This window comes from Hirundo rustica, chromosome 3 (assembly GCF_015227805.2).
Source record: "Hirundo rustica isolate bHirRus1 chromosome 3, bHirRus1.pri.v3, whole genome shotgun sequence".
Taxonomy (NCBI): domain Eukaryota; kingdom Metazoa; phylum Chordata; class Aves; order Passeriformes; family Hirundinidae; genus Hirundo; species Hirundo rustica.
The window spans coordinates 54496880-54603318 of record NC_053452.1 but is presented as its reverse complement, the minus strand read 5'-3'; the positions used below and the strand labels follow the sequence as shown (position 1 = coordinate 54603318).

Genomic DNA, 106439 nt, shown 5'->3' with positions numbered 1-106439 from the left:
ACTTGATGAATCATTCTCAACTCTCATAGTTGTCTGTGGGTAGTTAGCTGTGGATGCATTACTCACTACTTAGGAGGGCAAGTCAAAATTTTTTTAACTTGGTATCAAAACTTTCCATTTGTACAAGTCATCATGAGGATGATTATTTTAAGGAAATTGTTCTTTTTAAGTTTCCCTGAAATAGATCGATTTTATGTTTCCAAGAATACCAGCTTCGTGACAACATTTGTATGCCGCTGCCGCTAGGGAGTAGTGAAGAAGGCTCTGCACAATAAAATTAGTGTCAGTTTTAACGTGAAAGGGGAGGGAGGGGGATGGGATTAGAGTCGTTGTTTGCCTTGTGCTCGTGCTTTTCACCATCATTTTTTAAACCTTCTGTTTTGTTTACCTGTGAAGTGTAAGAATTACGAAACATTGGTGGGAACAGCTGCTTCAAACGTGTACTTGTTCAGGTGACTTTCTTTTAGTTTTTAAGACAACACTCCTTTTTTCTAAACGTGATCCCTGTGTTTTTAAATTTGACTTCTAAGAATGCACTGAATACTTTGAATTCGTTAATAGATTTGTATCACCCCTATTTTAAGCGTCTCTTCCTCCCCATCCGTTTTAAATGGTGACTTCTTGAACCTCCCAGACACGCCTGCCTTGCGAGGACATCTGCTGGAAGGCTTCGGAACTAAGTCCTAACAACTCCGGATCGGTAATTGCAGCCCGTGACTGACAGCGGTCAGTGATTCCGCGGCAGCTTGATCAAAAAGGTTCCTCTAACAGGGTCATTGGTCCCTTCCCTTCTCCTCCATCACACCTGTCCTGGACACCACCCTCTTCAGTCCTGAGCAGTCCCTCCGTTGGAACTTGTGTATATATCTGGAATGAGTCAGCAAAGTAACTATTCATCACCTGCTCTACAGATTTGATTGTTGATATTTTATTTTGGAGTATGATTACACAGCATGCACTTTAAGGATCCAAAATTATAATCCTTGTAAGTACTGCACAGGGTTTTTCCTTTTTTTTTTTTTTTTTTTTTTTTTTTTTTTTCTGTGACAGTATCCTACTATTGAACAGCTCTTTCCATGTTTGATTTCTAAATCTAGAATAAAAATTGATATTTTCAGAAGAGTAAATATTTTTTTCTTAAAAGCCTAAAATCTTTGAATGTGTAAAAACTCATTAGTTTATCTGATTTAAAATATTTATTCTGCTTTGGTTTTTTTAATAATATTTTCCCCATCTAGTTGTCTATATAATCTTCTTTGTAGAATGAAATACAGTGCTTCATAAAAAATTTTAGAGGCTCTTCATTTTTGTGATTTCTCAAAGGCGTTTCTATCTTGAAAGGGGGTTTTACAGTCATAGCAGTTAAACAGTAATGTAACAAATGTCCAAGGTTTACTGTATTTTTATATTGTAATACATTCTTTGGCAACTTTTCCTCCCTTTCTGTGAACTCACAGTACAGGTAGATGTATTTCTGCATTCCTTAAAAATAATCTTATAGATGGAAGATCAGCTGTTTTGCAGTCGATCCTAGTGAATGCTCCCAGAGGAAGCAAACTGCTCTCATAAACGCAAAGACATAAGACGTGGGTAAGACAAATTTACAAGACACGTCTTACAAATGTGATGACCAACTTGTGGTAATGCAGATTTTTCCTTTTTTCAGTCTGTTCAGTGATTGTAACAGTTCACAGTAACTAAATGGTTCTCTAATGTTCAAAATCCTTAACGAAGGGGAGAACTGGAGAACTAACAAAATTGAGCTTCTGTTTGTCTTTTAGTTCCCAAACTCAATATAGCTTGAAGAACAACTCAGTAATGTTGTAGAGGGATCCAATCCTTACTGTAGTTATATTCTAGTTTAAATTATATGTGGGAACTGTCATATATTTGTTAACTTATTCATTCTCTCCCTTCCCCTCCTTATCAGCAGTGGTACTCTGAAGCTGAACTTGGTGTGTTCGACCGTGGGCCATTCTGAGTCTTGGTTTTAAAAGCCAGTTGCTGCCCAAATGGTTTTGGTTTAGGGACTGACATGAAATGAAGCAGTATACTTCAACACAGTTTCAAATACTCCTAGGCCCAAAATGTTAATGAAATGTAGTTTAGACAGTTGCATGTAGATTTAGCTCGCTTCAATTAGAGTGTCCTAGTTTTCAGGATTCGTCTGGGTCAGGGCTCCCTGATTTTGATTGCCTGTCTGCAGAGATGTTGCAGTTTGACATCAGAGTTCACTGCCTGGGCTACCAAAAGGCTCATGAGATTAAGTGAGCTGTTTAAACCTGTGCATATCTAGATTAATTGTGAGTCATTGCAGCAATTCAGTTCCATCAACAGAAGGCAGCTGTTAACATTCAACCGTACAATTTGAAAGCTCACCGCAAACAAGACAAGCTGGGGAGGAGAACAAGTTTTGGATGTTCTAAAGAGATTAAAAAGGAGGTTTTTTCTAAGGTAGGTCAGAGAGGACAGGAATAAGACGATGAAAGGGAGAAGACCGAGTGAAAGCAGAACAGAGATTATCAGGTGACATGGAGGAAAAGAAGAATTAGCTGTAAGCTGTGGAGGGAAAGGGAGGGCATATAAACAAAAAAGCCTTATGGGGAAGAAAATGAGGACAGCTGTCAATATTGATCAAATAATGTTTTTTAAAAAAAACAACAACAATTACTCATTGGTATTTTTTTTCTGAGAAATTTCTTAAAAATCATTCTAGAAGAAAAAAAAATAAGGTCATACTTTCGAGAGAAAGTAATTGTAAGAATATCTTTTGAGAGAAAGTAATTGTAGGAATATGGAATATCTTTTTTTTTTCTGTTTTGAAAATATATCTGTAAATATAAAAACAGGTGAAGTCTTGGTTCCTTAGAATTTGACAGGAATATAAGGACATTGACTATGATAAAAATGGCAATTGCTTTAGCAGCTTGAATTTTCAATCATTTGAACATTCTGTGTTTCCACACCAGAAGTGCTATCGCCTTGGAAAAATAGATGTGCAGTATGGTTTAGCGTTCCTTGGTGATGCCTTCATTAAATTTGCTCACCCTTTAGTGAAGTGTTTTCCTAAGAAGTATTCTCACCAATTTAACGTGAAGCCTGGGATTCAGACAGTTCTGTGACTAGTGTGCAAATAGGAATTGAGACTAGAGGCTAGATAAAGTTTGTGGTTTGAAAACTGGAAAGATCTGTCCCACAGAGATATATTTACTTTGCGATATATAACAAAGTCAGTTCTGCTGGCAACAAAACATTAGTGACAGCGTTATCTTGATATATCTTATGCACTTTCCAACTTTAGCTACATTGCCACTTCTGAAAACCTGGAAAAACAGAACTAAGTTTAATCCAACCCTAATTTAATATCCTCACAGCCAAAGCTGGTAACAGCTGCTGGAACTTACCTGTGTGAATTTAGTTACAGAATGGACATGAAGGGACCACCTTAAAACAACTTGGCTGAATGATCTGTGATGTGGGGAGAACTCCTTTAGCCTTTGTTTAGCTGAAAGAACTATCAGTTAAAAGCAGGTTCAGAAGCATCTCACTTTGGGGCTGTGCTCTGTAGTCTGTCCGTGGCAATCTGCAGGGATCCAGGTGCCCTGGGCACTGCCAGCTCAGAGGTGGGATGAGCTGGACTGCTTAGAGGTTGTACTTGCTCGGGAAGGAGCTTCAGAGAACGGCGAGGAGCACTGCAGTCACAGCAGCGTTCGTGTGAAGGCTGGGAGCCATTCCTGTCACGTTGTCACTGAGCACGAGGGGGCTGGTGGCAAAGGTGCTCAAGTGCTGGGACCTGCTTCTGTCAGGGGAGAGTACCAGTGCGCGATGGGTTCACACAGGAACGCTCATTTCTCTATCTCATTTCTCTCTTTCTTGTTCTTCATAGTAGCTACTATGAGGCTGTGGTTTGGATTTGTGCTGGGAACAGTTGATAATTGGAGGATGTCATGGTTTAGCAGGCAAACCACAACTTCATTTTAACCAGAAAATTGGTTAGGATTTCTGATGTGTCTGCCCTGCTACCTGCTTGGTGGTAGCGGAGAAGTTGATGGTGGTTATTGGCTGGAATGGCAAGGACGCAGCTAGAAACACTTTCTGGTTTTAGTGAAATGTTAAGTTTCCTTCTATGTAGGTCACAGAAAATTAAAAGCGTGCTCTGTAGTGCTGACCAGCTAATTTTCTAGCATGCAGAAAATAGGTAATATTTTTATGTACCTTTGTTTTCCTAAATTGAAAGGATAAACAAAGTTCAAAAAAGTTTTCGCAGGTTCTGGAGACTACAACCGAAAAATCTTTTGGAACACAAATGGTGTTTGATTTTTAAATAAATAGTAGGTGTTTACTATTTATTTTATTATATAAATGAAATTGAAATAATAAAAAATCACCTCAAAGTTCTTCTTTTGTTTTTGTATTCACAATGTCATAAAATGGTTTGGAAGGGATGTTAAAGATCATCTGGTTCTAACCCCTCTGCCATGAGCAGGTACACGCTTTTACTACAGTTATGGGTGAAGAAGAAAACAACATTAAATGTTTTATTCCATGTGTAGTAGCTGTTTCTAATATTCTTGTCTTAGTCTTGAATATTTTCTTCGGTCTAACATGAAAAATTTAAAGTTTTCTTCCATCTGTAAATGAATGTTGTGTAATACACATTGTACCTTGGTTTTTTAATTATTAAATGAATTTCTGATAGGATAAGTCAGGACTACTAAAAACAGTTTGCACAAGTAGGGCGGGAAATCAAAATGCTATTTTTTATTACTTCTGTCACAAAACTTCACAATAGCAATAAATTCATGCAGTTGATATGAGATGGCTTGCTCTGGATTCCACACACTGGCCCATACATGTAGGAAACCAGACTGAGAAAAAAAAAACCCAAAAAATTGGAATTGACAGCCTAAAATATGTTATGGGAAAGGAATATATGGGTGAGGAGGGAGCAAGAAGACTTAATCAGAATGTTCTGGATATAAATGGTTGTGGCTGTGTTTGCTCTGACCTTTGGTTGAGTATGTACCCATGTAAGTATTTTAATGCAGTTTGAAAATTTGTTTTCTTTTTATCTCTGCTTCGACTCATTCCACAGAGCTGTCTTGTGAAACAAACTAGGTTTCTTTTAAATAGAAAATAAACCGGAAGGTAAGTTCCAGCAACATGCTTAATGCAATCCAAATGCTCACAGGACCAGACTGGAGCTGGCCCAGGATTTCTGTCCTCAAAACAAGTACAATGTGGACATGAAGTGAACAGCACCAAATGTCTTGCTGCAGGAATCTATGCATACTAAACTCACTGCTTGTGAAAGTAGATATAACCATGGATTGATTTTCCAACTGACTTGTACTGTTCTTCTAGTTCATGGGCTGAAGTTGTGCTCTTTCTTAGCTGAAAAGAAAAGAAAAAAGAAAAAAAAGGCAAAACCCTAAGAACCTGTCAAAATTAGCTTTTATGAATTCATAAGTTGTTTTTCTTTAAAATATAAAAATTAATGTTTACATGAAGAATGTGCCCAAAAAAATGCTCCTGGAAATTTGTCAAATGCAAAGCTAACACATGCATTTCAAGGTTGAGCTCTCAGTAGCATCATATTCCTCTCTAAGCTGCCTATTCAGTCTGACAACCTGTTGTCTAGAAATCTTGTGGCCTCTTTTCTGGTACATATCAGTTTGGCTAGTTGGTGAGCCTTAACATGAATTATTATAATGAGATAGCTTCTGCTTTGCTTTAATTTGTGCAAGTCTATTTGAAGAATTTAAAGTGTGTATTATTTCAACTATTTATGTTATTGCTGAATTATGGCATGTTTTGTGCCTCTGCTCTCTGCTCAATAGGCAGTTGCTCTGGCCTTACATCCTTGACATAGTAATTAGTGATCCTGATGCCTAAGGAATAGATTCATATTTTAAGACTGATGCTTGCATATTTTCTTCCTACATGCTTCTGCTGGCTGTAATGACATGTGGCATCCTACAGAATTCTACTGACACATATGTCAAGGATAATTAAGGAGCACTGAATAGATTACGTACTTTAAAAGTCTTTCAGAGGTGCATTTCTCCCACTGACCGTAAGGAAAGAATATTGAATTGCATTAGAGAAAACATGGAGTAGCATCTTGGATTTTACCTAGTCTCATTTGAGCAGTATCACCTTCAGACAAACTTGTATTTGTCTGTGGTCACACTGCAGTTTGTGGGAAGGCAAGGTGAGTGTGAAGAGGTGTCCTTAAACGCTTTCATTCAGTGTCTTTGCGCTGAGGTACACAGCAATGGGTTGTTCATAGCACCAGTTCAGTGACAGATGTTTTGCTGTACTCCCTTCTCATTAGAGGAAAACGAGCGGGGAATGCTTTGTGCAGCCTGGTACGTGATTCACAAGGACTGTGTGCAAATCAAGCACACATACAGGCCTCCAGTTTTCCACTGCTTAGTACTTTTAGTCTAGAGACTAGCTCTTGACCCAGCGTGCTGTTGATGTTACCCGTGCTTCAACATCTGCATCGAAGCCGTTTGTTTGGTTTGTTCCTACGGAAAATTCCGTGCCAAAGCACTGTTAGTAATCAGTCTCAAAAAGCATCAATTTCTTGGTTTTTCCTGAAGCTACCTTTTGCTTATTTCTAAAGTAAATAAATAAATAAATAAAATGAAAATTAAAATCTTTACAAATGGTTCCCCAGGGTTATAATTAGGCAATTTTACATAGCCAAAATGTTCGGGCACTAACATGAATTAAAGGACATGCAGTGTGACGTGATAAGTTATTAAGATTAATTTTATAATTAGTAAGTAATTTAGAAATATAACAACATGCATGTCTTCATGGGAAATCACAGTTTTGGATATTTGTCTTGAAAGTGCTGGTAAGTTTAGATAAGAAGTGGAATCTCCAAAAGAAAAATATAGCAGAGAGCCCAAAATCTCTGACCTAGTTCAGGCAGCCCCACATAATTAAAGACTTTGTATTTCTTTTGGTTTTATCATTTCAGGGCAGTTTTATCATAAATGGCAAATACTGTGTTCATGTAACAGTATTCTTGACATGCAGACTCTGGCAATTAAATGAGACACATTTTATAAGCAAGGTAGATTAAAAGACGAGTGTCCTATTCGTGAGTGTAGAAAGTCTGTTTAATTTTACTTTTTTTAAACACAGCTTTCCAATACTCTCTTCTGTTATATTCAATATCTTATAACCCACATCAAAAATCAAACAAATATCCATGTTTGATGTCTTGGTAAGGTGTTTAGCTGATTCCACAGAGCCTGGTGTTTTCCCAAGGCATTATCATCATTTAGATCTGAGGTGCTTTTTGTGTCCTCAACAGATTTAGGCAGTGTTCTGCTTTATTTACTGCTCAACGTTAAATCCTTTTCTAATGGGTAATGAGTTTGGCTACAGTTCTGCCCCAAACAAGGAACAGAAAATCTTTTCAGGCTTTTTTTTCTATTACTTGTGTTTCAGACTTACCTCTACATTTTCTCCTGTGCTTCCTTATTCTAGGTTTCTAGATGTTTTTGTGTCCTGCTCTGTTTTTCTGATTTGGTTCTAGAACAAGATGTTCTACTGGGAACTTTAATCTAATGAAACACTAGCTGTGTTTCTCTTTTGATTTCTCGTTTCCTCTTTCAAGGAGGGATCAGCTATACACAGAGTTTCAAATATTCAGTTCTTCGATTGGAAGCTGGTGAGGTCTGCAGCCTTCCACTGCACCTCAAGTGTCATGTCTTCTGTTTGAGACAGAACTTTATGTCTGGGGGGTTCCCCACTTGTGTAGGGGTTTTTTTCGTTTCCTCAGTGAACATAGGAATTTACAGGTATAACAACGATGCAGTTATATTTATGATCAAGTGGATCAATTGAAACTTGTTCCGTTAATGAAAAAAGCCTGAAAAAAGTTTTCCTCATGGTTGTATGAATTTCAAGGAATAGGGAATAACAAGATCGTATTGGGTTTGTCAATGAAATATGTTTTAAAAACAAAAAGGCACATTCAGTTAACGTGGGAAAAGAGCTGCTCTGCATTCTGGGAATTTTGAAGGAGGCCTTTTTTCTGGCCACAATCACCTTTGTTACTTACACTTAACTGTCACTTGTCCTCACTGCTCAGTTTTGTGTTTGCTTTTGCTTTCTAGATTGGGAACACACCAGTTTTGACTCTGAGCTAGGTGATGGAAGAATATATTGCCGCACTCTCTCCAATTTGGGGCTATCGCTTTCCTGCCCAAGACTTGTGTTTTCTACGATTCTCTTGCTGCAGCAGCATGACCATCTCCCAAGGCCGTGTAATGTTAACATATGTATAGATATATATGCACTGTATAGATATATACACACACACACATGCTCCCTGTGTTGCTCCAGGGGTTTATTGCGCCCCAGCTGCCATGTTCTGCGCTGGTTTTTGCTGAACTTTGCAGGGATGCTGCCAGTCCTCCGTGCCTCTGGCTCCCTCAGGCAGCCCTTCCCTCAGCACAGACAGCAGCCCATCTCCACACCCCCTACAACAGCTTGCTGTCATCCTTCTCTGGTAGCTTCAAGGGTTTTAGGAGGATCCACACCCTCAAGCTCAGGCTGAGTGCTGGAGTCTGTTTTTCCTTGAAAGACCCTTCTAAAGTCTGCTCAGTTTTGCTCTGTGCTTTGACTTTCTTTACAAGCAACTCCACTGTAGCATGGGCTTTATCCACTCGCATGTAACGCTGAACCTGATTTTGTTTTCTTGTTCAAAGAATATAAGCTATAGAGTAGAACTTCTTTCAGAATACTTCCCCAGCTCCCCTGTGTTTCTGAGTTTTATCTAAAGTAATTCTTTGAGCACATTTGAAAGTCTGCTGAAAGCTTCAGGATAGCAGATTACTTTGTGTAAGTGGCTCGGTGGACGGCTCAACCAGTGAATTATTTAGCACCTGTCTTACCAGAAGGGCTGAAGCTAGCTTATGTGTTCTATAATTCAGAAAATACTTAACACTTGAGTGAACAGGCACATACAAAAAGAAACATGTTTCACCCGGTATTAATCTGTTGCTTTCAGATGTCATTTTTTCTTCTTCATCATTGTTCAGTGTTCCTCATTCTACATTGAATAAAGTAGGGGATGAAGGATTATGCACCTAGGTCTAGTAGGTAACAGGATCAGCAACAACCGGTTCAATTGTGGGATTTAAAACCTACTGGATTATAAAACTACGTTTGTTCTTTTTCTTCCAGAATAACTGCTTGTTTCAGTGCAGTTGGGTTCAGTGATGTGCTGTTTCAGTCCTCCAGAAAATTTAATGCTTCTTTTCCTTTGAAGATACGTATTTGCAGAAGGGATCTGCGCTGTAGACAAATGTGTTATCCCGTCATCTTAATATGCACCTCTTCCATTAATTTACTGAAGTATAATTCATTGGCGCTGTTTCCTTAAAAAGGAAAGTTTCCATGCAATAACTGGGCCCATTTAAAATAATATGGAAAGATTTTTGTGTAGTTTTTTGTGAAACTGAAGAAAAAACACTGTGAAGTGTGACTTCACGTATGCCACCTGTGCAAAATTGTGGTCTCTGTCTTTATGGAGTAAAGACCTTATTCTTGAAATGGGAGTTTCATTGGGAATTATTACATTTATCAATCAAAGAAAAATAATTGGGGTTTTTTTCAGGATCTAATGTACACAAAATTAGCAAAATGGTGTGAATAGGAAAGAGTTTTGTAATAATTCCCATGAGGGAAAAAGGACCCCACTTCCCCAATTTTGTCTGCAGTCAAGATCATCTGAAAGTCTTTTCCTATCTACCTGTAATGCTGCAGAATTGGCTAAGCAATTGATAGTTTTTCCCACTGCATGTAACAGAAGTTGGAAGCTTGTACACATGGTATTATACAAAACTTCATCATGCAGTGGTTTGATCAGCTAAGATTAAATAAGATTAACAAGTAGAAAAAGAATCCCTTTTCATTTGATCTCTTTCTTTCACTATCTACCAAGCTTTGAGTCACCATTGCCTCAGGTTAATGTTTTAAAAGACCAATTAAGTAAAGAGGTTTATATAAATGCAGGGTTCAATTTTTAAATTATAGAATCAGTGGTGCTCTGCAGTGATCAGATTTAGATGTGTGTGTGACTTAGCAAACAGATTACATTTTGTTATCCTCCCTTGTTAGCTGCTTTAATCTTGCCTTGAGTAAATTCTGGGATTTGGAGCTTTTATTTGTCTCTTATAATTTCAAAGAAAGAATCTTTAGTGTCTTTCAGGAAATTAGCTGGGGAATTTTTTTCTGCTTGAAGCCTCCCAGTCTTAAAATTGGTGTCATTTGTTTTAATTTAACCCATGTTCTAGGCTCTGGGGATGGAAAGTTTAGCTCTACAAGGAAGTGAAATATGGTTTTTAAGGGTGTTTTTTGTTCCCTACTTCCATTTTCACTGTGAGGAAACTAAATTAGAGGTGTGTGGCCCAATCAAGTCATTAAACAGATGTTAGTACTGCAGTAAGTTATATCTTCCAGAAAATAAAATATATGGGTTGAGTGTAAAACCCCAGGAATTAAATGAATTTTAAATTATTAAATTCAGGAAATAGTTATTGAGAAGTATTGCTGGAAGGAACCCTGAGAGTTTCTAGTCCATCCTTGTGTCCCAAGACATACGAATTCCTGTCTCAGTCACCCCTGAGCTGCTTGTGGTTATACTGTGTTTAATGAAGGACACTCTCCAGGCTCTCACCTTCTGTTGCTTCAGCAACCTGAAATCATTTGACATGTTTTCTTAGGGTCTGAAATAAATCTTAAATTATATTTTCTTAGAGGCTAGGTGAAATCTCCCACAAGATGACTGCTTCCCATTATCCCTTGTCCTTGGGGGCACGTTGGGCAGGCAGTGCTTTCCTTGGCACTGCCGTCGGAGTTCTCCTTGGGCAGAGGTGCTGCTGGTTTGCTCTGGTGAGGCTCCAGTCATCTGACCACGTCCATTCCCCTTCTCCCACCTCTCACTGGACCCGCAGCAACCCCATGGAAAGCCAAATCCGAGACTCTGAGCCCCAAATCTTTACTGAGGAGCTGCTACCCAGCCAGCTCCACTTGCTTGAGCCATGTTCTGCACTGTTTCCATGGGACACTTGAGGCTGCTCTGTGAAAACAAGCAACTGTAGTTGTTTAGGGAGGCTTTAAAAATTCTGCTTATAAAGGTCCTCAATGGACATCTTAAAGAGGATTCAGGACATCTTACTGGATCTGATTTTTTATATTTTTTTTCCTAAAATGCAATAAAAGTGAAGAAAATCTGAACAAGTACTTAGATCCTATTATCTTACCTGAAACCATGGGGAAAATAATGGAAACTTTAAATAACTTCATTTCAGTGGATTCATTGTGACAGTCTGTTGATGCCATTTCATCCAAAATTCGTCATACAACCAGTATAATTATTTTTGAAAGAAAATTTGTCTTCATAATACAGCTCTGATAAAGTTTTGGTACAACACAGAACATTCAGAAATGGAGGTCTGTTGTGAGATGGAGGGGGAAGGGAAAGAAGAAGGAGAGAAGGAAAGGCATGGAGTAAAGAAGCATGTATTTCTACAGGCATGAACTACTACCTGGTTTAAGTAAAGTTTGTACATAGTTCTGCTCTTTGGGATGTTGTGCTGAAATCATTTGGATATATGGAGTCTGTGCTTTGCTTTTACATGCCAGTTCTGCTTGCTCAGCACAGAGTAAACAAATTTTATGCTCCAGCAGCTGCCTCCTGATTGCTCCGTGGAAAAGACCTTAAAAGCAGCACATCCCCTGCTCTCACCCCAGAGAAAATAGCATAAGTAGCAAATACCTAACCAAATGGAACATAACGGATAATTTCAAGCCACCTAACACTTGGAAAGCATTTGTGGATTTGAAGTGTTCATTGAGTCCCTCGGGCTCCCTTCTCAGGCATGGGGAGCACCAGTGCTCCCCAGTGATGCTGCAGTCAGTGCTGAGTCCACTTGTTCTGGTGTGAGATATCCTGGGGCTCCGCCGCCCCAGCAGAAGTCTGAGCACGCAGACTGCTCAGTTCAGGGCTCCTCAGCTCCCTTCTCTCACACACTTGAAACGCAGCCTGTTGGTGTGAGAGACTTATTGCTGTGGTTAATTATTTATTTATTTATTTACCTGGGGTTTTTATCTTATCAGAGGACTTGGATTAAGCAGCATTGCTGATGTTCTCTGTTTGATGAGAGGCTGTGAAGGGCCAGAAGGGTGCTGCTGCTCACTGGCATGTGCCTCGTGCTCTGGTTCATGCAGTGCTCTAGGGGTGCTCAGAGGATCCGAAAGGGAGCTCTAAGGAGCAGGTGAGGGGTGTGTATGCAAGAAACTTGGGGTACATGTACCTCCTGCCCTAAACAGGCAACTGCACTTAGAACAGTTTCCAAAGCAATTTCAATTATTATTTACAAATGGCTTGATGAGATAGTTGTAGAGGGAGAGAGAAGTATGAAAGACAAGGAGAACCTAGAATGCGTTTTGGGTTCTGGTTCAGCTCAGCCCTTGGCAGAAAACTGCTGAAAAGTCTGGCATCTCAGCAAGCAGAGGTGAGGAACAGTCCTCAGAAAAATAAAAACATCACTGGCCTGGAAATAACAGAGCTCTCAACTGGCCACTTTGCTGAAGCTATCACTTACACAGGGAATTGGGGGGGGAAAAAAGAAAAAAAAAGTAGGAAACACAAAATTGTAATAGTCATTGCTATGAAAATTTGATGCTTCACATTCAAACCTCGTGATCCTTCCAAGCTGTTTTTTGTTGAGATGAAAACCCCCTTTTGCATACAAGGCAGTAGCACTATGGGGTTTTTTTTGTAAGATTGGAAACCACTTAAGGCATGTCTGCACAATAATCATAGGCTAATTAATCTTGGTGTTCAGTCAGCAGAGCCAGTCATCTGGAGCAAGTGTGCCGTGCAGAGCTACACTTCGTGACTGAGTCGTAGGACTCAGGAAGTTGGATGGCTGACTTGCTTTGTGTGATCTCAAGCAAGTTGTTTATTGTCATCATGTTTACTGTACCAAATGTTCCACAAACTGGTTGAGTTCATTTTGGGAACTAATGTTGTGTTACAATACAAATATGCAGTTCCCAGGCAGAAAAGCAATTTCTCATAATCTTCTGATTTCTCATACGTAAAACGTTTCTTGCTCCCTTCCACCCCTCCAAAGAGGAATTTTTTTTTTTACTTAAATTCACTTACTTCAATGAAAACACGTACCAGTGGTTTTGAACTTGAGAATTCTGGCATTGGAGTTTATCATGTTCTGCAATCCCCCGGTGCTCCAGGTTCTGGAGTAATATGTGCTACAGTGTGATGTGCTTTAAGTGTATGTTATAGCACATTATAGACTTGTCAGGGATCAAGTAATTTTCACACAGGCCTTTACTACATAAATCTACTGCTTGCATTTGTACACATGGACCTACACCTAAACACACTGCAATAGCTATGTTTGTGTGTAGATAAACATGTTCTGATATTGATAGTCATGGCGGGTTACAGTCGGCAAAGAGGAAAATTATTCCCCATCCTGAGTTATCATCGGGCATTAAACTGTCTCCATTCAGGGATGCTTTGTTCTGTAAGGAGAGAAAATGTGACAATGTTGCACTTCAATTGAAGTTTACTTCATTATTATAGATCAAGTAAATGCTATATTGCTAATTAGTAAATAATGGGAAATGGCATTATATTTCTTAAGCAGAATGTGTTCGCTATGGTATACTGCTGAACAAAAGCTTGTGGTAACTTTGACCATGTGTTGGATGCTCTACAGGGATCGAATGATAGCTAAAATAATCGTTTCCAAAGTCTTTCTCAGACTACCTGCAATTTTTGAACTTCCTGTTAGTAGTCCATTAAAAAATGAGCTGTTCTTGTTTGCTGCTGCTGTTGCTGCTGTACTAGACTTTACAGAAGCCGAAATTTATAGTTTGTTTTTTAATTCATTGCCTCAGTAAGAAAAAAATGGTTGTTACTGCCATAAAGATGTTATCAGTCGCTAGCAGAAGGAAGAGCAGTCGTTTTCAGTCTAGGAACTGAGCTGAGAACCTCGGGCTCTGCCAGACTTTTCCAGGCAATGTTCCTGCAGTGTCTGCCAAGCCACATGATTCTGTACCGAGCTGAAACCTCTTCCTGCTCTTCCAGAATCTGTGTGGACAGATTGCAGTCCAGGTTCAGAAGATCTTGGTGCAGCTTTGTTTGCTTCATTACAAACCTGTCCTTCAGATTTCTGAGAGCTGCACAGGAGTTCAGACACGCCAGGGTGTTGAAATGCCAAGTCGTGTCTTTCCTCCCCCAGCCGCCTCTCCAAGGCATCACAGAAGCGCTTTCCTCAGGCATACCTGGAACAATTTTTATGGGGTCCTTATTTATGGATCCTACATATTGGTCATAGGCAGGATGCCTGGGGGGAGACTGCACAAAAATTACTCTTTGTGCTGCCCCAACCAGTGACAGCTGTGAGCTCCCCTGATGCTCTGAATAGCAGGTTGGTGTCCTACAAATTGCTGCAGCTCAGGCTTGTCTGATAATATTTGCAGGAATCCAGTGGAGCAGAAAAGAGCTGGCAGAGTGCAAGGATCCACACTTCCTCATCCAAAAGGAATGCGGTGCAGATGCTGCACAGTCATGGTGCCGCTGGAGATTTATTCTCCAGTGTGGAGACCTTGCAATGACATCAGCCTTAGAGCCTTTTAGTGCTGCCAGCGTGGTTCAAAGCAGTGACCGTGCAAGCCAGAATCTAGGCCAGCGCCTTTTTCAGCGCATGGAGATGGAAGAGAGGAGGAAATATCCTGACTTCTTGTGTTTGGGCTGCGGCCTGAATGAGGCTGTCTCAGTGTTGGCAGAGATCAAGTGTATTTGCCAACGTCTGGCAGATGTGCATGCTGAGAGACTTGAGAAGCAGGCATGAAATGGTGGTGTCCCAATGCTAGGGCTGTCCTTACTGGATGCAGAATAGGAGAGGGAAGATAAATGTCCCTCCAACTTCTTTCCCTTGCAGTCTAGCACTATCCCCAACGTGGACAGTATGTTTTCAAGTATCCCAGTAACTATGACCCTTTCCTTACCTTTCTGGTTATCCACAGCTGAGCTACAGCCTGTGCTGTAGTTACCCTTGTTATTAATTAGCCTTTTCAATCCTTATTATTATTTCCTAGGAGTGTGGAAGCCGGTGTTTTCTGTGATCTGCCTTTTGACACGGTACACAGGTCCATATCCATAACATTGTCTTACTTCTGCACCTTCTCTTTTCCTTTCAACCTATATTTCAAGATGATTTAGATATAGTCATGTTGGCTAAAATTATACACCTTTGAAGGGTAGATATGTGTTATTTTCAACCTATCATTAAATCATACTGCAATCTAAGTGGCTATTTTCCAGATTGTAGCTGGGGTGGTTTGCTTGTTTGTTTGTTTGAGGGTTTTTTTGTAGTTTGTTTGTTGTTGGGGTGTGGGGGGGTTTTTTGATTGCTTGGGTTATTTTGATAAGCCAATAGATTGCAACGAGAGGAGGGGGTTTGATTTCAGTCAGCCAAAGGCAGTGATACGTGCCTGTGATTGACATGGGAATGAGGACCAGCTGCATCTGCTTGGTTTGCAACTGCTCTCCCAATGCCCAAATGAACAAGAAAAGATACCAACAGCTCAGTGAAGTTTTTTTTTTCATTCTGAAGCATTTTCTCTATACAAATTATCTTACTGAAATGAATAACATCTTTCTTATTGAAGTCTGGAAAGCTGTGAAGAACCTCTGTAAGATAAGTTCATCTCAGCAAACTTTAGGAAAAGAATAGTTTTTATTGCTCTTTTTCACTGGCACTAGTGTAAAAGTAAAAGTTGTTCTGTAGAAAACTTTTGACTAATGTCACAGTTCTGTTCCCTAAAAATCCACTAGTAGATCAAATCTGTTCAACATAGAATTAATTTTAGTATTTATTTCTTTTTATTTAATTCCCTGGGAGCAGAAGAGGCGGCATCTGTAGTATCCTAATAAATCATTTAGGACTGGTTTCACATGAAAAGGTTTCTGGAGCTGGTTGGTTTCTTTATTTCCTTATTATTCAGGATTCTTTTAATCATTTAGAGATGCCTTTGTACAATTAATAAAATAGCAAGTTTCAGAAGCAGAACTATATGTTACTTCAAGTTGTAAATTTAAACCTTGCCTCTTCTTTAGCCTTAACTGCACACACAACATAGAACCAGAGCAGCTGACAGGTCACTGATCTGTTTAGTCCTGTCGCATTTGATTGCAAAGGCCAGAAGGAAGGAGTGCTATGTCCTGCCACGAGCAGTGAGGAAATAATCTCTCAGAGGAAGGGCAGGCCCAGGATATGAAACCTGATGACTTTTAGCCATTTTGTAACATCCAGGATGGTGGTGTTCTTTTTTTGTTTAAAAAGACAAATATAAAAAGGTGGGTTTGTGTTTCCCTAGAAATTTCCAGTGCTTTTTATTCCCACTAAGATCTTGGAATTTGTGATACATGTGGTAGTGGGTTTCCCAGCTTAGTCAATGCATGCTTCTTTTCCAAATATAACTTTTCAAACACTCTGTTTTCTTGCTTTAGATTCCTATATTAAATATTTTGTTGTTGTTCAGTTTGTTTTCTCCTTTGCCTTCTGAGGGAAAGCAAACAGGTGCATTGCTTGTCAATGGTACGAGGTCATCAGTGCATTTAGGTTTGCTGCGATTTCCTTGCACATGGAGACAGATGCAGGGCCAGTTCTGGAGAGCAGCACTCCTTGCAGAGCATTCCTCTTCACAGCAAAGCTCAGGGGCCCCTGGGCTGTCTCCAGAAACTGCTTTCTGCAGGGTGTGCCTCCAGTTAAATCACTGGAGCTGAACTGGGGTGCCTCCTCCTGTGCATGTGCCTGGCAGTAGAGGTAACTGCAGTGCTGTAACCATCCAGGTGTGCATTTCAATGCAGCAATGTATCCTCTCCAACAGAGGCTCAGAGAACGTACATTAATGTCTCCATAGAGCATCTCGCTGCTGAACATGGACAGGGGCTTTCTGTGTGACACTTCCACAGTGCCTGCATGTGTTAATTGGAGTCTACAAACAGGGCAAATACCGTTTTGAGTTCTGCCCCTCTGGTATTTGTGCAGTGGTGGCAACAGCCAGTGTCTGTCACCCAAGCCCTGTGCTCAGCCTCTGGTGTGTTATTTGCTCTTAGCATACACTTCTATACATCCACAGAGGTTCCAGTAATGTAGTTGAATTCCAGAGAGCTTTAATTATGCCCATGCCTTCCCTTTCCTCTCCCTTGCTTGTAGTAGAATAAGACCTTGTGATCAGGAGGGCAGGAAAGGCTGACCACCAGTGTGAGGAGGCTCTGGGAGAAATACTCAGGCTTTCCTCCCAGAGCAGCAAGAGGCTGGGGCAAGAAGGGTTTGGCTGCCTTGTGGTTGCTTGCATTGTTGATATCTCAAAGCAATTTAAAAAAAAAAAAAAAAAAAAAAAAAAAAAACCAAATAAATTGCCTGAATCATTGTTTTCTTAGCCTTTGTGCACGACACTTGTCAGCTTTTTTGCATTGCATTTTTTTTTTTTTTTAAGGGGTATATTCTGCTGCCTCCTGCAGATACCCAGCTGGACTAATTCTGTCACTATCCAGTGAACCAAATAGTTTTGTTTGAACAAGTAATTTGCTTGGTGAATAGAAGCAGAATAAATGAGTGCTCCCAACATCTTCTCAGCAGAGACCAGTGATTTAGGCTATGTACAGCACTAACAGTGCAATACAACCATTTTTTCCCAAGTTAGGGAATTTGAGGTTGAATCAAGTGTCTGTGAAGGAGGTGTTCCCTCAGCAAAGCACCCAAAACCATGTGCTTTGAAACAGCTTTACTTTTACCAGGACTGATTTGTGATTTTTTTCCCAATCATTTTGCCATGTTCAGTAAGGTATGCCTGAGAAGTTGTTCCAAGCTCCCTCTGGGTTCTTACAAAAGACAATAAAAAAGTCTTTCTTATTTATCTAATAGTGAAAGTCTTGGATTCCACCTTCTCTAGGTGACAAGCTGTACATGCTGAAAAGGGTTGAGTTTTCTCTTCGGGATGCATTTGCAAGAGAGAACTTCAGATTAACAAAGTAGGATCATTAGTATATCCCATTTTTACTTTATTTTTGAGCCTGGAGTTTCATTTCCTTTCTGCCGAACTTTGTGCTGTCGTCTCCTGCTGCAGTTCCTGCCTTCCCAAATGTTAAACTCTATTAAGTAACCAGCACTTCAGAGCCAACCTGAGTCCTAACAGATTGCAAACCCACTGTGAAGCAGAATGTCCTTCCATATGAGGCTGGACAACATTCATATTGCAGGTTGCAGGTTCTTTCACATAATTATCCGTGTACTTGATATGAGTATATGAATTTATGGGGTAGTATACATTATCATTTATCATAAAAAATAAATGAAGTTTAATGCACATAACCTATTACTGTGGATGCAGTATTGATTAAATCCCTTTAACACAGTGCAGCCTCTGTGACGAACAGCTTGCCTCAACCCTGCTTCTGGAACAGTCAGTGATTTATCTCTTCATGTGACTTACTAGTCAAAGCAGCAGCTTTGGCTTTTCTTCACCAAGGCATGAGATCTGAAACATTACCTGGGACCAGGTCATTCCTTCTGCAAAAACAGGCCTAGGGGAAGCTGAGGGACAAAATCTCTGTCAGCAGACTGCACCACAGTTCCTCACTGGGGCAGGAACTAACACACCATAGGAACCTCCCCAAGGGGTGGCAAAACCTGGGACCTTACAAGACCTAGCACAGGATTCTATGCTTCCGTGTAGGAGCTTTCCCCCATGGCAACGCCCTGAGCTGCAGCTGCCTTGGGATGTTTACCCATCAGTATGGGGCTGTTACTGTTGTCTGAGGGGCTGCTTCAGGACCTGTTGCTGTCACATCAGAAGGCTTTGCACGTGTCCTGCACTTGCCCAGGATTTGTGCTGGCGCCTGCTCGTAGCACACTGCACCTTATCCATGCTCTGCCTGCCTGTGGCCTGAGCTGTCGTGGGCATGGTGGGGCTCTTCCACAGCCTCCCTTCAGGTCCTGGAGATGGACTGCTTGTGCCCTTGGTTCTACACCAGCGCAGTCATACCCAGCTGGTAAAGACCAGCTCTGCAAAGATAGTGGGCACCTGCTACCTGCTTTGGCAGTTTTTAGAGGAGTACAGGCACTTAAAGAAGATGGTACTTAAATTAATTTTGAAGACTTGCTGTGAAGCCTTTGAGTAAGGCTATTTTGGAGCAGGGAGTTGAAGTGTGTCTTCCAAGGCCAAATTACTTACTCCTGACCTCTTTTGGAGAGGAAAAAGGAAGTCAAATCTTCTGTTCCTGGCACACTCCAACTGCATTTCCCCCCTGGAGCAAGCCCCCAGCACAGTTCTTGCCTGGTGGATGGGAGCCCATCATTGCACCTGCCTACGGATTGAGCCCTGCAAGGGCGGGATCTGTGGGGTGCACACATGCCCAAGTTTCTCCTTGCTGGGCACTTCAAAGCTGCATCCTTGCAAGAGCGATCGGAATTTTAAAGCAGCCAGCCAGCTGGTGCCCTGGCAAGTATTCAGGCTTTGCTTAGAGTAGCTATGTTGGCCAGAACTGCACAGCTCCCTCTTCTGCCTTCATCCTGGCTGAATAAATGTAGAGAGACACCTCTCAGTTAAAGATCATTCCAACATCTTCCCTGGTGCTTTGAAATATTTCCCTATCTCTTTTATCTGTTAATATTGGCAAGCGCCTGTGTTGGCAGCTTTCCGGTTTTTGTCTGAAGAAGCCATTGGGTTGCTCTGTTAAGCTTCAGCTCCTGAAGCCAGATGATAAATGACAATCTCTAGCCTTGGGTGGCTGTTTGTTTTTGGGTTTTTATGGCTGAGAAAGAAATGGCACCCTGTCAGAATTTTAAATCTAGAATTGGGGGGGGGGGGGGGGGGGGGGGGGGGGGGGGGGAGAGAAGTGACTATACATTGTTGTTAATAATAATAAAACCATAATGTTACGCTGCTGGTCACATTGTGTGTGAGGTGTGTGGCACTGAATAATCCTTACCAAAGGTCACAGAAATTTAAAATTTTGCAAGGAGGAAATTCTCCGGGCAAGAACACACTGACACAAATCTCCATGCTGTATGGGTTCGGCCATTTGGGCAGCAGTATTTGCCTCTCATGCACTAGGTTTGTTGGTATAATGGTTGGTATCTACAAGGTCCCTCGCTGTTGGCTAGGACATGTGGGTACTTTCCAAGGCAGAGCAATTCCCTCCCTTCAAATGCCTCTCTGTGTCCGGGGCGCGGCCTGTTGGTCCTGCCTGCAGCCCTTTCTGCGTTCTGTTTCCGAGGGGAACGTGGCAGCCAGCCAGCATCTCTGAACGGAGGGGATCCCCGTGTTGGTGAGCAGAGGTGAGCGGGATTTCCTTTGTCAGAAGGACAGAGAGCAGCTCGCAGTACAGCGCGTTCCAGCGGCCGCGGGGCTGTGCGCTGCTGGGGCTCCGGGAAATGGCTCCCGGAGGTCAGAGATGAGCGGCAGCACACCGCGAGTCGCAGGGTGACAGTGCCCTTGCACTGCGCTCTGTCCCCTGCGCCAGGGAGAGCGGGGATGCCGCTGCTCTCCCGAATAGCCCTGCTGGTCCCCTGGGGAGAGCCGTCCCGCCCGGGCAAACCCAGCTGTCCTTTTCCAGGGAGGCAGCTCGGGACAGAGAGGTTAAGCGGCCGAGTAAGGCCAAACAATGAGGCAATACCAGCAGCCGAACTGCAGCTCACGAGTCCTTGGCTTCTGCTCCCGTGTTTTCTCTCCGGCTGGAGGAGACGGGAAGCCGAGAGGCGGGCGCCGGGGAGAGAGGCGGCCTGCGGAGGACGGAATAAATACTCGCTTGTGCGCGAGTGAACACAACCTCGTCTGTCCGCTCCTGTGCGCTGAGAAGGAGCCCAGTGTGTGCCCCCGCCGTAAACTGGAGAGCCAGCTCCTCTCCTGCACTGCAGCTGCTTTGTGCTGCCCGGAGGAGCGCGGCCCCGAGGCTGGCGCGGCTGGGCGGGAGGGGACCGCGCCGGCTTTCCCGGGGGCTGCCGCAGCCATCCTGCCCCGGGAGGGAGGATTCGTGCGCACCTGCGGATGGATGGCGGGGTGCTCCTGCAGCCTCCGTGCTCTGGGGAATTTTGGGGAACCCACAAAACACCGAGATCCGCTTGACGTCCGAGTCCTGGGCACCGTCCTCGGCCGCAGCTTGCAGCGCGAGAAGCGCAGGAAAATGTGTCGCAGTGTTGGCTCATTAGACGAAAATAGCTTTTCTGAAAGCATTGCATACTTTTGATCAATATTATTAATCCAGATGGTTTGAATTATGAATCTGGACGATTTCATGCCAGATTTCAGTCCAGACTGGAACTTTCACAAATGAAATCTATCCTCTCCTCGAGCTAGCTGCTCATGGAAAGAACAAGAGACCTTAAAATGCAGTGGATGGCAATATTAGGAATAATTTTCTTACAGTGTCATTTATTGTGCATATAAAATTTAAAAACTTAACTGCTTTACGATGTTAATGTAGGCCTTATATAAATCTAGCGAACTTGTCAGAGGATATTATGATGCTTGAATTAAATAAAGCTAGATTTGTTGCATTCCTGGTCCTGCCAATATGAGGTGACTAAAAGGTCGCCTTCACTGACCTCCTGCCTTTTTATTCCGAGATACTTTTGACTGTTTCCTGCCTTTGTTTAGCAGAAGCATCCAGCTCTATGGCGGAGCTGACAGTCACCCAGAGTGTCGTGCTATATTTATGCTTTACGCAATATTTGTGTCAAAAATCCTCTGTCTAAACAGACTCAATGTCAGTAAGAGATGACCCTGGAACAAATGGTCTGAAGTCCCAGAAAGCTGATCTTTCCCAAAAGTGACTAATGTGAGGCAAATGGAAAGTATTGCTCTGAAACAAGTCTGGTCCAGCTGTGTGCATGTGATTAAAAACATCAGTTGCTAAACACATTTTGATTAAACAAAACCAGGAAACTTACCATTTTTAGGATGTGCTTAAATGTGTCAATATCTACTATCTCACATACTTTTGGTATCTTTTTAAAGGGACTCCAATGTATAGACATTATATACCTTAACTTTTATCCCAAATTACTTTTGTTTCTTGCATCCAAGATGGAAATTCTTGTCCCCCCCTGGCGATCCCTCTCAAGATCACATACAGCTGGTTTTCCCGTAAGTCAGCTGCTTCTGACCAGCTGGCCTGCTGTGCGACTGGATAGGTTTTTTCAGACCTTGTATAGGTCTGTCTTGAGTGTTTTTACAGTAATCTGCACTCTACATAATAATAATTTAAAAATTAATTGTAGAGGAGCATAAAATCTGAGGAATTCTGAGAACTCAGAAGAGAAAAAGTCAAGATGAGAAAAATGATGCCATTTCAAACACAAAACGTAATCACCAGTATAGCTTAATCCAAAGAAATTCATGTCAGCATCAGCATGGCTGGATGACTTTGGAAAGAGCTGAAAATGCTCCCTAGCACCATTCTTCTCAGGTCTTAGAATACCTAAGATTCTAATTCTAGTATCCTTAATAAATAAACAAGCAAAAAAACAAACAAAAAAAATCTCAGCTGATCAGTTGAAAAGGAAATCTAACTCTTAAATTGTATGCTCCATTAATTTATCAATAATCAATAGTCATCTGCTTCTAATAATGAATTTAGGAATTACAGCCAAACTCCAGTGGACATAGCCAGTGGTGGCAAGAATTACTGCAGAGGAGATACAGCACTTCTTTTGCAAGTAGCACAAAGCGCAGTATTAATTTTCGGATGTTGGACTGCTTGAACTACTCTGACCTGTTGAAGTTTGGGCAGGTGGCTTGACAGGGAATTCTGCATAGCATGCAAGAATGCCTTCTAGTTACAATGTAACGTGGCAAGATAAACATTTGCATTTAAGAACTAGTTTTCAGGGAATTCCATCTGCAATGAGCAGCTTGGGACACTGGGCAGAAGGGTACAGGAACTAAAAGCTGTACGAATTGATGTACGTTAGTACCCACGGTGTGGGGTTTTTCAGACAGAAGCAGTAGTGGGACAGCAAAGAGGATTGCTCCTGCTTTCAGCATGAAGTGATTTCACAATGCTCCTAATGAAACAGGAGGAGTTACTTCAGTGCAGCAGCCCTTGCTTCTGCCCAATTTGTTTGGGGAAAGGGTGAGCCAGTCCATTACACACAGTGCAAGGGAATGTCCTCTGCTCTGCCAGAGAAAGGCAAAATAAATATTGCCTCAGACTGAATCCATCTGTCACCACAGCATGTTTTGCCCTCTCTGTAGCAATATGGTGATAACAATTCCTGATCCCTCTGGCATATCACCCTAAGGCAGACAAGGAGATTAACCTAAATTTAGCATGATATTGTTCAAAAAATAACCCCATCTCTCAATTCTTTTTTCCTAACTAAGCAATACCATTCTGGTGAGTGGAGAAGGTAGGAAAGGGAAGTGACTTTTTTGTAGGACAGAAGTCTCTTAATTGCAGGATACCATCCATCTTCTCAGGATGCATCTGACACTGAATTTCCTCCAGAGGGTTGTGAAAAAGAAGCATTTTATCAAACATCCTGAATTTTGCTGCTGTTTGGGTCTAATTATGTCATTTGCTAGTCAGGATGATTCTGAGATGCTTAAATATGCTGAGATACTATGAAGTTCTTTGAAGGTCTTTTTGTAAATTATTTTGTAATTATGCATAAATCCAGTCTGAAGCAGATGCATACAGATAAAGCAGTGAAGGTTGATTCAAGGTATGTAGGTCATTAGAGTGAAATTTGAAATTTGTTTTGGTTTGTGTTCTTACTGCCTCCACAGGATGCAACCTTGATAGTTGCTACATGATCTAACAGAAAGATAATATTTTGTTTTGCCCAAGGATATTAAAATCTATTAGATTTCAAATTTAATAGATTTTAATATCTTTGGGCAAAACACAACGTCATTGTTAAATTAAAATCTATTTAAATATATTTAAATCTATTTCTTCTGTTGTGAATCTAATTATAAGCTAAATTACATAAATTCTTATTGTGTATAATAATTGCTGCTTCCTCCAAAATATTTGTGACAGGTATCACAGCAGCTATCAAGAGCTGGCTTTTCCAAGATTTCTATGCTCTGAGTACGAGATTCTTCTGAAAAATTTCTCATTTAATGCCTGTATATGAGTTGAGCTTGTGTTTGTTCAGAGATTTTATACTATGCTGTAAAAAGTGGTCAGATATTCCCCACAGGCAACTTATACAGAGCCAGTTCTGGGTTTACTTGTGTTTACTGGGTCATTTTCTTCAGCGGGTTTGTGCAAGGAACTTAGAGAAAAGATAGGGGACAGCCAGCATGGTTTTGAGGATGAAGTTCAGCACTAGCATGTGTACGGGGCAGCAGCCCCGTGCATTTGCCTTGCTCCAGTGTAGGCTGCTTCTCAGAGACAGGACCTTGTCATAGTGTTCTTCAAACTCCTCCTGAATCTCTTATCACGTGGTCCTTATTTGTGGTTATGGCATCAGAACAGCGTGAATAGGCTGTGTTTGCTGATGGGCGGAGAACTGATCTGGCAGAAGAGCGTGATTCACTTTGTGAAGGGATTTGGCCAGCGAGTCATTAGAACACGTGCGTGTGTACACACACACACACATGTACACACACGTACACACGTACACATACATGTACACACATGTACACACATGTACACACACATACACACACAGGTACACACATGTACACACACACACACACACACAGAGTGCAGCCGTATCTGGGGAGGATGTGTAAATAACGAGCAGCAGAGGGGATTAAACACCTGCTGACCCATGAGGCTTAAAGACCTGGGAAAAGGAAGTTGCCTGTAATCCAGACCAGAGCACGTGATGAAAGAGCAGCAAACTCATGGTTTAGGAATCCCTGAGTGGATAATTCAGCCTTTTCAGGCTGCAGTGATGAATCACTGAGTGTTTTTTCTGGGTGTGAGCCCTCAGGTGAGGAGATGCTGGCCGCAGTGGAAGTGACCTCGACAACAAGCTCCTTGGCAGAGATTGGGGGCTGTTCTAAAGCAGAAAAGCAGTGAGCCAGCCACACAGAGCACACAGCTAGAGTTTAATTGTAAGGTTAGGATTGAATAATGATTCATCAAAATTTAAGAGCACAGCTCTATTACATGTCTGAGGCCAGATAGGTGCTGTTAGTGTCTAGCACAACAAATGATGATTATACATGTTACCTTCAAAAGAAAAGTAATCTGAGCTGCAGTGAAATGAAGTTATAAAGGTAGCTGTGACTGGAAAAAACATGTGAGGGTTTTCTCTCTTCTTTGCACTTTGCAGTGACATTCAGATTTTGGGTTTGGAGACTTGTGATTAAATATAATGTTGTTGTCGACCCATCAAAATCAATGAAAATACCTCAAGCATGGATTCAGTCATACTTCTGTGATCACAGAACGGTGTATCCATCTTAAAATATAGTATTTGAACAAAATGCCTAAGAAACCTTAACACGCTCCAGAGTTTTTAAAATCCATATGAAGTTTTGACCAGGTAAGTTTGGGTAGCTGTGTGTACATACTCAATAGCCCTCTGTGATATTTCTGGGATATTCTGTAAAATAGGTTATCTTGTCATGCTGTGAGTACCTTCAAAAATAAGTAATCGACAAAGCAAAGAAGCAGAGACGAGCTAGGGCAGCAAGCACAACTACCTGTCTCTGCATAAACAGTGCTCCCGTGCTCCAGGAGAAGAGACAGACAGACACCGCTGTGATTGGAGTGAGGGCCAGCACCTTGCAGGCATCAGCATTGCTGGAAATGAGGATTTGGATGTCACGAGTTTCCATGACCTCATTGCTCACAGAAGTTTGTTGTCTGGGCAGAACCGCTGTTGCTGCAGCAAGCCAACTCTCCGCCCTGACGAGGACTGGGTGAGGAGGGCAATGAGGGGGAACTGCATCAAGACTTGACAAATCACTGCTGCCACTTGTTGTTTTAGGAACCGGAAGAAGTCAAGAAATATAAGACTTATTCCTCTTCCACTCCCAGATTGCCATGTAGGAGAACACATGGACAGCAACAACCCAATTCTGCAGCCTTCCCCAAATCTGGTGGGTTTAAGGGGCAATCAATTTAAATTTTATGAAGGGACAGCCCTGCCTGTTGGCAGGCAACAACTGCCTGCTCATTGTACTGAGTCACGCTCTCTTCCACGAAAAGAGGTTAATCTGTCTGCCCAGCCACAGCTCTGACTTGTGGCTCAACATAAGGCTTGATCCAAAGCTTGTCCACGGTCAGTAAAGGGGTGTCTGTCAGCTTTGGTGAGACTAAAACTCTCTGAGGATTCCCAGTACTGAGATAAATCTGTGCAAGGGCTCTTTGGCTACAAAAAGGAACACATAATGTCTAGTTTGAGGAAGCAACATGAGGAGCGTAAACTTGAGCAGAGTGTAATGTTTGAGCAGTGTCAATGCCAGGAGATTGCTGAATGGAGTTCATTCAAGAACTCCCTCGCTCACCAGGCTGTAAAGTCTCCATGAAAAAAACCCAATCCAACCAGCAAACGCTTCAGCTTTACTTATGCTATTATGAAAATCTGAAAAATGAGAGAGGGAAAGAAGAGAAGCTGGTTACAATTTCCTGAAATTTAAGACAATGTAAAAAGTTTTATTTTGTCTTGATTTGCTATTTAAGTGCTAAAAGAAATTTCCTGTCAAAAATGCTCTCTGCTTTTATAAATCCAAATGTACACATTCCATCAGCTGAGGCAAAGCCAGAAGTGTTTGGAATGTGGCAGAAAGTCTTACTAATGAATGATTAGGATTTATCTCACAAATAATACTGCTTTGTTTCAGTGTAGCATAGGACAAAAAAGTATCTGAGTTTTAAAAGCCCCCTCAAGAAATCATTACCATAAACTTAAAAACACCCATTGCACTTGAGAACAGGGAAAATGGAAATTAGTGTGCTGTGCTGACTGTGCCCTCCTGTAATTCTTCCCTCTTAGAGATGGTCCTGGATACAAAAGCTGCTGCCTCCCACGCCAGCACCTGCTCTGACATTTTAAGTGTCAAGAAAGGAGCAGATCTGGTCTGGGAGCATCATCTTTTGTGGGGAAAAATTATCTGCCATGAGTCCAAAGAAACACCTGGAAGGGTGGAGCAGATAGAAGGCACTTAGTGAGATAGCTACAACTTGGTGACTAAACCACCCTGTAATTTGTTAGCAGTCTGAATTTAAATATGGTCATTTTTACAGTATTTTCCTCCCATTTACAATTCCACAGTCCCTGAGAATATGAAGTCCTACAGAAATTTTTCTTTGGGAAAAATATTATTCTAATATTAGCATAAAATATCACATGATTAATACTGAGCATTAGGCTTTGTTTACTTCACAGACTTGGTTAATGAGGTCAAAACCAAGAACTTTTATTCAGAGATAGACTCCATCCACCTACATGTTAACTCATTAAAAACTAGACATTCTGTTTTCCCTTCTCCTGGTCCATTGACCTCTGCCCCTAAAAGTCTTGCTCTGGCTACAGGATGGCACAGAACATTTTGTGGCAACAGCTCCTCCACCCGATAAAACCACTAATGTCACTGAAAGGAACTTTGTGGGCTGAATCTTATCTCCCTACACAGAGTCTATACTTTTAGACCATGCCTGTCCACAGGTCCCTTTTTCCTTCTTTTGTATTCATGTGTTACCACTTGCAATTTGATTTTACTGTAGTAAAGAAAACTTCCTACTTTAATACTACTGAACTTTTGCCTATTTGATCGACAGCAGTACTGGAATCAGGAGAATTCTGCCAGCTCTTCCACATACTTCCCATGCAACCTTGTGTACCAGGCACTTGGGTTGTGTGGTATCACCCTTACTCATGGTGATGACAGTGGAAAACCTTGAGCAGTCCCACTGACTGCTCTGGCCAAGACACGTAAGTGAGCAATCACCAACCTGCACAAAGGTTACAAAATCTTGTACATACCTTCTCTGCACCTGGGTTAACTACTAGGAAACATTATATTTCATTTTCTTGATGAGCAGTGCAAGCTAAAATACCTTAGTGGCTTGAGAAGAAAGATACTGCAGAAGGATAGTGGAATCACAGGATGAACCTATTAAGCTCCCCATCCTATGTTGCGATATTCAGTAGCTTTGATAATGGTCTCTCTGAAATCCCAAACAGCAGACTTCCTCCCAAGTGTGAAATATTCTGGGTCAAGGCCCAGTTACTGTCTCTGAGCTGTGCTCCCACCTGGCCTCCTGCAGAATTCCTCTCTCAGCTCAAAGCATCATGATCATATTCAAATATTTAATCTTCTTTGAAATATGTTACTAAAAAACTTAACCGAATTCCATTCAGAAAATATCTGACAGAAATTATCAGTTTTCCTGATAGGGGTTGGTTTGTTGGTTTGTTTCCCTTTGACAGAAAAAAATTTTCCATGTTGTCTCTGCCAGATGAGGAAAATGGGTCATGTTGAGAAAGAAGTGGGAAACATGCTGTTGGCACCCCCACTCCCAAACAAACCAATGATAAATGCTACTTAAACCAGGTTTAACATATCTAAGAGATTAGGATCAGTCTTTGTCTCTACCCTAGATAGCTTGCTTTTAAGTGTGACCTCCTTTCCTTGCCTAGACAGATGCTCTTTGTCTGCTGGGACCAGTCTCCATAAAGCCATCCTGACAGCTACCTCTCTTCCCAGTCTCTCCCAAAGGGCTAAGGCTCTTCCAAGTGGTTTCCTCCTGCTGAAAAGGCTATAATTAGCTGCTTCTTCCATTTTCCTCTGTTTAAAGTTGAGGTTATACAGCCTTTCTTCCTATCTCCTGAAGCTTCATGCCCCATCCTGCCCTGCTTTTGGACACATGTGAAAGGAAATGCTATGCTATGGGAGTGTAAGCACATTGCTTAATAAAGACAAAATTTTATACAGTTTTATACAGCACAGTTTTATAGTAAAGAATCGACATTTTCTTCCTTTCCCATTGGGCTGTGGCTTATCTGTTACCCAAAATAGATACTACCTCCTTGTTTCTGAACTATGACTTCCTCCACATTTATGCTAAATATTGTTATTACCCTGTTTATCTCAGTAGCCCAAATATTAAGATTTCCTTTATTGCTCCAGTATATTTTCCCCTATTTTTAAGTAGCTGCATAATAAACTTTCCAGTGAAATTCTATCAGTGGAATAGCTTTTGAAAATGTAAATCCAGCAACAGTACTCACAGATTCAAAAACTTCAGCTAAGAGTGTATTCTGAAAGAATGTTAAGAGGAAATTCTTAGTTTATAAGGGATTTGAAGCTGAGAAGTCTCCAAAATCTTACAAGCGGAAATATTTTCTTACTTTTAAAAAAGTCAGATATCATTTGTTCATTTAACAGAATTTAGTGTCAATATTTTTTAACTTCTCCCAAAAAAATCCCCAAAACAAAGAAAAAAACAAACCCCTCAAAGCCTCGGAATCTTAACATCTTCTAAAAATTGGCTCTGCAAATTCATGGAACTTTTCTTGGTTAAAACAAATTATGTGTCATCTTTTCAGATTTGTCCGACTCAATTATGCAGGTCTCAAAGCTCAGATCACCAAAGAAATTACTGAAAAGCTATTTTAAGTTATTTCATGTGCTAGTTTATCCAAGCCAAGCTTTGTAATAAAAATGTGACAATTATCATTCCTTTGTAATTTAAAACAAATTTATTCCTTCTTAATTTATAATAAATTTATTCCTTTTAAATTTATTTCAAAGGAGGATAACTTTACAAAATAATTTTATAGCTTTTTGCATAGGCTTTGGCAAGTACACTTATCGACTGAATTATATGTGTTTGAAAATAGATATACAGTACTTCAAACAGCAGTTCTGAATTATTGTGGAAGCATAGCTGTTAGTATGTATTTCTTTTTGGCTTTCCAGCCTAGGACATTTTGTAGGACACATATTCACTTAGCCAATTAAGGTTCTTTTGTCAATCTCAGCCTTGAGTTCATCCTGTTGTTCATTTCCATACAGTGTTCCTGTCGGTTGTATCCATCAGTTCATAAATCTAAAGTCTAAGATGCTGAATCCAGAATCTCCACCCAGTCCAAAAGGCCTCTGCATGTCTTTACACACAACTTCCAAGATAATTACCCTATCAAGAATAAGCACCCAGTTAAGTTTTGTTTCGAACTACTCAGATGACATACTAGACAAATCTCACTTATTCCTTCACCGCTAAACATAAAATTTGATTCTACCTCTTCAGCTAAGGTCTTTATTAGTTAGTATTATTTAGAGAAATTTCTGGTAGTCAGATTGCAGTAGGTCGAACAAGGAAACATCTAAGATATGAGCAATTTCACCATAACTCTTACAAAGCTCTAAGACTATTCAGGAAATATATCCTACTCCTTGTCTAAACTCAAGCTTATTGCTGGGTTTTCCTGGTCAGGATGTCTGCTGTAGTAGGTTGTGTACACTGGAATAAGCCAGTAAAGTAAGTGTATGCCCTAGGAAATCCAGATATTTCCAGGCCAGAACGGAGCCAGAGAAACACCTCATGATTTACCAGTGTCAGTGACTGCCTTTGGCCTGCCAATACACAGAGTCACAGAAGACTGGCACGCCGCTGGGATTTCTGGAGACGCAAGGAGTACTGTAGGCACTTGGTTCTGCTGTGTTGGCATTAGCACAGGCACCTTCTGCACGGACGGATGTTCAGAGCGGCAGCAGTGCGCCACTTCCAGAGACTTTGTGACCATGTGGTATCGGAAAGGAGAATCAGCACCTGCCTCTTGGAGCACTTATGCTGAAGTGCACTTATGCTTATCATGAACCCCATGAGCTGTTCTGCCGTGAGGATTGCACAGTGAAACAAGTGGCTCTCGTCTTGCTTGACAAATAAGATGCTCATTTGACTTAAACAGGAATACACTGTGACATCCTATATCAGTAGAGACAATTTTTTACTTGAGAAAAAGAATGGCCAAATAATGATACAAGAACAGAGAGCTGACACAGAAAAGGTATTACATATTCAGCTTCTATTTAAAATGACCTTCAACCCCTAGAACAGCCAGGGCACTTCTCCACATGCTTCTGCCACTGGTGGCAGAGAATGAGCTTTAGGGCAAAGTGCAGCAGCAGCAGCAGTGGCAGCATCATCCCTGCCAGGCCCCAGCTCTCTGCTGATGCAGGTTGTCACTGAGCCAACAGAGACTTTCATTGTGCAGCAATTCATCTACCAATGCTTTAAAACAAGCCTGCAGCCCCTTTCCTCATTTGACTGGCTCGCTGAAAGCCCACAGCAAAATCTGCTGGTTTGACCTCTCCTATGGATGGTAACATTCCAATGTTTTTGACATTGTGAAACCTGGACTTTGTTAAGCAGGTAGGAGAAATAATAAGTGCTATTAAGGTACTCTGAGCTGTCTGTTGGCATTCATTTCCCAGAAACAAACTGGTTGGAATAACAGCTATTGGACTCAGTTATACTGGAAAGACACTTGAAGCAAAAACTGCCAGTTAATGGGAATACCTGAAGGAGGGATGGTGTCAGAGGAATTCAGTAGGAAACAACCTGAAGTGTCCTTTCTCACGTGCTCTGTGATTAAGCATAAGAGGAGTCAAGACTTTCCTTCAGAAAAAAACACTCCTAAGGGAGAGTCAGCATCTTCCATAAAAACAAATGAGAGAAAATGACTCAGAATACAAAATCCAAGGTTGTAACACAGCCAGAGGCATTTGGCTGAGGACAGGGAGCCGGCAGCAATTGCTGCAGGGGACACCACTGTAGATTTGGCTGCAGAGATGTTTCCAGGCAGTCAGCCCATATGAATGGAATAATGGCACCTACGTGGCTGAGAGATATCCGTGCTGGATCAGATCAGGATATTCTGATGGCTGAGTTAAAGGAACAGTCCTTTTTGTTTAAAAGCAGCATATCTGGCTATCTCATTGTGCATAGGATACACGTAGATGTGTGTGCCTGTGTTAGGGAACACTTCCTAGGTCCAGGTGAATGCTCTTTTTTGCAGAAGTTCCACCTTGTCTGTCCCCGTCCTTCCCCAAATCGTGTGACTGAGAGGCTGGAGAGTTTAAGTCTTTAGGTCATCCGTCCTTGAGGAGAAGTCTGCAGTTAGAACTGGTTTTGTGCAAGGAAGCTGCTAAGCAGCTGTAGCTTGAGAAAAAAAACAGGCAACAAATTGTTGTGGCCAGCTGGGGTCAAAGCAGAAGCTCAGCAGGGTTTGGTTGGAGATTGCTAGCATTGAGAGAAGTGGCCTGGAGGATGCATTCAAAAGTGAGTTTCTGTGAGCTGGGAAAAACTTCTTGGCAAGTTAGGAACCACCTGTAGGGACAAGGATGAGGTACAGCCCAGATTTTCATCTGTGCAGCAACTGCCTCATTGACAGTGGTCTGCAGTGCCCAGGACTCAGTGGTCTGCAGAGACACTGTGGGCCTGAAAAGGTGCTAGGAAGCTCTTCAATTTCATTGCCATTAAAAATTCCAGGGAAAGGTAATCTCTGGGTCTGTTGTGGAATTAAAGCTTTGAATTTGCCTTGCATGGCAAAGAAAGAGATGGTTAGGAAACCTGACAAACAGGTCAGCTATTTAGAAATGTAGGAAAATTGTTTGGTGTGGGTACAGTCCTTCATACAGAAGGCCATGACTGTATATTGGATGGCCAGAGACTGCCACCAGTTCTATCTCACACAGAAGCAGGATGGATCCTGCATTGTTTATGGTGGAAAACAAGGGCTTGGAATAGAAGATTCACAAAAGAGCACTAAAAATATTAAGTTTCATGACTCACTTCAGTGCTTAATGGGTTTTTGTTGTTGTTGTTTGGATTTTTTAAAATGTCATATTACAGTCACATTTCCTCTTCTATTTGTTATTGTAACTTTAAGGAGCCTCTTTTCAATTTAACTTTAATTTAATTTTGTGACATTGTGTGTAGCAGCAATTTTTTATTCTTCTAAACACCTTGGACTGATGTAGCAATGACAGGAAACACCAGCAAACTCCTGATAAAAAACACCTTTGGGTAAACGCATCACCAGAGACAAACTGAATGATGTGATGTGCTGAGAAAAATGCACAGACTGGGTCCAAGAAAATGAGAAAAGGTACTTCATCAAATAGCAGGTCTTGTCCTCAGTATCTCTTAGGTAAGCTCACTGCAGTAATTTTGAAATCTCAGCTGTTACTTTGATAGCATAATGCTTTTTCATTTGTTCAGTGACTCTGATGTCAAGAGCAGCTGTGTTCAGTATTTTTAATTAAAAAAAAAAAAAAACAAAAAAAAACAAAAAAAAAGAAAAAAAAAAAGAAAAAAAAAAAAAGAGTAGAGCTTAACATCTGAAAAAATTGGCTTTGTGTGACTAACCACAAACAGGACACATGACTGAGTGGTGCTGCGTTTGCTATGTTCCCCTTTAGTTTAAACAGCTTGAACAAGAATACTCTGTAAACTTAAAGGGGAACTCTCAATTTACAGAATGTGTTTAGAGCTTCTCATCAAAGCAAGCTCCAAATTTTACCCTCTATCAAAAAAATAAGAAAATCTGTACTCTGGAAAAGGGAGAAGCAGAATTTGCTCCCCTCTGTCTTCTCTCTTTAACCTCAGTGTAAGAGTCAGATTTCCAGGAAATACTTGTAGAATTTTTGATGTCTGCCTTTCCTGGGTAGCTAGAGCTATCCCTAGGGCTGTTTCTGATAATTTGAAGAAAATAAGTGTCGTCTAGTATGAACATCTCACATGCAGAAAGAAGTGAAGCACTTAAACCCCAAGGTAACATATTTATATTAACATTGGTAATAAATTAAATGCTTGAGTAGACTCATTGGTTTTGCTAGTAATACTGGATTTTTAAAAGAGGTTTGAATACTTAATTCTATAAAGTAACTTGGAACTACCAACTATTTAATACTTCTACTAATGAATGATCTTGTTCCCTGCAACCCCAAAAAAATGCTTTTCTTAAAAGCCTGATATGAGGCAGTGTTACAAAAAAACCCATGGATACTTGAAATTTTCTGACCTGCCCACAGTCACACAATTTGCTCAGCAGCAATGCAAGATATGCAACCTACAAAGCCTCTTTTGTAGCCCATCATCTAGCCATAGGCTTTCCTTTTTCTCCTCTTGTACGTCATTATCCCTGTACTGGGATAGCATGATCTTTATTGGCTACAGTGCACAGAAACAAATCACAAAAAGTAGGGTCAAAGGGACCTTAAGATTCCTAGATCCTCCCTCAAGACAGGATAAACTATAATGAAATTCATGAAAGCTTCTTCTTTCTCCCTTTATTTTATCCCCTCCTGGGCTTGTCCTGGCTAGAAGGCAGATTATGCACTGGAGATCTAACATGGGTGTATGTATTTCTAACAAGTGAGAAACACATACACACTAGAAAGAGGCTCCATAGTTCTTTCTCTAGCTGCAGGACACCCTAACCCTACTAGAGAAAACAGCTAGTGGAAGTTGATATTGCTTTGCTTTTGCTTTGAAGCATTTCTCATCACTTCCACCTGTGTTCATTAAAGATGGGTTTATGAATGTGGGGAGAGCTGCTGATCAGCAGCTTCTTCCTGTGAAATAATTTCACTGTCAATTATTTCTAAAGGGATCAGTGGCTCAAAATAATATTTAAGGGGTAAAGGGACACTAAGGCCTGGTTTCGTCTTTTGGTGATCTCATAATACGAATGCTACAGGACTGAATTCCTTGTATATGGAAACACAATCAACTAGAGACCCTGAAATCCCCAAAATTTCCAAGAGAAACAGGAAAAAATATATAATGAAGTAATAAACTGTTAGAAATGGAAAATCATGAACTATTTGAAAAGTCAGAATTGTGTTGTTCCAAAACATTTGTCTGTGTCATGGGGAAAAATTGAGAATGAACGCTGTGCACACTGGGGAGCAAACAGTAAGCCAGGGATACAATACATTTGAAATCCATGCTGGTCAGGTAAAATGATAATTCTTGTTTTTATAAAGATAACACACACATTAGTTTATTTACATTTAAAAACATATACTCATGCCAGAGCATTTATCCACAGGGTCGGCAGCTTTGCGTGCTCACTGTCACAATGCAGAGCAAAGTATGCCTCACAAAGGTTTGATACTGACTGTCCTTTGAGTTTAGATATAACTGTCCATAGGTTTGATCCTACCTTCATTAAGATGCCTCAAAAAACTGCAGCCTGGTGCTACATAATGTGCCACTGCTCCCCTCCAAAGAAACTCAGAGACAAGTGCAGAAGGGCTCAGACCATGTTTGCCCTGCAGCCTTCTGTAGCTTTCTTGTCAGTGAGTTACTCAGTGAGGACAAACAGCTGGATCTTCACCTAAACATGTCAGCAGAGAATAATCAAGTAAATCTTTGGCACTATCAGCTATCTTGTGTGTAGGAAAACAATTTGCTTACAATTTTGAGAAGCAAAACTTGTTAAAGTTGACAAGATCTCATACTCTATGTACTTGTACGTTTAGGTGAATTCATAGTGGATCACACTCCTGTTGCTTTGCTTGTTGAATCTGCAGTACCCTGAGATGTGAGGGCACAGCAGCTGGCACAGCCCTTCCACCATAACAGGAAAAATGGAAATAAGCCACAGGCAGTCAGCACTCCAGATGGAAAGGGTCAGTAGTGGTAAGAATCAATAGTGCTAATGGTATGTCACTTTTACAAAAGCTAGTAAGAAGAAAAATGGAAACACTTATCCCTTTTAAAATATACCTTTTACTAAACTGTATTCTATTTTTCAGGAAAGCTGAGTTCAAAACCTATTGATCCCAGCAGCCCTTGCACTGAAACACAAATGAACATAAAGTATGAACGAAAAATCTAAATGTGAACCATCTAAAGTGCATTACATATATGCAGGTGCAAGTATCCTATCTCATATATAAGCATCTGCAATACCAAACAGAGTACAGCTCAAGGGGGGATGCAAAATAGTAAGAATTTTATTAGTGTTAGGTGTTTTGAGAAAGGTTTTATGCCTTGCACAAGAAAGCATGATTTTTGTATAATTTCTTTCAAAGCTTACACTGCTAAAAATTACATACATCCATCACTGATTATTCCACTGGAAAGACTGAAAAAAAGAATCCCAAAATTGCTCAAAACATTGGTTACAGTTAAGGAAAAATGGGAGAAGAGAACCTGGTTCTCCCACTATTATTTAAAGAAAGAATAGATCATCATGACCAAGTAAGCTCCAAACTGTTGCAGCCATGGTGCTCATCTGTAAGGATCTGCCCTAGGTATTTAATCCACACATCTCCCTCTCCCTTGAGTGTGATCAAAGTTGCACCAAAACATGACCTTTGCAATCAACTTCACAAGAGAAAAAGAAAAAAAAAAAAAAGCTTTCAAAAAATTGACCATGTCTGAAAGTGCATTGCAACAACATCTTGTCTCTGGAACACCCACCCCCAACCCCCCCCCTTTTTTTTTCCCTTCAATGGCCAGCAGCTGGGGTTTTTTAGATTTTTGACAGAAAATTGAGTCCACCATGACTGTTAGCTTCACAGAGATGTGTTAAAAACACCCCAACACCCTGAGAGTAAAGAACTTGGCATAGCATGGCATTACACTTTTTTTCCCACAGTGTAAAGAAAACAGCATATTCATACATGGCACAAACCCAGTCTTGGCTGTGTGTTTATTAGAAATGTAACTATATGAAAAGGAAACTTACCTTGAAGAGGGCCCACATTATATTCGCAGTTCAGATAATAATGGTATTGGATTACCAGGTCTAAGAAGATAAAATCCTTAATTCACTATCAAATGCATGAAGCAGAGTTTTTCTCAGAACTGTTTATTCAATGAGAAATTCAGAGACTGAAAACTCACAGGAATTTGGGTGTAATTTTGGGAGCAATTTTCTAAAGCAGCTTTTCCAGGAAAGTCTGGACCTAAAATCCAACAGTATTTCAGGACTGGCTGCCTTACTGTTTTGATAGTGATCTTTCAGCACCAGGTGCAGAGTAAAATTGGAAAGTGTGTCTGTAATCTCCTGAGCATAATTTTAAATTGCCACGCACGGTTCTGGGTAAATGAGAGGTAAAATCATGCTTTCCTGCAAATGTCATATGATTCAAGATTTCATGTCCTTTGTGTCCAAAAGCTCCCAACATTAAGGAAAGAAAAATATCTGTGTTTTTTTTCCCTCAGAAAGCATTTTGTTAAATGTATTTTTCAGATATATTTGCAAGTGATGCCACTGGACATTGCTGAACAGAGTGATGAACAAATGGAATTCAGCAGCTGCTCCCTTCCTGCTCTGTGCAGATAACACTAGGTTTCATGCATGTGGCAGCTCCCATCATTTTCTGTCCAAATCTTGGAGAGGAAAGGAGACAGAAGATAGGAGGAAGCAGTATTTTATATTGCTATTGATTAAACTACTCAGAAACTTTGAAGAAATGATGTTAACACAATTCTGAAAGAGAAACTGCTGCTCAGCTGAGAGGAAACATGATGCCCAAGGAAATTCTTGAGGAGAAATGGGTGAAGGTGTGTAGATATGACTTCTGAAGGTGATGAATACAGTACTTCTCTTTTTGATTCATAAACCAAGTAATTGCTTGTACAGTTAATTTTAAGACTTTGAAAATGTGAAAAATCTCTACCCCCTCTTAAAGTAAGAGGTGTGTATCAGGTGACTAAGGTAAACATGATAATTAAAAGGAATAAAAAATAGTTGGAAGGTTTTTGTAATTGCTCCCTAGTAATTGTTAGGCTTTCCTGATTAATGTTGTTAGAAATCTTGAGCTAAAAGCATTTAGTGTGGAACTGATGTTATCATGCACACACGTTGTTAGGCTTTCAACCAAGAAAAAAATTCAATTACTTCTTACTGCATAGAACACCTTTGAAAATAAAGACCTAGGGACAATATAAAGTCTGTATGCCTCCTGCAAAGACTTCACAAAACCACGTATTTGACAGCCTGCTCCATTTGCAAAGCTGTTGCCACTAGTGACAATTGTTGCTCAAAATGCCTTCACAGCCGTGGTAAACACCTCAGGGCCACCTCAGTCACCGCAGAGCATCACCCAGGTACTGCTAGGGGCAGGGGCTCCCAGCAGGGACAAATCCAAGGTGCACCACCTCAAGGAGCTCCAGAGGACAGTAACTTACAAACACAAAACGTAGTTCTTTCTCCAGATGGTTTTCGGTTTGAAGGTTATCTGAAGGACAGGGTTTCTTTATCATTCCCCACCAAGTTTGCCTAAGTTGGAACATACAAGGTCACTGATTTCCTGTGAGCTTGGTGTACAGGCAGCCTTGCTGAGCAGAGAACATATTCAGCAAACGTTCTCCATGTCCCTTCTCAGAGTCCATCTTTAATTAAAAACATCTGCATAACACTGTTAGCAGGAGCTTTTCATTTGATGGGGCTCTGCAGAAGATCACTTCTCTATGCACTCTGAGTTCCGGGGAACCACTGCAGACCAGCTAGCTGCAAAAATACACACTTAGTAGAAATCTGTAGAGAGAAGTCACTTACGTGCTGAGTAAGGGATTTTCTTCTGTTACTGATTGGTTTTTTCTGAGGTGGAAATATTTATTATAGCCTACACTGGGGCTTTAGTACAAAGTGAATAATGAGTCAACTGTGTTTGAAAGCTGATAAGCTCCACACAGAGCTCTACACTTCAAAACTACCAAATGCTTAGATATGTAAACCACCCCACTGAAGCCACTGAGATTTCTTTTATGTCTAATGCTAAGCAAACATCCAGTCCTAATTAACTAGGACACAGCTTGGCAGCAGAAAAGTAACTAATTTCAGAAGTTTGGGAAATTTTAGGTGGTCTCATTAGCAATTTGTAGGTATTTGGCCCTCTGTGTTAAGAAATAATAAAGCTTACTGCTAAGAAGAGATATGTTTACTTGCAATCCAAAGTGATTCCAAAGAATGTCTTCATTGAGACAAGAATTAGCAGCCATTAATTGCAAATAGTATTGGAAAAATCCCATAAAAATATTTTTTTCTCAGAATATTCTCTCACACTGAAAGAAACTCTAGTATTTCCCCCATCCCTCAGACTTGTCACATAAGACTTATTTTCAGCAGTACCTCACTGTGGAAAACTGTGAAGTGAAGGCTTTAAACACACAGAGAGGCTGAACAAATCACGACTGTGTTCTTCATTCCCCAGATGGCAAGCAGAGCTCTGCTAAAGCACACTGGGTAGCAGCTGCACATTAAACTTTTCTGGCAGTTGTGCTGACCACAGGTAAAGAATGACACAGACTCAAGCTTATGCTAAAGCCAAAAGTTTGTTATATTTCACGTAGCAAAGCAGCATCTGGAGAAAGGACAGAGTGTGCTGCACACACCTACCAGCTAGGGATCCCTAAAGGAGACAGAGCTGGGTTGCTGGGTTTCAGATGTCTCCCCTTTTTATAAGATGTTCACTAGAGGACTGGATGAAAACATGCCATGTTGGAAAGATTGTTGCTGAGAAGGTGGAAGAGCAGGGAGTCATAGTACAGACATGAAGCCAGCTTCAGGGAGTCTTGCTTGTAAGGCAGATGAGATGCCAGTCTGTTGATGGACCACAAGGCAAAACTGATGCCAAATACAGTACTTCAGCTTAAAAGTGGTGCCCTACAATGTCATTTGAGAGGCACACACAAAGGTTTCACTTTTGGTACTGATGTTACAGAGAGTAGGAAGTTGGAAATGTTGTATTTAATTGAATTCTGAAAAAGCTAAAAACAGAAGCAAATGACTTTGAAGTTAATCAGTTCGATCACTCAAAAAGTGGTGGCTAATGAACAGCCAGCTTCCTCTTATTTCCTCATCCTCACTTTCCACAGAAACTGTTTCACAGGTCCTACTAGAACAATTTTTTCCAATGTAAAAAATCCAACAAAACCTGTGAATGTATTTTTCTCTCTAAATAAAGCTCTCACTGAGAAATTATACCAATGGGAAAAAAAAAAAAAAAAAAAAAAAAAAAAAAAAAAAAAAAAGCTTGTAATTCTATGGGCAAGGAGATGTAGAGTTCTATGCAGTTTCCATTCCGCCTACCTGCTTCCTAGGGCTCAAGCTCACAATTAAGCTGTGCATTTCCTTCAACAGAAAAGAAAGGTCTCCTGATTCCAGGCCAACCACTATACTTCCAACAAGAGGCTGCACTTTTTGGACGGTGTGGTACCTCGCATGATCACTACCGCTGTATTTTCAAATTCCCTTTGTTTTAGCCTCCCATCTCATCTCTCCCGCAGGCTGGAAGTCAAGTGGGGTAGCGGGTAGTTTTCACGACAGTCATAGAGCGCCCAACAGGAATACTACCGACCTTGAGCAGCTCCCCAATGCTTTCAACTGCTGCCCATAACTGCTGTACACCAAGGTCCGTTCACCGCCCTGACAGCCGTGGATGGAGCCTGGCCGAGGAAAAAATCGCTTTCCTTTCTGTATGGTTGCTTTGAAATTTCCGTTCAAAGGCACCCGAGGGGTACATAACGCCTTCCTGCGGGCTCTCTCCCCCACGCGAGCGAGAATTTGAGGCCAAACTCCGGCTACAAAGCAAAGCCCTTGGCGGCACTGGGGGTGGGCAAGGTCCGTCCGCCCGCCCCCATCGCCTCCGGGACCGGCCGGGGCGGCTCCGCCGGGGATCACCGCGGCGCAGCGGGTGCCTCCCTCACCCCGGCCCTGACGGAAAGGCTGCGGCCAGACAGCCCCGCCACTGCTCCCGGGTGCCGAGCCGAGCCGGCGGAAAGGGCGGCCCAGGCGGGGGTATCGCGGCCACACCAGCCCCCGCCTGCCCAGCGCCGGCGCTTGGCTGCTGAGCCGCACAGCGGCCCCCAGGAGGCGGCGGCCGGGGACGCTGAGGAGGAGCCGCCTGCGCGGCCCAGCGGCGACGGCGGGCGGGCCGGCCACACCGACCGACCGACCGAGCAGCCGCGGCACGGAGAGAGGCAGGGAGAGAGCCAGGGAGGGCAGAGCGGCAGCGCAGCCCGCGCCGGCAGCGCCATGGCCACCAAGGTGAGCAGCGCCCGGGGGTCGGGAGGCGGCGCCGGGGAGCCCTCTGCGCCGGCGGCCCCGGCCGGGCGGGCGGGGGTCCCGGGCGGACGGGCTTCGTGCCGGGGCTCGGGGGAGCCGGTCCCTCCCCGGACATTGCCCCTTGGCCCCGGCCGAGGGAGGGACGGAGGGAGCGCCGCGCTCGGGCCTGGGCGCCGCTGGACGCCGGGGCGGAGGAAAGTTGCTTTTCTGCGGTGTTTGCGCCCTTCCGTCCCCGCTCCTCGGCGGGACGACCGTAGGGTCGAAGAGCTGCCGGAGGCCGAGGGTGCCCCTCCTGCAGCCCGGGCGCCCCTTGCCCCGCTTCCAGCGAGCCCGGGGAGCGGCGGGGCGGTGGGAGAGGCCTCGGCCACCGGCGGGCCCCGCCGGCCCGGCCCGCTCGCCCCCGGCGCGTCAGGGCGGCTGATGCTGACCCCCTCCCTCGGTGCCATCCGGGGGTGGCTGTGCCGCGTCTCTGGTGGGAGCCCAGAGTCCACACTGTGCGACCTCTTAAGAGTAAGCTCTGATTTTACACAAGGAAAAAAAAAAAAAAAAAAAAAAAAAAAAGACAGGAAGTTAAATGATTTTGCTCAGTTCTTCAACAGTATCTGCTGGTAATGCAGCTGTCAAAATTAGCCCATCCTATCTGAAAGCGGCCTCTTTCTAAATAAACAATATTTGTTTACTATATTGGTTGATGAAAGCATCTCTGCTTGTGTAGGTGTGAGTTAACATGCGCCAGCAACTCATCTGTGACTTATCTCACTATCTCAGGAAGACTTTTTTGGTATTTGAAGTATTACTTTGAGTCACCTGATTCCATTAGCTTGGCCAGCAGTTTAAAAAATTTCCTTTTACTGAGGCGGTTCTCACGCAGTGCACTATTTATGTTGTGCTTCTCAGTGCTGAAGAAATTCCACATCTTGAATGTGTCAGATTTAATGTATAAGTAGCTGTCTCTATAACCATGTAAGCTGATGGTGGCTCATGTTTGAATAAACTTTTTCCCAAGCACGGAGAACTTGATTTTAGGTTTCAAAATCACTTAGGCAGTTTAAAAATACCACGAATATAGTAAATATAGTAAAATTTATGTTTCTTTTGAGCTTTTAGAATATTGTTGATGGACTTGGATTTAACATTGGTGGGTTCCAGTAATTCATGGGATGTGTGTATGAATATTTGTTAGTAACTCTATTGCAGGTGGCAAGAAAATTACCTCTGGTGTGTATATACTACATAATACACAGTATGTTTGGTAGATACTGTACTAAACCAGTTTACTGTTTCTCTGCTCACTTTAAAATGTGGTATCCTCATGGGAGCCTGTGTTCTGTGCCAAACACATGATCCATTTTATTCATACATTTGGAAACTTTCACTTTGCTTTTCTTTAAATATTTTTTGGAGACATTACGGCCCCAGATGGAAGGGTGTATAATTTCTGACTTCCTAACCCAGACTGGCTTGAAATCAGGTGGTGCAGTGGTTTTTTGGTTTTTTTCATTCTACGCATTGCAAGCTATGGTAATGTTCTTTAATCTGAAGGCTAAAATTGATAAGTGGTAGTCAGGAAAGAGCTGGCATTTTATTGCTATTATTTTGTTATGCTGGTAGCTGTGAGCAGTACTGAAGAGAAACTTACTTTATTTTCTGTGAGCTCTACCCAGGAGATGGGTACCACTCTGCAAACCGCCCTGTTTTGGATTTTATTTTGTTCACGTTGTGCTAACATCAGCTATAGTAAAGGATACACTGGGGTTTTTTTTGAGCAGTGTAAGGGAGTAACTGGCTGAAAAAACAGTTTTTAGGAGCTCAGCCAACTGACCAGTCACCATTTCATTTGGAAAGCAAATTTTGTTCTTTAAATTGTAAACTAATTACTCACCTTCTGCTTTTGCTCCTTCACAAATTGCCTCTTTTTGAAAGAAATAAGCAAGGTGTATTTATTTGTATTGTACATGAAATGTTAACAAAACCAAACTGTAAATAGTTGTCTGGAGTATGAATTTTTTGAACTTTAATGGTGTCAAATCCTATATGGCTGATGAGGATGACTAACAGTCTGGCCTGGCCTGTGCTGCACGGGCTGTTAGTGCTTCCTGAATTGATTCCTGTTTAAACTAGAATATACTTCCCAAGGAAGGCTGGGGGCAAATTCAGTCTTGATTTGAATGATGGCAAATCCATTCTGTCTTTTTGTTTGTTTTTAGACCATCACCTCTCTTGCTGTTGATGCTTCTTTCTTTTGAATCTGGACTTGCCCAGCTTTATCATTTTCTCTACAAGATTTACAAATGCTTGAATCAAGGTGTTAGATTTTGTGAGGATGGAGGATGCAAATAGGGATTTCTTCCACAGCTAGCTTGTAATTCTTGGCCAGTTTTCTTTCTCCCACTTTGATAAACCACAGCAATTAAATTCCTAGAGTTTTCCTATATGAAGACGTGGTATACAGTTGTGTAATGTGCTAGCTCTTCTCTGTACCATTCAAAATCAATGCATTTCTTATTGAAACAATAAAAGCTTTTAGGGGAAAGGACGACTATTTTCATACAAGGAGCCTTTACTGATGCTTCCCTAGCATATTTGTTAGCTGGCAGCTTGGTAGGGAATCTTCTGTCGGAACAGGTCAGGGTGGCTGTGGGCCTTAAGCACTCTGAAGGCTGTCGAGGTTGTGTCTGATGTTGTGAGCTAAACTAGCGGTGGCCATTGATCCTCCTTTCTTGCTCCTCATCCCATGCTGTATGTACATCCCAGGAGTCTACTCCAACGCTTGTCAGGCCTGTTTTTAGCCACAGCAAGTTGCTGAAATAGCAAAAATATTCACTGAATGGAAACAGCGGGGTCATTTCTCCAGTAGTTGAAGTAGTTGAAAGTTTGCTCAGAGCTGATACAGAAGGCTGGGTGGGGTGGTATAGTTGGGAGGGAGAGACTTCCATGGAGAAGAGTGGAAATATAAATGGGAAATGGAGGATCTGAGGCTTCTGGAGGCAGTTCTTTTGTACTGTAGCTTGGCAGTGGATTTTGTGGTTTGCTCAAGGATATGTGCTCCACAAACTGAAACAAATGTTAAACCCTATCAAAATAAGAAAAAAAGATGATTGTTTAGGAGACTTCTAGAGTTTCACAGTTATTTAGCTGAACTCGACTTCAGAGGTAAAGCAATTTCATGTCCACATTGAAGAACCGATAATTTAAGCTAGATACTTTTATTTTGGATGCTTCCTTCAGAAGCATAGTTAAACTTACTAATTCCTTATTTTTTAACTGTCAAAAATGATGGCAGAAAGTGCCTGAGCCTAAAACATTTCCAAAACTTGGTCACAAGGAAGATGCAGTTTGGTAAATGTATTTCCATCACAGTTGCTTACAAAAGCTACAGATGAGATTGTCATCCTTCTGTGTGTTCCTTCGTGATTTCTTTGGCCTTTCCTATTCTTTTCCCACTAGAGTTTGCCAAGTCCCAGCTTTACTCATGTCCTTTCTTTTGTTTTTGAGCTTCATTGAATTGAGAAAGCTAGAAATGTCAGGAAGCAAGATGCTGGCTTTAAAACAACGTTCTCCCTACCTTGGCCTATTTTTAAACTTATTTATTATTTTTAAATGTAGGCAAGTCCTTTTCTTGAAAAGGCCAATGTTTCGCCATTTGTTAAGCCCTGATTTCGGAAGGAAGTGATGTTATTGAGGGAACTGGATAGGCTTTGCGCAAGACCGTTCTTCCAGTTCTTCTGGAGTCTGTGCTGCTAACACGTGCTGAGAGTTTTAATTTAGGAGTTGAAACTATTACCTGATTTATTGGTGTAACATCATTGATGTCTGTGACATTGCTTTCCCAAGAGTGGTATTTTATAAAGCCGCTGTTGATAAGCTTCCTAAAGTTAGGCCCCTCTTATTGACTTTTACTGTCAATACCAACAGCTTTTTTCTTTATGACTTTAGGGGCACTTGTATCCCACTATTATGTTCCTGATTGTTGAATGGTTTGTCTACTTTGAGGGCTCATTTATCTGGTTCTGATTTTAGGACTGAGGCCTTTTTTGTGGGAAGAAGTCCCTTGAGATGAAAGCTTAGACTAAATATTCTGCTCTTTAAAGAAGATACAATTTAACAGCACTTCTAAAATATGGAAATGCTGTTCAAGGCTTTTTTGCCCATCTAATTATGTTGGATTTTCTCTTGTGAATGTTGCCGGCCAGGTATAGTTGAATTCAGCAAGGTTCTTGTGGTAAGGGAAGTCATGATTTGCATATGAAAATTTCAGGTAGGGGAAGGTAACAACACATTATTCTTACAGATCATTACACCTAAGTGTGTATCCTTCATTTCCTCTTTTTCATTCTCTATTGTTCTCAGCAGTATAAGGCTTCCCAAAAACTTCCACATTTTCCTTTATACCATCACTGATCTATATGTTCGCATCATGAATTGGTCAGACACAATTCTTAGTTCTGATTGCATCTGGGAAGTGAAGCATCCCTCTTTGCTAAACCCTCCAAAATACCCAGACTTTGTGTTTGCATTTGTGTTCTGCATTGTCCTAACTTTGGAAGTAGATTCCTCTCGTAAATCTCATCTTAAGGGAAGATAAGGGAAGATTCAGTTAATAAATCTTAACACATCTGTGAGTTGGGGTGATCCTCTACTATGCTGATCATGTTATAATCCATTCCACATGTTCCATTATTTAAATTCAGCAAAACAAGTCATAATACAAAACATGAGATCAGAGCTGATATATATATGTAGGATGTGATTTTGTAGGAACAAAATTAATTAGGTGAAGTAATAATTTTGATTTTATGGTCTAATCATGTGAAATGTTGTTTGAGTTTTTTAGGCTCGCATTAAGTAGATGTGGTGATACTTCCTGGGGCTTTTTAGATTTTTTTGGTTTGGTGGTTTAAGGGGCAACAAGATGACTAGAGAAGGTGAAAATGCAGATTAATCACAGATTCCTGACCTATTGGAGGAGTGAGATGTTAGGATGAGCAGGAGAACTGATACAGTTATTTAATGAGGATAAGTTTTCTGTTCTTCTGTCTTTCTGTCTGGCCTTATGGTCTTCAATGATACATGATTTATGTTACATTGCAGCAATTAGCAGTCCAAGCCTTCTCACTTCTGTGCTGGAAAGCTGGTAAGATTCTGTGTGATGTTATGCTTGAGTAATGATTCCTCTGACTCAGTTTTTCAAAGTTATTTTGAGCACCTAGGCATTGAGTCATCAGAGACTCTTTACCAGAGGTCATCATTTAAAAACATGATTACAGCAGCCAAAGAGAAGGAAGTCTGGTATCAGGTGTCATAAGCTACATCTGGTTTATAGATTCAGAGTTTCAGGTTTTCACTCTGGTAGAATTTCTCTGTATACTGGTATTATTTCAGCCACGAGGCTTTACAGTTAACTGTAACTTTGTAAAAAGGTTTATTTTATTGCATTCTTTCAAGATTTTCTGCTGAATTGTCTTCCTCCTCAGATTTTCAGGTCTTGAAAAAACTCCTGGAAGAGTGTGTGGGTATTCAATAAACCCTCCTTATTTGATCAGGGCACCTAGCAAATTTCAGAGTTTACAGAGATCACCAAGGTAAAAATACTTTGGAGAATTTTGCCACTTCAAGTATGTGGGTTCCCTCCTGTATTAAATTTACAAGCAATTGTAACACTGATGGTGTCAGAAGGAGTCTTGCAAAACATTTTAAAAGCAGGTAATAGAGAAGAGACTGTAACATTGTGGGAGTGATTTGTTTCAACCAGCCCTGCAGTAGGGCAGATGAGCCATTTAGATATCTAGAATTATTTCAAGTAAATAGCTATTGCAGTGTTCAACATTTAAAGCTAAACCTCTTCTATTTCAAAGTGTGTGTCACGATTACAATTTAATCCAAATTCACTTTACACTTCTCTGAGGGCTGAAAATCAAAGCCTGTGCTTTTGTTTTCTTTAGTTGTATTCCTGCTTTCTCAGCAGTTTATGATGGGAAAGGAGCTTCCTAAGTAACAGAAAGTTCAAACAACAGAGCAATCTTGTAGTAGTCCAATAAGCAAAATTCAAGTGCTGCTGAAGAGAGGAAAAAAAAAAAAAGGCATATTGCTTACTGGAAAATTTAATTTGAACTCTGAGCCTTATCACTTTTTTCCCAAAACAGTCTTTATCTTTGAGCTTCGTATGAATAGGAAATCTCTGTCAACAATTAAAAAAAATACAATAAAATAAAAATTAAAATTAAAAAAAAATTAAGTTCAGAATCATTCATTTAACTTTGACAGATAGTTGTCTGTGAGACCTGTGGTAAGGGGAGAAGGGCACAAGGAATAGCTCTTCCTGTAGGGAGCTGCCCTTACGCAGCCTGCTCCAGCTGTTGTGTAGCCGTGAGGAGATGTTTGGGACATGGCATGGAATGAAGGGCACAGGAGCCATCCTGGGCATTGCTGCTAACAGGGTGCGTGCTCATACGAGTGTGCAGGGTAAAGTCAAACCAGCCACTCTGTATGAACATGTTTTTTGTGGGTAAAAGCTCTATTTCCTCCGGTATTTTGGAGCAGCTCTTCCCCCAGGCCCTGCCCTTTAAAGGAAGCCACTGTACAGGAGGGGTTTCCAATGTGCAAAATAGGTGGCTGGAAGGAGGAGGAGGTGGTGAGAAGGTGGGCAGTGCAGCTTGTGGGAGGTCTCTGGGGAGTCCAAGCAAAACAGCTGCTTCTGGGGAGAGGCAGCCACGTCTTGCTCGGGCTTTCTGCAAGTGGGACTTGCCCAGGTGAAATCGTTCAGTCCCACTCTTGTAAAACAGTGGGGACTAGTGAAGAACTGGTTGATGGGTCTTATTTCTTATGACTTGTCATTGAGTTACTGACTTCTGCTCTGAGTTGCCATCTGCTCCTCCTTGGCAAGGGAACTGTTGTGCTTTTATTTTGTGTATTCATATGGTATCTCTGTTTAAACACAGTAGATTTTGGACTTGCTTTGCTTTTCCCAGCCTTCTGAGACTGCAGTTCTCAACGTTCAGAGCAAAAATAAGTTGTCATCTCAATTCAAGCAAAGTGTTTGCTTTCCTGGTTGATAGAACAAAATGGCTAATTTGCAAGAACAGCTATAAAAATTTTCTTAGAATAGCTTTAAACTGTACCTCCCTTCTGTATGACAGGGTTGGGGTTTTTTTTCTCTATGGTGATCATGTAAGTGGTTTCCAGAAGAAAAACAATTTATATAAGGCTATTACATTTATTTTTTTCCCCAGTTCTTATTTAAATCCTAGTATTGCCCAAAGAGCCTGTACAATTCATCTTTCTGCAGCAGTAAGGCAATGACTGATGAGGTGCTTCACCTTACAGCTTCATCAGATTAGTGAGTGAAGCTTAAATGTTTTATTTCCTCTGCTGCATTTGTTCTCTTTTGGGGGGGTCAAAGTTTAATTCAGTAACTGAATGTTGCAATTATGTATGATAATATAATGTAATTAGTGCTTACCTAGTCACAGCACATTCCTTTCAGCAGTACTGTAATTTCCTTCCTTAGTAGCCCTATATTTTTCTTATGAAAATGATTGCTCGTGGAGTACAAAATTAAGCATCTTCCTTGCTGCAGATAATGAGACCACGGTCTTGGAAGTTTGTATGAAGATTGTTGAATTGCAATTTTCTTATCAACAGCTCTGTCACATTCTGTCAAGCTGCCAAATTTTCTAGTAATTCATAAGGAAGCATAAGTTCTAACTTTCTTTTCAGACTTCTTTGATGCTTTTTGTCACTGTAAAGGTTGCTGGTACAAGAAAAGTTTGTGAGGTGTTCTGTCAAACTTTAAATGTTGCATGACTTAATCCAGTTCTGTCATTCATTATATCTCTTGGTGAGGTTTGGTTTTTTGTTTGTTTTAAATCAAATGCATCTGTCCAGGCAATATTTTTCTTCTTTTTCTAACTCTTTGTCTTAAAGTGGGATATACTGACACTGCTAAAGTGCACATTGCTTTAAATTGCAGGTCATTAATATCCAGTTCTAGTGCTGGGTGTTCTCTGGCCAGGTCTAATGACTGAGGTTTGCTTATTTGAGCTGCCATTTATCATGAAATAAAGTTTGGAACCTTACAGGGTCTTGTACTTTTCTACACTGCCAATAGAAAAGCCTAAAATAAAAGCCTAAAAGCTGTAGGCTTGGATACTTTAGAACCTCAAAAAATGTGAACCTTGCCCATTTCTAGAGCAAAGAAGCTTCCTCTGATAAAATGCTAATGCATTTATGTTGGTCTAACAGTTTCTTCACTTGTGTTCCTAAAATAAAAGGAAATGCAGGCTTTCACAAAATAGTGTTTCTAATGAGAACTAAGAGATGAAAAAACATTATTGGTTAATGTAACAGAATTTAGCAGAATTCCATGTGGAGGGCTCATCCTGCTGTGTTTCAGATTCCTTCCCAGCTGCTTTCAGTGCGCATGCTATTGAGCACATTTTCCTATTAGTATTTACTGGTGTTTGGGACTTCAGAGTGGTACAGCTGTTCCATTCTGTATTTTATGGGTTAAGTTGTATTTGAAGTAGCATCATTTTAACGTGCGCTTAGTTTGCTTTGCCAGGTATTCATTTGCTTCTGGAGTGGCCTGTGCATGTGGTACATCGGGATCCACAATGGTGTGCTGAGTCTGAAAGGGCTTGAAATTCATTAGATAACCTTAGCAAAACTTTGTGCCTCTCCAGTTATTAGGATGATTACTGGTTTTTTTCTAATCTCTGCTCTCTAGAGGCCGCGCTATTGTGTGACTGCAAGCTATCTTAATGAGTAGGTCACAATGTGGCAATTTTTCTGGGGAATGTTGTTGGCATTTTCTGAAACCTTCACATCTTACTGGCTTTGTTCTTTGGGGATAGAACTGTGAGGGTGCGACAGTGGTGGCCCTAAAGTTTCAGGCAAACATCAGGGGACTTGGCACAGCAGGCTTCTGAAACACACCATTAAATATTGGTTCAGCAAACAGTTGCAAGTGTTGCAGTTTGATTTCAGAGACACAGTAGTGATTAATCTAGGCATAGATTTTAATCACACTTGAGATAAGTGCATCCTGCCAGACATCCATAAATACAAACCCATTCTGTACTTGCTGCATTTATTATTTCCCAGTCGTGGTGAAACTGGAATTAATGTTCTCAAATTCAAAATTGTTGAATCCCCATTTTATCTGAGGATCTGGAAAACGTTGGTATTCAGAAAGGAAAACATGGGGAAGGCTGGGCACTTGGAGCAGTACAGTAAATTGATTCTGAAAAAGGTCTGATATCACTGGAGCCTCCTCACTCATGGTAGAAGTTTTGCAGTACATTTTAAACTGATAAGTAGTTTTAATGTTTTAAACAAGAAAAAAGCTTTTCAGGTGCTTAACCCAACTGAAAGCTGAGATATGATTCAGGGGAGTGTCTGAGTCAGTATTTGGAAATATCTCTAAATCACATGGGTGTCTTGAATGTATTTCTGCAACTGAATTTCCCTTGCTTCAGTATTGCTTGGGTGCATGGATATTTTGTTCTTGGGTCTGACAATATCCCATAAATAAATCAGTATGAACGCACCAAAATGTAACCAAGCATCTCTTTTAATAGTGTATGATAGTTATTCTGAAAATATGCTGCTTTTTTTTAAACCACTGAACTGCTTATAGGTAATTCTCAGACTTTAACATTTTTAAGCACTGCTATAAATCTGGAAAACATTGCAGTTTCTCTTTGCTTTTTTCATGCTCTGTGGTATGGTTGTCTACCCACCTGGCTTATAACTGGAAAGAAGCTATAATTTGCTTTAACACCTTAAGATTTTAAGGTCTGTTATACTCTCACACTTTTAAGAGATCTTAGTCATAAAACCATTTAAGACCTCATTCTGCATCAATGACTTTTAGTCCCAGATGCTTGAGTTGAACAAGAGGCTTCCTGTGTAGGAATTCACTTGAATGCAAGTTCTTGGTGCTCATTCTGCCTGTAATGCTGGCCAGGAGCACATTTCAGTGGGCTTTGGGGTGTGTTGATATTTGCTTACAGACAGCTGTAAAGAAGCTCATGGTATGTGAATCAAAAATATGTAATAAAAATGAGTGGGACTGAACTGAGTTCAGGTTGTCTTTCATGACCAAAAAATGATTTTCAGCAACACTGTGAGGTCCTGTGTGATAGATCTGAAGAGCACAAAACCATACAGAAATGGTTTCAAGGTAAGCTTATTACACTTTGATTCTAATTCTAGAAGTGCCAGTGGTTTAAACCACCTGCATGTTGGTGGGAATTGAGTATTGCATTCCTGTCCTGTACCCTATAAAGGCTTCAGACTGTGTACTTTTTGGAAACTCTTCATGCTTTGTGATCAATTCCAATATTAGGTAGACCTTTTAATCCAGTGTAAATACTTAATTAAATACCTGCCTAAAATATTGTAGGCACATGCAGCTTCTGAGTTCTGCATCTGCCTGCAATCATGTTTTACTAGCAGAAAGAAATTATGCAAGTCCTCATTTCTTAGATTCTGGTCTGTGTTTAATTTGCTTCTAATATGCTTATAGTCAGTACTGTTGACTTCAAATGATTAGCTGCAGGCTAATGAACTTATTTTAGAGTTGAAAAATTGCTCAGAGGAAGGTGAGCCAGCGGGTCAAGAGACATTTTTAATGTGAATTTGTAGAGCAATGTGACAATCCAGCAGTTACAGCTGGTTACGGAACTTGGAGTAATGATACCCGAATATTGTGACCTCTCTTCCTCCAGAAGTGGAGTTCTTTACCAAACTTAGTTCCACTTTTTGGATTAGTTTACTTTAATTCTGATGTTGCTGAAAGCAAAACAAAATTGTATTGAAAAGAAATGTAATACTATATGGAAGTTTTAATTAAACAAGTGAGTTTTATTTTTTACTTATTATTTAATAAAATCATAGTATAAAATGTTCCAGTTTCTTCAAGCTAGTTTTCTAGGCAGATGTTGTAGAACACATGCACAAGAAGTGATGCCTAGCACAATACAAGCAATATACATATTTTTCCAGTTTCTTTATGTTAATTAAAAGGATAAACATTGGTGTCTCCTCTTCTTCATAGTAAATCTTAATCTAAATCTTAAATCTTTACTGGCAGTTGCTAGTATAATGTATGATCTCTTGAATTCCTAGGGTACTGTTTCTATAGGAGCCTGTCTCAGAAGACAGTGTCCCTTGTGTCCTCTTATGCTTCTATTTTCAATTTTTTGTTTGTTTCTTGTCTCTTAGGAAAGCCTCTTAGAGGAACATCTAGACATTTCTTTACTGTAGGCAGGACAGAGAGTAGCTGCCACTCCAGGCTGAGAGTCATAGCACTTGAAGAGCCACTTGACATTTCTGCATAGGCTACCCAGATGCACACTTTGCCTTGTGCTCTGACTGAGTTTGATAGAGGGACTAAAATGAAAAGGCATTTTTTGGTCAAATCATAGCCCCAGATGTTTCCTTTATTAGTGGTATAAATATTTTTTATACTTTCAAGGGCAGGCTGCGTGGGCTGTGAGCAGCCTGTTCTAGTGTAAGGTGTCCCTGCCCATGGCAGGGCTGTTGAAACAAGATGATCTTTAAGGTCTGTCTAACCCAAACCATTCTATGATTCTGTGATTCAATGTTGCAGATGATGCAATGAAAATCTCTTCAGATTTGGGGCATTTAACTTTTGAACGAGCTTAGATTCCAGGATAAAGGGTATGGAAATGATTAAATCTACCTAAATGTTTAGCCACTGTTGGAAGAAAGCTGGTGTCCTCCGTCCTGTGAGATGGGAAGGACATCAGGGCTCCTGTCTGTATTCCTGTATTCTTACTGTTTTTCTCAGCATTTTGGACGCCAGCCATTTAAAACTTCTTGCAGCATTCCCTATAATATCCACAGTGGGACTTAGCATGTGTTTTGATCTGTGGAGAGTTTTTTCCAAGGTGCACTGATTAAAACATGGCAGCTTAAGTAGTCTGTTTGTGAATGGTGAGACAAAACAATGGCATTAAGCTGTCATTTAGATCCATGCCTACCCTGTGTCTTTCCTGGAGCTTCGCTGGCTCAGTGGAGACAGCGAGGGGTTTAAGGCTTCTGCTTCAGCTGATAACAAATCAGATGTCTTGCACTTGTTCTAAGCAGTAAAATACCTAAAACAGTAGTTTTTTACATACAGTAATCACAGGGCAAACTGCTGTGAAAGATAAGTATAGAAAAGAAAATGCAAAAGTAGTTTTAAGTTATTTGCCTTTTGTGTGGAAGAATATTGTCACTTTTTAGATTAAATGCTTCATTCAGAACAATTCTTTTGGATGTAATCCAAAGAAACTGCTAATTTCTGATGTATTTGCAGCTAGGTTTTTGTCTTTATTATTTTCTTTCTGCTTTCTTAATTTCTCTAATCCTGAGATTCCAACCTGTATCCCAGCTATGCCATTTCTGTTTTGTTCTCTTAGAACTGCCCTTTAGGATGAATATTTTACTTATAAAAATAATGTATGTGGGGAAAAAAAATAATGAAAGAAACCTCATCAAAAACTGTATTAAAAACCAAAAACCAAACCCACATCCAAAAAACTTTTAGAAGATAACTAATATAACGAAGTCTGGGAAGAAATAAATGCATTTCCCTCTTCTGTCTTCCAGGTGTAACCAACATACTGCTTATCAGTAGTTCACAAGCAGCGGATTTCAAAGACTTAAGCTTACTAGACCTCCTGAAGAATATTTGTACTAACTGAAGCAGTTTTTGCAGCAAACTTTTCTGAAGTTTATTCATACCACATGTGTTGCTGGAGTTACTTGAGGTGACCAAAGTCCTTTGTTGTTCATCCCAGCTAAAAGCTTAGGCTGCTGTCCTAGAAGAAATATTCAAGTCTTCTTACTGACATGGCCATTTAAAGTGAGGACTTGACTGTTTAAGAGCCGATGGTAATTATTAACTTTATTTAAAAAAAAAAAAAAAAAAGGCATTCTGCCAGAATTCCCAAATTTTGGTTTCTGCTCTTCCAGTAGATGCACATTTCAGAGAAACCTGCGCTTACCTGCCTCGTATTCTTCCCAAAAGAGAAATCCAGAATTTGATTCTCTTTCTGTGAATATGGGAACTGCTTCCACCAGCATAAGGTGTTGCCATCTTGCTTCTGTGATACAGCAGTTGTATTTCTTACAGTGGCACCAAGCAATTTAATCCTGTGAATCCCTGTCTCTTGGCAAGATCAGTGCAGGGTGGCTGAAGCACTGAACTGCTGAAGTGCTAACTGTGAGTTGTGTGCAGTTATGGGAATTTCATGCTGTGAAACGTCTACGGATATTTCCTTTGTACTATCTGCCACTGCCAGCTGACCAAGAAAAGCAGTTGTGGTACGTGTTTCCTAAATTATAACACATGGTTCAGACAGATGACTCTATGGTGTTACACTAGATCTCTTTCTAATACAAATTAAGTCCTGTGCATAGGGAAAGCGTTTTCAAAGGTGTGTCCAATTTTTTAGGGGCTTCTCCAATTTTTGTACTGTAAAGCACACTTTGATGCAGAGCTGTTGCATTGCAGTCAGGAAGTCCAGCATTACAGAAACATTTTGCTTTAGAAGCGTGAACTTAAAGAAAAACCAGTAGTCAGTCTATGTGGGTTGTTGATCATTCGTCTAGAGGAAGGCTTAGGCAGGGAAGCTGTTGTAAAAGCTGCTCTGAGCGCAACTGATGTGCATTAGGTGTTAGCCTGTCTGCTTACGGCTCGGGGGGAATACACGGGGGCTTTCGCTGTCCTTCTCCACCGCAGAGCTGCCCTGCTGCAGCTGAACTGTAATGCAGGCAAGTGATTGTTCAGTGTCGGGCTAGGGTGCTTTTCCATCTGAGCCTTGAGTGAAACATCGTGGAAAAGGTAGAAGGATTCTTCTTGTGAGAAATAAGTGTTTCTGTTGCTTTATCACCTCTTTCAAGATTCTGGGGGGTATGCAGCGGGAGCCAGTGGATCGGGATGCCTGGAGAGATCTTGGATTTTAATCTAGTAACTTAGTGAAGCAACAGTGTAACCTTTCATTGGAAATTTATTGTAATTACTTTTGCTAGGCAACTTCTTCGCACTCGATTTACACTAAAGAGCCTTAACACTGACAGGTAGAGTTGCACAGTCTTAAATTTGCTTTCAGAAATAAGTTGGCAAATGCTCTTGGTTTTTTGTTGTTGGGATTTTTGTACTTTTGTTTTTTAATATTATGGAAAGAAGAGGGAAAGACTCAACTCAGACAAAAATAATGGAGAAAAACTAAGTCTGTTCCAGGCCTGCAGAGAAATAATACTTTCACTAATCTATATACTGCTTTTCAGTGTGGGGAATCTTTGGTGTTTTAATATCCTAGGCATGATTCTATCATAATTCTAAAAAGATAGTAATGATTATTGATTGCAATGCTTAGAACTTCTCGATGTTGGGAGGTTTCACACTGTAGTAAGTTAGTAAATCTGTAAATTGGGAAACTACAGTCCAATTGTGTAACTACAGCAGGCAGAACCAACTCCAAAGAATGCTGATATGACACTGAGAATTGCCAGTTTCCTTTTTATTTGTTTCTCTTTATTACAATCTAAGTTTCTATACCCATACTGCTGAAAAGCTAATTTTCCTTTAACTCTTAACTGATTTCCCCCATCTTGGACTTGTAGAGGAAACTGCTGGCTCCCTCTCATTCTGGAGAAACCACAGTATATGCCAGAGGTGCAGAGATGCACCCTCACAGATCACAGAGCCCTTTCCCTCTTGGCATGTGCTGAGGCAGGGTTCTGCTTAATCCACGCCAGCCTTTCCTCACACGAGGGAGCATGAGATGAACGTCAGGATGTGTTCCAAACTCCCAGTGGAGATGCTCTGTTGCCACCTGAGCAAAAGGAGGCAGTAGCTTACAGTACAACAATCAGGCCTGCTTTCTGGTCAATGAAATCAGTTAAAACTTTTGGGGTTAGCAGGTTTTTTTCTCAAAAGAACTGACAAAACAACTTCAGAATCCTGAACTATTTGTATCTTGGAGCAGAGGTGCTGGTGGGAGAGGGGAGATATACATACATCCAGTAGAAGAAATTAATTTTCTTGTAATTAATAGATTTGGTAATGGTTCTTTCTTTCTTACATGTTTGCAGTATTCTGTAAATGAGGCAGTGACCTTTATTCTGCTAACTAAATATTTTAATTTCTGAAGTTCCTCTAGTTCTTGGACTGTTTGATCCTTTTGTGTATGATCAGAAGTAAATATGAAACACAACAGTTACAAAGTTTTTTTTTTCTAAGCTGTGTTTTTAATAAGTTTTCTTTGTGGTGTTCATTACATGATCTGGAATTCATAACAGATTCCCACTTTATGAATATTCAAAGTGTCCCTAAGCTTAGCTCTAATATTCAGTGTGTGTATTGCAGTGCCAAGGAGCTAAAATCCTTTTCTTGTTAAGTGTTTTTTTTCCGTGCCCATTTGCAATTTTGCATTGAGTTGCAAAGATCTTTTAAGTTCTATCTGCTACTTGTACACAATATTTATGGCCACTAAGATGGAAAAAGACTATTGGAAAGTGAAACCATTTTCCATTTTGTAGTATTTTGGAACTGATTGTCAGAAATTTAAATAGGTTTGGGGCTGATGTATCTGCCTGGGGAAAGGCTAGGGGGTTTCCATCGTTAAATATACACTTACTAATTGGGGCAGAAGCACTTAGTCACTTAGTTCTTCTTTGGAACTGGTTGAGTTTATACTATTTCCCCCATTAAATCTCAACAGTAGGAGAGTAGTGTTAAAGCTTACTTGCCCAAGGTTCTTAAGATCTTTATTTCCAGCCTAGGCAAGTGAGCGTAGAAGTGCAGGTGAAATGAAGAGTACTGGCAGAAGAAGATGAGGAATGTATTTGAAATGTCAATACACAGGTTTCAGATGTACCTCAAACTCTTAATACTCTGTAATAATCCATTTCTGTAGCATTGCAATTTTTTTTTAAATTTATTTTTCAGTTTCTCAAACTCCAGTTAGCAAGGTTTGTCATTTTTTTCCATGCTTACTACTTTTTCTAACTTTTGAAACAGGCATCCAGAGCAGGTGAATAAGTGGACTTTGGCATAATGACTCTATTAAATTCTGTATATCTCTTGGTTTTTTCCTTTTCTACAAGCTGAATTATTCCATTTTTTTTCCTGAGTAACTTCTATTTCACTGCTGTATGAGGTGAATCTAGTATTTGCATCTGTTCTTTTATTAGACAGAAATACATTTTACCTTTCCAGTCTGGTCATTATTGGGGATGTTTGCCAGTTTTTCTGAAGGCCAGTAAAATCTGTCTGTTGCCTTTTTCCTGCTAAAGTCTCATCGTTCCTGTGAATAGAAGTAAGAATTTGGTACTATGGTGTATTACTTGAAAAAGGCTAAAAAGTCTCCCTGGTTAAGAAAGCTGCTTTTCCCATGATTCAGATGCTCAGCATCTGAGTGCTGTTAAATTGAGTTGCAGAAAGTGGATAAATTTTGGTAACCTGCTGTAAAAAAGACATGTTCAACACCTCCATCTACTACTGCTGAGGGAAGAGCTCTGGAGCGTGGTGCTTTTCACACTCCTGCTTAGAATATTCTTGTGTTTCAAAAGGTGTACTGCTTCTCTTCAGTTCATTTTTCAGGAAAGTAAGGCAGCTTATTCGTATATTTCCATGGAGGCCAGATGTGCTACTGGAAAGAAAGCAGTCAATGTTATTATCAAACACAGTTTTTTCTCTCCATCTCTGTTTTGCATGGCATAATCTGAAAGTGCTGAAAGCCTCCATTCGAAAGGGAAAACTTTTCATGCCAGGGAGTGTTTCGGACACACGGTTTTCTGCAATTTTGTGCTGCTCTAGTGGAGAAGACCAGGTGTTTGGTTTGTTGTGCACATGGTTTGGGTTTAAATTTGTCAGCTGAACAGCTGAAACATGAGGTTTTTTTCTCAGCTCTGTTTTTATTTACACTGAAGTATATTTTGACCAGCCAGAAGTATTTCTACATGATACTCATAAAATTAACGTCTGGGGTGGGAAGCTCTGTTTTCCACTGGTTTTATGTAAGAAGTTGTGTCTGGGTGAGGATCATAACAACCTGCAGTTTTGAGACAGGCAAGACTTGATGTGAATGTCTTGTGGTATTTTTTTCCTATCACATAGCTTACTTTCAACAAAAATTATTTTATTGTTTCCTTTGACAGAAAACATTACTTTTTCCTTAGGTTTTTTTTTCCTTCCCCTCATCCTCCAAGTACAAGAAGGACCTCATTGCTGTACACTGAATGATGTTATTAGTAAAATGAAATGTTTCAAACATTTCTTTATGTAGTGTAATAGCAGAGTCAGTGCACAGCAAAGCTTTTGTGTATCTAAACACTTGAAAATTAGGTTGGTTTTGTTTTTCCCTCCCTCTTCATGCCAGATATAACAAGCCTACTCTCACTGCTTGTTTCTGCATTTGCATAGTTCTTCTCATATAGAGTCTCAAAACATAATTTTACATGTTACTTTTTATGCACAGCAGTAGTTACTTAAATCTGCAGTTACTTGCTTTTCTTTTTCTGTATTGCTTGCTCTATGAACTACTTCCCTTTACCCAAAATTGGAGGTGCAATATGTCTTGTATGAAAAAGAAATTGAATAGTTCGCTGAAGTTAGAAACCTTTTCTTCTTCCCCTGGAAAACATTGTACATATAATTCTGGACATGACAGAGAACAACAATCCTTGTGGTAAATTATCTTCAACAAGCTCCAAATGAGATTTTTATCTTTTAAAGTTGTTGTTACTGTTGAGTTTGCAGTTCAAATCTAGGAAATGTCAGCTTCCTATGTGCTGACTTGCTCTTTGTACACTCAGCCTTACCCCACTTACTGTTTCTGTAAGTTAAGGATAATTTGTGCTGATACTTCCTTAATGAAATCTTCTACATAAGTTGGAAGTCTCACTGTTACATTCTTTTCCACATACAGGCTCGTGTTATGTATGATTTTGCTGCTGAGCCTGGAAACAATGAGCTGACGGTCAGTGAAGGGGAGATCATCACAATCACCAACCCGGTAAGAAAACTGAAATGGAATTGCCTTCAATGCACTTTTCTGACCTACTTCTACCAGCAGATGAAAGGAAAATGGTGCTGGTGACATCTGAAAACCCTGGCTTCCCTTCCCTGAAGAATTAGAAAAACAAAACCAAACAAAAAAACCCAACCAAACAAAAAGATTACAAAGAATTTTCTAAAGATCTTGTGGAAACAAATGCAATATTTTGGGGGATGAGGCCTTCTCGAACTGTGCCCACACACTTCGGAACGTGCTCAGCTTTGCAGAGCAGAGAAACAAGTAAGAGGAAGGAACTAATGGTGGTGGTAGCTTTTACATCTGAATGCCTTCTCTATTTTTGTGTGCTTTGTACGCACATTTTGTGCGGTTGTAATCTTTCAGGTGCTTGCCACTTGCATTTAAATGTGATACCCAGCTCACTTCTAGGTTTTGAGTTGCTTAGTCAATGACTTCAGCATTCCAGGTTTGGTAAAGAACTCATAACAAAATTTTTTTACTGAAATTTTATGTCCTTTCCTAATTAAAGAGATATGGAGAAGGTATAGGGAAGAAGTGGTGACAATGCAATCACAATGCTATCAGCGCTTTGTTAAATGAATAGGACTTTTCAGCACTGACATTCACAGATTTTGAATTTCTGTGTACTTTAATTTTCCTATATAATTCTTACCCTTGGTACCAAGGTATTAGTTGATTCTGCTTTGAACCAACTAATTTTTGTGTAATGATATGGCTTAGTGGATAGACTTGCCTTTTAAAACAAACAAAACAAAAACCACCTGATCATGAAGCCAGGTCTTATTTATCCATTTGTATAAAATACATGGATTCTGCAGAATAAACTTAATTCTTTGAAGATCCTAGTCATGTGTAATCCTGATAAATTTTAGTTCTACTGATCTTAAATTCTTGAAGCAGATATTTAATAGAGCCAGCACCCTCTTGGATAGTGTACTGTGTGAATTTGGGAGCTTAATGCCATTTCACAAAAGTAAGACTAAATATAAATAAGTAGATCACCACTTTTAAGCTAGTTCTCACTGACCAAGACATCTGTGGCTTAAGGCAATATACTCAAAATGAAATAAAACTTTGTTTTATGCTGTCCATGATAAATTGCCACAAAGCCTCTTGATCTTTTTTGATTCATTAAGTTTAGATGGCAATAGCTTAAGTCAGGCAAGTCCAGGGATGATTGCTTTAATTGTAGCAGTGCAAATATGGCTCAAGACATCATTGCTCTTGCAATGTTTAACCAAGCTAGTTGAATTTATAATCTGAGATGTCTAATTATCTTTGTGTTCTTGAGTATTAAGCTTTTAGGTATGTAAGAAAAAATAAATGCGAGTTGTTATTTCACTGACTGCTTGATCTTTACTACATAAATTCTTGAATACATAAGCAGGCTTCTCCTTATTGGAGTGCCTGTAAAGTGCAGGATTACATAAAATTTTGAAGTGAAAGAACAAAATTGTGAATAAACAAATACATCAATTCAAAAGCAAATTAAGAAAACCTAAAATTCATTGCTGTCTAGCATTGTGTCTCCAATTTTCATCTGTGACATATAGCCATGTATTCCCTAAATTGCTTGATTTAAAACAGAGCTGGCTTATTCCAGATAATGTTGTCCAGGAATTAACTTCACTTAACTGCAAAGGTCTACAGAGCTTTTTTAGTGTATGTAGAGTATGTGTTTAAAAAACCTCAAACAATATCAGGATGTCCCACTGAGATCAGAGCTGAACTGCAGTTAGTTCTTTCTAAACTAATAGCATAAGACTGCCTCTGAAAAGAAATGTGAAGCGGAAAGAATGAGTCCAGATCTTACGTGGCATGTGGCTCTTTTAATCTTGAGAATAGCCTTAACATTTCTGTGGTTAATAGCTCTCACCCATCACATGTCTCTGCACCTTCAATAAAGAGATTTTAGAGGTATCACCAACAGCTTAATTCTTTGAGTCTTGTTTCTTCATAGTCTATTGATTAAAGTTAATTCGTTGAAACTGACATAATAATAGCTGTGGTTTTATGCAGTTTGTGGCCAGAGAGTTGACTGTGGTTTCATAAATGATCAAAAGTGCTGAAAAATCAACCATTTTTCCCTTCATGCTTGTTAAAAATCTAAAGTCCAGAACAGCTGTGTAAAACCAGCATAGTCTGTGGTGTGTTTAAATGAGTATCTGCTGCTTCAGCAGCTTTGAGCTAGTTTGTTCAGTTACAGTCATAACTGTGTTTTGGACATTGACAGCAAGACAGTGCTTCCTGCTGAGCATTTGACATTTGATAGCAAGACAATGCTTCCTGCTGAGCTGTTTGAAGCATGTTGTGGGATCCGTCTAGCAAAATTATTTCTATATTACTTCTTTTAGGATGTTGGTGGAGGCTGGTTAGAAGGAAAAAACAGCCAAGGCGAGAGAGGACTTGTTCCAACAGATTATGTTGAGGTAAGTGACTACACTGCTCTGCATTAATAAAGCAGAACTACTGAAAAGGCCATCTGCTGGTTTGCTGACCAGACTGAAATGCTCAAACAGAAACTTGGAATATATTAATCTCACTGTGGCAATTGTTGCTGGCTTTGGAAACCAGTGCAAATATGAGCTCCAAAGCTCCTGAGCTTCTTAGTGTTTTCCCAAGAAATGCAACAGGAAGCTCTCTATAGTAAATATTGCTGATCTGCAGTACATGAGTTGTTTTGAATATGCTTTGGGTTTTGGGGGGTCTCATAATCCAATAACTGGGGTTTGGGTTTTTTTCTGAAGATAGAAATATGAAAGTGAAATGAGTAATGCCAGGTTACACTGGTGTTGCTGTGGCAGGCTTGCCACATGCTCATAAGTCTGGAATGGAGCCATATTTCTGGGGCTCAGGATGTGGGTTACCAAATCTGGGCACTACTCAGCTTTTCTTCTTACTGAGACCCTCTATTGTGTATTCAGTGCATGTTGTTCTGATTTTTGCTTGAAGACCAGTGGTATTGTTTTGGGTATAGAATGGGATCTCAGTGCAAAGACTGGAATCTTGTTCACTCTTGGGTGGCCCAGTGTCTGCATGTGTGCAGGTTGCTGGTTAGGCAGGTGAAGACCTTGGCTGTAATTACTTCAGCCTCTTAAGGCATGAGGCTCTCTTCCTTCACCAGTGTTATGCTTATTAATAAAAAAGAGGGAGGAGGGGAAGAGAAAGCAGGATCATGCTGGCTCCCATGACCTTGTGTTTTTGCTTCAGTTGGTTAGCTCATGGTCTGGTAGCTTTTGGCTCTCTAAACTTACTGTCCCAAATCCATCCTCTGAGCACTGAGTTCCCAGTCTCCAGGCACTTATATTAACAACGTTTAATCCCTGAGGAATTTATAGATTGGTGTTCACTGACACAACAGTCTTGAATGTTGTAGTTGTAAGGCAGACTAGTTCCATCTGGTGTGAAAGTAAATCATCCAGAGTATCATGTCAGTTTCTTGTAAAAAATTCAATTGAATTTGAACTTTAAAAGATTATATGCAAACATCTTAAAGTCTAGTGATAAAAGTGTTAGGGTGATTCTGTATGATAAAGCATAATTTGATTAAATGAAGCATGAAAAATCTTTCTCAACCTTTTCCATTTCAGATTATAACCGAAGGTTCAAAAGATGGCATTAGCTGCGGTAACTCATTAGCTGACCAAGCCTTTTTTGATTCCCTTTCTTCAAATACAGCTCAGACCAACTCTGCTGCCAAAAGCAGTAATCAGGTATGTCTTGTGGTTTTTCGGGCACTGTGGGCATGGAAACTTTTGTGGACGTAATTGCTTGCTGTACTGTATTTGCGAACCTTCATGAAAGTACTAATTAAAGTAATTGTGTTTTCATTAGGGAACACTTTTGTTGAATATTAATGGTGTGCGTGACTGCTCAGATATTGTCACTGCAGGAAAAATTTGTAGTCTTAACACTTTTAGAAATGGAGCATTTTTAATCTTTCCAGTCCGCAGTGATAAAAATCTGTGACTACTTCAGTCTCTGTAAGTGCACTCTTAGCAAATTTATTTTACATTCAGGCTTGTTTTATTATGCTAACCTTATTAAGGAACCACAGCTTTCTTGCCTGATGTCTAATACAATTAGGTGATCTATGCATCAGCAGCTAGAGTGAATGGATATATTTCTTTCTCAGAATTTGATTAAGAGTAGTTTCTTGGATTAAAAAAGATGAAGCAGATTCCTGCATTGTCAGTTGGAGAAGAGGCTGACTTTGGGTTTGCTGCAAGAATATTTTTGTCCCTCTATTCATAGCTTTTTGCCAGGTGCACCAGTTCATTAAGCAGCAAATATTTAGATTCAGGTTAGATATCTGAGGACGCATTATCTTAAGCACAAGCTGTTATTATGGTCTACAGACTGCTGCATGTCCCACATGTAGGAAGTTAACCATTTTGAAGTCCATAGGTCAACAGAAGAACAAAATCTGCCTTTTTTTCCAACAGCAGCGTGCAAAGGTCTTTTGTGTTAGAAAGTAAATCCTTTACTTATGGAAACAACTGGGGGGACACACCTGGTTTGTAGGTCAGTTAAATATCAGCTATTAGTTTTCTTAATTGCACCACAGGACTGTGACATAAAGTGAGATTTTTTGAAAACTCCACCGGTACATTTTTGTATGACAGTGAACATTGCTGTTCATTGACTATATAGTGTTTGATTTGGGGTTCCTTGTAGTCAGCTGGACAATGCCAGGATTGTTATTCTGTGGTCATGTGTCCTTACTAGAGGACTCCAAACCTCACTGTGACTGTCTCAATGTTTATTTTTTAAAATTGATACCTGGTTAATACATAAATCTAAATGCAGAACTCTTGAATTACCTCATGAGTTTTTCATGTCAGACTGAGCCAAAGATATTGATTGTAGGTTAGTTTTCCCTCAGTAAATATTGAAATAATTTGAGCACAAAACAGGGAACCCCTTCTCTTCTGTGCTATTACCCTTGACCCATTTTGTTTCCTGCTGAAGTGTTTCTAGCAAAACTTTGCGTCTGAGGAGGCTTGAGATATTTGCAGCAGCTGCTTGCTGCCAAATCAGAGAGTAGTGTTTCTCAGAGGAGAAACATAAATTCATCTGATCTAAGAAGAATTACTTACTAGTGTGATACACAGAATATTTTGAATGATGATAGAGGTATCTGTCAGAGCTTGTTCTGTGCTTAACACAAAGTGCTTGTGCTTGGAAAGAAAAAAGGTCTTGCCTGCATAGAGGGAAATGTTAAAATAAAGGTATCTGTTGTATTCTAAATAATAGAGAATTACTCTGGCGATCCAGTCTTGGAAGTTGCATTTCAAGAGGAGTGAAAAGCTTGAAAATATGGTCACTTTACACAAGATCAACAGTATACTGTCCCTGTAATACATACAGATTAGAGGGTTTTTCATAGATTTTGGAAAAGAGTAACTTCATGAAAACAGCTTGTCACATTTGCATCAGTGCCCTACTCTTAGAAGTGTCCTGTTCCTCTCAGTTATCCTTCAAATGCTGAGTGAGATAGCTGGGAGAACCACTGTCCTGTAGTGCATTTTGGTAAAACTACACTGCTGACATGGAACGGGAGAGAGAGGAGGACAGTGTGCACCTGGATGCGGTCAAGGCCACGCAAGAGTCAGGGGAAGCAGATTTCGTCAGGGTGGTGTCTTTGGGTCTTCAGTTTTCATGGTTTTGGGTTTTTTTCATAAGAGGAACCATTCTATTGTGTGGTCAGGATTTTACATCAAAAGTTATTTTCATTTTCTGAAGTCTTTTTTTCTTTAACTGAGTTCAGTAACTGCTATTTGGTTATATGTATTTTCTAGAAAATTGTAGATCTCGATTTGAAGACTGGTTTCCTTGGCTTCTGACATCTATCTGGTAGTTTTTTCTAGTGGCTTATTGCTAGTGGGATTTTAATTTGTATACTGAGCATTCTAGAAACAGTTCTGGCTTCCACTTTTGGCTGTTAGGCCTTTCTCCCAGATCAGAGAGCTCTCAAGTGCAGGCATTTTCTCTTTGCAAAAATTCTATGGCTAATTGTCTTCTTAATTAAGAAATTCTGTCCATTCATTCTGTCTTTGTGGTGCAGGACCCTATTTTCTTGCTCTCAGGAAGAAAAGCAAGCTTTCTTCTGCAGTGGCTTTGACGTGACGTGTCTGTGAAGCGCGTGCATTGCTCCTGTGTACACTGATTCACATGGTGTCAAATGGGTTTGACATTGCTGTGCCGGTGTAGAAACACCTGATAGAGTGAAGTATTGCACTTCACTCTATCAGGTTCTGGTAATATTGCATCAGGTCAGGATGAGTCGCTCATCCCCTGCACACTGACATGTCTCTTTGAGCCACATTCAAAAAGAATACAATCTCCTACTCTATGGGTGTGGCCCCTCTTCCTAGATGTATTACTCTGGATTTGGTTGTGATAGCATTTATGTTTTTGAACACCAGTTCACTGTGGCGCTTTGGCTTGAGTTCAGATGTGCAGTTGCAAGCAACAGCCTGTTCAAGTGCTTTAATGACCAACTAGGTCAATATACAAAGCTTTTAATCTTAAATGAAACTCACATCCAGGCTATGGAATGTTAAGAAAAATGACAAATTATGTGTCAGTGTTAGGGGGAGTAGATGCTGGAGGTGGCACAGTAGTGGAAACTAAAATATTTGTAGATAGATTAGTCTGACAGACTGAATGAGAAATAGCAGTATTCCTAAATGCTGACATTTGATGGTATCTATTATATTCTGCAGTAACACGGGGAGGTTGCAAGTTTACTACAAGAAATCTTTATAAAAGCAATTATAAATAAACAGAACATTTTATAATTTTTTCTTACTACTATTGTATTGAAGAAATTGCTTTCTATGAACATTGTCACTCTAACATGGTTGCACAACACCCCCACTCCCCAATTCAGTAAGTCAGAAGATGTTTTAATTCTTAGAATTCCTTCCATTCTTCTAACAGTAACTAAAAAAACAACAACAACAAAAGAAACCACCATACCAGGTAGTTGTGTAATCTTTAAGTACCAGGCTTTATTAAAAGTAATAGATCTGGCTGAGTTAAAATCTGAGTGTGGTGCTTTTTCCTTTTCTATTTTTGGGAGCCCAGTTAAACTACAGTGTTGCGGTTTAACCCTGGTAGGCAACTCCACCCACTCAGCAGCTTATTACCTCCTCAAAAGAGTCGGGGAGAGAACCAGAAGGGTGAACATGGGTAAACTCTTGGGTGGAGATAAAGGAAGTTTAATAGGTAAAGCAAAAGCTTCATATGCAGGCAAAGCAAAATAAGGAATTCATTCGCTGCTTCCCATGGGCAGTCAAGTGTTCAGCGATCTCCAGGAAAGCAGAACCCCATCATGCATAACCATTACTCAGGAAGACAAATGCCCACTCAAACAACTCTTCTCCTTCTTCCTCCATCCCTTTTTGCTTTCCAGTCAAACAAGAGACTTTTGGGTTCCTACTCTGGAAACCATCACCTTTTGGTGTTGAGAAAACATCATTGACTCAAACAGTGTACTGCTCCCTGTCTATTTTCCTAAGACGGTTCTTGTTCAGTAAATAATCTCCTGAAACTAATTAAAAATCAACAATTAAAAGCAGTTTCTTTTCCTTCCTTTTCTTCAGTCAGAAAGACTCAGTAACCACGGCACTTTGATATTGAACCCTACCTCAGTTTGCCACAGATGTAAAGTGACAGTAGGAAAGAGGCACAAAGGTACTTCCTAAGGAGAAGAGAAGATCCTTGGCAGTTCACTCTCCCTACTCATTACTCGCATCAGCAGTGTCCCAGCAATGGCTGCCTTAGTAAAGTTTGCAGCTGCTCTTTTAAAGAGCTATCTGAGAAGATGCTGAGGACATCGAAGCAGAGGAAGCAGTGAAGTTAATTAAACACAAAATGAGGGAAAATTTTAACTCAACGTGACTACACACTCAGAAGTTAAGCAGATAGGAGTGTTTAATATTGCATCTGCCCATAACATTTGTGCTTTAATGTCTGAAAAGTTTAAAAAAAATTATTCAAGAAAATACAATTTAAGGAATCCTTAGGTGCCAAGGATGGAGGCTTGGCTTAGCTTTTGTATGAGTCTCATCCTGTTTTGACCTGGTAGCCCTTGGATATAAAGAGCAGAGGGAATGAGTAATCTTTCTTCTTTGCCAATCTGCTGTTCCTCTGAGTGGCAATGCAAGGTGCTAATTTTAGACTGTCATTTGGAACAGTCAGTGAGTAAGTATATCAGCACTTACGCTATTTCTCTTTGTTAGAGTTGCATATATATGAATCTTAAAGTAAGTTACCTGTAGCCTTTGTTGGTATTGGGTTAGTACTGACAGTAATGGCACTGAAATGAATATAAATTTTGTCAGGTTAAACCAAATGAAACTAACAAATACAGTGAACAAAAACATTGTCATTTTTGATGTAAAATGCGTCATGTGGTTTTCTATTATGGTATTTCTTTGATGCTGATTTTCTTCCAGGGATTGTAGCAATAGAGGATATTCTGTCTCATACTTTTAGATAGTTGCTTCTTATTGCAGCTGACCAAGAGGTTATTATCTTGGTGGCATTTGGAGCCTTCATAATTTAAGTATTTATGGAAATACGATCATTAATGTAAAATTCATTCTGAGTTGTCTCCTCCAGCTGGGTTGGTTGGGGGTTTGTTGTGGTGGTCAAGACTAGTGCTTCTCTAGTTACAGATGTATTTGCATTTATTTTGATTGTTTCAGGTTCAGAGGCTGCCGTTTTAACAGCAGTGATCTGTCTTCCACAACTTGTGGTGTTTTTTATCAATCTAACCTAAGACACTTTGGAAGTTGTAAACAAGCATCAGCTCTCTTTTAAGGATAGTGTTTATCTGAATTATTTACATTTTGTTACAACTATATTGGCCCAAGCTAGTTCTTACTGAGAAGTTAAAACTCTCTCTGTACAGTAATTTCATTAATGGTCTGTAAGCAGACTGTATGTACAACCGGGTATTGTTGTACACAACAATACTAGTGTAGTCCAGCTGTTTACAGCCTGCAGCTGTGAAACCTGCAGCCTTGAACATAGAATAGAAATGCTGTAAATTTAAGTATGCTGTATATTTTAGTTTGTATAGTTTCTCCTCTCTTCTAGAGCTCAGTATAGCCTTTTTTCTTTCTTTCTTTCTTTTTTTTCTTCTCTCTGCAGAATAGAAATCTAGTATTAGAAATGTATAAATGAAAATAAATTGGAGTACTGCCTGTCTGTGTCAGGGTGGAAGTGGATCAGAGCTGTATTGACGTAAGGGCTGTAGATGTGGCTTCCCTATATTTAAGATACAAAAATAGTTCTTGTACTGAACTGTAAATTGCATTTGTAGAGGAGTTTGTTCCCTTTTCTTGACATTGATTCTCTAATCACTGCCAAGTCTAGTTCTCTAGGAAGATGACTGTACAGTTCTTCTTAGTTTTGAAGAAAATAAGTATCCTGAGAGTTTGCATTTTGTGAATTACAGATTTTTCCATTGATTCCTGTTGACCCTAGAGAATCCACATGTCTTGTGTCTTCAGTTATGTTGTGGGCAGAGCAGCAGGGCCCCATGGTTCGGTACAGGAAGCACTTAACAGAAGCCTCTCATGTTTGTATTGTTTTATCCCGTGGTAAGAGTGAAATCACTTGGGATAGTTTCTCTCAGAGAAGAAAAGTAAGATAAATGGACTCCTATACGTGAAAAACCTTTTCTCTTCCGAAAGCTGTGGGACTTATGTATAGACATGATGAACAGTTAGTGAAAACACCTAGTTTGATGTCCAGAAACTGAGGCAACTTAAGTTATCTGGTATTTAGACATAAGTTGTTGAACATGCCTAAGGAGAACACTAAGGAACTATTCCCAAAATTTTACTTCATATCTTTCAGGCTTTTTACAATGAAGTGTTGATCAGGCAAATAGTCATTGTTAAATTTGCATACCATAACTCCCACTCCTGAATGGCTATGAGCAGCTAAGACTGAAGAAAATAATGCTAAGATTGAAGAAAAGAAATATAGTGCTTCTATTAAGAGTGCAGTATTCTACTTATGTGGAAAATCTGACATGCATGTTATTAAATTCCTGTAACAGTGTTTCTGTTCTCTGGTGATTCTGTGTGTGCAGTAAAGCAGAAGTATCGTCACAGGAAACGTAACTCGCTTGTACTTGACTGGGTCCAGTTTGTCTTGTTAAACCAGTATGCTAACTTATCATACCAAATATGCAGGTAGTTTCACCACGGGAGTTACAATTACAATTGTAACTTCTAGTTGTTACAGATAATGACACTATAAAATCCTCTATTGCTGCATGTGATTTAAAGCAACTCTTTCCCCTCCACCATCTCAGTCACAATATTGCATTCAGACTGGTAACAGGAATTTGTGACGAACTCTCTTTTAAGAAAAGTACAAAGCAATGGCTTCTCTATAATACTGGAAACAGTAGCTGGCTGACTTCCTTTGAAATAAATCACATTCTCATATTAAAAAATAACCATCCAACATACCACAGTGATTTTATCAATTCCAGTTATAGGGTTGTCCTGAATTTTTGTGGAATGCAAAGGTTTAGGCAGGAAGTTGTTAAACTGGTGTAATACTGTGATCACTCTTTGCCTTCATCTGCACCCATACCCTCAGGCAAAATCTGACCATTGAAATAGTTTTCCACAATTTACAGTGTTGGTATGCTTTTTTCCCTTGTCCAATATACAGAACTGCAGAACAGGTCAGGTTGGGACACAGTGGGTCATATGGTCTGACCTCCCAACTCAAGCAGGGTCATCCTAGAGCACATGGTACTGTAGGATGTGTCCAGATGGTTGTTGGCTATCTCCAGTGAGGAAAATTCCACAACCTCTCTGAGTAACCTGTTCCAGTGCATGGTCACTGACATAGTAAAGAAATTCTTCCTGATGCTCAGGTGGAACTTCTGGTGCATCAGTTTCTGTCTGTTTCTGTCTGCTTGGCACCACCAAACAGAGCCTGGACCCATCCTCTTGCCACCCTCCCTTCAGATACTTACAGACATTGATGAGGTCTCTTCAGTCATCTCTTCTCAAAGCTAAACAGGCCCAGCTCCCTGAGCCTTTCCTCACAGCGCTCCAGAGGAGGCCTCACCAGGGCTGAGCAGAGGAGCAGGATCACCTCCCTCCACCTGCCCTTCCTAAAGCACCCCAGGACACCTTTGGCCTTCTTGACCACACACTGCTGGCTCATGGACAGCTTGTTGTCCACCAGGACACTGAAGTCCTTCTCTGCAGAGCTGCTTCCCAGCAGGTCAGCCCCCAGCCTGTGCTGGTACCTGGGGTTGTTCTTCCCCAGGACTCTGCACTAGCTTTGTTTTCGTCTGACTTCTTATTTTTTTGGGGTAGCCATGTGATCTAGTTTGGCACTGACAGTATGAAGGATGTTTTAACTTGCTAATGGTGACAATATTGTCTACTCTCCTGTGAGCATTTCTGCTAACTTGCACACTTACAGTGCCATGGGGCACACATGGGTTGCGCAGTCCCCTGCACCACAGCAGGGGGCCTTACTGCCATATGTAGCTTCCTTTCTGATTTTTTTTTGCTTTGTTTTGTTCACTGAGCACTTCTTTTAAAGTGGAATCATGGTAATTTGTAATTGAAAGTGACAAACTGAAAATACTCTTCAGTTCCACAAACAAATAAACAAAGAAGACAACTAGGGAAACCCCTCTCCTCTGTTTCCAAATGAAAGTAGAGTGCTTTTCCCAAAAAGGAAGGTTAAAACCTTGCTTAATCTTTGTAGCCTGATCCTGGGATGTCTAGATTACCCTAGACAACATCAAAGGAACAGGGAGTCTTTCTTCTCTTTCTGGCATTGCTGTGATTGCTACTTAGAAAACCGTCTGAAATTTCTCATCTGTGTTTCAATAAGAAACCATAGAAAAAATTGAAATCAGCTTAAGAGAAGACAAGGATATAAAGAAATTACTTGATTGCCATTTACATGTGCAGGTGTGAGTAACAAAAACAGAAGCCTAAGGAGAGCTCCATTGAATAAATTATGTAGGATTTTTTGTGTCTGAAAGTTGAAACTTAGCAAACTTTAATTAAAAAAAAGAATTTCCTTGAAGCAGTCAGAGTGACAAGAGATGTGTTTTCCCTCCCCTCATCCTATCACTGAATATTCTTTACTCAAGTCTAAATTATGTCTAAATACTCTAAAACACCATTCCATATTTCAAAGATGGATTTTTTTGAGCTGAATCAGGAGATGATAGGCAGAAATCCTGTGCCTGCACTGTGCACAAGCAATGCAACCCCTAGTCCAGTTAGGTTACAAATAACCTTACAGGTAAGAAACTGGGAATGGAAACAGGAAAATAACAAAAACCTAACAGCTCTGCTCTTCATGGTAGTATCTCAGTTTGTCCACTGGTGGTTTAAATTTATTTCCTGCTGAAAACAAGGAATGTCCGGTGGGTGTGTCTGGGCTTTGTGTTGTTTGTGAGCAGGCAAAGCCCCGCTCCTGTGCAGAGTTATGAAGGGGACAGTGAGGTTGGTAGTGGAGGTGTTGGGCGATGGTTTCCTCTGGAAGGAAGTGAGAAGACAGGAGTGGCTGAGGGACAAATGGGTTCCTAGGACAGTTTTACTACAGCCTCCTTGCCAGCTGCTTCTGAAGGTTATGTTGCTTTCAAGTATTTATCTGCAGGAACATTCTAGTATCTAAGTCAATAAGGCTGGTTATTCTTTAAAATCTAGCCCACTCCACTTTTGCTTTTCCTGGAGATTTCTTTAAGGATGATTATGTTGTACTATAGAAAAGAGGGCCTTCCTTCAGAAGTGGAACAAATTCCCCGGAGCACAATACTAAGGTAATGATCTACCAAGAAGAAAGCTTAGCCATAACATATCATGGGTACGGCAGCTGTTTCAGTTATCTGCTAATGTGCACACTTGCTCTGTCTTAAACAGCACACTGAATGCAGTTCCGTGATTGCTGCAGAGTAGGCTCTTAGGCCTTCACCTTTCTTCCTGGAGAAAAACACTTGATTTTTAAGGTGCTTGTCTATATACTCACTTAGTTTGGGGTGGTTTTTTTAATGTATCTATCGGAGATTGTTATCCACAGAAGTTAAGTTTAGTGTAATGTCTGAGTATGCTTAAGGCTTTGTTTCCATGCAGGTAACTAAGGCAGCTGTAAAACTGGAGAGGTATGTTCATTCCTGTGAGCTATTCGGCTGGGTCACCTTGACTTTTCTTGTGTTTTCTGCCATTGCTCTGTGCTGTCTGTCTCTTTTAAACCTCTCTTCTAGAGCATAACACTTCTCATTGCAGCTTTGGCTGTCCTGAACTTCCCTTGATCTGATCAGGCTTACTTTTGCTACTCACTGCTTCAGCATGGCTTCTGTCTCTGAGTAGATTTCAAGGTATATTTCTTACAGCTGGAGGTCATTATTTTTGATGGCACAGTTAACCCTGGTCTTTCTGGGTACTTAAATTAGTTTTACCATCTGAACCTTGTGTTTGTTTTGGCTTTTGTCCTTCAGCAGTAGAATGGATCTATTTGTCCTTCAGGGCCATGCATTAATGTGAGGAAGGAGCCTGCCAGAAACAAATTAGTTGGCCAGGAGATCAAATAAAGATTTTTAGCCAGGGCAGAGAGAGACACTTCGGTGCATTGTCTTAGCTTTACTGTCTGCAGTTTTGGATTCTCTGGAAAATAGCAAATATGTCACTTCTCCTATTTAATTCATGATTCATTTGGTAAAGATACTGACATTCCACTTCCACAAGCTGAGGATTTTTCTGTTGTGGTGGAATTTTTTCTCATTCAACTATTATTAGATCTTTAAAAACATACTAAGCTTCTCTTCCCATCCCCCAGGCCTCACCAATAATGTTTGTGTAGTGAGTTTGAATCTGCCCTTAGTGGAATCCTCTTACAACATTCAGTGATGGTTCCCTCTGTCGTCAGTTCCCGACATAGCCCTTTTGTCTTGCTTTGTCTCCTCGGACAGTAGGAGTGAGCAAGTCCCTAGTAGTCTACAAAAGGGAGAATTGGCTACCTTTTAGGAGTTTATCCTTGAATTTAATCTCAGTGTACTTGCTTAATGTTGCCTTGGGAAACAAGGAGATGCAATGCTTCATTTGAAGGCTGCTCTCAGTTTCTTAGTTGTGTGGTGTGGCATTTCTTTTCGTGTACATTTGAGAAGGCTTGAATACTTGGATATTAGGTGTGCTGTATCAAATTATATTGACTAAATATCAGCTTCTTGCAAGGGCTCTTCACCTTTTTTGTGATGACTAAGGAGAGATCAGAGAATTATCAATTTCGGTTATGGAAAACTAAAGCTGTAAGAACATGGCTTTTAATCACCTGCAAAATACTTGATGGTTTAATTAGGGTTTATTCAACCAGAGCTAGGCCACATAAATGTTTTTTTGTAAGGAGATTGTCAGCTGCTGAGATCCACAGAACTGCTCACTGGAACTGAGATTACCCTTTTAATAAATGGTGTGTCTTTAGTGGGTCCTCCAGGATGCTCTAGGACCTTGAGGATGGCAGGCCCAATTCCCGAGCCCTTCTCCATTGTTTACTGATTGTTGACTGCCACTTAGGAGTGTCCACAGTATGTGTGCATGTAGGAAAACCTTTCAAGAAAGTTGAAGAGAGTCCTGTAAGTGCTCTTTGAAAGTTGTTATCTGTAGATTCCTAAGCCATTTCTTACTCTCTTCCCCAGTGCTTCAGAAAGAAATGGGGACCTTTTGGCTGAAAGGAACAGAGGGGAGATTAGCATATTCCACCCCTTTTATAGTTGATAAATGATACACCTACGGACAAGTGCTTACCCCACAGCTTTCTTGGATACCTCAGAAGTAAAATTTTCTGATTTGAAGGGTGCTTCCATATATATAGGTACATGGAGATAAGACTTCTGGGAGCACAATTTAAGTAATACATTTTCTTTTGCTGTACAGCATCTGTGTATATCAGCATTTGTCTGTGAGTGTGATGATTGTTCGTGATAGTCATTCTTTAGTAGTGTCAATATTATTGCCTTCTTTTTTGCAGCAGTTTTTAAGGTTTCTTTCTGGTACTCATGTACCAGACTTCACATGCACTACTACAGAAAAGAAGAAAACTTTACTCAGTCTTTTGGTGATCATGCCACTTCTGGGCTTTCATTTCCTAGTGATCAGCTAAACATATATTGCAGAAGTATAGGTATATTAATATTACGCAAACCAGTCTTTTCTAGGTGCTCCAAGTTGTGTTAGAAGCAAGCATGCTTTTCCATTTGGTTGGGCCCCAGCGCTGTGTATTTTCATTTAGCAAAGGATGAACTCTGACTATTTCCATGTGTGTGGTTATTTCTCTATACATAAACTCATACTGGGTGAAAATAGGAAGAGAGCAGACTGGTATAAGCTACCAGCAACTTCTTTGTAATTTGCTCGAAGTAGCACTGGGTCAGCTATCCAAGAATATTGCTCCCCCAGGGAGCAGTGTTCTTGCACCAGTTTCGTCCTCAAGAAAAAGAAAAAAAAAAACAAACCAAAAAACCCCAAGCTATCACTGTAGAAGCTGTCCATGTAATCTCTTTCTCTGTCAGTTCCTAGAGACCCACGGACACTTGTGAATCTTCTGAATGGTGATTTTTTTTCTCCCCAGCCTGGGGGCTTGGTCTTAATTTCCAGATCCTGGAAGGAATTGTGAACCTAAATATATAAAGGTGTTATGTAATAGCATAATTTTTGAGTCTTTATGGTTTGATAGTATCTGTGAAATCTGACTGTCAAGATGAATTTATTTGAGGAAAAACTGAAGGGAGAGTTCTTATTCCTAAGTATAATATCAAAGTTAAAATGAGAGGAGAGAATATTTAGTGGAGAAAATTGGGATGTGGAGTAGCTGTACCTTTTTTGTGTAAGATGCTTATGATACATTTTTGCAGATAATAATTTAGTTTTTAGTGGGAGTGTTATTAAACTTTCTGTATTGACGAATGTTCTAAGATACATGTAATTGTTGTAATCTAATAGCAATTAATTTATATAAGACACTTTTTCTTTTATATGCTTCTTTATGGTAAAAATAATGCACTAGCATCAGTGGGATTTGAGACTTCTTTTTACAAAACTCAATTTCTCCCTCTGCTGAAAAAAACAAGCCTTCTTGGCTTTGTTTGCTTTCCTTCCTCTTCTTTTCTTCCTCCTACACTTTGAGTGTGTGGGTTTCGATATGTGTGCAGTTTTTCCTTCTGCCAGCAAGTCTCTGCACTGGAATGTGTCTGGAGTAGACTACACTTAACTAGTCAATGCTTTTTCAAAGTGTACCGTTAAAATCAAGGAACTGAGCAGGATGCTAAGCTATTAAGCCAAGATGAACTTGCCAAATGCAGTAGTTAGAGACATGTCTGCTCCGCTCTCCTTTACTGAGGTTTCCACCTCCACACCAGCGTTAGCAGAAGGGGATGTGTGAGTGCCTTCACCACGAGCTTATGCTGAGAGGGTGGGTCTACAGGGAGATACCAGACTGTTCCTGGCAGATGTCTGTTTTCTTCCCCCACCTTCACTGTGAATGAGTTCAGCTCTGACAGAGGAGCTCAGCAGGTTAGGGTTTAACTCCCTAACTGCCACACCAGTAGTGATGGTGTGGGTGAGCAATTTATTATTTGCTTTTAGTAGATCCACTAGTCTGAGTTTGATAAAATAAGAATTTACAAAAGCCTAATTCTTGACTTCTGAGTTCCGGTTTTAAATGTGCTAATTAGCCCATGGCTTTAGGTAATTAATAGTTCACAAGTACCATACTTACTAAGGTATCAGCGTAAAATAATTACCGTGGGTGAGATTGCTTCCTAACACTGTTGCAGCAAATAATTTAATTACCCTGAGGAGAAGTACTCTTATTAGTATGTATTGGTGTCACATTGCTGGAAAGCTGATCAGTTCTTCCAAGTGTTTGCTGCATGCAGGAGTTGTGTAGCTGGAAATGCAAGATTTGGCAGCTGCTTCTAAATCAAACAAGTGAAGTGCTGAATGCAAACTCAGCCTACCAGCAGGAGATGAAAGGACATCAAGAAGAAAGTACGTGTCTGTTGCTCATTTCTTCAGGAATTCTTCTTTTCTTTTGTCTTTATACAATGTAGGCAAGCATTGCCAATGATCCTTGGTCCAGCTGGAACGTTGGGAAGTCTGGGAACTGGGATAATGGAAATGCTGCTGACAGCTGGGCAACGAAGCCTGAAAATGCAGCTGGCCAGAGAAACAGCGCTTCAAATAACTGGGAGGCAGCAGCAGCATTTGGTCATCCACAAGCATATCAAGGACCAGGTGTGCTAATAATGCTCTTTTTTAAAAAAATAAATTAGAGTAGGTGTGCAGTAGAGGTAAGAATTATGTAATCTTTCATAACTGTAGAGCATGGCTTATTTGAAAAACAAAACCAAACCAGTTCCCTAATAGCACATTGCCATTTGGGTAATCTGGACACTAAAATAATGGGGGTTTTAAAAACTAAATAATTTTTTTAAAATTTGGATACACAGTGACAGACACCTCAAACTTTTATGGAAATCTGGCAAACCAAAGTCTTGTGCATACATGATCTATTCTCAGGCATGTTGTTCAGCTTGTGTAACTGGAACTTTTAAACTCCCTTGAATTTGTGCTCTCAGTCCTTTGAAGGAATAGTCCCTTAATTCCTTAATTTTAAGAAGTGACTAGCCTTTCAGAAGGCTTCTCTACCTTCTTGTAGAAACAGCCTAAATTAAGGGGAGAACCCATAATTAGGGAATGCTAACTTGGAGTCTGTAATATGGAACACAGTTGCGTTCATCTTAACGCACCATCATCTCTTCTTTATTTTCTATTTTCTTTTTTTTCCCCCCTCTCCCTCAATGGATTTCTAGTGCACTGCTTTGCAGATTTGTATTTGATGGAGATAGTGGTAAGTGAGGAGGAATCATAAAATAGAAGCCTGAAAGAGATTTTAATATGTTTGCCTAGTTGATTATTTGTATGTGAGTGTTAAAGTACCTGCTTCTGCTTTTGAAGAGAAATGATGTAACTTTCTCCTTTCCCTATCCCCTGATCCCTCCTGTACTTCAGCAGCTGCTGATGACGATGATTGGGACGATGACTGGGATGACCCCAAATCGACTTCACCATCTTACCTTGGTTACAAGGAGACTGAGGCATCAGAGGCTGGGGGTGTCCAGCGTGGAAATTCTCGTGCAGCTGCTATGAAGTTACCACTTAACAAGTAATGGAAAATGCAGGGGAAATGTGTATATATTAAAGAGAATGGGTGTTTGTCAAGATGTATAAATTCAACATCCTTGAAATAAGCAATGTAAATATTACAGTTTTGGGGCAGAAGAGAAGGTGGATTTGTAGTTCAGAGTTCTCTTTAAGCAAACAGAGGACAGATCCCTGGAAGCTTGAAAATACATGACAAAGCTGTATAATTGTTGGAGGTGTCATACAGGCAGATGACACTTTCACAATGCCTGAACTTCAAGTCTTTAAAATTTAACTATCTTTGACAGTTTGTTCTTAATTAAAGTCAAAGGTGGTGGATGACTTGTCCATACAGTAGAAGCTGATCAGAGATGCTGCCCCAGTGTTCTTGGGCAATTTGAGTTTCTAGTGGGGTAAAGTTCTGTTCTACTGTGCTTGTGCAGATTGATTCTTGAGCCACAGAAAGTTTGATTTTATAGATAAAAATCTTACAGTAGCATCAAACTTTGTCTATACTAGCTATACTAGCATTATCTAATATTGCAGCTTAATGTTTGTTTATTCTAAAACTGCTATTACTCTGAGAGCTAGTGTGTGGTAATCTCTAAGTAGATGAAAGCAGAGTGGAAAAGAATTTTAGAATAATGGTTCCTTGGGTAAAACCAGCTAAAACCAACTGTATCTGCATGACTAGTTAATTTTGTTCATCAGTGGGTTTTTATGTCCCAGTATGTTTTTATGGGTTTTTAGTGTTGCATGAGTACCTCTGCATCATTGTTTACTTGTTGTAAACTCAAAAAAATACCTTATTTAAGAGATTTTTTTTTTTTTGTCTGTGGAGTAAGTCCTACTTTACTGCTCATGTTTCTGCAAGCGGGTTGGCCATTCTTCGAGGGCTAATTATCTTCCTAATTAGAATAAAGACCACCATTGGCTTTTTATAAGGCATTTTGTAAGACTTTAAGAGCATTATAGTGATTGTTCGGCTTTCTTTTAGTTGGTGGATAAATTATTTAAGATAATTCATGTTTAGAAGCACTTGATAGATCCTCTGTTTATCATGCAAAGATTGCATCTTTGTGTGTGGTGTTTCCGGAGAGGGTGGGGCTGCAGAGGAGTGTTAATTATTACTTTGTGTCCTCCTGTTATGTTTGGTATGATGGATGGCAGAGCAAGAATAGCTACTTTGCTCTGAAAGAAGGCGCCTATTACACACACAGACACACAAGACATGCACAAAACCCCTGGATTTTTATCAGTAGCCAAAACTTTTCTGCTTTTTTCAGTGCAAAATGTTGATTGTTACAGTAATTCACATAAACTATTTTCTGTACTTGAGAAATACGTAGAGTTTTTTTTTCCTATAATGGCTGATAATTCTGCATATGTCAAAGGAAGGAGAATCTGGAATTAACATCACTTCATTTTACTGTTAGATTTCCTGGATTTGCAAAACCTGGAATGGAGCAGTATCTGTTGGCAAAGCAGCTAGCAAAACCCAAAGAAAAAATTCCCATAATTGTAAGTTGAAGTTGTGTATAATTTTTGTCTGTGTGTGGTATGGGGTTTTTTTTCATTTTCTTTTTATAGTTGGTTGGTTGGGTTTTATAATCCTCCTCACCTTTCCCTGTTTTTTCAACTGAACTTTTATCCTCAAGGTTGCTATATATGTTTGGGTCATAAGAAACTGATACTGAACATATAATTAGAAATAGAACTGTCATAAGAAAAATCATAAGTGTGACGATAATGATGATGATTATTTTCAGTACTTTTTTCCTCAGGATGTATCTGCATTACTTGTGATGAATATAAGCCTTTTTGGGACTGGGATGCATAGCAAATGCTGACTATTCATTATCTAGATAGTTACATGCAGGAGCTACATTTGTAGAGGTTTTCAATATTCAGTCCTGATGGTCAGGTCATTTTCTGATCCAAAATCCAAACTCTCCTGTATATATACTGTTCTAGTGAAATGTGGTTGAAATAGCCCTAGAATTCACTACTCCTTTGTTATTTGGGAAGAATTATAAAATACACAAGATAAAGTCAACTGTGGTCATTCGTCCCTGCTTGCAAAAAAACCCTTCTATTTCCAGACTCTCAGCCTCTCACTGAAATCAATGGAAACTGTCAAGTGAAGAGATATTTGTCTCCTTGTTTACAACTTGTGCAACATGATCTAATTAAAGATAATATTTGCAATTTCTTACAGATTGGTGATTATGGCCCAATGTGGGTATATCCTACCTCTACATTTGACTGTGTGGTGGCAGATCCCAAAAAAGGTTCTAAAATGTATGGTCTGAAGAGCTACATTGAGTATCAGCTGACCTGCACTGTAAGTGTATCTGAAACAGGATCTTTTGTCTCACAAATATGTGTCATTTGTACATATAAATAAAAGTTTGTGTTACTTGGCAAGAGCATTTTAAGAGTAAGTGGTGGTTGTCATATTTTTTTACCCCAAGGATTTGCTTTTTTCTAGAATTTCAGGTTCTTATGTATTAAGGCTCTAAATCATAAATTTTATTTACATTCCATTACTATTCTGGTTACCATTCTGGTCATGCTTGTTTCATGTGACTGTGTGGATGCCTGTCCAAGTTCAGAGTTGTGTTTCTCTTACAGAACACTAATCGGTCTGTCAACCACAGATACAAGCACTTTGACTGGTTGTATGAGCGGCTCCTGGTTAAATTTGGATTAGCCATTCCAATCCCTTCTCTTCCAGACAAGCAAGTAACAGGTAATTATTCCCAGTTCTGAATTCAAGGAATGTGAAATAAGGAAATCAGGGATTTTTTTTTTTTTTTTTTTTTTTAGGTTCAGTTATTTCTTACTGTTTGTTTTTCCCATTATTTTAAAAGAAGGTGTCAAAGTAACCCCAACCTTTCACCACTCAAAACTTATGATGAATTGTTATGACTGATTGATAATAGCAGATCAGTACTAGGAGAATCACTTCAAAACTCAGGTTGAATTGTCTAGTCCACTGATTTTAAAAAAGGGTAATTAAAAGCAAACCAAATCCCCCTAGTTACTACATGAGATGATAATTACTATTGGAGAGAAGAGATAGCTACTTATGTTCTGTATTTGCTGATTGGCTCAGCAAATGTTTTTGCATGAGCTTTTTTTGAGGGTTGGGGAGGAGGATGCATTGTGTTTGTTTTTTCTCTTTTGCAGTTGATTGTACATATGTTATGTTGTAGGAGCTTTGACACAAAGTTCCCAGAGGAAAGGGAGCATCCCCTGACAAAATGGGGTTTTTTGCTTCCTAGTGAAATGTTGCAGCTGTTTCTTCTCTTGCTTGATTTCACACTTGATTTAGAAAGCATCTTTCATTCGTATCATGTTCTGCTCTGGTTCGATGTCAGTTCAGCTTGACCAAATTGTCTGAAGCTTGTGGAAGTCTTTTGTTCTGACTTCCAGAAATGCAGATAAGTTTAGTCATTGCAATAGAATGTGACAATGTCTATGCATTTTCAGTAGTCTCTGGCTTCCTTTGTACAAGTATGTGCTAGAGTGTGCATGTGAAGAAAAGAATGGACACCAGTATAGGAGGAAAATGCATTACTTTAGCCCATTTCCTCTCATGTTTTCTGGTAAGATTATACAGTGTTTAAGATAAACAGCCAAAACCAAACATACAAGCATTGGCATGTCGCCAACCACGTGGCTGCGGGCATCACTCAAAATGCAGCAGCTCTGCTGTGTTTGAAGAAAGCTAAGCATTGATGAAGTTGCTGGGATAAATGCCGAAGAAACTGAAAAGTGAGGAAGTGACTTCTTCCCCTTAGCCTCGTGTTTGGAATTGGCCAGCATTTTTATTTAAAAGTATGCATGTCTACCAAAAGGAAACCAGAAGACATGATGGGGTCTCTAGATTTCATTGTAACTATATAGTAAAAGACAAAAAAATCTGACATCACATCTTGACAAAATCCATTGCCAGTGAATTTCTGTCTTCTGGAATCTGTGGGAGAGAATACCTTGCCCCCATAAAAAACAAACAAACAAACAAACAACTAGCAAACCAAAAAGTGTCTCTTTTTCTGAAACATGAAGAAACTGGAAAAAGGGTGCTTTACTTTAACTGTGTTTAGGAGGCTTCTTTCTGAAGACTGTTTACAAAAGCATTTCTGTCAATTGATCTTGACAAAACAAGACTCCAGACTGACTTTGTCAGGATCCTGGTTTTGACAGTGTACTTGTGATGATGTGCTTAATGCCCAGCATGTAACTTCCAACTGCTACTGTTCTGTTGTTCTACACTCCTTGCAGGAATGCTGTGGAGTTTTCTGTATAGATTAAAAATGAAACAAAGGATTATTGAATGGTATAGAATGTCTCTTCTGTAGTGTTTGTTGGGGGTTTTTTGTTGTTGTTTTTGGTGGTTTTTTCGCTAATTTGCAGGAAAAATACCCATACACAAAGATCATTTTTCATTAGTTCTGTTATTTGTCTGCTAACCTTGCTAATTTCCACATTTGCAAAAGAAAAAAAAAAGAAAAAAAAATCCCAGAAAACAAAACAAACCAAAACCCAAATCACAAAAAAATCAGCTTTGTAGATCTGCTGCCATAGTAACGATGCAGTATAATTATATTGAAACAGTACTTGTTCAAGGCTTGTCATCTGTGCTGCTATGGAAATCAGAAGAGTTGGGTGCTGGAGGATTCTCTCTTTCCTTTCAAATCCTCTTCACTCTATGCTTTAGAAGTCTGATGTCATGCATGTTTTAAATTAGAGAGGATTCTATCAAGAAGACAGTTTCTACTTAAACTAACTGTTCTTATGAATACACAGTGATGATGCATTACTGGTTTAAGAAAAAATTTGTTACTTATTTAATTTGTATTAAAAATATCTTAAGTACCAAAAAAATCACTTACAGTCTTACATGTATGTGTATGTTCTAACCAGTTTATGCATATGATTTATTGATTTCCAAACACCGCCCCCCCTTCCAGTTTACCTATATGGAAGTGTGTTTAAAGGAGGCACTGCTTTTTAAATCTGTGATTTGTATTTGAATAATTTCAAATATTTCTGAGCAATCTAATTTCAATGTTTTTTGAGCAGTTTAATTTCAGTGCTTTGTTAGCTTGTACATGGTAACTTGGATTGTAGTTCCTTTTTCTGCAATGTTTTTGAACCTCACATTGACCAAAACTTTACTAAACTGTACCAGAAAAACACCTGCATTCCAAGCTTACGCCTGGCTTTCCACTTAGGTTGTCTGAATACTTAATTTTTCCATCCAAAAGTTTATTAGTTTTTTTCAAAAATTGTATTTGAATTGTGGGTGGGTATTAGGTTTTTTTAATATTTCCTGGCTATCTTAAAAAAGAGAAGAACTCTTGATCAGTAATCAATATACTGTAATTTAAGGTACTTTAGATTTGTTAACATAAAGGGCCATTTATTTACAAGTTGAACTCAATGATCCTTGTGAGTCCATTCCACCTCAGGATTCTGTGATTCTTGTAAGCTCTGAGTTATTAAATATTTAATAACTCAACAGTTGTTTCAATTTAAATTTAAAAAAAGAATTTTGAAGGTGCTAGCCTGTAAATGTAACAATTATTGTTCAATGTGTAACAGGGCGCTTTGAAGAAGAATTTATCAAAATGCGCATGGAGAGGCTGCAAGCTTGGATGACGAGAATGTGTCGCCATCCTGTTGTCTCAGAAAGTGAAGTTTTCCAGCAGTTTCTCAATTTCCGAGATGAGAAGGTAGGAAATGAAATAAAGTTCACACACAGACTGAGATTGAGGAATTGCTGTCCCCCCACAGTTCCCTTTCAAACCAAGAGTTCAGCTCTGTAGCCGTCCCACCGTGGGCAGTAGTGACCGGCTGGGATTCCTAACTCAGCTGATTGATCAAAACAAGGCATAAATTTGCTCTTGTGAAATGCTAGACACCATGCCTAGCCGTTGAGCTCCTCGAAGTAACTTGTTGCCAGCCTTTCAAGGGACAGTTTGTATCCTCCTAGCAGAATAGGAACATGCATAAAACTCTTTGTTGCCCTGCTCTGGCTCTGCTGGATTTAGGAATCGCTGTGATACTCTGAGTGGTGCTGCTCTGCCAACAAAAGCTACTTCACAGCTGATCTAGGTTTTGGCTGATCCGGTATTATATTTAAAAACACCCTCTATCCCCATCCCTGAAAACCACAGTTTTTCATTTAAACGGGTTGTAATAGCACTGTGTTGCAGCCTTACCTGATATAACCAGCCATTTTTTATTCATACACACTTTATTATGCTTTTTTTAAAAAAGATGTTAATATCTTCAGTCAATGATAAATAAAGTAAGCAAGCCTTCAGTAAATAATGGTTTCTTCATGATTGAGCTCCAGCTCTCTTACTAATGTGGAAATAAACAGAAAAACTCTGCTGCTTTCTCCTCAAACTAATACTTCTAAATACACATAGAATTTGCTGGAAAAGTAAATTATCTAGTCTGGTCTTAAAATTTTCCAAGGCTCAAGTCTTCTGTGACTAAGGTCACAGCTGACCAGTTTTTAGTCAGAGGTTGAGCTACGAACATCCTGAGGTACTTCTAACCAGAATTATTCTGTGATCCTGTAAGTACAGGCTTAATAACATAGTAAGTAGTAATCCTGGAGAAATGCTGGTTGGATGGTTAGTGGGGAGTTGTATAATTCTGCCAACTAGTCAGCACTTCTTAGTTTCTTATTTATAGATGTATAACTAGAACAGATGTTGCAATACATAAGGAATTTTTAACCACTAAGAACTTAGTCTGATAATTCCATCATAGTTTCGTGATCTTGAGCAGCTTCTGATATGACATTTATCCTGTATGCAGAGACAGCTGAGCATCATTGTTCTTACACTGTATTTCAGTAACACACAAGAAGAGTCTGTTGACCCCAGAATTTAGACAACAAAGTGCACAAAGGAGGAGGGGGAGAACTTTGGGAAACTGTAAAAAGTCTTGGCTCCTCTGATGTTTTCATTTCTTAATGAAAAGTTTTAATTCAAGGGTGGTATGTTGGTAAACAGTTCTCCTAAACATTTCATTGACTCCTTATGTGCATGCCCTTAAAGAAGGATGGGTGGTGGTCAAAGTTCATGTCTCTCTTTTCTTTTTTTTGCTTTTTTCTTTTTAAGGAGTGGAAAACTGGAAAGCGGAAGGCAGAAAAAGATGAAACTGTAGGAGTCATGATCTTTTCTACAATGGAACCAGAAGCTCCTGACTTGGACATGGTAGAAATGTAAGATGATTTCTTTTTGTATGGGCCTTATGCATCTGGGTATACAACAGATGCTGAGACAATCCAAAACTCAGATACTAAGTGTTCACATATATTCATGGATTTGAAGAGGTATTAATCAAGGCAGAGCTGAAAAATTGTTTAAATAATGAAATTTTCATATCAACCCCTCCAATGCTTGGTGGAACTCTATCTGATGTCTATTTGACTTCAGTGGCTGAATACTAATCCTAAAGCAATTTATGTAAAACTACTTCATGGGATAGAGTTCTGTCAGATCCTATGGAGTTATGTTTTATATTGCTGTGGAAGAGTGTTTTGATCTTAAATCTTTCAGCAGTTCCAAAACATGCCAAACTTACCAAGTAGCTTAGGATAGTTGTAGATAGACCAAGAGCAGAACAAGGTTTCTGTAAAATAGTTGTATGTAATGTACACACGTTTGAATATCTGTAATCCATGGAAAGGTATTAAAAATTAAAAGTGACTCAAATTTCTGATAATTTTGGAAGTGCAAATGGATATATTTCTTTTATATATGTGTATATTTCATATACATGCTTTTAAATGTATATTCTGTAGGTCATAAACCTTTGGGTTTCACAGAGTTAAAGACTGCATTTACTATGCAGCCTCTATTTTAGTCCTTTAGGCTTAATAATTTTTCTTAGAAGATGTACTATGTATGACAGGCTTTTCTTGCTGTTGTGGAACACAGAAACCTGGATAATGTTTTATGTGTGTGGCTAGATTGGATAGATGTGGTTTTAGTAGCAAAGCAGTAGCATATCTATACCCAATACAGGCTTTATGCAGGTGATGCGGTTCATATTGACTGAGTATAATAGCTGTGTGGTAGCAGTTCTGTGCCAGCAGAAAAACATGCACATTTTTAGGTCACTTACACTTCAGCCATGGTGATTTCAACCTTGTCCACTTTGCCTAAGTGTTGTGGTTTCTGTATATCCCAGTGGCATAAAAGCTCAAGGGGTGAATGAGAGGGACGATTTTGCAGGCAGGGTGCAGGAGAGGGAATGTACTACATACACACTCCTGGCAGGGGGTGCCCAGCATGTGGGCTGCTGAAGGTTGTGCCAAGCAGGCAGGGCACACCAGCCCAAGTAGAATGCTCCCCAGGGATATGGGTTCCTGGGCTGGGGCTGGCAGCCTGGAGTAGTGCTGGGGACCTATTTCCAAGCAGCTGCAGGGGTGGCTGTAACACCTTGGATGTCCACATATTTTAGTGTGTAGGAATGCTGTTAAAAGTGTGTGTGAGTCTTGAAAGCCATTACTCCACTTACAAAGCAGACAGACCAGTTTGTTCAATAACTCTTAGGGTCTTCAGCATGAAAATGTTCTTTACTGGACAGTTTTGTGAGTATTTTGAGAGTCCTGAGCAATTTTTTGGTGATCTTAATACCATAAAGTATGAAGTTCTTAACATTAAAGGATGTTTTGCTCCTGAGGTAAGGGGAGTAAAGCAAGGGCCTCTTAGAAAGCCCAGGTGCTGGTTTTATGCAAATAACTGTGTTATAGTTATAACAGCTGAGGAAGGAAGTGGTGGTGGGGAAGTGGGAACCTCTAGGTTGTTGGGCCACAGCTGGAGCTGCTGCCCTGGCTCTGGGGAGTCACTCAGTGTGCCCTTGCTGTGACAGCTGTCTCATGCAGCCTTTGGCTGAGAGCATTTGTAAGATCTGTTGCAGTTTAAATAAATCTTGTTGGAAATTATAAAATACATGTTTAGTTTTCTTTTGTAGAGTCCTCAAATCACTGCTATGTATGCAGTGCTGTGTTAATGGAAAACTCTGATAGCTGCATGAGAACATGCTTAAAGGGAGGTTAAAAGGCACATACTAATTCAAAATTCTCTTTTGATCATCACAATTTTTTTTGGTTTTGCTCCCTATAGTGCAGCTCAGCACAATAGTCTTGACAATATAATATGAAAGTATGCATATATGTTTCCCCAAGAGAGTTGCTATCTTACTCTTTATTCACCTATGTTAGACTTCTAACAAAATATCTGATACAGTTATTTTCTTTTTATTTTTTCATTGTTGCATGAATTTCACTGCTTGTATTACACTGTAATAAGAGTGCTGGTCCAGTGCCACATGTCTATGAGTCTGACAGAGGAGGAAAAATGGAATGAATAATGCCTGTATTTAAAGAAGGGAGTTCTAAATTCAGTGAAATGGCAGAAAATTCAAGGAATTGATTTATATCTCTCATATTTTTTAAGATCTAGTTGACATTACTAAACATTCCGTTACTGTGTTTAAAGTTAGCATTATGCATTTATTAAACTGCTTTTTGTCTTTGCTTTTTCGAAATGCCACAGAGAACAGAAATGTGATGCAGTGGGTAGGTTCACCAAAGCAATGGATGATGGAGTTAAAGAGCTGCTGACAGTGGGACAAGAGCACTGGAAGAGGTGTACAGGGCGTAAGTGTCCTTCTGAACTCAGCAGACATTTCTGTGGTGCTTTTCTCTCTTCTTCTTCTTCTTCTTCTTTTTTTTTTTTTTTTTTTTTTTAAATGTATAATTCAAGGCACATTTTTAAAGAAACTCCTAAATTATCATGGGAATTGTATGGCATTCTGGCTGTTTTCAGTCTAAGAGTATAAACTGTGCAAGTTTTTTGTTAGTATGTTTGATGCGGGGCTTTGTGTTGGGTTGTTTGGGGTTTTTTCTTTATCTCAGAAATATCTGTTCCCTGCCCATAGGTTTAAAAGTACTTAAATAATTCTAGTAATGCAGCTAAGCCCTTGTTGGACCTGTTCTCATATATTGATCATTTATTTAAATTTTAGTGGCATGGGCAAAATAGACCTTTTTATTCAATGAAATCATATTTTCAAATAATTACATCTTATTAACCCCTTATTTAGGATCCTTGCATGCTAGGAGGAGTGATTTAAAGATGAAATTAGTTTAAGAGAAAAAGAAAAGAAAAGCCAACTTGATTCTAACAATCTTCAGCCCAATTCTTTTTTTTTTTTTTTTTTTTTTTTCCTATCTTGTCTCTTCCTTCCCACAGATATTTAGGGTTGCAGAACTTCACACCAAGTCCCTATGACTCTGCCTGGGCTCTAATTTCCTAGTCCACAGCAGTGTTCAGTGTTTGTGGCCACCACAAGGCAGCTATTGAAAGGAAGCAGGTACTACAGCTGAGGATCATAACAAGAAACACTTCAGGGCAGGCTGTAGTGTCTGGCAACCAAAGACCTATCATATAAAGCTCCTTAATTTTTTTACTCTCCTTTTAACTCCCACAAAACCAAACCAAAACAAAAAACACCCAAACAAACAAACAAACAAACCCAAAACATTGTCCCCAAAACTTGAAATATATCTCCTGAGTTATATTTTTGCCTCTTACTAATCTAACACTACAGCTGAATATATGGGTCTGACCAGAGAGAATGGGAAGTGTAGAAGCTCCATCTCTCCTGGAAGTGATTACATTAGACTTCAGTATCTATAGGATGTTAACTTTAAATTATTTACATTTCCCAACTTTGAATAAAAGGGTTTCCTTCTACTCACCACTGACCCTCCTGCTGGTCAAAAGTAGTCTAACACATGACAGAGCTCTAACATGGGACAGATCTTGCTTCACTAGCAAATTATACTGAGGGGAAAGTGGAGAACAGGGGAAGGAATAAGGTTCCTCAGATGAGTCTAGAAAACCAGCATTGCTTTGCAGTTACAGAAGCAATGACCAAACCAAGGGCTGGCTGTGACTTGTCCTTACAGTAGAAATTCAGTATGTTTTTAACAGCTAAAGACCTCCTAAACTTACAACACTAGTGCTTTAGATACTGAATGACTCTTCTAATACTTACAACTATTAATTAGTTAGCATAGATGCAGCAGTACAGTTGTGATTGTGTCAAGAATTTTAACTTTTACTTTTCCAGACATTCCTATTGAATACAAAAAAATAGACTATTAAACTGGAACATGCAAAATTTTAGTAGTGTCTTAGGTTTTAAGTTCCCTGTCAGCTCTAGACTTGACTCTTAATCAGAAGTATTTTGGGCACTTCCTGAGCAATAGTTACATGCCTCATTCAGTGAGAATTGAACTGACTGAGAGTGGAAACTTCTTAAATACATGTGCAAAGAAACCAAAGATTCTTCACTAAAGTTTCCACTGGAGATTCAGTATCAGTGTAATAGCTGATAACAGAATTCTAGTACTCTAAATTGTATTCATTGTACATTACATTGTATTGTAAGATATATCCGTTATCATAAACAATCTGACTTCTGGAGAAGAGCTCGATCAAAGATAATCAATAAAATTAGGTAGTTGGGGTGGAGGGGTTGGTTTGGGGGTTTTGTGGTGGTTTTTTATGCCACACAAAGGGGTTCTTCTGTAAAAATCAGATTCTGTGGGATGCTAGAGCATCTAAAACCCTTCTATTTGCCTGGGCAGCGTACCCTCTGAATACAAATATTTGATAACAAAACCCATATCTACTTGGGTTTGTTTTCTGCCAGCATAGGCAGCATATAAAAAATTGCTTTTGCTTTTCAGATTGCTTTTTAGGTCTCTGGAGTGGTGCTGTTCAAAGTGTTAATAATGAATGCACTCATAAATCACAGCTGATTGATTTAATTGTGATAGAGCAATTTATGCATGCATGTTCAATAAATAGATTATAAAAACCAATTTTGTAATTCAGATACTTGCATAATTTTTATACCTAGATAATCTTGGTTTCTAGTGCCTTTAAATATAAAATTTATGATCTGAGGAGAGTTTAGGTATTATGTGTCTGTATAATAATGTCCTCTCTTAAAACATTAAGGAGACCTTTTTTCCATATCACACTGCAGCACTTCCCCCTCTTCCTTCCTCCGTGGTGGCGAGGGGGTAAAAAATCTCACTGTATGCATAGGAGGACTGAGCTAGACATGCAATGAGATTTAACTTTTTTTTAAATAGCATTCACACACTGTTTCCCCAACTGTTTGTACCTTTCAAGAATCCAGATTACAATTGCCTTATCCAATTTTGGAACATGTGTAGCAGGGGAGGGAGTAAAGAATATAATTATGAAGGTGTCACTAGAGAAAATGTAAAACCTAGTTGTTTTTGACAACTTCATCAAGCTTTGGAAATGATGTAGATTTAGTCTCACTTACCCTTGTTGGGTTTTTGCTTTTGTCTCCCTTCTTTTCCTCATCCTTTTCCCACTCTCAGCACTACCCAAGGAATACCAGAAGATAGGAAAAGCATTGCAGAGCCTGGCACTGGTTTTCAGCACTAGTGGATACCAAGGTACTTCTATAGCTTCATTTGTTCTTTGCTTAAAAAGAGGTATTTTAATCACATCATGCTCTTTTTTTTTTTTTTTTTTTTTTTTTTTGTCCCCTGAAAATCTTAAAGCTTTCCTCTTTGAGGTTTAGATGTCAAACATGGTTCTGGAAAAAATACTAAAACCTTCCTTCTGTGTATGTTACGGGGTTTTTGTGTTTTAGTCTGCAATCTTGTCTTCTTTCACTGTGTAATCTTGTGGCGGGTTAGTGATGGTGGAAGAATTTACTTTGATTTCTTAATATAGAATCTGGTCACTGACCTGACTGTCCAAACATGCTGTAGCATTTTTGTGATATCAAAAGGAGAGGAGAGAAACACAGCCTTGAAAATAGCTGTCACAGAGCTACTGTTCGACTTCATGATACAACAACTCCACACCATGCTGGAAAACTTATTACAATGTTTTGTAATCCATTAAGTGGGCTGTAGGGTTGGCTACTGTAGCCCTTTCTTGTCCTTCTCCTTTGCTTTTCCTTCAAGAGCCCTAAAAAAGAGCCTGTCATGTTAGGTGTGGAAGTTGTGGGAGGGAAAGGAAAGGTATCAATTGCTCATTCCTAAAATGTAGTCTTTAGACCAAATTTAAAATTCTGCCTTCATATGTTAAGCTCTATTGGTGTTTTCTAGACAGCTGGAAAATATTTCCTCATATGCGGAGGGTACCTGTTGAGTCAGTTTTCCCTGGGATTCTCCTTACAAAGGTGTTTGAGGTTTTGGGTTGTTTTTGTTTGTTTGTTTGTTTGTTTTCTAGACTTGATAGCAAAATTACTGTGTTCTAAAACTTTAAATGTTATTGCATAGAAGCTTCCTGAAATGTTTCCATCTTAGAAATTTTAATTGACCAGTACTTACTCTGACTACTCATCTGTCTCTTGCTTTATAATCTTAGAACATTTTTCCCTATAAACAATGTACCAAAATGCAACCTTCTGAAGCACAGATTCTCTGCTGCTGGAAGTATTGGAGATAGCCATTGTCCCCATAGTTTTTTCTCATCTGTGTCCTGTACTTCAACAGGATGACTGCTTAGTTAGAATTGAGCATACCATATTGCCTAAAAAGTCACTTTTGGATGTGAGAATGAAGTAGGGGATTTGCATGGTAATGTATTCTTAGCATGGGTTAGAAAACTGTAAATCCTGCCTGGATAAAATCTGTAGCAAGAAGTCTTGAGAAGGGACTGAAAATTGCTTGGGCACATTCTTTTGGCAGAGTGAAGGGAAAACGGTATGTCATAAAGCTAGGGTACAAAATTGCAAATCAGCCTTAGAAAGGAAAACTTCAATTTGATTTCCAGCATCTTTGAATGGTATGAAAAAATAGATCCCATCATAGTTTGGGAACAAGGCAAGCATGTCTGTCTTTGCTCTTTGCCCAGTCATAGGTGGTTGCACCTGTATCTTGTTGAGAAAAGTGCCCTTCCTACAGATGCCTTTGCCTTGATTCCATATATTTTGCTCTTTCAATAACTTGTACCCTGTATTATTTCCAGTTTAATAATATATGGGATTATTTGCTTTTTAATTTGAGATCCCAGGAAGAGAGAGCAAGTACAATGCGGATGTGGCTTTAAATGGCTTCATCACTGCTTCTCTCACTCTGTCCTGCCTGCTGCTCTACTGTCCTTACCACTTTCATCAGTGATGCCTGCTTGCTCTTCAAAGCCTTATATGTGGTGGTGCCTACTGCCTTCTCTTCTAATTTCTATCCTAAAATATTTAAGATTGCACCGGGCAAGATACACTTGTTAATCTGACTTACTCTAGCTCTTTTTGTCTACAGAATGAGCCTTATCTATTCGTTGCCGGCCCTAGTGTGTGTTAGGGATCTGTCCCCAGTATTTGCAGAGGCAAGGGTAGCTTTAAAACTGTTAAGGACACACTGAGAGATCCTGATTTAACTTGGCTGTGGGCTTATGTACTCTCCAGTTGGTTCCAAGAATGTGCACTTTGCCAACATGATCAAAAAACGCACATTGGACGGTACCAGAACATGCCTGGAAGCGTCCTGCAGCTTGTGTTACTGTATCACAGGATACTCTAAGGTTAACACAGCCTTAAATAACATGGCTTCTCTTTTGAGGCACCAAATCCAGAGGAGTCTTTCCATTATATTAAGAAAATGTGAATGACTGGTATGCCATTCAAGCATGGTAAGATCTCCTAATCCTACATCACCCCTCAGGACTTCTGTTAGGCAGTTACATGCAAGTTTCACTCTCCTGTCAGGTAGCAACAGGCAAATCCTGCTTTACAAGCTGCTTGTGTGCTGAACGTATCAGTTTCAGGTGTGCTTATCAAGAAAAGCTTTGCTGCAAGTATTTGCTGCTAGTACATCAAACTTGGTGACTTTTCCTGCTGAGTTATATTAAAATATACTTTGAAAGAAAAGAAAACAAAAATACTTCTTGACAAAAAAATTTGTCTGTCCCGGTCAAGACTTGGAGTATTAGTTCCCCCAATATGTCTGGTGTATTCCTTCTGAAATGATTATCACTGGCATTTACCAAGCGGTTGAACTGCTCAGAGATGTTCTATTAAACATCTCCAAAAGGCTCCTCATAGTTTTACATCCTTCTTCGTCTCCTTATGACAATATGCAGCCTGTAAACCAATGAAAATATCTGTTTCTCCTTGTGGTTGGGTTGAAATATCTGTGGAATATTACTGGCCATTTTAATTGCTCTTTTTATAGCTACCTTCAGTCAGTGCTTTTAGGCCCTCTCTGTTGCTTCTGGGGATATAAGTACTGAACACTTAAATAATTTTGTTATAAATGTTAGCAACATTTGGGGCCTTCTGCTATTCCATTGATTGAAGAACCTCTGACATCCTGCTGTATTCTTGCACTGGGACCCAACTCAGCTTTCACAGCCTGAGTTAAAGCAGTTCCCACCTTTGCATTGGCTCAGAAGCGGAGAATGCTGAGAATAAGAGGATTGGTGTTGGGAAGTTTGTCTAGATCCTTTGAAGCTCTGATATGTGAAGGTTCCTTGAGTGAGCTCAGCACAGAAGGGGAGGATTTTGTTGTACTTAGTCACCTTAAATATACATACTCTTCCCTCTTCCTCTTTCCACACACCCCCCCCCCCCCCCCCCCCCCCCCCCCCCCCCGATAGGGAAAGTTACCATCTTTTGTGGCATTATAAAATGAATGACAACATCTAGACCAACCTGGCTTCTGACTCTGAAGCCACACCATGTTTTATCCCAAAATCTAGGGATCAGTTGCCTAAGCAGCAGTTACTTCAAGGAGCAGACAAAAGAATTCTGAAGTACTGAAAATAATTAAGACCTAAGCATGAAATAATAAAATTGATTGCCCTCCAATTTTTTTTTTTTTTTCTTAATTATTTTACAAAAAGGTGAGGATATCTTATGAATTGTGTACCTCTTGAATCTCAAAATGGGAATTAGTGTGGGGTTTATTTTTATTTTATTCTAACAGACCCAAATAGGAGAAAAATAATGATTTGTTTAGCAGTGTTTGTGTTACTGAACTTACTAGTTCTTAGGACCTTGCCTCACAGCTTTTTGGCTTTATGAAACCAGTCTAATGGAAAGTAGGAATTGATTGATAGAACTGAAGCAGCATTCAGTCATTTCCTTGTTTTGTTTGGGACGTGCTAAAGGAAGGAATCCTGTGTAATAAATCTCTAATGTAGATTAGACCATACATTGTAGTAAAACAAGACACTTAAATGTTCAGATTAATCATTAATGTAATCTTTGGTACTTTCCAAGTAAGTCACTGATTAATATCTGTAGAATAAAATCAAAATGTTCATAAAGACTAACCACTGCCTAATATCAAGACGTGCTGAAAGCATAAGAAAATTATTTTTTTCTTAAACTGAAGTTTGATACCTGCAAACTGTACCTTCCCCTTTCTACTCTCTACCTCAATTTGCTTTCTGTACTGTTGACTACATGCTTTGGACAAGCTAACATGGATGGGAAGGTGAAGTGGCATGAAACATACAAGAATGTAAGGCTTGTTTCCATCTTTGTCCCACGTAGCCTGTCCTGTTAGTAATACAGTGTTATGAGTGCTTGTGGTGTTGTCTAGCTTAGGATTTATGGTGATGTCTGTATTGTTACGCATAGATTGTAGGGCCCTTTGATCTGTTTCATTTGAGGATGAAAGTTAGAAAGTCACTCTGAAAACCAGTGATTTTTACAGAGCTTGAAAATATTATCTAAGAGTTCCCTAAAGGATCAGAAGTCTTGTTGTCAAGGAAAGAAGTTACTTGAGCCTCCTTTTGCTTCTCTGACCTTTGAACAGTTATGGTCCAGGACTGTCAGAGAGCTCAGGGCTAGTAGTACATCAGCTTTGTCAGTCTATCTTTTGTAACCCTCCTCATTCTTCCTTCCTTTCCATCCTGGTAGACTTCCTGTTGCCCCATGTGGAGGAATACTTGTGTATTTAAACTGCATAAAATTACTAAATGTGAAATTAAGTACAGTGGTAGAACATTAATTTTCTACAGGACCTTCAGTTTTCCTCATTTTTTTTTTTTTTAATTCTTTATTTCTGCTGGTTATAAAAGGATGGCTAGGCATTTATTATTGTAAATAGGCTATTTTATAAATTTGCCTTGAATCAAGGCAAGTTTCTTGTTGCAATTGACCTATTGTAATTTGAACACCGATGTTTACTTCTAGGAGAATCTGATCTCAATGGAGCAATAACAGAAGCAGGAAAAACTTATGAAGAAATTGCCAGTCTTGTAGCAGATCAGGTAGGAGTATTACAAATGCAATGGCATAGTGTGTACAAACATATCATCTATTTGGATTACTTCTGACTTTTCTTTTTTCCTCTTCGATTAAAGCATACTGCTATAGACCAGTTACATGAAATTGCTATTAACACTTTTAAATGCATTTTCATCTTCTTTTCTACTCTGTGTCAGCTCAGGGGAAATCTGATGAGAGGGCATTTCTGTTGGTCAGAAAGCCAACATTCTGGTTTCTAAATTACTAAAATGATTGTTTGTTCTTTAAACATGCTCATTTTCTGATGTCTGTGAACTGTCTTCATAACTGATACAAAAGAATGATATTTAGTCAAGGACAGAGTTTCTGCCTTCCCTCTGCATTCCCCAAATGTCTACAGGATCCACATTTTGCTATTGCTCCATGTGGGGATTTGATACCTGTGTATCAAACCTGTTCTGTTGCCTGCTTCAGTAAAAATGTGGTGTAAATAAACCTTGATTGGTATTCAAGACATACATTGCTGTTTAGCATGTTATGCTTTAAGTCTCCAAAATGCAGATCCTCTTTAGCTTAAGGCTGAATCTAAAAGTTCTTAAAAAACCTTTCCACACTGATAACTAAGGAGATGCACCTGTGCATGTACCTATTTGTATATGTTATGAGAGACTGTACTGGAAACTCTTCTTAGGTGGAAACTTAAGGCAAAACCTCTCACTTCATGAGCTAGTGTTAAATGAAACAAAGAACAGAGGCATCTGCACAATGATGCACAGTGCCTACCTCTAAAAAGCTTCTATTTTTTAAAAAAACCTTTGCATATATGAAAAACTTGCATAAACAATTAATATTTTGGTTTGCATTTTTTCGGTTGTTTCCTTCCCTTTTTTCCCCTTTGCTCTTTCTTAGCATCACAGTTTCTTTTCTGTGAGGTTAATTTGCCACAGATACTTTTACTAATGCTTATGCTTTCTTTGTTAGCCAAAGAAAGATCTTCACTTTTTGATGGAAACAAATCATGAATATAAGGGATTTCTTGGTTGCTTCCCTGACATCATAGCAGCTCATAAGGTATGTGAAGAGCCTTTCTTTTGTGAAGAGCTGGGCAGTGGGGACAGCAGCAAAAGTGGTGGTATGGTACCCTGCATTTGTGCAGCAGCCTGGCCCCTGCTGCTGAAACACTGGCAGTTTCTGTGAAACTGCTGTGTTGATTTTTGAAATAAGAAGTATTTAGAGGGAAGAAAAGCTAGAGTTTGTCTCAAGAATATCATGACTTTCTGCTATAGTAGAACAGCAGAAAGTTCATGATTTTCTTCAGATTGACTTCATATCCCAGTGGAGTGAATAGCAGTTGATGTAAATTCGTAATATTTGAGCCTTGTGTGACAGTTGATAATAAAACCATACGAGTATTGTAGGAAAACTTGTGTACACTTGCATGGCTGGCTTGCTGATATGTGATAAATAATCATGCACTGCATAGGAGTTTCTTTAATATCAAAAACCAGACACCAGAGCTAAGCTCTAATATTTCTGGGGGGAAGAAAAAACCAAGAAAATACCAGCAACAGAACCCAACCACTTTGTTCTCTGTAATGCAAAAGCCGTAGTGTATAGTTTTGGATATTCTGCCTTTTTTTTTTTTTTTTTGGTCATAGAGTTTTCCTCTTGATCATGTGTCTGCTGCAATGTAATTCAGGAAGCTAAATATTGTGAAGTATTAAAACAAGTGCACAGTTATGTGGGGTTGGGGATTTTGGTCCCTTGAAGTGTTAAATGTATAGAACAAGAACAAATATCAGATTTGTGTGTTCTTTCTTCAGGACACTTACAGTCCCTCATTCCACAGAATCATTGGGGGAAAATACCATAAAAGGAGAAGAAATGTTTTTAAAACTTGAAACATAAGCCTGCTGCCAACAGACATGTAAATAGATTCTCTTGCATGTTGTTTGGCACAAATACGTTGTGTAGGGGAGGCATATCTTTATATGCTTGTTATTTATGTGTGACTCAAGGATTTTCCTGAATCAATGGCTATACAATGCAATCAGTTGTATTCCCCTAAAAAACAGTTTTATCTTGCCTCATCTTGTAAAATGTGAAAGTAAGGTTCTACAGGCTTTTGGATGTCAGTTTTTGGTCATCTGTAATTTGAAATTTGTTCCATTTGTCCTTTTTGTGTAAATCATTGTATATTACTGCCTGTATCAAGCTCAATTTACTCAGTGACTGAAGTCCTTTTTTGCAAGGACTCTTGGAAGCAGTAAAGTGAAATAACAAACTTTGGATGGAAATATGAGTAGACAGAATCAATCATTTTGTGTACATATGCGTACTGAATGAAAACTCAAAATGTAGCTAGTGACATTTTAGATTACTATGAAGACCCCTAATTTGACTACTCTTTAACCTTTCTGCATTTGGTTTCTACAGGGAGCAATAGAAAGAGTGAAGGAAAGTGACAAGTTAGTTGCAACCAGTAAAATAACACCACAAGACAAACAGAACATGGTGAAACGTGTGAGCACCATGGCTTATGCACTACAAGGTAAACCAAATTTTCAGCTAAATGGCAGTGTTGTAGACTTCTGAAGAACTTCTGTTAAGCAGCATACTTTGAAAGAAAATCTGCTGCTGCCAGGAATAAAACCTGGCTGCGGGTTGTTTGTGGGGGCTTTTTTGTGACCTGCTTAGATTTTTCTAAGTTGCAGTTATTTTGCCTTCCCCCCTTTTTTTTTTTTTAATCTCACATTGGTATTGCAAAAGACATGTTTTGTAAATTCAATTTAAAAACCCCAGAACAACTACCCCAGGTTGATTCTTTGGGTTGGAATTGATAATGTCTCAAATTAAAAGCATGGACCCTGTGCAAGAAGCAGGTCGTCATGAGCAGAATTGTTTCTCTGACTTTTAGTTTCATCAGACATAATCCATTTCCCAGCTGAGATTCATGTCCTTTTAGATAAGATCTTTATTTCCTGGACGTTTTTTGAATGAATTTTTTCCTCTTTAGGTTAGAGGTGTTGTAAATACATGGTGTAGCACACCACACTAGAAAAACTGGGGAAGTGAGGAGTCAGGGCTCAATCCTGCAGGATATCAAGCCATTAAGTGCATCCTGTTACTGACTTCAATGAGATTACTCATTGCTGAGGGAGTTGCATCATTTTTAGATGATTTAAAGCCAAGAGTACTCGATATATTATGTAACAAAGTCAGAGCAGCACACAAAATTGATTTTATAAACAACCAAGAAAACTCCCCCCCCGCTTCTTAGTCACAGTGACGCAAGAGGATTGTGTTTTATGTGTGGTAATTGTGGAAGAGACCTCTAGGATGACTTTTACAACACAGAATATTTCTTTTCCTTCCACTGATATCCCAAAATATATTTAACTTCTTTCCTCCGTAAGGTGTTACCTGAGAAGAGATGTAGAGATTGGTGTAAGATGTTACAGATTCAGTAATACTGTTTCTCAGGTATCTATTGAAACAGCCTAAGTCAGAATGGGTCACACACGACTGGTTGTATCTTTTTTTGTTCTCCCCCGCCTTATTTTTTTCTTTTTTTAGCTAAATATTTACAGCTGTGGCTTACAATTTGATATCCATACCATTGGAAATCTGAATGTCCTAGCCAAAATTCTGTTGGAAACCCTTCCGGAAGGAATAGTTACCTCAGTAGAAGAAAATCCTGCTTGTATTTTTATTGAGTCTTTGTGCACCTGAGTTTTGTAATACAAGAACCTGGCTCTGTCCAGGAAGTGTCCAGATTGGTGTGTAATTGACCCCCTACGAATCTGACAAACAGTTCCGTTATAATTTGAGTGGTGCAGGAAGAGCAGGTTTTGGAAGCATGAGAACAGTAACTGTGCTGGCAGGTCTGGACACTGAGCTTGCTGCAGAGTAACTAACTTGAACTGAGTGAAACTGTTCCTAATTATAAATGCTTCTGTTAAATAATTTCTCTCCTGGGTCTGATTGCAGCTGAGATGAATCACTTCCACAGTAACCGGATCTATGACTACAACAGCGTCATTCGTCTCTATCTGGAGCAGCAGGCACAGTTCTATGAAACGGTGAGGGACAGGGCTTCAGCACTGTTTGCTTGGCATGTACTGTGCTGCTACTTTTACAGGAAATACAGGGTTTAATCCATGCTCCCAAAAAGCACATTTGGAAGAATTGTACAAAAAATTGTAAAAGGAATTGTAAAAAAACCTGAAAACTGAAAGAAAGAGTTAAAGTAATATTTTCCTATAGACACTGTCCTATGTACATGATTGTTACAATAAACCTAGTAGAACTAAAAACCACTGTTCAGCAACCATATTGTTGATAGCTTGACTTTTTTTTCCCCCCTATGCCAGTGCTAAGGTTACAAAGAATTTTAGTTCTCCGATGTGCAGTAAGCAAGGCCTGCTGCACTGAACAGAACAATAAAACATTTCAACAAGACCTTCCTCCCGTAGGATGGGAGTGAGAAGGGAAGCTTTTGTGATTTAAAGCCTGATGTATACATGTGTGGGGCAAGAGGGACAGGAACGTTTCAGGTGACATTAAATATGTTAAATCTGAGCACTCTCCCTACCACTGTAATTCATATTTAACAGTGTTCTCATGCATGTATTCCTTATGATTTTTTAAAAATAAACCAAGAACAAGTTTTCTAACGTGATATGCTGATAAAACATTAGAGTTTGAACGTGCTGGAGCCTGACTTCTATCAGTAAAAGGAGTCTCATAAGTAACTGGTGCCCCTCCACAGCTGTAAAAGTTGCCAGCAGAGCTTCAGAGTTATCTTTAGTGGGTGACAACTGTAGGTTCCTTAACACATCTGGTGGGCTTAGGCTTAGGTTTCCCCTTACCTTCCTTCAGCCTCTTGTCCAGTCTATTTTGATCCTTCTGGTTGCAGCCTCACCAGTTTTCTTGTAGCAATCCGCTCTCCCTCAGTACATGTGGGGTCATGGCTACCGTGAGAACTGGAGAGTGCACAGGAACTCTGTTCTGATGTTTCAGCCTTGCTTCAGCAGGGAGCTGGGTTTCCTGGAAAATCTGGCTTTGTTCCTGTAGCTCTCTGGTGCAGTGCTGTGCTAGATAAACACAGGTAGAATAGCAGCCCTGCCTACAATCCTTTCTCCAACACAACTGAAGCAGTGAAAGTACCAAGTTAACAAGGCACAAAGTGTATATACGAGAAGTCTTTATAACAGAATGTTCTGAGAGTCCTGCATACACAAAACCTGCAGTAATGCCTGCAGTTTTTCATCACAAGGGAATACCTAATTTCTTAGCCTGCCATCATATTTCTGCACAGTATAAAGTGATTACATATTTAATATCTTCTGTTTCTTTGTTTCAGATTGCACAGAAGCTGAGGCAGGCACTCAGCCGCTTTCCTGTGATGTAGAGAAGAAGGAGTATTCAACAATAAAGAACAACTCCAAAGTGCTTTTCTGATGTGGGGGCAATGCTAATAAAAATATGTTAGCCTTTGCAAAAAGAAATCCCAAAAAAAACCCCAAACCAATGAGAATCAGTTGTACAAAAGTATTATTTAAAATTTTACTTTATCAGCCTAAATCTTACAATAAGGCTCTCCTGTCTTGAAAGCTCTCCCATTTGTATCATTATTTAAATAAAAACAGCTAGGTAATGCTGTGAGTAATAGGGATCTAAATTATCAAACTGGTATGTTGCCATGGATTTCACGAAGACTTGTTTATCTTCCAAAAACTCTGGATCAACACCAGAGTGACACGTTTGTACCTTTTTTTTTTTAAGTGGGAAAGCAAACTTAAGAAAATGAGCTAATACTCATTATATTCAGTCAAGCTCTCCAGCAATTCAGTAACCAGGAGGAATTATATTCATGTATGTTTCTGGCACGTGTTTGTGATAATCTCCTGAATGAACTCTTTGTTCTTAAGTTTTGCTTCCCATATGCAGCCATGGCATCCTGCTCCCAGTATGACTTCTGGTAAATATAAATCTTTCTCCCCTCTCTTCTTTTTCCTTCTACCTACATCTTGTTCTTGTGGCGCACCACCTCAGAGCTTATGTCAGGCTCACTTTTTTACTATGCACTGTGTAAGAAGACAAAGTACAAACAAGCAACGAGCCATTCAGGAAAGTGTGAAAAACAGTTTTCCATACCAGCACTTTGACACCCCCAATGTTATGCCATGAGGCACTGGTGTTTCTCAGTGCTGTACAGGGCCAGCTTCCCCTCTGACAGTTTGTAGTGTTTCAGCAGAGGGGACACTGCCACATCTAACCCCAACCAGTAGACGTCCCCAAATTCCAGCTAAGCTCAGGTCTTTGTGTAGTAGTATGGTGTGCTGTTGGTTCAGGTTAACTTTTGTTGCCTTCTAATGCAAACTCAAAGGTGACAAAAGTACTGAATAACATCATTAGTTATCACACAAACTCTGTTCTTTGATCATCATCTTTTATCAAGTGACTAAGTATCCTCTTCCATACTACTGAAATACCATTTAAGGCCTTGGCTTTTCACAGAATCAAACCAAAAAAGCCAACACCAACTGTGTTCACAATGGGCACCAAGTACAGTAATTAATTTCTTGCCATAGGCAAGCAGGAAAGCCAAAATGCAGTTTTTGCTAAAATGTGCCTAGAAAGTAAATATTTTAGTTAAAAAAAAAAAAAAAATTACCAATAAGCCATTCTAAGTGACGGGTATAGTCTGCTGGTTCAATAGTTGCCTTACTCTGTTTTGCATTGGTGTTACTTTTCTGTGCTAGAAGGAAAATCTGGGTCTGCCTGAATAACCTGAAACCAAACCAAACAAGACTAAGCCTAAGTCTAGATGCTTCTCAGTGTCATGAGTTTTGTTCACCTTTTATAAACCTTGTCTTTTTCTCCTCCCAATTTTAGTTGTTTGCTTCCAAAATTCCATAGCGCAGTGTTGTTTGATACAGCCGTTTAAATATGTACAAATTGTAAAGAATGTGTATAAATGTTTTACACCAAATGTAAGATCTGCTTGCATGTAGAAGCAGCTTATATAATAAATTGTTACAATGTGTACAGTAAATTCTGAAATCACTTTTTCAAGCCAGCATTTTTTTAGCATTTGTATATTCACTTTTTGGTAATGAAATCTCTTTGTAACAGACTCTTTATTTGGGAGGGGGAAGGGGGTTCTTTTTACCAATCCTTAAATAGCTCCATATGCACTAAAGTTGAAAGCTCTTTATCTTGAATAGATTGTTTTGGAATCTTACGTGTAAGCTCTGCATTCCCAGTGCAGGGAAGCTATGATAGTAGCAACTGTGTCAGATACAACATTTTGGCAAAAAAATTTTAAAAAAGGAAAACTGTTTAAAGATTTCTAGTAAAATGAAGTCAAACTGATAATAAATATTTATGTATATCTACCAGACTAGTTTATCTTTTTCTTTGAAATCATCATGTTGGTTTTTAACAGGGTGAATGCAGTATGAGGCAAATCCTCCCTGTAGCTTTTCACCAGCTTACACACGGGCCAGCTGAGGAATGAGGAAGCATCCATGTGTCTTCCATCAAGCAGGCATCCCAACTGGATGCTATAATAGTGCTAGTGACTGCAAACCAGCAAAGGCTACGCATATGTTGTAAGCTTTCTTTATTCAGGTCAGTCCAGCTCGTGGTTGATGGAACCCTCCTGACTGCAAATAAGTAGTAGAGCACAGTGCTACTGTGTATTCCTGGCTTTGTGTCAGCATGGTGTTGACCCAGAATAGAAATTTGATTGTCTTTGATATTTGTTTTTTAAATTAGACATGAATAGTGGCATAGTTTAATTGCAAGAGTTGGGGGCAACAGAAAATGTGCACACTAAAGATGTAGTTATAAAATAGAAATAGCAAGTTAATAGCAGTGTTCTCCTGTGTTTTGTTTGTCCTAGCTGAATAATTAGTGTCTGTAGCATCTAGCCTTACTACTGTTTCCTGGCTTATGTTTTCCTTCCAGGGAGATCCAAACACTGGCATTAGCCCAGTGACTTCCTAAAAGACATCAACTGCCAAGCTGTTTGGTTTAGCTTTATACTTTGATTGCTTATTCCGTTACTGCAACTGCATCCATTTTTTAAAAATAAAAATGTAGCCATACAGAGAGGAAGGCAAACTGCATTTCTTGTTTGCAATTAATCCAACATGGGATTAGACTGCAGCAGCAGACTTTGTTGTAGGGTTTGGTTTTCGTGGTGTACTGTTGACTGCAATTAGAGAGTTCTTCAGTAAGTCGTAACTTTACATGAGTATGGAAATTTTTACACTTGAGCAATTCCTGTTTCCTGTGACAAGATAATTGAGAAAGTACTACCATAACATACACTTGATCCTAATTAAATAATACATCAATTTTACTGCTACCAAAATTAGTCTAGTTCAGGCTCTTAGAAGGAATTCAGACTAACAGCCTTGTAAAGAAAACTCTCACAAAGGAAGAGATACATCTCTTGTGCTGTGGCTTAGTTTGACATACACCAGACACTCTGCCAGTCTCCACAGCCTCAGGATGTGCAGTCCAGCAACAAGGAAAGCATTTGCTAGGCAAGTGTCCTGCTACTACTGCTTCTGCCTCTCACAGGCTTCCCACTATGCACCAGGCAGAGGCCAGTTAGGTGGCAAGGGGTGGGGGGGTCTTTGATCAGTTGCTTTTTTCACATACTTTCCTATAACTCTTCTGATAAAATTAATGCTAATACCTGAGGTAACCACTTGAGCAGAAAAAAACTTTTTTCCTATCTAAACATCCCTAACAAAAACAGCCTTAGAGAATTAGAAATATATTGACTGGCTGGTGACCAATCCACCCATTCTGTCGCGTGGCAATGTCAGTTACACCCATACTGTTTGAAAGAACAGCTGAGTCACAAACTTGGATTAGATGTTTTCTCCCTTTTTTTTTCCCCTCCCATGGCTCCTTGCAGATGAGTTGCGATTCTGAGATCTTTGCAGTAATCTTTGGGATACTGAATTTAAACTGACTTAATTTCCTTGTCTTATAAAGAATGTGTTTGCTTATTTTTAATCTTTTGGGCCTTCTAATCTTTCCTGATTGGCCAGATTTTATTGAACTATCCTGAATTTTTTGCATTCCTTTAGATTCCAGCTAATATTCTTACTGCTTTCCTGCTGAACTTTCTGAACTCTAGGTTCTTGTCATCTACAGGGTTAAAAACAGTTTGCTTCATAGGATTTATTAGCTTCTTTGAACTGATCCTGTCTATCTGAAGCCAATTTTCTCATTTTTACTAAATATTGTTCTTCCCTTATTCTAACCTGTGGCTGTATTCTGTTAAAATACTTTTTTTAATGTCACGGTTTTCTGTCAGGCCTAAAGCAAGACCATGTAATACTTCTTATTTTCTGCTAACAACAGACTTCTGCTACCCTTAGTTTTCCTTTTATACCTACCACCTCCAACAACTATTCATTTTTTAAATATATTTGCTAATAAACTTGTCATAGCACACATTTGTCAACTCAAGGTCACTTTTAATTCACATTGCCTTCTGTTGCAATTAAATCTCAGCAGATCTAAATCTAAAATTGTTACTCTTCACTGGTTTTTAGTCTTGTGAAATGTCATTCCCAAAAAACCCAAATATTTGATGAACTGCTTTCCTAAAAAGCATGTAATTTTTTTTCCTAAAAAGATGTAATTATGTTGCTAGCTCCAAGAGGTTTGTTAGAGGTTATCTTAGAAGAGTAACAAACAGTAGGATTTTAAAAATAACAGAAAATATAGAAAGATTGTGGGGACTTTTTAAGAAACAGTACTGTGTGGTTTGGTTTCTTTTGAATTGTATTTTAATTATATGACCATAGTTATTGACCTGTCCCTATTAAATTGCTTGTCAGAACATCCCCCCACACCCACCTGTGTGCCTTGATGACTAATGAATTTGGTCACCCACAGGAGACACAAAATAGTGGGACAGCAGACTGAAGCTTATAGAATGAGGATTGTAAACAACATGCTCTCTGTTTTTATACCAAAGCAGAGGATAAAGAGGACTGAAAACAGGGCAGTAATAAATTGGAAGACAAGACAAGCCTTGCCTTTTATTTGTGGCCATTTATAACAGCATATCTGAAAAAATTCAGTCTGTTAAAAAAAACCCAAAAACAGTTGTGGATGAAACTGGATGCTAAATATAACAGTACGGCCAATGGCAAAGCTAAACATTTGTCAGCATTCATTCAATCTGTAATTACATTAAGACTTGTGTTTGTTAAGGTACTAGCTGTTGTACTGGGTAGCCCCTGGTATACAGGAGTAGTAGCAGTTTCTAGGACGATGGATTATTTGGAATAATAATTATGTTAAAATAATTTGCAAATAACATTGCCTTTTCAGACACAGTTCAACAAACACATAGTCTTTGTAATATTTGTAAATCTAGATAGAAGTTGATCTCTTAATCCTATTAAATGAAAATATGGAATGTATCACTTCATTACTTTTCTGCTTCACATTTTGGGGGAAGAGTATCCCCTGCTCCCATGTGATCCTTGTGCATTGCCTGCTCATGAAGACCTTTCTGGACCCATCAAAATTTATTGCACTCCTGACATACATTGCACTACATTCACCTTGTTGGCATCTCTGAGACCCTGTATCTGCTGTAGGGAAGGAGTGGGTCATTGCTGGTATGGTCTTACCATGGTGTAAGACTCTGGTGAGGGCTTTGGCAAGCATAGCACCCCCTTACAATACATTCAGCACTCACAGCTGTACTACGAATCTGAAATATCTACTGACATTTCTTAAAGTCCCTTAAAATTCTTATGTGAGAATCCTAACTTTGTGTTTGGTTGGGGTTTTTAAACATGTCACTATAATGTCCAATGACAAACTGGAAACAAAGCCCAAAATGAGAGAGTGGTGCTGTTTATCCAATGTTCATCTATCTGGATTTTATTATTTTTAATCAAATTCCTTCCAAGCCAGACACAGAATCTTGTCAAGTTTGGAGTATCCATCAAGTTAAACTCTTGCAAAAGGAAAAGCTGCCTCAAAAGTAAGGGCCAAACAGGGGTGAGGGTCATTTTTCTAACTGTTGACTACTTCCTAACTAGTTGAGTCGTATTTTTAAGCTCAGTAAAGATTTTGTTTGGAAAATCAACAGCTGGGAGAGAGAAGTGAAAATTTAAACATAGCATCTGTTGGAATATAGTAGCAAAGTATAAAGCAAGCTGCTTGCTGCTTGGATGGATTTACTGAGCTTGACACACTGCCCCAGAAGATTCCCATCTGACTGCATTCACCAGGACTGCTCCATTCCAGACTGGTTATGCCAGCAGAGAAAACTGAGGAGTAAGAAAACTCTTCATGTGTCTCCCCTGTTTAACTAGTGACAGTTTTCAACCTGGTTACAAATTGGACCTACCAAACTTAAAGCAAGGACTTTTCCCCAAACCTTTGGGAAGGAGGTAGGTCTGGAACGTCTTTCCTACTTTGAGCATGTTTATACTTGTTTGGCAATAGGTAAACTTTACCGGGGTAGCAATTTGTGCCGGTCTATCTGCTGCTTACAACCACAATCTTAATGCTTGGCAGAAAGGAAACAACATCCTAAAACCCCTAAAAAATCAATAACCCCACAATGCAACTGTTTATGAAAGTCTTCTAAACGGAAACCAAATTCACAGTCAGTAAGAGGAGGTTGCTATCCACAGACTGCTATACTACAAAATAAATCTGCAGGATGAATGCAGGATTTGGGATCTATTCAAGTGTGCTGTAAAATTATCACTGGAAAAGGGCAACTTGCAGGTACT

The 106439-nt window shown here is 39.6% G+C and overlaps 1 protein-coding gene across 3 annotated transcripts; it reads left to right on the top strand.

Moving 5' to 3' along the window:
• Nucleotides 1-40949: 40949 nt before the first annotated feature.
• On the top strand, nt 40950-102039 carry SNX9 (sorting nexin 9). 3 transcript variants are annotated; one of them, XM_040059669.2, is made up of 18 exons: nt 40950-41063; nt 59027-59113; nt 61489-61563; nt 62725-62847; nt 76251-76434; nt 77215-77365; nt 78780-78864; nt 79562-79687; nt 79978-80095; nt 82957-83087; nt 84492-84595; nt 86937-87040; nt 89810-89887; nt 94588-94664; nt 95623-95712; nt 97078-97192; nt 98632-98723; nt 100007-102039. In XM_040059669.2, exons 1-18 carry the CDS (start codon nt 41052-41054, stop codon nt 100052-100054), a joined length of 1800 nt encoding a protein of 599 aa, XP_039915603.1. In that variant the 5' UTR covers nt 40950-41051; the 3' UTR covers nt 100055-102039. The 3 variants fall into 3 exon arrangements, with proteins under 3 accessions (XP_039915603.1, XP_039915602.1, XP_039915604.1); XM_040059668.2 differs by having other exon boundaries at nt 77212-77365; XM_040059670.2 differs by lacking the exon at nt 40950-41063 and adding an exon at nt 41568-41591 and having other exon boundaries at nt 77212-77365.
• Nucleotides 102040-106439: the final 4400 nt, after the last annotated feature.

Coding starts and splice junctions, on each gene's coding strand:
- SNX9 (XM_040059668.2), top strand. Junction 77,366..78,779: donor ATGAAGTTACCACTTAACAA/GTAATGGAAAAT, acceptor TTTTACTGTTAG/ATTTCCTGGATTTGCAAAAC. Junction 89,888..94,587: donor CAGCACTAGTGGATACCAAG/GTACTTCTATAG, acceptor GTTTACTTCTAG/GAGAATCTGATCTCAATGGA.